General features: G+C 55.1%; 4 protein-coding genes and 1 pseudogene across 12 annotated transcripts; 4 read left to right on the plus strand and 1 right to left on the minus strand.

The window, feature by feature from the left end:
- The first annotated feature begins 9,537 nt into the window (after positions 1-9,537).
- HDAC7 (histone deacetylase 7) lies at positions 9,538-45,362 on the plus strand. 5 transcript variants are annotated; one of them, XM_081247820.1, is made up of 26 exons: positions 9,582-9,826; positions 25,686-25,736; positions 28,935-29,122; positions 29,258-29,348; positions 29,643-29,754; positions 30,334-30,449; positions 30,688-30,813; positions 31,195-31,286; positions 31,470-31,565; positions 31,702-31,882; positions 32,079-32,275; positions 32,440-32,613; positions 33,779-33,998; positions 35,268-35,401; positions 35,567-35,687; positions 35,942-35,991; positions 37,192-37,299; positions 38,225-38,280; positions 38,459-38,546; positions 39,657-39,776; positions 39,983-40,080; positions 41,287-41,405; positions 42,068-42,201; positions 42,520-42,604; positions 43,816-43,954; positions 44,127-45,362. In XM_081247820.1, the coding sequence occupies exons 1-26, from the start codon at positions 9,808-9,810 to the stop codon at positions 44,170-44,172; spliced, it is 2,961 nt and encodes a 986-aa protein (XP_081103946.1). In that variant the 5' UTR covers positions 9,582-9,807; the 3' UTR covers positions 44,173-45,362. The 5 variants fall into 5 exon arrangements, with proteins under 5 accessions (XP_081103944.1, XP_081103946.1, XP_081103947.1 ...); XM_081247821.1 differs by having other exon boundaries at positions 29,291-29,348; XM_081247818.1 differs by having other exon boundaries at positions 9,538-9,826; positions 28,935-29,348.
- A 914-nt stretch (positions 45,363-46,276) lies between these two features.
- On the minus strand, positions 46,277-54,125 carry SLC48A1 (solute carrier family 48 member 1). The gene is made up of 3 exons (XM_081247824.1): positions 53,861-54,125; positions 48,157-48,324; positions 46,277-47,525 (listed from the first exon to the last, which is right to left on the minus strand). Exons 1-3 carry the CDS (start codon positions 53,994-53,996, stop codon positions 47,389-47,391), a joined length of 441 nt encoding a protein of 146 aa, XP_081103950.1. The 5' UTR covers positions 53,997-54,125; the 3' UTR covers positions 46,277-47,388.
- A 1,381-nt stretch (positions 54,126-55,506) lies between these two features.
- On the plus strand, positions 55,507-55,984 carry LOC308625300 (RNA guanine-N7 methyltransferase-activating subunit-like protein; annotated as a pseudogene). Its single transcript has one exon. The product of its transcript is annotated as an RNA guanine-N7 methyltransferase-activating subunit-like protein (transcript).
- Positions 55,985-67,572: 11,588 nt separating this feature from the next.
- On the plus strand, positions 67,573-89,735 carry RAPGEF3 (Rap guanine nucleotide exchange factor 3). 3 transcript variants are annotated; one of them, XM_081249151.1, is made up of 28 exons: positions 67,573-67,835; positions 68,301-68,513; positions 74,543-74,596; positions 74,684-74,790; positions 75,001-75,122; positions 75,262-75,430; positions 76,036-76,120; positions 76,445-76,505; positions 76,616-76,692; positions 76,889-77,035; positions 77,566-77,678; positions 77,970-78,058; positions 78,363-78,441; positions 78,647-78,797; positions 78,876-78,958; positions 79,767-79,824; positions 82,406-82,487; positions 82,771-82,917; positions 84,864-84,961; positions 85,411-85,536; positions 85,627-85,808; positions 86,073-86,163; positions 86,303-86,353; positions 87,260-87,347; positions 87,712-87,776; positions 88,208-88,262; positions 88,362-88,433; positions 89,314-89,735. In XM_081249151.1, the coding sequence occupies exons 1-28, from the start codon at positions 67,830-67,832 to the stop codon at positions 89,430-89,432; spliced, it is 2,790 nt and encodes a 929-aa protein (XP_081105277.1). In that variant the 5' UTR covers positions 67,573-67,829; the 3' UTR covers positions 89,433-89,735. The 3 variants fall into 3 exon arrangements, with proteins under 3 accessions (XP_081105277.1, XP_081105278.1, XP_081105279.1); XM_081249152.1 differs by having other exon boundaries at positions 79,767-79,806; XM_081249153.1 differs by lacking the exon at positions 67,573-67,835 and adding an exon at positions 68,049-68,088.
- Positions 89,736-90,038: 303 nt separating this feature from the next.
- On the plus strand, positions 90,039-116,005 carry ENDOU (endonuclease, poly(U) specific). Of its 2 annotated transcripts, XM_081249487.1 has the most exons (11): positions 90,039-90,490; positions 91,908-92,017; positions 105,234-105,356; positions 108,114-108,185; positions 108,723-108,848; positions 109,325-109,496; positions 109,880-110,082; positions 112,995-113,108; positions 113,771-113,877; positions 114,613-114,755; positions 115,387-116,005. In XM_081249487.1, exons 3-11 carry the CDS (start codon positions 105,239-105,241, stop codon positions 115,499-115,501), a joined length of 1,170 nt encoding a protein of 389 aa, XP_081105613.1. In that variant the 5' UTR covers positions 90,039-90,490; positions 91,908-92,017; positions 105,234-105,238; the 3' UTR covers positions 115,502-116,005. The 2 variants fall into 2 exon arrangements, with proteins under 2 accessions (XP_081105613.1, XP_081105612.1); XM_081249486.1 differs by lacking the exons at positions 90,039-90,490; positions 91,908-92,017; positions 105,234-105,356 and adding an exon at positions 107,361-107,467.
- Positions 116,006-126,421: the final 10,416 nt, after the last annotated feature.

Consider the following 126,421-nt stretch of genomic DNA (forward strand, 5'->3'; position numbering starts at 1 on the left):
ATACACACTGGATTTCCAAGAGGTAGTATGAAAAAATAATGTAAAATGTCTCATTAACAATTTTTTGTCTCGATTGCAGGCTGGAATGATGTTTTTACATATATTAGGTTAAATAAATATACTATGAAAATGAACTTCACTGATGTATTTTTACTTTTATTTTTTAGGAAAATTTAAAGTTACACACATGGTTCCCATTCTGCTTCTATTGGGCGGTGCATGTCTAGCCCCTCCTAGCAGGAAAAATGCGGGGCTCCAGGGCCTCCCTGGTGGCGCAGTGGTTGGGAGTCCGCCTGCCGATGCAGGGGATACGGGTTCGTGCCCCGGTCTGGGAGGATCCCATATGCCGCGGAGCGGCTGGGCCCGTGAGCCATGGCCGCTGGGCCTGCGCATCCGGAGCCTGTGCTCCGCAACGGGAGAGGCCACAACAGTGAGAGGCCCGCATACCGCAAAAAGAAAAAAAAAAAAAAAAAAAAAAAAAAAAAAAAAAAAAAAATGCGGGGCTCCAGGCTGAGTGGCTCCAGTGAGGGCTCATGACAGATACAGATACAGACCCACTGGAGATGTGGGCCAGCCGAAGGTCGAATCAGATGTAACCAACCAGGCGGTGGCCAGTCTCCTCCAGGCAAGGCAAAGCAAAGCAAAGCACCATTTCCTGGACAACAACTTTCATCCTGGACTTCATGAGGCCCCCTTAGCTGGCTCTCAGCTCTACAGAGCTTGTTCCCGTGGACAAGTTAGTCCAGGAAAAACAGCCCCCCAGAGCTTTGGATCTCCCCACCTCAATAGCTCATGGGGAAGTTCTCCATCATTCCATCTCCATCATTCCCTGGGCCCCTCTCCAGAAGCCTGGAAGCATCCTTCCTTTTGTCTAGAGCCCTCCCTCCCACCCACTCGGGCTTAGGCTCAGCCCCGCTGTGGGCTGGGAGGGGATGAGAGAGGATGGTGGGCCTCTAGATACACCGGCTGGGCCACAGACATATTTTATGCTCCATTTCTAATGTCTGTCCTTCCTGTTGTCCCGCTGATAGAAAAACAGAAAGGGAACAGGAGGTGGCTGGGTTGGCAGGCACAACTCACTGGGCTGCCCTGCTCTGTCCCATCCTCCCTTGCCCGGGCCCCAGCGGAGCCATAGGAGGGCACCAGGGGCTGGGGCCACAGTCTGCGTGGGTCTGCCCCTCCTCTCCCCCAAGCCTAGAAGACTCCACCTCTCCCAGGTCCTGGCTGGGATCCGAAGGCCCCAGGCAAGTGGGGGAAGGGGAGCCACTCCTACTTTCCCAGCAGCTGCTGCTGCCTCTTCCTGTTTTGCTAAAACTTTGGCTCTGGACCCGAGGGGTTGGGGGAAGTCGCCAGCCGCTCCCGCCCCCCAAAGGTCAACCTCATCCCCCTGGTCCTCTTAGCTAGTTATTTATAGCCCCCCAGGCCCTGACTGAGGAGCTAGATCTCTCCTCCGTCAAATGTCAGCAGCTGTGGCCATTGCCCCAGGGATGCAGCCAGATGTGCAGATCACTCCAGATGTGCAGTGCCAGGATTTGGGAGAACAGGCGAGGCCCCTTCGTCAGTTGGCGTGGGCATTCCCTGCAGCCTGGTTCAGGGTCCCCTCCTCAACTCTGAGTCGACAACACCTGAGTATGGGGACAGGGTTGGGGGGGGTTGGTCGGGGAAGGTCCCACATATTTTCTCCACTCCCATAGCCCGGCTCCCAGAGGGGACAGCTAGGGCTATAGACCTGTTTGGATTTCTTTGCGTAAATTAGGTCAGTACTCATTTTGAGACTGAATTTGTAGGGGAAAACTGCAGTTTAGAGGGAGAGAAGGGACAGGACGCTATCTTCTATTACTAACGTCAGCATCGGGCTCCATCCCTGACAGCCCAGTGGACAGCAGGCTCCACACTGAGCACTTCACGTCCTGATCCGTCCTCACAACAAGCCTAATATGGCAGGCACTTCATATCCCAGTTTGCAGATGAGGAAACTGAGAAATTCCAGCCCAAACAGCCTGACTCCAGAGTCTCAATTTTAACCACAGTACAACACAGCCTCCCTCAGCCAGTCCTCTATGGGTTTTAAATGGTTCCTTGAAAGCTCTGTGCAGAGAAGACTAGAGCCCAGCTTCAGGGTCTGCCCAAGGGGAGAGCGGCTGTCTCTCTGCCTCCTGTCCCTTCCTACCTCTGCCGCTCAGGCTAAGCTAGAACGAGGGAGGCGAGGATGGGGCAGAGACTACTACACTCCCTGCCGTTTCAGGCACAGAGGGGGGCAGGTCTGAGCAGGACCACTGCCCTCGCCCACAAGGACCCGATGGCCCGTCAGGTCCCTTCCAATGTGGTGCGTCCATGACTCGGTGAACCCCACAACTCTTGCAGCATCAGTGGTGGAGTCCCTCCTCTGACAGTTTTCTCCATTCCAGGCTCTTTTCTTTGGCTGTATCCTGCTCTCCAGGAGACGATGAATTCCCCAGGGATAGGGACTGCAGTTCCCTTTGCCTCTGTGCCCAAGAACCTGGCTTGAGCGGAGGAGATGCTCAATAAATAAGACATTATACTCAATGAAAATGAATAATGTGGGTGGGTACTTCAAGGTTGCAGCAAGGATGCTCCCACTCATGTCCCTGCATAGCTACCCTCACCCCATTTTACCCTCCCCTCAGCTCATAGCTCCTTTCCTACACACAGGGGCTACTAGTCCAAATCCACCCTAAAAGACACTCCTGGGGAGGAGAGGTGAGTGTTCTTAGGCCAGGACCTCCTCAAGGTCTTTCCTGGAGATTCCAGGGCCAGAGGTAAGTGTCTCCAAAGAGGAACCATTAAGGTTGGTAACAAGGTAAGATCCTACCCTCCAGCCAATACAGCCACAGGACCTACAGAGGGCCCTGCTGGGGGCACGTAGCAAGGCTGAACTCCCGAGCCCACCGGTGGGTGGACTGCTGCATCCCTACCGGGGCCACTGGAGCGAGTAATTGTGAGCTGGCTACAGAAAGGCATTTTGCAACTCAGACGAATTTCTTCTCGTTCACGATTAGGGTATGGCCCAGTGGCTGCCTCCCTGACCATAATCTCTGCTGGCACAGGCATCTCGGGGCTGGGCAGTGCAGGCTGGGGAAGGAGCGCTGACCTAGAAGCTGGGATGCCTGAGTTCTCTGCCTTCTCCCCGCCATGGATTAACCATCACATCTCCGGCAGGGAGACTGGGTCCTTAGTTTCCTCATCTATAAAGGGGTGGTTTGATTAGATCGGAACATCCCAAAGCTAACCACATCTTAGAATTACCTGGGGACCTGCAGATTATTAGGTACCCTCCGCCACCCCGAAGAGTCTGATGCAGACTGTGAGAGAGCCCCAGAATCTGTTTTTCACAGGTTCTTCCACGTGACTTTGATATAATGTCAGGTTTGGGGGATCCTACAGACTAGATAATCTTATAAATCACTTGCAGCTCTTAGAAGCAAAGATTCTAGTAAATGGAATGGCCATAACAAGAGGTTTTGGTGCTGCGGGGTTTTATCAGAGGGCAAGTGATGAGTGGTTTATTTCATCATCACAGTCAATTACTATTTTTTCCAGTTTTATTGAGATATAATTGACATACAGCATTGTATAAGGTGTACACCATGATGATTTGATTCACATACATCATAAAATGATTATCACAAGTTTAGTGAACATGCATCATCTCATAGAGACACAAAATTAAAGACATGGAAAAAAAAGTTTTTTTCCTGTGATGAGAACTCAGGATTTACTCTCTTAATAATTTTCATAGATATAAAGCATATATAAAGCAGTATTAATTATATTTATCATGTTGCACATATTCATTATATCCCTGGTACTTATTTATCTTATTACTGGAAGTTTGTAACTTTCGACTACCTTCCTCCAATTCCCCCTCCCTCCAACCCTCCACCCCTCACACCCACCCCCTGCCTCTGGTGACCACAAATCTGATCTCTTTTTCTAGGAGCTTGTTTGTGTGTTTGTTTTGAAGTATAATTTCCCTACAACACTACGTTAGTTCCTGTTACCCAACGTGGTGTTTCGATATTTTAATTTTCAATATTCCGACTATCATCATCACTATTACTGTTATTATTTTGCTGCTGGCATTATTGCTATGGAGGGACATGGCAGTGCCCCCATCTGCCTGTTTCTGTCACTAACAGGGCTCTGGCTTGGAGGGGCCCTTGCTTACCTCCAGGCTGGAGTGGAGCTGGGAGAGAGGGGAAGGGAGGAATGGGCCGTCCCTGTAGGTGGGGCCTCTTGGCCAGGGGATCTTTCTGTCTCTCTCTCCTGGGTGGAGTTTGGCTGGACGGGCTTTGGCACCCGCCTCTGGAGCTGGGAGAGGATCTTCCCATCCATGTTCCTCCCACACTTTCAGTCTCAGTGGCCTCAGCCCTGGGCACTGCCCCTTTCTCCTCCTCCTGTCCCCATTTCCTCCCCAGGCTCCCTCAGTCCTCACCAACCCCATTCCTAAGCCTCACTAATCTGCTTGCCACCCTCTGCTTCCTTGCCTCGCCCTTGCACATGCCATTCTCTCTACCTGGAATGTCACCCCCTCTCCCCACACCGATTCACATTTCTGGGCTCTTTGAAAACCCAGCCAAAACTCACCAACTTCATTTAGGCTGTGATCTGCTCAGGTCTTTCCTCTTTGTCATGTACTCATTTGCACTTGAAATAACACGATCCGAAAACTGCTTTAGACTCAGAAAAATAAGTAGAGATGATCTAAACCAGTTCTCTCATTTGATAGATGAGAAACCAACCTGAGGCCCAGAGAGGTCTTAACTTGGCCAAGATCACACAGTAGTGAGATTTTTTGAAATAGTTGGCTTCACAGAGGCTTTCAAATATTTTATGTGTTTTATTTCCTCAATACAATGTGATCAATATGAGGGCAGAGTCTGTGTTTTTGTTTTCATTTTTGCTTTTGTTTTTTATCTCCACTATGGTGTGTGTGTGGGGGGGCAACTGTAATAGTTCTAAAACTCAAAGTAGTACAAATTTTTGCATATATTATTCATATGATCTCAGACCAGCCCTGTGAGGTAGGTAACCAAGGCCTTGCTATTTTACAGAGCAGGAAACTGAGACTTAGAAACATTTGACCCAGGAAGTTAATGGCAGAACTCAAGTTCCCTGCCTCCTAGTCCCGGCCCAGGGCCCTGACACCCACGATGCTCTCCTGAGGTTCCTGGCTGGGACCTGGAGTAGCCAAGGGGGTGGCCTCTGCCATCTTCCTCATTCATTGTGCATTCTTCACCTTGGGGTTGAGGAGACCTTGCCTTTGGCTTCCTGCCGCTCCCCATCCTGTCCCACTGCTTTCTCCTTGTGTCCCCCCATGGCATGGTTGGCACATAGACACATACACATATATACTCAGAACTGCAGGTGTCTAGGGCAACAGACCACAAGGGAAACCACATCACCTTTGTTGACACTGGAGGGAGGCAGGGGGACAGGGAAGGAACTTGCTTAGCTCTCTCCACCTGCCTCTGTCCCCACAGTCATCTCACCTCCCAGCTCAGGCTATCTGAACTTGTAGCCATGCCCCAGCCTCTTCTTGATTTATCTGTCCAATTCTGGTCCAGGAGGATGTATGGCCTCTTTTGTCAGATCCTAACATCCTGGATGGGATCTGCCTAGCTGCACCCCAAAGCCATACCCCTCAATCCTAGTCAGAATACTTACATAGCTCCTCTGATCCTTCCTGGGCAATGTAGCAGACAAAGGTGGGAACCAGGGATGAGAGGACAAGCCTGGGGTCAGTGAGGAAGGAAACTTGGCATCTAGAATGTCACTCCTAGATGAGCGGGACCTCTAGTAACCAGGCTGCACTGGAGCGGGAGACCTGATTGCAGCTTCTGCACTGTTTTGACCTGCTAGAAGAAACTGCACAGGCTCTGAATCAGGCGCATTTGGGATTAAGTCACTTACTGGTTCTAAGGCCTTGGGCAAATCATTTTGTCTTTCTGAGCTTTAGTTTGCTAACTAAAACAAAGGGGATAATAATGAGATATAAGTGAAAGGGCCTTGAACAGCACATGATACAAAAAAGATGCTCAGTAAATCCTAATTACCCTCCCTTCCTTCCTTCCTTCCACTTGTTTTATCTGACCCCATGAAACCTTTTATGGAGTTGGGGATCTACCGCCCCTATTTATATGGAAGTCCAAATCCTGCGCATTGGCATCTGATTCTAGGTTCAGAAACTGGAATGCAATGCCCAACCCACCCAAGGAAGTGCTGTCCCTCTGAGATCTCACCCAGGCCAGGGATGAACACCTTCTGATTGGCCTTGTGGAGAGTGTGGGGGAAGTGTGGGTTAGGGGAGGGATTGTGGCTTCAGCTACCACATCTAGAAAGCTGGGTCAGGAGTGGTCTCAGAGGCCTGAGGTTTAGACCAGAAGACTTTGGATGGAGCTTTGAACACTGGCACAAGGTGGGCACCCAATAACACTCGTTGAATAAATGAATGGCCTCATTACTTACTAGCTGTGTATCTTTGGTCAGGTTTCTCAACTGTTATGAGCCGTACTTTAATCACAAGCATTACAAGGACAACTGTGAAGAATAAATGATCTAATGTTTGCCAGGGGGATGGCATAGGGCTGCTACATGGAAAATAGTCAGTAAAAAGTAGCTAAGTAAGGGGAGGAGAGAAGAAGGAGAAAGAGAATGTCAAGTAGACCCAGAGCCCTAAAGAAAGCAGAAGGCAGGTGCCCTTAGGCTTTGTACTGGCCAGAGACTCAAGGAAGATGCCAGGGAGCTAAGGCAGGTCCTATGGGACTAATCTCTTCTGCCAGGTGCTTAGTTGAGCAGTCTGTGAGAGGTCTGGACTCAAGAACTTTTAAAAAAAAAAAAAAATCCCCATGGTAACCAGGGTAGAGGAGAGAGAGAGGTAGCCTGTACTTTTCTGCCTCATGTCTCTTTCCTGGAGGCTCTCTAACACATCCCAGAAAGGGACGTGTGATTTAGAAACTGGCTTAAGACTTGTCCTCTGGGTGGGGATGGGGGATGGTAAGTAAAGGGGCAAGAGAAGGAGGGGCACAGTCCAGCTTCCTGGTTGTAGGACTCACCTGCTGTCTTTCTCTCTGCCTAGACTTCGGGGGCAGGGAGTTCTGGTGTGTGTAGAAAGCCATGTGCTGGGTAATGTGGGGACAGGCAGAGGCAGGAGGGGATACCCTTTGTGCTGAAATCTCTTGGAACTCAGTGATTAGGTCAAAAAGAAAAAGAAAACTCACAAACAAATACATGAATGATGCACATGATAGAAATGAGCAAACAAGGGCCTGATTTCAGTCCAGAAATAACTACGGGAGTCCTGCGGTGGGGCGGGGAGGGGGGTGTCAGGAGGGGGCATTGTGAGGCTAAAGGAGAAAAAAAGCAGGGGAGGGGCTGGGAGTCTGAAGCAACCAAGCCATTTTTCTAGAGGCTGTGGGCAAGGAGAGGGATTCAATTAGGAGGTGGGGAGGGGGGGGGCTGGGAAAAACACACCTGAGGTGGAAGAACGTCTGTCTTTCAGAGTCAGTATGGGGAGTCATAGGGAAAAAAGGTACATTGGGGGTGTCTAGCTGGGGGATGGTCCTTGAAGGCCATGAACATCTGTTCCAATTCAACAAATAACTCAGAGGGAGCCTGAATTCTGTGCACGGTACTCAGCAAGACACTGCAAGGAATGCACCCATGACTAAGGCCATAGCTGGGCTCAGGGGATGTCCACTCTTGAACATTCTTGGGAAGGAGGAGAGAGTTGAGACAAGTATACAGTGGGTGACGGTCAAAGTACAGGGAAAGATTGACAAGGTGCTGGAGTGGGGTCCTTCGAGGGAAGGAAAGAATCTCTCTGGCTATGGGAATCAGGGAAAGCCTCCTGGAGAAGGTGATATAGACGTTGAGGACTGGACAGATTTCAACAGGAGGAGGAAGGGGCTGGGAGGGAATGCGCTGAGCCAAAGTAGGGGAATGGGAAAGCATGAGGACACAGTGGACAGCAGCCAGTAGCCCAGTATGGCTGAAATAATAATAGTAATAATAGCAACTAACATCAGTGAGCACCAAGTACCAGGAGGTACTGAGCAGAACAGCAGAAGGGGCGGGAAGAGAGAGAGAGATGCGTGTAGTGTGGTGCCATGTTGTAGGAGACCTTGGATGCCAGGAAAGGGGTCTGTGAGGATAAGTGAACAAGCGCAGAGGGGTTGGATCTCCCTGCTGAGTGAGCGCTGGGACCAGGAAAAGGCCTGAAGTAGGAAGCAGGAGCAACAGGTGGTGAGGCCGGAGCCGGTCTGGCAGGAGCAAGGAGTCTATGGTCATATTGGACCTTGGCACGGCCAAGCCCTCCTAGGCCACTGGGACTCTTGCTTCTAATCTGACATGGCTCCGCCGCTGGCTCAGCCTCAATTTCTTCTTCTTCTTCTGTAGAATCCTGGGACTCTGGCTTCCCAGGACCGAGGGAGGCAGGATGGGGTCTGAGGGAAGCTGCGCTCTGCCTTCTAGCATTGAGGCCCCCAGCGCTGGAGAGCCCAGCGTTTCCGTTGCAGACCTCTCCCCTTCCCGGGAGCCGCTGTGTCTCTGACCCAGCAGATTGCCAAAGGCGACAGGGCTGATAGACCAGGCCGGGAAGCACAATGGCGAGGTCCTCAGCCCCTGACCCCTGACTCTGACCTTCTGGTCCCGCTAAAAGGGAGGGGGGTGCAGGGAGGGCTGCTGCGTAAAGCCAGCCCGGAGCTGAGTTTATTAGCTGAGGGAGGGCTGGAGGCGGCTGCATTCCGACTCACAGACTGGAACATTTCTGTGATCCGCTGTAATGCACTGGGAGACACTGGGCACATTGCTGAAGTTTGACTCATAGGGACCGGGAGGGGGAAAGTAGGGGGGAGGGTGGTGGGGGGAGAGGAATGGGAGGAAGAGAGGAAGAGGAGAGGAGGGAAGGAAATCCCTTGAGAAATTTCTTTAAAAAAAGAAAACTTTCAAAATCCGCACCACCCCCACCCCCTTTTTCTTTTAATAGGAACAGGCTGGACCCTTCGATTCCCCTCAGCTGGCGAGGTCGGGGGGGGGGGAGGTGGCAGAGGGGGAGGGCTGGGCAGTGATTCAAATCAGATCCTGGAACTTTCCTCAGGCAAGTCGTGCTTGGGACGGGGGGCGGGGGTGTCTGTCTGGGACTCGTCGCCTGGACCGGGGGCTCCACGCGTGTCCCGCTGTCCCCCTGTGTAACTGTTGGCTGGTGGGCCGTACGTATGTGTGCTTGTGAGCGCGGGGGTCCTCCCCTGCAGAGTGTCTGTGTGAACGAGTCTGCCCCGGGTAAACATGGATGTGTGCTCGCGTACGTGGTGTCTGCGAGGGTGCGTGCGCTCAGGTATCTGAGTTTCCGGGAATTGTGCGCGGGTCGCTGCGCCGCGCGGCGGCCGGGACTGGGCGGCAGCGCGGCGTCCGCGGGCGGGTCGGGGCCGCGTCCCACGTTCCGGGTTCGGCGCTGCCTCCCCGCGAGCCGGCCGCGCGGGGTGTCCGCCGCCCGCCAGCCCGGGCGCCGCGCCGTGTCTGCGAGGTGGTGTGTCCCCGGGCCGCGAGCGCCGGCCCCCTCCCTCCCCTCCCCCTTGGCCCGCTCTCAGACTCAGATAAAGCATTTCCTTCCATTGTCATCCTACCCGGCCGGCCGGGCTGCCAGGGCCCTCCCCCTCCCGGCCCCCTCCCTTCCTCTCGCCGTCTCACAGTCGCTCCGCAGCCTCCGGCGACCGGGGGGATGTGAGGCCGGCGCCCCAGCCCCCCGCCCCGCCATGAGCCCCCCGCTCTGAGGGCCCCGGCCCCTGGATGCACAGCCCCGGCTCTGGTGAGTACTGGGCTGCCGCCCCCCGCCCGCCCCGCCCTGCGCGCGGCACCCAGCGCCGCCCGCCCGGGCTCGGGCTCCGGCTCGGGCTCCGGCTCGGGCTCCGGGCGGCCCCGCGGGCCCGGCCCGGCGTGCGCCCCCCCCGACCGTGCCCGCCCCGCCCGTCTCCGCGGGGCTCTGGCAGGCTCCCGGCCCGGACTGGTTCCGGGGCCGGAGGGTTCGGGCCTCCAGCGGGGCGCCCACATCCGCCAGCCGCGGGGCAGCGACAGGCCCGAGGGAGGGAGTTGGAGGCCCCGGGCCGCCGGTGCGCGGGCCCGGCGTCCCATCACCCCCGTTTGCAGGGAGGACGGACCGGGGGACCCGGGAGTGAGGGACGGCTGCCGCGGCCCCGGGAGGGGGCGGTGCTCCGGGGCGGAAGGTTGGGAAGCGCAGGGCAAAGGGCAGGACCCATTGAGTTGGGACCGGGCTCTTAGACCCAGACATCAGCGCCCCCATACCGCGAATCCCGGCCGGACCGTACTCCGACCCCTCCGCTGGGAAGAGTGTGATCCCTGGGAGGGAGGGTCTCTGACAGTGAGGTTTCTCTCAGCACCGCCCCCGCCCCCCACCTTTGCTCACCCATCAGGGTGAAAAGACACCTGTGCCCGAGTGAGCTGCGGAGGTGCTGGAGGGGCGCGGGAAGATGGTGACCGCAGGCTGTGTAGTGAGTGGTGGGGGACAGGATGTGTGCCCCCCAAGCCTGCGGTCTGTTGGTCCTGGGGAGTAAGAGCAGGCGGCAAATCTGGCAGCTGGGCTGGGCCCTGACGCCCAGAGTTTCTAGGCCTGTGGGCTGAGAGAGAGAGGGAGAGACCTCTGGGGCTTGCAGGCCGCCCAGCTCCCCCTACCCCCATTTCCTTCCCTCCCTCTGCCCAGGCTACCCATTCGGATCTGACCTTGTCAGCCACTGGTGCTCCTCCCACCAAGTCCAGGCCATTCCCCGTCCCTGCTGGCTGTCCTGCATACGCCAGAGGCCTCCCCCTGCATCTGGACACTGGCTGTCTTGCTGCTGCCCATCCCTTCCCACACCCTCATTCAACATCTGCTTGAGGCCCAGCTCTGCCTACCAGTTTCAGTGGCCCTGCTGGGGACTCAACATCTGGATTCATCAGCCTGTTCCCTGGACTTGCACCTGGATCCATGGGAACCTTCCTAAGACCCCTGCCCAGCCACTGGGCTGAAAGAAAAGAGAATGTGACTCAGTTTCCTACCTCCTAATGGGCCACCTTGGTGGCCCATTTCTCCCCCATAGGACCCCACAGGCCAGGTCCTCCAAGTGGTTTAGGCTGCCACACACTCCTGTCCTCATACCAGCCCTCTTGGAAGCTCCTCCAGCCTCTGCTAGATATCTCTTAGCTCCTTCTTGCTCAGCATCTCAACCTCCCTACTCTGCTCTCTGTTCCCTCTACCCACCTGAATTAATAAGTAAGTTTCCTCCTCTGTGGAGTCACTTCTGGGGAAACTAAGGCACAAAGCAGTCTTGCTGTGTTGTTCCCAGTGAACCTGGACTGGAACCAGGTCCTGGACCTGCTGGGACTCCTCCCCTGCCTTTAGTCCCCTGATGTTTCTCGTCCCTGGCTTGGCCCGGCTCAGAGGCAGGCCCAGAGCTGCTTCTTGGTATAACATCTGGAACGGCCCCGGGAGGTGTTCTCCCGAGGTCTCTGTGTTCCTTAGCTTGAGCCCAGGGGTGCGTGTCTCTCTGGCCACCAAGTCTTAAGCTGTGATCCTGAGGCTGAGAAGGTTGCATTCAGGTCTTGCACTGACTATTCCAAGAATCTAAACTGGTCACTCCGCTTGGACGCTGAAGCTCAGTTTCCCCATCAGTAAAATGACCACAGAGGAGGAGATGGATCGGTGGGGGCTATTATGCCCACAACTTCCTTCAGGAATAATGGACCCCAGCTTTCATCCTGGTCTGGGAATGAGAGTTGGAACTTCGTCCATCCTCTCCTCAATTCGGATATGAAGCCCTTGGAAGTGAGAAACGCATGTGTGATGGGCGTACGAGTGGGGACCCTCCTGTAGCTGCAGGCGTCCTTGCCCAAGGCCAAAGCCTGCGTAACCCCTGCCATCTCTTTGTCTTCCTTCTCCTGACCTTTCATTTTAAGAGCTAGTAATTTTGAAGTTGGCAGGGGTCTGAGAGAAGAAGAGCTAATGCAAGGCCCAGGGTCACGCAGCCAGGGAATGGCAGGCTGAGCAGGGCTGGGACCAGACCTTCTGACTCTGCCTGTGCCCATTCTCCTGGCCTTCTCCTCCCCTGGCCTGGCTCAGGTCCTGCCCACGCCCCCGTCACGCCTCGGCCCTGACCTGTCCTCAGCCGGCGTTGAGACTGGGGCCTGTAGTGGGGTGTGGGGTATTGCTGGAAACAGGGCTGGGGTAAGGCGTGGGAGCTGGCCTCTGTCCTCCCCAAGGCTCCGGGACTGTGCGTTTATGTGTTGGATTTGTTCACTAGATGGGGCACTTCCTCTGGGGCAGGAAGCTTTGATTTCCTGTGGTGGGGATGCTGGTAGGATTAGGAGCGGGGGACTCAGCCCTGGGCCATCCCTGATGTTGTTGTTTGGAACCAAAAGGGACAGAGTTTCTGCATAAGGCGGCTTTCCGTAACCCAGGGGAGGCAGGAAGGAGAGCATTGGTGAGGAGGCCTAGGCTAAGGCCAGAGAAGGAGGCCAAGAAGGCAATGAGATGGGGGGTGGGCAACACAGCAGGAAGCCTGGTCAGCAGGTGACCCTGCCGGGTATTGTGTTTCCCTGTGATATTTCCCCCTGTTTCTGTGGCAACCTTCCCTGGGGGACCCAGGCTTTCGAGCTGCAGGAAAGTGCCCCCAGACAGCCCTTTCCTTAGAGGTCTGAGTATTAGGAGGAGTCCCTCAATCTGGCCACCTCCTTTGCCGTTTTGGCTGCCTAGGCCCAGGGCCTGGGAATCTAGGCAAGTGGGTTGAGTGAGCACTGGGGATCAGGGTGGGGGGCTGGGCTGGGTGGAGGCCCTTTTGCACCTCCCCGGGGTGGGGGACGGGGAAGAGAGGGCCTGCTGGACTTTGGGGGGGGGCTCCGTGCCTCCCCTCATCCCATCTCCCCACTGTCCTCCAGCAGCTCTCCCCCTTCGAGGGGGAGCTGGACAGCATGCTGCCTGGGGTAAGGGGTGGGGGGTGGCAGAGGCGGGAGGGATGTTTTCATCAGCAGAGCATAGCTCCTTTGGTCCTGGACCAGTTCCCAGAGGCAAAATAAATTCAGGATAGTGTCTGTTTAGTGTGGGTCAACATGTGATGGGTGTGTGTGCACACTGGGTATGTGGTGGTGGGCCTGCATGTGTGCCCCTGGGCTGCGTATGTAGAGGTGGTGATCCCGTGGCAATTTGTGATCCATGTGGTGGCTCTCTGTTGGGTGTCTGGGGAACACGCACACGTGTAGTACAGATGTGTGTCGTCTGTAGAGTTGTGCACCTTTGCAATTCATGGCTCTGCGTGGGGTATATGGACACGTCTTGGGGGGACGTATGCCTGTGCAGGAGTGGCTTTTTTTTTTTTTTTTTTTTTTTTTTTTGGCGGTATGTGGGCCTCTTACTGTTGTGGCCTCTCCCGTTGTGGAGCACAGGCTCCGGACGCGCAGGCTCAGCCGCCACGGCTCACGGGCCCAGCCACTCTGCGGCATGTGGGATCTTCCCGGACCGGGGCACGAACCCATGTCCCCTGCATCGGCAGGCGGACTCTCAACCACTGCGCCACGAGGGAAGCCCAGGAGTGGCTTTTTTAATAGAAGTCCAGGTATTTGCTGGAAAGCATTTTCATCCCTCCTCAAATGCCGGTTCCCGGAGCATTTGCTTTAGAGTCACCTGGGAATGTATTAAAAATAAAGATCTTCAGGCCCCATTCCAGATAGACTCAGAGTCTGCAGGGGTTGGGCCTGGGAATCTGGAGTTTGACATGCGCTTCAGTGAGCTGGTGCAAAGCCATGTTTGAGGACCACCAATCTCTTCATATTTTCTTTTGAGGAAACTGAGACCCACAGAAGGTATGTGGTTTGTCCAAGGACACAGGGCTATTAAGAGGAAGAATCAGGACAAAATTCAAGCCTTTCAAGACCAGTCCAGGACCTACCCACGCGTCCTCTGCGTGTGCATTTGTGTACATGTCCATACTCAGCGTGATGCCGTGGACCAGATGGGACTGGTGCGGATGCTTACTGGGCCTTGACCTTTTCCCTGGGGTCCCGGGCTTCCTGACCTTGCTCTTCCTGTTACATCCTGCTTCCTCTTCCCTGGGGAAATCCTGGAACTGTTGCTCGTCAATCCTAAAAGTGAGGTTGGCAACCAGAAGGCCCCCTTTACTGAGCCAGGCATTCAGCTATTTAGTTACTCATTGGATGCTTACTGAGCCTTGCTGTGTGCCAGGTCCCAGGCACAGATACACAGTGAACACAGAGGCAGGGCATCTGACCTCAGGGAACTTCCACTCTAGTGGAGGAGACAGTAAGACAAGTAAGCAAGTAAAGAAATGAGTATATACATCTAGTTACCCCTTGCGATAAACCCTAAGAAGGAAATGAACCAGGTGCAGCAATAGAGAATAACAAGGTGGCACTTCCTTAGATAGGGCGGCCAGGGGAGGCCTGCTTGAGAAGTGACATCGATGCCTGCTCTCACCTCCCCAGACTAGAAGTGAGCCCTCGGAGCTTCTGAGCCATTCTTGGCAACCGCCTGGGTCCAGGCGAGAGACCTGGGCTGAGTGCTGGCAGAGGACTGGAGCCCAATCGCCAGCCTTTTGCCTGGCATGGAACAGCAGGGTCTCGGCTGCTCAGGCAGTCCCCAGAGGCTGGCAGAAGGGGAGAGGAGGAGGGAGAGCTGGACAGGGCTGGACCCAGCCTGCTTCGGCGCTTCGGGGAGCAGCCTCTTTCCCTTCGCGGGGCCGAGTCCAGGGCCCTGTCGACATGTCGGGTGTTGGGAAGCCGGCAGCCTCTCTCAAGTGCCAGCCCATTCCTGACCCTCCTGCCTCACCTTCCTCCCACCTCGTTCCCTTCCTCCCCAACTCCCCACCCTACAACTCCAGTGCCAAGTCCCTCCCCTCTTGGTCTAGCCTGGCTGCCTCTGTGGCCACTGGGATTTATTTACCTGGCTCAGGAATCACTGAGGAGAGGGGTGGGGGGTCAAGGCTTAGAGAGGAGCTGGGCCCTGGAAGAGAGGACACACCAGAAAGAAGGGCTGGGGCAGGGGCCAGTGAGGACAGGGCAAAGGGAGGGCCGAGGCTGGCCGAGCAGGGGGCCGGGGCAGGAGAGAGGGAGCGGAGGAGATCTTTGGCTGGGCGCTCCAGAGCTTCTCCTGGGCCCTTGGAATCTGCTCCTCAAACTGGGTGAGCCTCTGAGCGGGGGGCTTGGGAGGTGTTGGGTGGGGGCAGCAGATGACAGCTAGAAGTCAGTGCCCCCCTGGTCCCCCGGCAGCCCCACCCCTTCACCCCCGTCACATCAGCAAGCAGCCTTCAGACCCTCTCACCTCCAGGTTCTTCTCGTGGTAGCTTTTCCCTGGGGCCCCAGAGCTGCCGGCTGCAGGATGGTAGGGCCCTGTCCTCAGCGAGCTGAGTATCAGAGGAGCCCTCACGTGAGAGAAGAGGCCCCGTCTGGCCTCCCACCCTCCAACCCGCTGCCTGGAGCCTTTCAACCCTGGCCTCCTTTAGGCTGCTGGGTGCAGTCACCCCCTGGACTCCTGTGTTTCCCAGGCCTTCTGCCCAGGATGGGGAGGGGACATCCCATGAGGAGGGCCCTGGGCTAAACTCACCATCCCCACCCCTTCACCAGCCACTTCCTTTTTTCCCCATGTTGCCTGCAGGGATTGGAAACCCCGGTGGGCAGAGACTCTGGGCTTTCAGGGCGAGCCTGGTGCCCTGGAGGCAATGAGGGGGACCCCATCTCTCTTCGGGAGTCCAGCTCAGCTCTCTTGCACCCCGAGGAGGCCAGCTCTGGCTCCTGCAGCTCACCCCCCCACCAGCCCTGGAAGTCCCATTCCTCCCTCCCCCGCTGCCAGGATGACAGGGAGAAGCGGGGCAGGCGGGGAGCCACAGGTTCGGAAAGCGTCGGGGTGGGGGAATTCGGCGACGGGGCGACGGGGCCATAACCGTCTTGTTTTGCTCGCCCCACAAACCTGCACGGGCATCCGCTGCGCCCTCCTGGGCGTTCAGGTTGTGGAACTGCTCTCAGAATGACGGGCTGGTAGCACCCGGTTGGGGCAGGGGGTGGGGGTGGGGTGAAGGGGGGAGCCCCAGGCCAGGGGGAGCTGGAGGGTTAAAAATAGCAGCAGCCGGGTTTCGGTTAGCAAATGTGGAGGCGGGGAGCTGGAGGCGGGGCAGGCGGCAGGCCGTGTTTGCCCGCCGCTCAGCGCTGTGTTTCCCCTGGGTCCCAGCAGTGAGTCACGGTGGAGCCGCTGCTGAGGGCTGTCACACCACCTCACCCCCAGCGGGCGAGGGGCCGGGCGCAGGCGTCATGTCCGGGGTGCTACAGGCTGTGCATCTCCCTTCCAGGCCTTCAGAGCCATCTTGAGAGTCGGGCCAAGGAGATTGTGCGATAGAGGGGAAGAAGGCTTGCCATTCTCATACCAAAGACCTGGGTTTGAATCCCAGCTGAATGGCTATGGGATCTCGTGCAAGGCTGCCAAGGGCTCTGAGACTTGGTTTCCTAGTCTTTCACGTGGGGATTTGCTCATAGGCGCGTGTTAACACTCGGTGGATTCCAATGCACACTACAGATGTGAATGGTCACCCTCGACTCTCCTGTGCCCATTGCAAAGCTTGGCAGAAGGGCCTTCCGAGTGAGGACACAGAGGGAGGATGTGGCAGTGTCCCTGTTTCTCCTGCAAACCACTAAGTGTAACCTTGGGCCCACGGCTCTCTGTGCCTCAGTTTCTCTACCTCAGTAATATGAAAGTAATAATAGTTTCAAGCTCCTGGAGTTCTCAAGATTGAAGTAAGTAAGGTTAGCACCATGTCTGCTATGAAGTCAGTGCACACGGACTATTATCACTATTATGGATGTTATTGTTCATATTTTTGAAGGTCAGGGATAGGGAATGTTAAAGACATGAAGAACAGAAACTGGGCTCAGCCCCAGTTCACAGGAAAAACCAGGCCAAATTCACTGTTCCAGATTCCTCCACCCATAAGGGCCTGGAACAGCAGGAGCCTATAGCCAGAAGTCACAGGGTGGACCCCTTCTCTCTTTCACTCCCCCACCCCTGGCCTCTCCCAGTGAGGCAGGATGCGGGGGAACCTGAGGGCCTCGCTGCCAGCTGGCACTGGGGAGGGTCTGGGATGGGACCGGCCCTGATGCCCCTGCTGTGGAGTAAGTACCTTGCCAGCATCTGTTGGGGTGACCTTAATTTTAGCCCCCTCCCTGGCAGCTTTTAAGAGGAGCATGAGGCAGAGGAGGGATGAGAAGGTCAGTGATGTCAGCAGTCTGTATTCCCAGCACAGTGGCCCTGGAAGCGGCAGCAGGCATTTCTTTCAGGAAATGATCATTATTCAGCCTACAGGCATCCATTAAGTCAGTCCTGACTTTGTGCCCAGGCCTGTGCTAGGTCCTCTGTATGATTCGGGAGAGGCAGAGGATGCTGAGCTGTAGATAACGCAGAACTCCAGAGGCTATGGGGTCCAAGAATATAATACGTGGAGTCAGTGAAAGCCCTATGTCCTAGTTCTCACGGGAACCAGAGGTCGCATCCTGACTTTGCAGCCCATTGGCAGTGCCATCTTGATATTGTGTGGGTGTACCTGTACATGTCAGTTCTGTTTTATCATTACAGAGACAGCTCCTGTGCATCGTAGACAATCAGACAACACAGAGGAGCAAAAATGAAAGAATAAGAAACATCCCAATCCCAGCAGTGGGAGATCACTGCCACAGTACCTCAGTGTACACCTTCCCATCTCCTGACATGCCTTTATATATCGTGCTTCTTACCAAAAACAAGACCATACCACGTATGCCATTTTTTTCAGTCAGTGATCTCCACCTTGCAGTGCAGTAAATTTTCATCCCATCAAATTCGCAGTTGGCTAGAAATTGTCCTTCACAGCTGGTTTGTCCAAATCTGTACCCAGGCCTATGCATCTGGCTTTTGAATTCCCTGAAAGCTGTGTAAGCACCCTGGCTGGATCTGTGGTCTGGAAAAACCCCAGCTGAGCGAGTCCAAGGGCAGCCCTGGCCACAAAAGGGAATCATGTCACCTGGAGAATCTACCCGACAGAGTTCTGCCATCTTCCAAAAATAACAGGCAAAATGAGTGGGATTCTGGGGCATAACTGGGATGGGGATCTGGTATTTACTGTCATGAATATTAATGTGGCATCCCTGTGAGTGCCAGCATTCATAGCTTGTTGCTATTCACCGACTCATATCCGTGATGCCCCAGGCCATGGAGCAGGCCAGGGTCTCTCGGTGGCCTATGTCTCTCCCTGCCCCAGGTCCAAGGGTGCTGATGGCTGTTTGGTTATGTTCCTAGTCCCCAGGAGCCTGCCCTGAAGATGGGTGCTCCCTTTTGCACTTGTGGGTGCCTCCATCCTCGCCCGTGGCCTGCCGGAGTGTGTGAGGCCTGGGCAAGAGAGGGAGAGAGAAAGAGAGAGAGAGAGAGAGCGCGCGTGCCAGCGCACCCATCCCCTCCCTGGGGGATTCAATTCACTCCCAAGTAGCCGCTCTGTGGGGGTCTTGCTCTGGTTATGCAACCTGCATTTTAGACAGGGCTTGACAGTTTCCAGCGTGCTTTCACACAGCATTGATCCTCCACGGCACCTGGGGGTTTGCTTGTTTAGTTATACCCTGCTGGGGGCGGCTTACAGGAAATGATAAAATGGTAATATGTACGTTTAAAAAGCAGGGAAAACGTAAGATTGAAAAAGGAAGTGAGGATGGGGTCGGAGGGTGCCGCCTGGACATGAAAAAGCACGTGAGGGACACGGGCAGAGATGATTCAGTTTTTATTTTTGTTGTTGTTTTCTGGATGGAGTACCGGCACTGTGGGAACATGTGAGTCACGCCCAGGCCTTCAGATGTTGGGACCGCACTATGTCCTGTGTGGCCCCTTGGTGGCCTTACCTCACCTCGGTGGGTGGGACTAGTTGTAAACACCAGTGTAGTGATTATAGCTTAGGTTCTGGAGTCCCAGAAGCCCCACTTACCACCTGTGTGACCTCGGCAAGTTTCTTAACCTCTCTGAGCCTCAGTTTCCTTCCTTTGTAACGTGAGGATGGTAGCAGTATCGACCTCATAGGGTGGTTGTGAGGACCAAAGGAGATAGTACAAGTCAGACACTTAGCACAGTAACCGGCACCCAGTAAGCATTCAGCACGTGGTTGTTGATCATACTAATATTACTAGTTACTGCTAATAATAAAATAATAATGATGGACATTAATATCATAGCTTAAACTGTTCCCTGGCAGTCTCGGGAGTGGGCTGAGTGGCCTCGTGGGTGGCACAGGTGAGAGGAGCCAGGAAGGCACATCTGGGGGAGGCAGAACCGGCGGGAGGCAGAGGTGGGGTGCACAGGGAAGCAGGGTCTCCAGAGGCTGAGGGATCAGTGAGGATGAGGGCATGAACAGGAGACCTCAGAGGGGAGAAAGGAGCGGCTCCGAGACATCCCCGGGGCGGTGACTGTGCTTCCTGTTGGGGCAAGCGCTGGCCCTTGAGAAAGACTGGCTGGGGCTGGCGGGCGGCTAAGAGGGAGCAGCTGGTCTAAGTGGGGCACCAGGGGGGTGGGGGAGGGGGAGAGACAAAGGCAGAAGCTGATAGAAACTCGACTCTTCTCCCCGTGTTACAGATGGGGGCCCCATCTTGACTGCTCGGGCTGTTTTGCTTATGATAGGAAAGGTGGTGGTTAGACATCATGCTGAACTTCCTGTTTCAGGGATTGGTGCTCCTGGAACAGGGGAGTGAGGGTAAGTGGGAACTGGGGTTTTTGAGGCCCTTCGGAACCTGGGAAACCCTAGGGCAGGCTGGACCAGGGGGCTGGGCCTGGGACTGGGGGAACCTGCCTGCTCAGGGATGCTGCACACACACCCTGAGCCCCTGAGCAAGTGGCTCTGCCCTCCCTTTCCCACCTTCGCAGAGGGCAGCCAGGGAAGACTGAGTGGTGGTCTGAGAGGCCCCGGGAGCGGGGGCGGGCCAGGCTTGGAGGGACTTCTGTTTTTCTTTGCCAGAGGGCAGTGAGGCTCTCCAGGGAGCGCCAGTCCCAGGAACTGCCAGCCGCTCACAACTCAGCGCGGCCCAGCTCCCCCTGCCATCTGTGAGGAGAGGCCACAAAATGGAATGGACTTGGGGCAGGGACAAGGAGCCAGGGAGGACGCTTTCCCACCCCCAGGGAGCTCAAGCTGCCGCTGCCATGGTTACGTCTGCTTCCTGTTTGATTCATCTCAAACAGCAGAAAGGGGGGTGCCAGCTCCCAGCTCGGGCCACCGCTGCGTGGGGCTGTTTACAACTGCCCCGTGTGGGATTCCCAGAAAGAGACTCCAAACCGGACATCCTGCGGCTGCAAAATACCCAGGTGTCAAGAGCTAAAAATAGCTGCCCCAGGGCCCCAGGCGCGGGGAAGGGGGCATGCTGGCTGCGGAGGCGGAGGGCCGGCCTTGCGGCCCTCACGTCCAGCCTCCTGCCTGGCGCACAGCTGCTGAGCCTGCAGAGCGGCGGCCCCCTGCCTCGGCCTGACTGGAGGCCTTTGTCTGGGCAGGTCCACATCCCAGGCCGCTCACCTGGGAGCCGAGCCTCTCTGCCCGCCCCGCCGCCCGCCCAGCGGAGCGTGCTTTGGGAAAGCCTCAGAGGGACTTGGGAGCATCTAAAGAAGGGACAGGGCAGGGCACCCGACCACCTGGAAGATGAAGCCAGTGCTCCTCCAAGGTCGCTGGCTCCTGTCCCCACGTGTAGTACGAAATCATTTCTTAGAATCTGCAGAGTCAACCGTTGCTATCTATAAGTGATTTGGGGGATTGTCTTCATGGGGGCCCGAAGGTGGAACGGGCAGCTGCTGCCCTCTAACCTGCAGCAGGGCTGGAGTTGGCCGCTGGTTCGGGTCTCTGGGGGGCTATGGGATTTTTTGATCTTTTCCTGTGCCCTGCCGGCTCCTGCATTTGCTGTCCGCCCGCTGGCCTGTGGCAGTGGAAGAGCTGGGGAGCAGCAGCGGAGAGTATTGCTTGAGAACATGGATTCTGGAGCCCAGTTGCCTGGCTCGAGTCCCAGCTCAGCCACTCCCATGTTATGTGCCTTCAGACAAGTTATTTAATACTGCTGGGCCTCAGTTGACTAATCTATATAATGGGCATAAAAACAGTCACCACCTCATAGGTTTGTCATGAGGGTTAGGCGAATTAGCAAACGTAGGGCACCTAGAACAACGGGCACATAGTAAAGTGTTAGTTTAGAAAAGTTCAGATGGCGGAGAAAGAGAAGAGCCTGTGGTTGGGAGAGTCGGGATAAGAGACGGGACCAGGAATACATCTGGGAGACAGTGGACTGTGGCAGACGAGGGGAGGACACTGGTGGCACCAGACACTGAAATGCTTGTGCCAGAGGGAGGCTGCAGACTAGTTCAGGGGCAAAAGCAGTATGAATCACGACCATTGCGGGAGCACCCGCCGTGTGCTCCCTGCTTCACACACAGCATTGCTCATCTCACACGACCTCTTCCCAGTCCATATTCTTTATCCTCTTATTTCAGAGGCATAACCAAGGCTTGCCCAGGCTGCAGCCTGTCCCTGGCTCTCCTTGCCGGTCACTGAGGGAGTCAGAGTTTGAACCCAAGTCCATCTGACCTCAAAGCCAATGGCCTCTGTGCTGTGGACGCTCGCTTCTGTCACTTCATGGGGCAGGAGTTTCCAGCCAGCGTGCAGCCCACTGGGTTCTGGATAAATCTGAGTAATAAGCAGCTTGGTGCCAAGATAATGAGCAATAGAATTAATAACCAGCAGAGAATTTCTGGAAGGGGAACACAAGAAACTGTTAAAAGGGGTTGAGTCTAGGGAAGTTCTAGGGAGTTGGATGAGTGAGAAACTTCTGGTTTCATACTTTCAGGGGCTCTTTGAATTACTTTAGTGTCTGCCAGTAGTATACTTTCCAATTAAAAAAACAACAACTGTGGTCTGTACCTTAAACTCCTTAAAGTGAGAGTCAGGTTTTATTCACTTTTCCATCCCTTCAAGACCTGGACCACGGCTTCCCTGGTGGCACAGTGGTTGAGAGTCCGCCTGCCGATGCAGGGGACACGGGTTCGTGCCCCGGTCTGGGAAGATCCCACATGCCGCGGAGCGGCTGGGCCCGTGAGCCATGGTCGCGGAGCCTGCGCGTCCGGAGCCTGTGCTCCGCAACGGGAGAGGCCACAACAGTGAGAGGCCCGCGTACCGCAAAAAAAAAAAAAAAAAAAAAAAGACCTGGACCAGTGACCTCACACAGAGGTACTTAGTACCTGCTTTTGGGATCAACTGCTTGGGTTTCCCCCTGCACTGGTCTGGTCTGGCCTGGCTGTACCACTGACCTGCTGGGTGACCATGACATAGCCCCTTGCCCTCTTTCTTTACCTCTCTGGGAAGTGAGAGTGTTGGCCTGCACAATCTCTAAAGCCCCATCAGCTCCTAATGTACACTGCACAGTCCTCACTCTGTGTCAGAGTCAGGCAACCATGATGTTCTCTCTTCTGTTTATTTATTCTTGGACCTTCCTGAAGCCATTTCACCCCCAGCTTTGTCTTCTTGGCCAGCCCCCCGCGAAGTCAGACTTTGTCTGCCCATGTCAGGGGAAGCAGACCCGAGCTGAGGAGGGCGGTGGGGTGGAGGGAGTCCGCCCTGGACCCAGGGCTTGGCCTCTTGCTCCTGCCTGTTTTCCTCTGCCTGCAGGGCCTGGGTCTGCCTGCTTCTCCTTTTTCAGCTCCTCAGGAGACCAGGGAGGGGGACACAGCCTCGACAAAGACATCGGAGGCGTTAGGAGGGGGCTTGTGGGTGGCGTTGCTCCTGGGGAAGCCCTCCCCTGATGCAGGGCTGGCAGCACCGGGAGAGCAGGTGGTCAGGCCAGGCTCGGGTTTCCAGTCGCATCTGCTGGGCAGGTGAGGGCCTGGGGCAACAGGGGAGGAGTGGGAGGCCAGCTTGTGCTTAGGGGACAGAAGAGTGGCGTTTGTGTCTGCCCTGGAGGTTGCTGAGGGCCGGAGTGGACCCATTAGGGTGGGATTTCTGGGTAAGATCAGGTGTCTGGTTGGGGAAGGTGACTTGATAGGAGCCTCAGCACGAGGTAAACTGCCTCTTCAGCCTGACTAGAGTTGCTTCCAAAGAAGGTAGAAATAGGGGGGTGGCCAGGATTCCAGAAATGAGAGCTCTCCACCCAGGTCCGGAGCTGTATGGAGAAGGGTCCAGCCCTATGCAGTGTTTTCTGTCCCTGGGGTCCATTCACTCCTGATCTTATTTCACTCTGACCCCAAATGAGTGGTAACAGCGCTCTGAGAGGGGCTGATGAGAAGAGGGGTCCCCAGATTCATCCCCAAGCCTGGGATGCCGCTTTCTGGTTTCAGTTCTGCCACTGACTGGGTGCCTTTAGATACTTTCCTCTCTCTGGTACACAGGCGAGCTGTCCTCCAGATCTTATCTCTGTTGCTCTGGGCTCTTCTGAATCCGAAGGCTCTCAGTACAAACCTAGGGGGTTGGAGGAGAAGCAGAACTTTTCCGAGGCATTGCTTTTAGAAGCTGCCCCTGTCAGCAACACACACACACACACACACACACACACACACACACACACACACACACACACACACACACACACACACACACACACACACACACACACACACACACACACACACACACACACACACACACACACACACACACACACACACACACACACACACACACACACACACACACACACACACACACACACACACACACCCTTTTCTGAACAGAGTTTATATCATCATAGATCATCATCACAGAACATCCCTTTTGGGCCCTGTAACAAACACTACAGAGTTCAGGACCATTAGCTTTTGTCCTATCCAGAGGGTGCATGGTGTCCAGAATCCATGGTTACCAGGGGAGCTGGGCACAGAGAAGCTGGCTGTGCTCCCACGCGTGAGTGCTGCTGGCCAGCCCTCAGGCAGGGACCAAGGGCGCTAGGGGAGAATTCCCAGGAGGTAGGGACTGGAGGCCAAGGACTCCAGGCCAGACATGGTCTCCGGGACTGCACCCGGGAGTCCAGTTCAGAAACCTCTCTTGGAGGACCAGGTCCCACAGAAGAAAGGGGAGGTCCTAAGAGAGTCCAGGGTAGGGGGCTACCACATCCCGGGGAGGGGAGGCTGCCTCCCATACTCCTGTTCCTTGAGGCTCACAAACCCTGAGAAATACGCATGCCATGTGCTAGGCAGGGGGCCAGGGGAGCGTCATTGTGTTCAAGTCACCAGTTCCTAACAGAGCATGCCAGGTGCCCAGCAAGGTGTTAGGGGCAGATGGGCATGGCTTAGTTGTGACACCGCAGAGACTCTGATTAATGGAGTGTCGAGGTGGTGGGCACAGAGTGGGTGCTGTGGGCGGTAAGGGGGGGTGGTCAGGGTGAGCTTCATGAGGAGGTGGCCTTGTGTTGGACTTCAAAGAACGGGCAGCATTTGAACAGGCGGAGCGGCATTTCCCTACCAAATGTCATCGTCCGAAGCGCAGGCCACTAGTGTCTGAGGGCAGTTGGTGGGAGTCTCTCTGTGCCCAGAGTTGCCGCCTCCCCCAGAGGCTCCTGCCTGCAGGGACTTCTCCTTTTGCAGCTTCTGGAAGAGGCCTGGGGCTGCCCCTTAGGCAGTGGTGCAGCGCCTGCCCGTTGTCCTTCAGAAGATACCCTTCTGCCTGAGGAGGGCTTCTACCACATCCCCCTCCAGGAGGCCTCCTGGCTCCAGGCTCCATCCCCTTGGCCCTGAGCTGGGACAGCAGGAGGGAAAGGTGGCCTCAGGACTCAGCTCTGTCTTTCCCCGCCCCAGCCAGCCCCTGGGATCCCCGGGCCTCTTGGCTGCCTACAGCACCGGCCCTACCATGGGGTTCCATGGGTTCTGAACGGGATGGGGGGGCCCTGGGCTGAGCCTAGGAGCCTGGGAGAGGTGACCATTTCCAGAAGGAAAGACTTCTTTTTCAGGTTATCCACGAAAAAGGCTGAGTGGTTCTCTTCTCGGGGGGCACAGAGGCTGCAGGACCCAGGATGGGGCAGGAGGAGGAAAGGGGCTCCTACCGTGGGGCCCTCGAGCTATGCATTCCAGACCCGCCACTTCTCAGCTCCCACCAGATCTGACTTGACCTCCAGGCCACGACCCAGTCCCTCCCGCACTGTGGAAGCCTCAGAGGGGGCCCCAGCTCCCCTTGCAGGCCTGCTCTCCCTTTCTCCCCATCTCCCTCCCGGAATCCTTAGTGCAGTCTTAGCAGCCGTGCTCTCCCACCTCACCTCCCAGCCCTCTTCTCCCGCTTCGGGCTAGGGGAGCCTGGTTTGGCTGCCCAAGGAAGATTGTATCTGAGCACATCAGGGAGGGCTGAGGGCACCGTTGCGTAAACCAGGGCCTCCTGAGTTTCTTGCTGTGGACTGAGCTCCAGCGGAGCAAGATACCTGAGCCGCTTGAAAGATCAGATGAGGAAGATGGAGCTGGGGATCGCTCTCAGGCGGCACAGGAGTCCGAGGAAAGGAATGGGGTGGGGTCTTGTCTTTTCCCTTAGCTTCTGGTGGAGGTGCCCTCGGGCTGGAGTGGGGCCTCCTGGACCAGCAGGCGGCCTGCCTGGCTCGGCCCTCTCTCCTCCTCCTCCCCTGCCCCTCCCGGCAGCCGCTTCACTCCATCTCTCTTCTCTCTGCAGATGGGACCCAGGTGAGCCCGGGTGCCCACTGCCCCAGTCCCCCCGGCACAGGTAAGAGTGGGCCTGAGGGAGAGTGTGGTGGGGAGTGGAAGATGCGCTGGAAAGGATAGAAGCGGGGCGAGGAGCTCAGGGGTGGTTCAGAATGGTGGCTGATTGGCCAGAGAGTTGGGAGGTTGGGGTTCTGGGGGAGGGGGCGAAGTTGGGGTTTGGTGGGGAAGGGGTAAGTGGGGGGGGTGATAAGAGAGGCAACTCTGGATCCAGGCTGGCCCCAGAGCTGGGAAGCACAACAGGAAAAGGAAAGGCAGGATGCTCTTCTTGTCCATGCTGGTGCAGTGAAACAGGAAGGCAAGTAGGAAGCTAATATTTATGCTCAGACCCCTGCCTCGGGGGGGCCCTGGGCAAGGCGGCGCGTTCTCACTTATAGGCTCTGCAGTCCTCACACCAGCCCTGCGGGGTGGGAAGGTGCCTCATGCTGCTCAGGTGGGAGGGAGAGGACCCCTCTCCGTGGGTCTCTCACCATTCCTTGACCCCGCTGCTGTTAGGCCGTGATGGACGAGGAGAGTTTAGGACGTGCCCATGGGGCGGGGGAAGGGGCTGGACCGGACGAGGGCCTGTTGGGTGCAAGGTGCACACCTGACACCCAAACTATGGCAGGGAGAAAGGAAGGCCGCTGTCCTCTTTGATTCAGTCCTAGCCATCAAAAGCTTACAGGCAGGTGGGGAGACAAGATATACAAGTAAAAAGAGAAATAATAGTCGCATGCTATATGTGACCAGCTCCAAAGGAGGGGGCAGCTGATTAAGGAGTTTGTCCATAAGTTCACCACCTACTGTTAGTTAGTTCTCCTAGTTGTGTAATTTTCTAAAAATTTAAAGACAGAAATTGGAAAAAGAAAAAGAAACGTCAATGAACCCCACCTCCGTTCCAGGGCACCGAGGATATAGAGATTTATTCATCGAATCACACAGTATTTAGTGGGTGCCTATCGCTTGCTAGGTACTGTTCTAGGTGATGGGATGGTGAGCAATAGGCAAAACCAAGTCCCTGCCCTTGGAGCTTAATTCAGATTTGGTACCTGCCCGGGCGGTGCTTTCAGGGCACAGAACAGCCAGCGTGATGGAAATCCAGAAGAGGGCTTGACCCAGCAGGGCACTGGGCTGGGTCTAGGAAAGAGGGAAGACTCCAGCTGGGCTTGGAAGTCAGGGTAGGATCTGGAAAAGTAGAATCGAGGGAGGAGGATGGCACCAGCAGGGGGACGTTTTGAGCTAAAGCTCAGAGGACAGAAGGTACATGGGCTGTGACGGGACGGGAGCTGATGGCTGAGGCGGAGGGTCCGTGTTCAGATGTGGGAGGCAAAGCTGACAGAAGCCAGCTTAGCATCAGACTGTGGAGACCCCCAAATGCTGAGTCACCCTGAAGGGCGTTGCCAGGGTTGCAGGCAGAGCCCCTCCCATGTTCCCAGCAGCCTTCTGCTCTGGAGGCCGAGGCAGTGCTGGGAGAGAGGGAGGGGGCCGCTCCCAGTCTGTATGGCTGAAGTCTGGGTGGCCTGCCCTGGGTGCCCTGAGGGCCCTCTTGCATCACCAGGGGAGTCACCCCAGAAAGCCAGGACACCTGACGTGGGAAGACTGAGACCTTTCCTGGGGCGGGAGTGCAATGGCATCAGAGGCCCAGACGGAACCAGAACGAGAATTTGGGGTCCCTGGGTGGACACATGAACAAGAAGTGGGAACATCAAAGCAGTGCATTGCCTGCTCTTGGCCATATCGGGTGCCCAGACACCCGCTCCGGTCTCTTGACATCCAGAGAGTCGTGAGGGCATCTCCCTCCTTTGCTTCTCTCTTGTCTCCATCTCACGGTCACAGACTGTGAGAACAGACACCGCTTAGTGACCACCTACTGCAAGCCCCTCTGCCTTTGCCCAGTGAGAGACCCCTCTGGGGGTGGGGCGGGGGAGGTGACTTCCTGGAAGTCAATGGGAAGATGGAGATGGAGCATTGGCCTCAGCAGGATGGAACCCGAGCTCACTGTGCCCCGAGCTGGGTGGTCTTGGCCAGGTCCCTTCACCTGCGCCTCAGTTTCCTCATGTGGGAATAGTAATAACTACCTCCCAGGGCCTACAGGGGTGATGAGGTAAAAGGGTTTGCAGCGAGTGTGCACGTGTGCTATGGATGTTAAGATAATGGTTGAGTTGGGCCCAGATGCCGTGTTTCCTGACTCCCCGGCTGGTCTTTGCCACAGTCCTCCTCAGTCCTTCCAGCCCTTCCAGTCCTCCTCGGCTCAGGCCCAGAGGACAGCCTGTGGCTGCCCCCATCAGGGAGGCCCAGCGTTGGAGGAACTGAAGGAGGCCTCTCCGGAAAGGCTTCCCCGCTTGTGTGCCCTGTCTGAGGGCACCTGCTCCCAAGCCCCACCTGCTTCCCCTTCTCCAGGATAACTGTCCACCTCTGAGCACCTCAGAGTGTCTCTGGCTGCTGAGCCCAGCCTGGCCCAGCAGGCGGTGCTGGCATAGGACCTGGTCTGGCAGCTAGTTATAAATAGCCCCTGCATCCACAGCCTTGGCAGGGTGCTCCTGGCGTGGGTGCAGGGGACACTGGAGAAGAGGCAGCTGAGGCTGCTGAGGCCCAGAGCTGGCGTGAGGGTACCTGGGCACAGGCTCCGCGGGCATGTGGGCTGTGCAGGCCCAGGGTGCAGGCCAGGGCTGGCTGTGGGTTTGAGGCACCTCTCCTTTATCCTATGGCCTGGGATAGAGTAGGGAGGATGGCAACTGAGAGGGCCTGGGACGCCCTTTGGGGTTGGAGGCTGAACAAAGGAGACTGCCTGTCCGATCGCTGTGTCTGAGCGCAGCTCATCAGAGGGCAGCTGGGCCCAATCCTCCTTCCAGGGTGGGAAGAAGGGAAGGAGAGGTCAGGGCCCAGAATGTATCACTACAGGGCCCTCAGCCCATCTCTAAATCCCTACAGCCCTCCTGGCCTGGAGAGGCAACGTATTTCGTGGAAAACTCTATGCTTGGAGTCAGAAAGCTCAATCCAAACAGCACCAGCGATAGACTAACTGTGTAGTTTATATGACCTCCTTTCTCATGGGTGAAACAGGCTTGAAAATAACTACCATGCAGGACTGTGGGGAGGGTGCAGTGAGGAAGAGGTCCCTGGAGGGTGTTTTACCATCGTCAAGTGAATCTGAAGGAGGCTGATTAGGTAACCGTGCACTTGCAGAGCTTTCCGGCCGACCCTGCCCTCTCTGTGTGCTCAGGCTGCCCCAGGCCCTGCGCAGACACGCCAGGCCCTCAGCCCCAGCCCATGGACCTGCGGGTGGGCCAGCGGCCCCCAGTGGAGCCCCCGCCGGAGCCCACGCTGCTGGCCCTGCAGCACCCCCAGCGCCTGCACCACCACCTCTTCCTGGCTGGCCTGCAGACCCAGCGCTCGGCGGAGACCATGAGGGTAAAGATAGAGCTCCCCACGCACGCAGCAGCCTCGAGCTCAGACCCGGCACCCCTCCCTCCCTTGAGCCTCCCCAGACCCTTGCCTCCGTCTCCAACTCCTCGCCCCTCCCTGGGCGGCCGGCCCTCCCCACAGCTCTCAATGGACACGCCGTTGCCCGAGTTGCAGGTGGGGCAGCAGGAGCAAGAGCTGCGGCAGCTTCTCAATAAGGACAAGAGCAAGCGCAGTAAGCATGGAGGCCTCCCCAGCCGGTGTCCACGGCCTCCTTTGTGGGCATGGGAGGGGGCAGTGCCAGCCTGGGTCCCCCTCTGCTTGCTGGGCACTGCCGGTGAATGTAGGTGGGGGTGAAGGGGGACCCGTAGGCTTCACAGAAGAGATGGGGCCTCAGGCTTGGCCCTTGCCTGAGGGGTCCCTTGGATGCCTCGTCCTGGGGGCATGGTCAGGGCAACGGGCTGAGAATGTTCCAGGGAGGCCACCAGTCCACCCACCCCCAACCCACTGATGATTTCTGCCCCTGCAGGTGCCGTAGCCAGCAGTGTGGTCAAGCAGAAGCTGGCAGAGGTGATTCTGAAGAAACAGCAGGCAGCCTTAGAGAGGACGGTCCATCCCAATAGCCCCAGCGTTCCCTACAGGTAACTCCCTCTCCCACCTGCCCCCTCGTGTCCCTGCCGTGCCCCTCCTCCCTGGATGTTAACCTGTGAGCACACATACACTCGCCCCCTCTTCCTCCCAGCTGCCCATCACCTGATCCTCACCCCTCACTTCTAATCATAAGGCCTCCTCCCCCGAACCCCTCTCCCAACTGATACCTGCCCTCTTGTCCTTTAATTATCTCTCCTCCCCCCACCCCCTGTCACACACACTCTCACACACGCACCACGCTAGCTTTCTTTTCTCTTTACATCTTCCTCTAAGCACAAAAACATCCTGATTCCTAGAACAGGATCCTCCCATTGTGTCTGGCCCTTACCCAAGCCCTGGGACCCTGGCTCCTATGCCTAGGTCCGAGGGCGGCATCACCAGTGGGCTGCTGGTAGGATGGGTGGCCCAATGCTGCCACCTGGAGATGGCCGCTATTCCTGCCGGCGAGGCACTTCCTGGCCCTGTGGGCTGCTGCCTTCCTTAGCAGGTCCCAAAGGGTGGAATGAGATGGCTGCCAGGCCTCTGGGCATGCCTGCCCCTCTGAAGCAGCCTTGGCACTCACTCCACAGAACTCTCGAGCCCTTGGAGACGGAAGGAGCTGCCCGTTCCATGCTCAGCAGCTTCCTGCCTCCTGTTCCCAGCCTGCCCAGCGACCCCCCAGAACACTTCCCTCTGCGTAAGACAGGTGCGTGGGACAGGCCAGCAGGGACCCTCCAGGGGAAAGGGGGAAGGACCTTGGATGAGGGTCAGGGAGGGGGGCCTGGCTGGGCGGGGGACAGCCTGCACCCGGTGGCTTTCTCTCTGGCACTGCCTTCTCTGGCCTCTCTCAGAGAGGACAGGGAGGGAGGGCGTAGGCCAGAGACCGGGGGTGGGGGCTGGGGGGGGTGGGGGGGGTGGGCCTAGTAACGCCGGTGTTCCCACAGTCTCTGAGCCCAACCTGAAGCTGCGCTACAAGCCCAAAAAGTCCCTGGAGCGGAGGAAGAACCCGCTGCTTCGGAAGGAGAGCGCCCCGCCCAGCCTCCGGCGGCGGCCGGCAGAGACCCTCGGCGGTGAGGCCCGGCGCGGCGGCCGGGTGGCAGGCCGGGTCCCTTTGGGTCAGACCCCACCCAGACAAGGGATGCCCGCCTCAGGGCTGCCATGGGTATCTGTCGGGGGGTGTCCTACACACTCGCCAGGGGGCGAGTTGAGGCTGAACCCCTCGCCCCCTTGCTCTGTTGGCTAAGCTGCCGCCTGACCAGAAGAAGGGGCACGCTAAACAAATAAGTGTCCAAAGGCACTGGAGACTGGTGGTGGCCTCCCCTCTGCCCGCCCTGCTGGGAAGAAAGCAGGAAGCAGAGCCCGCCCACTGGGGAAGGGATTTGTCCCTGGCCCCGCCTCCTGGCCCCGCCTCCTGGCCCCTGACTGCTCGTCCCCCTCTCCCCAACCCTCAGACTCCTCCCCCAGTAGTAGCAGCACGCCGGCGTCAGGGTGCAGCTCCCCCAATGACAGCGAGCACGGCCCCAACCCGGTCCTGGGCTCCGAGGTAAGGCCTTGCCAGGCTGGGCTCTCGGGGGGCAGTTCTGAGGCTCCTCTCAGCAGGCGGCCCGACCAGGCTGGGGCCGCAGGGTCTGGGCAGCCCCCACCGGAGCCTCCTGGGGGTTCTGGGGAAGGCGTGCTCAGGGGTGGAGGTCTGGGACCGGTGACCCCTGCCCTGCTCCCATGGCAGGCGCTCTTGGGCCAGCGGCTGCGGCTGCAGGAGACCTCTCTGGCCCCGTTCGCCTTGCTGCCCACAATCACGCTGGGGCTGCCCGCCCCTGCCAGGGTGAGTGGCTGAGGCGCCCTCCCCCACCCCAAGCGCCCGAGATCTCTCTCTCCCTTCTCCTACACCCCACCTGATGGCCTTCACCGTCTCCCTGCTGGGATCTTCTCCCCTGTGATGCTCCCCACCTCTCCTCCAGGCTGATGGTGACCGCAGGACCCATGCGACTCTGGGCCCTCGGGGACCAGTCCTGGCGAGTCCCCATGCTCCCCTCTTCCTGCCCCATGGCCTGGAGCCCGAGGCTGGAGGCCCCCTGCCCTCTCGCCTGCAGCCCATTCTCCTCCTGGATCCTTCGGTCTCTCACGCCCCCCTGCTGACTGGTGAGTCCCCGCTTCTACAGGAGAGGGGCTGGATCCCTGCACCCTGCTGAGGGCCAAGCGTGGGCAGGGTCCCGTCCTCCTGTGCGTCTCCCTGCTGAGTCTCTGGCTCGCCCCCTCCCCCCTCCCCGCCCGCCCTTGCTTCCTTCTGCTCTTCCCTGTGGTTCCCTCCTTATGCCCCCCACCCCGTTCTTTCTAGTGCCTGGGCTTGGGCCCCTGCCCTTCCACTTTGCCCAGTCCTTACTGACCACCGAGCGGCCCTCCGGGTCAGGCCTCCACCGGCCGCTGAGCCGGACCCGCTCAGAGCCCCTGCCCCCAAGCGCCACTGCCCCCCCACTGCTGGGCCCCGTGCAGCCCCGCCTGGAGCGGCTCAAACCTCATGTCCAGCTGATCAAGGTGAGTGGAATTGGGTAGGGGAGGTGGTGAGGGGTTGCTAAACTCGGACCCTGGGGGCTGAAAGAAGGGAGACTTAGGGGGGGCAGAGATCTGGAGGGTCAGAGGGAGGACGTGTGGCTCCTGGGGGCCCAGCATGTCTCTCAGCTAGCATCTCCCTTCCCCAGAGGCCAGCCAAGCCGAGTGAGAAGCCCCGACTGCAGCAGATACCCTCGGCTGAGGACCTCGAGACAGACGGCGGGGGAGTGGGGCCGCTGGGGGATGACGGCCTGGAACACAGGGAGTCCAGCCATGGGCAGCATGAGGCCCGAGGCCCTATTCCTCTCCAGCAGCACCAGCAGGTATGGTAGTGCCCAGGTGCGCCTCCGCCTCCGAAGGCATAGTCAGGAGACTCTGGGGCCTGGTTAAGATGGAAGGGAGGGAGGTGGGATATCAGCGCAGGGAACAGCTCTGGGACCCACAGTTGCTCTGCCAAATCCACAGCAGGTTACAGATAGACAGACAGACACATGCACACATACACGTGCTGCACCCTCCAGCAGCCTTCCCATCTCAGGGTGAAGCCGTGTCCCTCGTCCAGCAGCAAGACTGGCCTTTCACAGAACCCCACACATTCCTGCCCTAGGACTTCTCCCCTGTGACCCCTTGTACTGTTTCCAGGAAGGCGCTAGGGCAGGAGGTGGGGCAGAGATGGGCTCAGCCCTTCAACTGTGCAAGTCAAGCCATGGGGTATTGGTTTGCTGGAGCTGTTGTAACAAGTGCTGCAAACTGGGTGGCTTAAACAACAGAGCTTATTTTCCCACAGTTCTGGAGGCTAGAGGTCTGAAATCAGGTGGTGGCAGGGTTGTTCCCTCTCAGGACTGTGAGGGAAGGAGCCGTCCCAGGCCTCTCTCCTTGGCTTGTAGACGGCCACCTTCTCCCTGGGTCTGCACATCGTCTTTCTTCTTGTCCACGTCTGTGTCCCAATTTCCCCTTTTCATAAGGACCAGAGTCATGTGGAGCTGACCCTAATGATCTCATTTTTAACTTGAGTACCTCTGTAAAGACCCTATCTCCAAATCAGGTCACATTTTGAGGGACTGGGGGTTAGGATTTCCATCATAAATATGAGGTGGGAGGGGACACAACTCAGCCCGTAACACATGGTAGCAGGCCACACGTGTGCAGACTCACGCAGGTCCCTGTGTCCTTGGGTGGTTGGCAGTCCTTGGAGACAAGGAGATCCTGGTCAGAGCCAGCCTGAGGCCTCTCACCCAGGTTCTCGCCTTGGAGTCTCGAGGGCCCAGGGAGCTCTGGTGGAATAGGGTGGTCAGTCTGGGGTGCAGACCTTTCGGGGGGTTGGTGGGGGCAGGGAGCTCAGCGACTCAAAGGCCAGAGCCCAGCTGGGAGGCAGGGCCAGAGGCTTCTGCAGAAAAGGGGCCTGCCTGGAGGTTTCCAAGGCCATGGGCAGAGGCGGATGGAGCAGGGTCCTGAGAACCTGGAGACTGAGACCCCTGTGTCCCTCAGGTGTACCTCTGGGAGCAGCAGCGACTGGCTGGGCGGCTCCCCCGGGGAGCCACTGGGGACTCCGTGCTGCCTCCCCTGGCCCAGGGCGGTCACCGGCCTCTGTCCAGGGCTCAGTCGTCCCCAGCCGCGCCTGCCTCACTGCCAACCCCAGAGTCCACCAGCCAGGCCCGTGTCCTGCCCAGCTCAGAGACCCCTGCCCGGACCCTGCCCTTCACCACAGGTACGGCCTGGATTGGAGGGCAGGAGGAAGTGGCTGGGGGCACACGGGGGCTCGGGGCAGAGGACCATGTCTGTGTCATGGTTCACTCAGGACATTTTTCGAGGCCACAGAGCACTTTCTTAGTCTTATGAGATCCCCACAGTGTCCCGTGGAACAACTGGTGGTTCTCATTTTACAGTTGAGGAGACCCAGGCTCCGGAAATCGAAGGGGACAGTCAGCTGGCAGTCAGGCCAAGCTAACAATTCAGGTGTCCTGACAACTAGTCTGGGCCTTCAAAAATGATATTTATTACCGTTGCTCTGCTTGTGAAAATAACTCAAGAGCATTTTAGAAATTTTGAAAAATACAGAAAAGCCTAAGAATGGAACAAAAATCACCAGCCAGTATCCCGCCACCCAGAGGCAACCCCTTGTAAATGCTGCCATATTTCAAGCCAGTCTTTGTTTTAGCCACATCTATAAATCCCACATACAGTACATTTTGTGGCTACATTTTGTACCCTGCTTTATTCAGTTTGCACATTATGAACACCTTGTGATATAATTAAACTTTAAAAATGTGATCTTGTGGTATGTCATCACAGTATTTTTGTTTAAAGATTTCCTATTGGTTGAGCAGTTAGATGGTTACTCATTTTTTCTCATTTGACTTTCCTTGTAAATTTCTATAAGTCTCTCCTTATCCCTGGGATTGTTTCCCGAGGGTCACTTTCAAGGAGCGGCATCCCCGGGTCAAATGCTGTGAGCATTCTGAAGATCCTAATGTCCTGAGATGTTCTGAAAGTGACCCTCCCACTGGCAGTGTGCAGGGCCTTCCTCTGGGCGTCCTGCTGGTCAGGCTGAAACAGTCACTTCCCCAAAACTGCATCTGTCCTGTCACATGGCCCACTGTGGACTTCCCAGCTCCCAGTTTGGGGGCGCCTATTTGGGTCATGACATCCAGTGCGAGCCCCTGACATCAGGCCTCCCTTTGTTAGGCTCTGAGCTCTTGAGGTCATGGTCATTGTCCCTGGGCCACATGAGGGGGGTCATTGAGTCGGGAAGGCAGCGGCTGGGTGGCAGTTGTGCTGGCTGGGGCTGCCTGCTGTGTGGATGAGGTGCCCAAGGCTGCCTGGGTAAGCAGCTGGGGGTGTGCATACGGGCTCCGAGGGGCAGGATGGGGCATGTGGGGCTGTGCGGGGGTGTGGAGGGCATGCCCGGCCTGGCTCCATGGTGGGGCTGGGGGTGGGGACTCCCCGGGGCCCTGGCCCTGACCCCTGCTCCCCGCAGGGCTGGTCTATGACTCAGTAATGCTGAAGCACCAGTGCTCCTGCGGAGACAACAGCAGGCACCCGGAGCACGCAGGCCGCATCCAGAGCATCTGGTCCCGGCTGCTGGAGCGGGGGCTCCGGAGCCAGTGTGAGGTGAGGAGGCAGCGTAGGGGCTGTGGGATCGGAGGAGGTGAGGGTCACGGAAGGGAAGGGGCTGGGAGGCCCTGGAGCCAGAGTGAGTTGAGGGGCGGCGGGATGGTGGGAGTGGCAGGGAAGGGGCCGAGCAGGGGCTCAGGAGCTCTGTGGGTCCTTCCTCAGTCTCTACGGGGCCGGAAGGCCTCCCTGGAGGAGCTGCAGTCAGTGCACTCGGAGCGGCACGTGCTCCTCTATGGCACCAACCCGCTCAGCCGCCTCAAACTGGACAATGGGAAGCTGGCAGGTAGGGGACCGATGGCGCCTGGGGCCCCCAGACCTGCCCTGGCTCACCCAACCTGAGCATCCCCTGTGCTCTAGTCCTGGCTCCGCCCAGCCTGTCCCTCCAGCGTCCGGGACACCCCCATGCCGCCCTTAGTCCCTCTGCTGCCCACCTCCACCCCTCCCTGCCCACCCCGCCTGGCCCTCTTCTCAGAGCTGCTCCGCTCCCGGCCGGAGGCTGAGCAGATTCAGCCCACACGCCTGGGCCTCTCCCCGCAGGGCTCCTGGCACAGCGGATGTTCGTGATGCTGCCCTGCGGTGGCGTTGGGGTAAGTGTGCCGAGGTCTCGAGCGCGCGTGGCCACGGGCTCTCAGACCTCCTCCCTTCCGTTCTCCCAGGCCCATCCCCTGCCTGCTTGTTCTTGTGGTTCTGCCGGGCCCCGTGGGCCAGGGGCTCTCCCGTAGTGCCCCTGTGCCGGCTGAGGGTGGAGTCCCATCCCTCACACTTGCAAGGCATTTGGTGGATGTTGAGGAGGCCCAAAGAGCAGGGCCGAGCCCGGGGCTGGGGCTCATGTCCCATCGTGAGCACGCTGGCCTCCAGACTGCTTTGCGTCCCTAGAGTGGGCTGCCCGGCCTGGGGCTGCGGGGATGCCTCTGGTGTCCTTGGCGACCCAGGCCTGTCCCTCGCATGCCCTAGCTTTCCCTGCGCCCTCTCACCCTGCCTGGGGACTTCTGCCTGCTGGCAGTCCTCTCCTCCCCTCAAAAGGTCCCTGCGCAAACCAAACCGGGCATGTGGAGGCAGGGGACGGAGGCCCGGTCCTGGAGGGAAATGGGAGCTGTCGCTGGGGGGCTGCGTGGGAGCCGGTCAGCGCCCTGTTCACAACTTCCCATTTCTTGCCACTTTCTGATTTTTCCAACTGTTGTTGCTTCTGTTTTCTCCTCCCTCCGCTCCCTCTCTGTCTCTGTCTTTCTCTCTTTCTCCAGCCTCTTGCGACTCTCTCTGCCTTCCTCGCCTCTCTCGGTCCGCCTCGCCCTCCCCATCTCCCCATCACGCCCCCCGGCCCCTCCCTAGCCTTGAGGCCCAGGGACTGGGTTTGGGGGGCCTCCCAGCCTGGGCTAGGGGCCCCGAGTGGAAGACAGTGGTGCAGACGGCCCCTCGAGCTCCGACGGTCCCGAGGGCCTGAGCAGAGTCAGCTGGGGCTTAAAACCCCCTCCAGGCCCAAACCCCAAGTCCCGCCCAGGTAACGCCATGCCCCCTCCTCTGACCGGGGGGGCAGGCGCGATGCTGCCGGCAGAGTGCTGGCCAGTTGCGGGCTGGTGATATGGACTGAAGCTGGGAAGGAGAAGTCGTGCTGGGACTGGGGGACACGGGAGGCCTTGCTTTTCTGGGCGGCGGGGCAGTGGGGTGGCAGCGCCGTCTGCCCAGCTCCCTGCCCCTGGGGTCCTGGCCGTGGGGTGGGCACCGCCCCCCGGGCCCTGGCTGCCGTGGGAGGCCTTGGATGATGCGGGCCCTGACTCTGGCCCCCGCAGGTGGATACCGACACCATCTGGAATGAGCTGCACTCCTCCAATGCGGCCCGCTGGGCTGCCGGCAGCGTCACTGACCTCGCCTTCAAAGTGGCTTCCCGAGAGCTAAAGGTAGGCGGTTCGAGTGGAGGGTGGGCAAGCCACGGAGGAAGGAGGCAGAGGATGGGGTAGCGGGGAAGGCCAGACCCGACACCCAGCATCACATTCCTCTTGGATATCACCACAGGGTTTCAAGAGGGAAATTGAGAGCTCTGGGGACCAAGATGAGATCTGAACCGTAGGCTCCTGTTACCTGGTGGGGAAGCAAGCCACTGTGCCCCTGGCCCTGTGGTCTCTAAGAGAGACAGGGTCATGATCATCCAGGATCAGTTAACACAGACCGGCTGTGTGACCGTGGGCAAGTTGCAGGGCCTCTCGGGAGCCCCGTGCATTGGCAGAGCGCCTGTTTGTGATGCTGAGGTTTTACAGACCGGGTTGGCGCTCATTTTCTCATTTGCTCTGGGCTGGGCACCTTACGGGGGCTTGTGTCGAGCCCCCCCTCCCCGCCCCTGCTGTTTAGGAGCTCATAGTCCAAGTCCTAGCTCCACCATCTGCAACCAGGCAACTTTGCACGTGTTGTTAAACCCGCCTAAGCTCCAGGTTTCTACTGTCTGTAAACCAGATATAATAACAATGTTTATCTTATGAAGATTAGATAATATTTACCTCAGAGAGTTGTGAGGATGAAATCCAGCATTTACCCAGTGCTTAGCACAGTGCCAGGCACATAGATTTTTCTCAACAAATAATAGCTGTTGTGATTCCAAAGTGCTAACAGCCAGGAGCCACTGGGGTGGGAGGTTCTGTGTTCACGGCCTGGGGGTCAGCACAGGGCTCTTGATAGCCAGCCTGGTCATGGTCAGTCACGCTGGCAGCTGTTGCCCTGTGGTCCCTTCTCGGGGGAGGAGCCTGGGGATGGGGTGGGTGGGGGCAAGTTCATGGAGGTGTGGGTCAGAGGTCCGGCTGTTTGGTTGACAAGCATTCTTTCTGTTTCCAGAACGGTTTTGCTGTGGTTCGGCCCCCAGGACACCATGCAGACCATTCCACAGCCATGTAAGGCCTGGGGGAGGCCTGGGTGGGCTGAGGTAGGGGGCAGGCCCTCAAGGCCCTCCTGTTGGGATGTTCCCCCTCCTTCCTTTGAGCCTTCTGGGGCTGGGCCGGGCCAGAGGCAGGTGGAGGGGGTGCGGCACGGGGAGGGAATGGGCTGGCACGACCTCTCTTTTCCTTCCAGGGGCTTCTGCTTCTTCAACTCAGTGGCCATCGCCTGCCGGCAGCTGCAACAACAGGGCAAGGCCAGCAAGATCCTCATCGTGGACTGGGTAGGTCCCGGGTCCTGGCCCCTTCAGGTCCGAGAGCCCTGTGGAAAGAGCCCTGAGCCTGGCGTTAGGAGACATGGCTTCACGTCCTGCCTAGTTCCGCATTAGCCTCCCCGAGCCTCGGTTCCCCCACTGTGTAAAACGGGGAAAATGCGGTGAGGATGATGCCCCCATCACGGGGCTGTTGGGAGGCCCAGCGGAGCTGGCATATGGAAAGGCCTCAGCTCCCACAGGGGAGGAGCCATTTGAATGCTGTCTTTTGGCCTCTGTTGGCTTCTTTCTGCAGATCTGATCATTTCTGCCTTTCTCCTGCAGGTAGTGACAGAACCAGTAATAACACATAACATCAACATACCACTAATCGCATCCAGACACTGATGGTTTCACGCCTCATATATTTAATCCTGACTCTGACCTGGTTTACAGATGAGGAAAGTGAGCATAGCGGGGTTAGGTAACTTGCACACAGCTCTACACCTCGTCAGTCCTGAGACTGTGATTTGAACCGAGGCCTGTTAGCTCTGGAGCATGGCCTCGTGCTCTGCTTTGCATTGACATCTAACTAACTACTTTGCACTGACATCTGCTTATGGGACATTCCTACACAGAATGGAGGAGAGTGGAGGAACTTTCCACACTTGCGCCCACGCGTGGTCCTGTGAGTTACCATGGCTGTCCCTGGAGGGGTGGCGCTGGGCCTCATGGTCCGGCCCCTCTGCAGCGGAGCATGGTCTCCATCACTTGCATCACTCCATGACCTTGGGCAAGACACAATAGCAAGAGTGCCTGACATGTGTGACCCTGGACTCTTCCCTCTCCTGGCACTAATCCTCCCCCGACACGTACTCTTTCCTCCCCTTCAGGGTTTCGTGTTATTGCTACCCCCACCTAGCGTGCTGTGTACACATCTATACATACAAGGGGAGACTGAGGCTCAGAGAGTGCCCATGGGTCACGCAACAGTTTAGCTCTAGGACCCCCCGTGTTCTCACCCCCCGTCTAGGCTCCTGACCCTCAGAATGGTCACCGACCTTGAAACCTTTCCAACCTGCCCCAGTCTCCGTGTCTCTGCTTTCAGACCTGCCCTAATCCACTGCCCATCTCCCTGCACAGGACGTTCACCATGGCAACGGCACACAGCAGACCTTCTACCAGGACCCCAGCGTGCTCTACATCTCCCTCCATCGCCATGACGACGGCAACTTCTTCCCAGGCAGTGGGGCTGTGGATGAGGTAACCGCACCTTCCAGCCCCACTGACCCTCCCTTGTGGCCCCACAACTAGCTGTGTGATCTGGGCAGACTGTTTAGCCGCTCTGAGCCTCAGTTTCTCCATCTGGAAGGGGAGGCTGGATGAGCTGGTCTTGCAGCACTGACATCCTGGGATCCCTCTCTTGGGACTCTGCCCTCCTCACGTCTCTCTTGCCTCCTGTTTTCCAGGTGGGAGCTGGCAGCGGTGAGGGCTTCAATGTCAATGTGGCCTGGGCTGGAGGTCTGGACCCCCCAGTGGGGGATCCTGAGTACCTGGCCGCCTTCAGGTAAGTGCTCTGGGGACCCAGAGGAGGCCTGGCCCAGCAAGGCCACCCTCTCCTCCCCTTTTCCAACAGCACCAGGTTGGAGGTGATCAGGTGGCTGGTCAGCCTGTCCTCATCCAATTACTAGACATTATAAGCCAGCCCCGGAGTGGGCCTATGGACTGAGACAAACAAAAGGGAAAGGCACTGTTACACTGGCCTCTAGGGGCCTCCAGTCCCTGTGGGAAGACAGGAAACGCAGAATGAAAGGTCAGAGGGTGCTTTATATTATAAAGTTTATAATGTCACACGTTACCAAGAGCCAGTGTTGACCTGAGTGCGGGGAGATGGGCAGGGTGCAGTGAGCAGCTCTTTACAGGAACTGAGAAACTTAGATTGTGGAGAAAGAGGGAGAGCAAGCAGGTGATGTCCGTATTGGGGGAGTTGCTTAAGAAGGGCCATTCTAGAAGAGGGACTTTGCTCAGGATCCCTTGTATCTTTCACTCTGAGAGTTCCTATACTCCATTTGGATAAAGAGAACCCTGGAAGTAGGTCTCCATATACTTTTCTAGAGTGTTCTCGATGAGAGCTAATTCTGTAGGAGCCCTGGGCTGGGGTTCCTGGCATCTGTGTGCCCAGAGCCCGGGGCCTTGAAGGACACCAAAATAGACCCCAGAGTTGGGTGAGGGATGGAGGGAGGCAGCTGTGAGGGGCCAGCAGAGGCAGAGGATGAGAATGGATCTGGTGGCCCAGGACCTCAGAGGGAGTCTGTCGCCCTGGTCAGCTCTCAGGTGGCGAGTGGTGAGGTGTGGCCAACTCAGCCCTAAGTGGGTGGCAGCTAAGTGCTGAGTGTTTCCAGTGTTTCCCTGAGGCTTAGTGACCTGCCCCTTCCTGAGGCCCTGCCCACCGCACCCCCCCAAACACGCACAAAGACACGCACACACCCACTCCTCTTTCATTCCCTCAGGTGCCCCATCCTTGGCTCCTTCCTGCCTCTCGCCAGTTAAGCGCCCTGGGTGGCTGAGTCCTTAGGCTGTACCAGGGACATGGGTGGCCAGCCAAGGTCAAGGAAGTCAGAGGCATCTGCTCATCCTGCTGGGAGAGTGGGTGTCTAGGAGTCCTAAGAGCAGGGTGCCCCCAGTAAAGTTGGTGGGAGAGGGCTGGCGGGGCCCTTGGCCTCTGCCCCTGGCAGCCCTGCACAGCGTGGTGAGCCCCCTTCTGCTCACACAGGATAGTCGTGATGCCCATCGCCCGGGAGTTCTCTCCGGACCTGGTCCTGGTGTCAGCTGGGTTTGATGCTGCCGAGGGTCACCCACCCCCGCTGGGTGGCTACCATGTTTCCGCCAAATGTAAGGAGGGCCCAACCCAGGGGGCAGGTATAGGGAGTGAAGGCTAGGCCAGGAGGGGCGGCACTGCCCAAGGCTAGGGGGCGGGTGGCAGCAGCTGGCCCAGGGCCGTGCGCGGGATGAGTGGGGTTTGCAGCACAGCCCAGGGCCGCAGCACAGCCCAGGGCGCCAGCACAGCCCAGGTCAGTTCGCTGTGGGAGGCCTAAGTCACACCCAGGGGGCTTAAGTCCCATAGGCTGGAAGCTCAGTCACAGGACTCCTCCCACCCCAACTGTGTCCTTCCCAGGCTGGGCTGGCAGCTTCTCCTGGGGGGTGGAGCGGGAAGGAGCAGTGTTCTCAGAACACAGGGAGCCCACTCAGCCCACTGGGCCATGGGGCCTGGAGGACAGAGAAGAATATGGTGTGTCTTAGTGAAAAAGACATGGGCTGGAGTCCAGGCCCTGGGTTCCGGTCCTAGCCCTGCCCTTCACCTCTCTGAGCCTTCAGTGAGGCACACTAATAGGATTTACAGGGGATTCCATGTGAAAGCACTTGGGAAAGTAGAGATCTATGCATCTGAGTCACTCTTTCTAAGGGAGGAATCAAGCAGGGAAATACCAGAGGTAGAGAGGGCCCACCTCTCCTCCACCGCTGCCCCTCCTAACCCTCCTCACGCAACCATCTAGGTTTTGGGTACATGACGCAGCAGTTGATGAGCTTGGCGGGAGGTGCAGTGGTGCTGGCCTTGGAGGGTGGCCATGATCTCACAGCCATCTGTGACGCCTCTGAGGCCTGTGTGGCTGCTCTTCTAGGCAACAAGGTGAGGTGCCTGCCCCTGATCCGTGCATCGGTGGGGCAGGTCGTCCAGCTCTCCCAGGAGTGCCCCAGGGAGCAGGTAGACAGGGCGCCTCCCTGAGGGCATGCAGATGGGCGGGGTGGGGGTGGCCCGGCCTGGAATGAGGGGAGCGGCGTGGATGCCTCTTCCCCAGGTCAGGCATAGGGCCAGCGTCCCCTGCCCTAGGTAGAGCTGGGAGCACATGCCTATTTGCGCTTGGAAAGCGGGGGCCCAGGGGTGGGAGAGAGCTGGGCCTGGGGGTCCCTGAGAGATGGGTGACTGATGTACTCTTTTCTTCTGTAGGTGGATCCCCTCTCAGAAGAAGGCTGGAAACAGAAACCCAACCTCAATGCCATCCGCTCTCTGGAAGCTGTGATCCGGGTGCATAGTGAGTGTGGAGAGAGGACACCACTGACCCCAGACTTTGGAGAAACTTGGGGCTCTGCTGTCCCCAGTGACCAGGGCCCCAGGTCTTCCAACACCAGCCAGGCCAGGGGTGCTGCTGCTCTGGAGTAGGCTTCCTATAAAGTACCCCACGATAATGGGAGGCAGCCCCCCCCCCACCATGAGTGGATACCCTCGGAGCCCTCCAGATGGACCCAGGGGGGACCAGCAGACAGTGGGGACCAGGCAGGACTGGCCTCCCATCCCCAGCTGCTGCCCTAGGCCAGGGCCCTGCCCACAGCAACACTCAGGCCTTGTTTGTGGAAGTGCTGGTTCCCACCCTGACCCTCAAACCTGGCCACAGGGTCTTAGGAGCTCTGCCTGCTTTGGGGGCTGAGTCTTAGATTAACTCCACATTTGGAAAGCACTTCAAATTTTCAGCTTCAGCTCAGCATCTGTGGAGCTCTTTATGTAAAGACCCATGATCTATGCCAGGGATACAAAAATGAACAAAATAGATTTCCCACATCCGGGCTCAGTAGGAGTGTTGTACATGACAGTGAAGCTGCTGCTGGTACTCGGTATGGAGCCCTCCTACTGGGCCGGGCTCTGGGCCGGGCGTGTTCCGTGGACATTATTTCTTGCCACAGCAGGCAGGACAGTCATGTCCATGGTCTAGATGGGGCGGTGGGAGCCCAGGGCAGTAAGTGGCTTGCCAACAGCCAGACAGAGTGGCCGCGGTGTTGGTCACCTCTCCCGGCACTGTGTCCTTCTGGCCTCCCATGCCTGTGCTGGGCTGAGTGTGAGGGGGACCAGCAGGCCGGGGCTCAGGGCTCCGTGAAGTCACCATGACACAGACCCCATCTAGGGGAAGGGAGGCCCTAATGGGGCACTTAGGAACCCCACACCCACGGGAATGGGTTAGCGGTGGCCTTTCAGCCAAAGGGGTGTGGGACTGGCTTGGACCTCTGCGAGGGCCCCTCACTGCCACGCTGAATCCGCACTGCTCACCCTGTCAGGGCTTTGGGGGCCGAGTCAGGGAGGGTGTTGCACTGAGGGTGGAGGCAGGTGAGAGCTGACCCTACACCGAGGACGTGTCCGCTACTCCTGGGCCCTGGGCCTGAGACATGCAGCTTCAGGATCAGTCTAGGATGCGTGGTGGGCAGGTGGAAGGCCTTGTGCCCCCAGCCCTTTCTGACTCGGCTTCTTACCCAGGTGAATACTGGGGCTGCATGCAGCGCCTGGCCTCCTGTCCAGACTCCTGGGTGCCCAGGGTGCCAGGGGCCGATGCAGAAGAAGTGGAGGCAGTAACTGCACTGGCATCCCTCTCCGTGGGCATCCTTACTGAAGAGCGGTAATGCCAGACCCCTGGCTCACAGCCCCTCCACCCCCTCGGACCCTCCCAACCTGCGGAGCCCAGGCCCCAGCCCAGCCACCGCGGCCTTCTTGGGCTTCCTGGGAAGCTGGGCTCGGGCCTTTCCTGCAGCCCCTGGCTCTTCAGCAGCACCCCCCTTTCCCTCCCCCAGGACCTCAGAGCAGCTGGTGGAGGAGGAAGAACCCATGAATCTTTAGGCTACAGGACGGATCTGCCCCCCCCACGCCGCGCCCCACCCCGCCCTGCCCTTCGGACCTGGTTCTCTTCCAACCTCTGGCAACAGTACCCGTTCCCGGGGTCTTCAGAGATCCTTCGGGCAGGTAGTCGGGGCCAGAGAACAGCCTCTTGACAGTCACCCCAAGGAGCCTGGGAAGGCCCCTGGGTCTAGCATAGGGACCAAAGAAGACCCTGACAGGAGGCCGGCTGCGTAGCCAGCTGGGCCCCAGCAGGGCTCTCCCCGAAGCACAGTCTACCCCTCTGGGGTCTGGGCCCCTAGCTGGGCCCCCGATCCTCAGGCCTGCACAGAGGAGGACTGGCACAGCCGGGCCCGCTCACAACCACTATTCCCGGTTCTGTAGACCCCCGTCTTTGCACACAGCCCCAGGCTCCACACAGAAATGTGAACTTGGCCTCCGCCAGGGTGGCCCTTCCTAGGCTCTGGGTGGGGGAGGGTGGGTAGCAGGAGCAAAGGGGTCCCATGTCCCTGCGTGCAGGGGGAGTCCCTCCTCTCCTGCTTCCTCAGATGACTCTGGAAGCTTCCTCCCCACCACTGGGCAGTGAGACACAGCTCCCTCTGAGAGCAGTCATCGGCAGGCCTCCCATCTGGTCCCCGCCCCTGCCAGAGGCCACCTGCGTCAACCATCTCAGGGCTCTGGTGGGGCAGACAGGTGCTCCTGGAGTTCTTTGCTTCCTGATCCAATGGTGCCAAGCCCTTCATCTCCCCTCGGAAGCACAGCATGACCCCCAGGGACCCCTCAGTGGTCACCACCCCCCTCCGTGAGCCTTCTCTTTCTGGGGTCTCCCCCACCCCAGCTGACTCCTGCCCTACATAGGACTAGCTTGGCTGAGGGGAAAGGGGGTGGGAGAGTGAATGGAAGACATGGGGGAGGGGAGGCTGCCCTGGCAAAGACTTCGAGGCTTCTGGGGTCCAGGCCTGGGGCCAAGAAGGAAAGTATTTGTGTGTGTGTGTGTGTGTGTGTGTGTGTGTGTGTGTGTGTGTGAGAGAGAGCGAGACAGAGACAGTAAGAGGAGGGTTTGTATGTGTGTGCACATGAGTGTGTCTTCCTGAGTACCACCATACCCTGTGTATGTATGCATGTTTTTGTAAAAAAGAAAAAAAAATGGAAAAAAATCTGAACAATAAATGTTTTATTTGCTTTAAATAAAAGGGCCTCTGGGGTTTGAGGGGTGGGCAGCGGGCCTACAGCTACACAGCACAGCCTGTGCCTGATTCATTGTGGAAGAGAAGGGACAGGTTGGGCCGTGGGGCAGCCGCCCTCCAGCTCCTTGGCCTTCTGTGGCCGCTGCCTTGCAGGAAGAATCCATTCTGAACACACCCTGGCTGCCCCCGCCTGCCCCACCTCTGGGTAGTGAAGAGGCGGCAGCTCTGGGCTGAGTCCATAGACAGAGGGCCCGTTAGGGCGTGGGGGACATGGATGCCTGCAGACCCGGCTCGCTAAGGCTCCCCTAAAGAGTCCTGAATCAGACCTACCTGGGTTCAAGTCCCAGCTGGGAGCTCAGGTAAGTCCCGTCACCTCCTGGGGCCTCTGTTTATCAGTTAAAGGCTCCCGAAATAGACACTGTTTGGTTCCTTCCTGCTCTAATGTACCATGACTTCTTAAGCATCTACTGAGCCTAGAAGAGAGACCGGGTGAGACGACAGGCCTGGGCGAGCTCATCCAGTGGCGCCTGTCTTTATGGTTCCGAGGCAGCCAGGCTTCTTCAGCCAGCAGAAGGAGCGGCCTCATCACCTCCGACCTGGCCCCAAGCCCTCACAGCCTGGAGAATGCCAAGGGAAGCACGTCCATCCCCTTCCCATCTGTCCTGGCCTCTTGGGGCGATAGACCCTCAATCCCACAGATGTTGCTGAGACTGTGCCCGGGGGCATCCTCGCCCTGGCTGGGGTGTTTGCTGAGGGGGCTGGAGAAAGAGAGCTGAACTGTGGGTTCCCCCATGCCAAGTGGGACCAGAGGGAGAGGGTCCCCTCTGAGCTAAGGAAGTGGCTTAATGAGATGACTGGAGACCCCCATTCCCACCCACCGCTCCCATAGTCCACCCCATAAGAAAGCACCAGAGGCTAGCTGATACAAATGGCTGCTGTATTTCTGCTAAAGTGACAGTGACACAGATAAGGCAAAGAGCTGAGGGGCAGGACACATCAGGTGGGAAAGGGGTAGACCGTGCAAAATGACAACCTAAGAGAAAAAGATGGATGGAGCCCCTTCCCTTCCGAGTTGGGTGAGCCCTTGGGCCAGTGTATAGGCAGTAAAGCAGACTTTGTCCTTGAGAAGGGAGATTTTAAAAGAGAAAAGCTCTGGGTGAAGGGCAGGGGCAGGAGCGGGGGAGGCATCTCGGGGCCAGGGGCAGTCTGGGTGCCATGAGGGGCGGGCATGAGACGGCCGAGTGGAAATGTTGGGCTGGAGGTGCCTGGCACAGGTTTGAGGGTTCCTTCTAGCCCACCCCGTGCTGCCCCCTTCCCCAAAGCCCTTCGGCGGGCAGGAGCACCTTCGCCAAGACCCTTAGTCCGGCCTTACTTGGGGCGTCCTGCTCTGGGGTGTGTGGTGAGGGGGAGGATGGCTCCAGCATACTCATGGGAGCCACCTCTCCGGGGAACAGGGTGGGTGGGAAGAGGGACACTGAACTCCCCTCAGGTCCCCAGGCCTTGGGAAAAGAGAAGCAAATGTCACCATCCCTGGGACCAATGAGTTCAGCTACCTGACTCTTGGGGGACAACAAGATGGGGGTGCCGGGGTAAGGGGTTGAGAAGTCTCTACTAGAGATCCCTCACCTGACCTGACCTTCCCAGGGTCTCACCCTGCCTGAGGGAGCGTGTCTAGGGCTGCGGGACCCCTGCCCCCAGGCGCAGGTCAAGGCCCCACTGCCCTACCCCTTGCCTGTTGCCCTGGCCCTACTTAGAAAGATTGCCCACTGAGTGCTACGAAAACAGATCCACTTGAAAAGGTCTAAAGCTGCCCCCCAGTCAGGCTGATGAGCAAGATGGCAGGACCGCTTTCCACGGCACCCAGGGTTCCCCCAAAGGGGACAGGACAGCTCCGGGGAGACCACCGTCCTCCTGCTGTATATTTTCTGCCTCGGTTCTGGGGTTCCCAGGGGGTGTACAGGCCCGCCCGATGTCTCAGAGGCTGAGTCCAGGTCCTGAGGACCACCAGGGTGCGGAGACCTCATCGCTCAGCTCAGAAATCGCTGAGGATGCTGATGTCGGCAAAGTCAGCCCGGTAGCGGTGGGCATAGAGGCTGAGCAGGAAGGCCCACTTGAAGGAAATGAAGCTCCACACACAGGAGAGGTAGTAGCTGTTGGGGTCTGTGAGGCCTGCAGGGAAGAGGAACCCAACCGTGACTTGAGAAGACCTTGCCCTTGACCCTAGCCACCATGCCACAAGGCCCGGGCCATCCTTCCCCACAACCTCCAACAGAGGCTGAACTGAGCCAATGGAGAGATCAGGTGTGATAGAGGTTTTAGAGCATTCAGAGTTTGCAGGCAGGAAGCAGTGGGGATGAGAGAAGGTCAGGGTTGGCTAATCACAGGGCTGTATCATCCGCTCTGCTGCTGTGACACTGACCCTAGGCCACTGCCTTCCAATGTGCTTCAGCATCAGAGGGGGCAGGAAGAGCCTTTGGCTTCTTGCAGACTGCAGCCACCAGGCGGCGCTCCCATCCCAGAGCTCCGCTGGAGGCTAAAAAGGGCGGCTAACCACACACTCCTGGGTGCTGAATGCAGCACACACTTCCCACGCGTTTCATTGATCCCTTCCAACCCAGGGGCGGGGGTGGGGGCCGTCCATTCTCCCCACTTTTACAACGAGGAAACTCGCGCACAGGGAGGTTAAGTGGTCTGTGCAGTCCCTTGGACGTAAGTGTTGAACCCAGGACAGGAATCCCGGGCCTCCTGAGTGCTCCACCCACCCGGCCCTCCCACGCCCTCCCTTTGCGGATGCCCTTACTCTGGTGTCCAGTGACGGCCAGCACAAGGAAGGTGCAGAAAGTGGCGACGGAGACGGCCGAGAAGAGGACGCCCACGAAGAAGAAGCCGCGCAGCCCCTTGAGCCACGTCCTCCAGTAATCCTGCATGTACATCACGTGCGTCACCAGGACCCACAGCGCTAGCACACCTGCCGGGAGAGACGGCTCAGGCAGCGCCCCTCTCCTCACCTGCCGACCCCCCAGAGCCCTGCAGGTCCCCCAGGCCAGGCTCTTCGCATAATAACAGTACTGTTGGCCTTTTCACTCTCCCAGTGAAGTGGAGTTTGCTGGAGGCCACCCGGCCTGTGATATGAAGAGGACATGAATGCAAAAGCAGCTAGGAGAATCTGGCTGCCTTTTACTAAGCCACACATTAAAGAGATCTGCAAAAAATATAAAACTATGTCATTCTTCTCCCTAATTTTTTTGTTTTGGAAAACCCGAATATTTCTTACAAAAAAATGTTACTTATGTTAACACAATATTATTTTTAATATTACTTTAAAATGCTTAGAACTGTTCTCAGTTTTAATTTCTAATACAGTACACATCGATAGATATAACCCACATAATCAAAATTTCCTTGGGGGTCTCACCACTTTTTAAAGAGTGTAAAGGGGTCCTAAGGTCCGAAAGTTTGAGGACTGCTGCAGCCCAGCCTGCTTTCCGGGGACTCCCCACTACCCACCCTGCGGGCCACAGATGTGGGAAGCATTCCTCCCACCCTGATACTCTTGCTCCCCCAGTCTTCAGAGGCCACCACCGTAACGCTGCAAGGCCTGTGGCTGAGCTCTTGGCAGTGGGGCTCTTCCCAAATTCCATGTATTGGTTTTATGGGATGGGGAGGCCCAGTGGTTAAAACTCCCAGGGCCACCCAGTGCCCAAGTGGCCTTCTTCTTGCTCTTGGCCAGACTCCATTTTATTAATTTCCTTTTTAGGCCGCACCGCGTGGCATGTGGAGTCTAAGTTCCCTGACCAGGGATCAACCCGTGCTCCCTGAAGTGGAAGCACAGAGTCTTAACCACTGGACCGCCAGGGAAGTCCCCTGCCAGACTCCAATTTTACTAACTCATTTGCTGAAAGGGCAGGCCAGATGCCCCCAGCCGGTCCTGGGCCTGCCCTCTGGGCCTGGCCGGGCAGTTCCCCTACGATGCCAGCTGCCGCTCAGCCAATACAATGAATGCCCTCTGTGCCGGGCCGTGCCTGCCGCCGCAGCCCAGAGAGTGGAGCAAATATCAGTTCCATTGGCAAGGGTCCAGGGCAGGGCCGCAGGGTCCCGACAAGGGAGGAATAAGGGACGAGGTAGAGCCAGCTGCAAGCTGTCCACCTGTGTGTAGACTGCTGGATCCTAGGAGTCGGGAGGCCCTTCAAAAAGTGAGCCGCACACGCTGCACGCAGAGGAGCACGGGAAGGCTGGGGAGAGTGGTCAGCTCTGGCAAGGGGGAGAAGGAAGAGAAGGTGACAGGGAGATCGGGGTGGGAGAGTGCTCTGACTGAATCTGTGATATTTTATTTTTTAGGCTGAATGGTAAGAATGAGGGAGTTCACTAAGTTGCCTATCCTCTTTTACTTGCCTGCAATATTTCATAATGTTTTTTTAAGTTGAGGGAAAATAAAAAGGCAGGGGGGAATGTCATCACAGATCTCTGCTCTGAATACCAGCTCAGAAGCTGTCACAATTCAGGCAGCCTGGCAAGGGCCAGAAAACCACGAGACTGCCAGCCAGGAAACCTGGGCCTGGCACTGCTGTGGGGCTCGTGACTCTCAGAGCCTCGGTGCTTCCACATCTGAAAGTGGGGGAGCCCAAAGGTCCCGCCAGCCTGGAAACGGTGACCCAGGGTTCCCTGCTAGTGAGGACTCAGCTCTGCCAACACCTGCCGCTTCCCTTCCCACGCTGTTTGACCCACAGTCTCCCAGCTCTGCCCTATGCCCACCCTCAGCCTTCCTCAGGGGTTGGGGGCCTGGAACATGGGTCCCTCCAGCCCTGGGGTCAGGGTGAGGCAAGACAAGCTTGTCTCCATCCCTGCCTAGGCAGGAAGCGGGAGCAGGCCAGAGGTGGACAGAATCACAACCCCCCGGCTTCAGCTTAACGTCTTCCGTGATCTGGATGGATGGTATGCTAGCCACCTTTTCCAGAAGTCTTTCCCAATCCTCTCACGCGGGTCCTAAGTGTTCACTGGGGGAGCTGTTTGGTTTCTTAAAGGGCCCGTGGAAGGAAGTGTATTGTCACTGAGCACATCCAAGGAGCCGTCAGAGGGGTACCTTTGCGACCGCTCCACTTGCCCTCTATCTGCTCACTATGCCACGGAGGGGCTGAGGTAGATGGCTCTCAGATGCTTTACCACTCAAAGATTCTAGAAGCCAGCTTAAGGGAAAAATAAGGTCAGAGCAATTCCCCCGTGACTCAGCAATTTCTGGGTTAGGAAATGTTGAAATAGGGGCCTGTGTGATACCCTCTCTTAGTCCACTGGCCACGCTCCAGTGGTGCCCCCAGAACACCCCCCCACACACATACATCCACGTACCAAAAAGGGCTGAGCAGGAGGAAGAGGAAGATGACCATTTTGGGTGTGCCGGGCCCCAGCTCTCTGTTAATAAGCAGACGCATCCTGCCCCACCTCTCACTTGCCCTGCACACAGGCCTGGCCTCCAGATAAACACAAGCCACATCTGGAAGCAGGCCCGTCCCCACCGGCCCTGGCTCCGGCCTCTGTCCTTAGAAGAGGGATCTCCCCCAACTCCATCCAGGGTGTCAGTGAAGGAGCACAAGCCCCCCACCCCCCACCCCGGTCCCTCCCACACCTCAGCCCTGCTCACTTCCCTGGGACACTCTGGACTCCAGGAAGCCTGGTCTGCATAACTCAGGGAAGAATGGACAGTTTCCCAGGTCCACCTGGATGCATGTCCACACCAGACCTCACCCCTCGCTCCACCCCACCTGCTTCAAGGAGCAGGGCTCTGCTCGGTGGCTCGGGGCTCAGAGCTGACAGGCCCAGGACAAGGAAGGTACATAGATGGTCAGTGAAAGTACCCCCAGCAGCTGGGTTGGAGGTGAGGGGCCAGGAGCCCAGGGGAGCTCATAGGGAAACACAGACAAGTGAGCCACTGGACCCGGGCCCTACTCTCTTCCTACACCCCTGCCCTCCACCCCTGCTCCTGTCTCGCTCACAGCTCATGGGGAAGAACACAGAGCTGGTTAGACTCCTCGGCAACTTTTCTATTCTTATTCTTTCCTCGGTCTACTAGACCTAGAGCAAGTCTTTTTCCCAAGCGTTCCCATAGCAAAACTATTTCTTCCGCCTCTCCTCCAAGCCAGTTCTTCCCAGACGCACACCAGGATGGGAGAGACTGGGTCTCTACCCATGAACATTTTTCCCAGGGCTCCAGGAAATCAACAGCCCCCAGCAGCCCTGCCTGGCACACAGGGGAAGGAGCATGCTGGGGCTGCCCTCTGGTGACTCAGCAGTTTCTGGAAAATGCCAAGTCAGAAGCGAGGTACTCACAAATCTGCTGATGCTTCATCCCCAAAAGAGGAAGAGGCTGACTGGCTGCAGACCCTCTGAGCACCCATGCAGGGCGGAGAGGGTGTGTGGCCCTGGCAACCCTCCCCCACCTGCCACACTGCCACCACCACCGTCACCAGGCAGCTTTGGTTCTGCGATGGCTGTCAGGGAGGTGCCAGGGCCCTGCTGTAGCTGGTCGCTGCCCTATAGCACCTCTTGCTGTGGGAAGCTCCACAGCTGGCCTGCCTCAGAGGCCAAGGGAGATCTGCAGGGAGGGAGAGAGGGCAGGGCTCAGGTCAGAGGGAAACCCTGGGACTCCCTGGAGCTGCCCCACCCCGCGACAGGCAGCTGAAAGATGGATGATTCGGGGAGAGGACATACAGCTGTAGCATTCCAGACCTGAACGGGGTCTCACACAACACCCCTGTCAGCGGAATCTCCTTCCATTCCTTACAGATGAGGAAACTGAGGCCCAGGAGGCATCGATGTGCCCACGGTCACACAGCTCGGTGGGGCTCACTCCACCAGGCCAGACTCCAACACACCCAGCTCTGATCCCAGGGGCAGCCCTCCCTCCTCACCCCCAACCAGCCCCCTCATCTCAAGTCTCATCAGGGCAACCCCTGGGCCTCGCCTGAAGAGGCACACCGCCTTCCTGAGGGGAAAGCAGCAGGCCGACAGGAAATAGGAAAACGCTGCAAGAACAAGAGACCCATGAGGAACATGGAGGGCGGTGGGGTGCAGCGGGGAAAGGAGCCAGGCGTCTGCAGATAACTGAGCAGAGGTGGGCAGGCTGGCCCGCCGGGTGGAACCACAGGTGGGGCATCTAGGCAGGCATGAGAGCAGCCCAGCCGGGCAACCACGTGCCTTTCCTCGGAGAACCAAAGTGCTCCGCTTGGCATTGCTTAGGCTGTGGTTACCCACACCCCTCTTATAGGGCAGAAGCCCCACCTCCCATCCCTTCTTGACCCAGGTGTGGCACTCAGTGAGCTTTGGGGCAATGAGCAAATCTAGTTATTTTTAGCTGGTCCATTTAGGGCTCTTTTGGCAGAGGAGTTTAATTATGGAGTAAGATCATCCTGTGCAAAACTATGAACCTTACATGTATTTTTTTCCCAAAGTGCTTTCCCCACACATATAATTTCATGTAGCTGTGTAACCCTAGGTAAGCTATTTATTTACACGAAGCCTCAGTTTAAGCCTGACCTGTAAAATGGACCCAATAATAATGCCTACTTCCTAGGACTAATGTAAGGATTAAATGAGATGATGGAAACAGTTTGCTTAACACAGTGCCTGACACATAGAAAGCATTAAAAAAAAAAGTTAGCAAGTAGAAATAATATGCTTCGTCTTCACATCAATTCTACAACACAGAGAGGTTAACAACATGCCCAAAGGTGCACAGCGAGCACAGAGCACTGGTAAGCACCGGACCTCCACCAGCGCACTGACGTTCTCAACTCCGGTACAAGCCTCCTCTGGCCTCCTTGAGGCACAGAAAGGGCGATCGGCGGGGCTTAGCCGACCTTGGCCCAGGAGCCACAGCAGAAGAGTGGCAAAGAGACACCAACGTCGTGGGAAAAAAAGTCCAGTTTCCATCAGATCCCTAGCGCGGTCCTCCGGGGCTCCGCTGAGGACTCCACTGGCGACTCCGTTGGCGGTGGACTCCACCCTGTTAGGAGGCACATGGGCTTCCCCGGGAACCCCCAGCCCTCCTTTCCACTTACTTCTTCTCTGCCCTCACCCAGTCCCCAGGGAAGGGGCGCGGATCCCCCAGCACAAGTGTGTGTGTGTGAAGACCGCCGGGTCTTCACACCTGGCCCGCGAAGGAGGTGGCGAGAGCAGCGGGCGTGCAGGGAGGACGCTGTTACTGGGCCCAGGGTGGAGGGCGGACGGGCTAATCCGGGGGCGGCGGGGCTGGTGCAAATGGCACATGTGGGACGTCGGCGCCTCGGGCGAGCATTGAGTCCCCGAGGCCCCCTGAGGATGCCCAGGAGCCCGGGCCCGCGCGGGGCCTGCTCTGCCCACGGCCAGTTTTGGGTAAACACCCCACCCGCTCCCCCGGGAAGCGCCGCCCGCGAGGAGCCTGCGGAGCAGCCGCCAGCTCCTCCACGCAGCCGCGCGCCCGCGTCCGCGCGGCCGGAGCCGGGACCCAGCGACCCCCGCGCGCCCCGGGGTACCTGCGAGCCCCCCCATGGCCGCGGTCCCTGGTTGTCTGTAGACCACCGTCCAGACGAGGAAGATGGAGAAGCCGGCCACGGAGCTGAGGCCGGAATAGGCGGCGCGGAGGCCGAGCTGCAGGCGGGACGGGGCCATGGGGCTGCGGGCGCCGGGCGCGGAAGGCGAGCGTGGCCGACGGTCACAGGTGCAGGGCCCGGAACAGGAGCCGGGAGCCGGGAGCCGGGAGCCGGGGGCCGAGCCGTAGCCGCCGGCCGCCCGCGCTCCGCCCCCGGCCCGCCCCCTGCGCAGCCGGCACAGCGCCCTCCCCGGCCGGAGGCCGCCCGCGCCCGGAACCACAGTGGAGGGCGCGTCCTGGGCTTGGCCTTGAGTCCTCGGGCCCCTGATCATTTGGGGATGCCGCCTAAAAAGGCAGGTTCCGGGGTTCGTCCTCTGAACTACAGGATATTTGGTCCCTAGCGGGGCCCGGAAATGTACGGGTGTACAAGCCAGCTGCCGTGATTACTTTTAAAATTTATCACGTTCTCCTTTAAAATTTAAGATGTAAATTTCTCGTTAAAAATCAAGATATAAAAATTAAGATATATGAAAGTACACAGTGAGTATGATTCCTTCCGCCCCTATCTATCCATCAGGTTCCCTCCTCAGGGATTAAGCGATTCTCAGAAGATTCTTCTCACGGAACCTCCGCCCCATCATCTTCTAACGTCAAACACCTCACCCTCAAGGACAGTTCCCTTCTCCTTTAATCTCCGCAAGCCTCATCCTCCCACCCCAAATCTACCAAACATCACTCCCATCAGAATCAGACAATTCTAGGGTAGAGACTGGAATCTATAGCAGGTGTACACTGAGCTCCCCCTGTGGGCCCAGTGCCACGCTGGGAGCCGGCAGGGAAAATCAAAAACACAACACACGGAGCCTTCAAACACTTATAATCTAGTTGGGGAGGCCCCTCACATACTGGCACAAAATAAGTAGCCAATATACCTTGTATTTATTTCTTTTCACTGCTGTAACAAAGTACCACAGATCTAGTGGCTTCAAACAACACGCATTTATTATCCTACAGTTCTGTAGGTAGGTGTCCAGAAAAGGAACTCAGAGGGCTGAAATCTAGGGGATGGCAGGGCTGCCTTCCTTTTGGAGGCTCGAGGGGAAAATCTGTTTGCTTGCCTTTTCCAGCTTGTAGAGCTGCCCGCATCCCCTGACTCCTGAAGGTCTTCCTTCATCTTCAAAGCAAACGATCACACCCCTGGGACCTCTGCTTCTGTCATTACATCATCTCCTTTTCTCTTGCTAATTCTGCTGCCTCCTTCTTTTCCCTTATAAGGACCCTTATGATTAAGAACCTGGATAATCCAAAATAAGTCCCCATCTCAAGATGCTTAACTTAATCACATCAGCAAAACCCTTTTTGCCACGTAAAGTGACGTATTCACAAATTCTGGGGATCAGGACATGGACATCTTGGGGGGCCGTTATTCTGCTATTACATCTCTCTGGAATGTAACCTCCATGAATAGCGACGGTGCCTCTTTCCTTCACACCAACACGTAGAACAGTTCACAGCACATAGTAGCCCTTTAGTAAACGTTTGTCGAATAGATGAATGTGAGTGAATGAAGGTAAGAATTAAATAACAGTCTTCTGGGTCGGAGATCTAAACAATCTAAACATTCAACGGTACAGCTGCCCCAAATCCCTGGGAATTTCAGAATGACTGACACTTCTGAAGCTGTTCCAAATTTTGAAGAGATGTTTGCCAGTAGATTCACAGAAGATGACAAATAGCACCAGGAATACCTGAAACGCCCTCCTGAGTCCCCTCCAATTGTTGAGGAATGGAATAGCAGAGCTGGTGGGAACCAAAGAAATAGAGGCAATCGGTCGCAAGATAACAGACAGTTTAGAAGTAGGGATAGCAGACGGGGGTGGCCAAGTGACAATCGATCCAATCAGTGGCATGGGCGATCCTGGGGTAACAATTACCCGCAGCACAGACAAGAACCTTACTACCCCCATCAATATGGACACTATGGTTACAACCAACGGCCTCCCTATGGCTACTACTGATAGAAATGTCAGCAGCTTTTAATAAAACCATTTACTCTGTTAACATGAAAAAAAAAGAATTAAATAACAGTAAAGGGGATCATACACAAGAAATCTAGGCAGGACATGATTAATTGCCAAGCGAGCAATGTAAACCACATTTGCCTCACTTCAGAATAGTCTGGGGGTCTTCTTTTTTTAAAAAAAAAAAGACCCCCAGACTCCATCTCTGACTTATTAAATTTGAATCTTGGGAGTACATATATTTTTTTAATGAGAAGTGATTTTAATGAGGTGAGCTCGGCATCCAGCCCTCCTTTGGGAGCCACTGATGGAGAGACTTAGTGCTGGCTGTTCAGAGGAGGGGGTGAGCCCTGTGGTCCAGAGTGCACCGCCACGGATGGTTCCAGAGCTGGCTGGCAGGGATAACAGTCCTCCACGCAGTGGGAGCAGCCTGTGTGACAGCCCAGAAGAAAGAAATAACATGGCAGGTTCGGGAAACTGTAAGTAGTTTGTGGTCTGTGGGTGGAGTGATGGATTTTGAGGTTGGAAATGTTCTGAACATAAAGGGCCTTGCTTGCTCTGCTGAGAAGGCTTTCCCCTGTCTCTGTGCAGCCAGGGGAGGGAAGTAACAGTTTGGTGTTTTACAAATGTGGCCAGGGTAATAGTGTGAGGGTGAACTTCCTTGGAAAGGACTAGAAAGCAGAGAGGTCATTCGGACAAATTCTTCACCTCCCTGTGCTTTGGGTACTCCGTCTGTAAAATGGGGACAGGGGACAGCTGTGATGTCTACTTCAACGTGTTAGGATGAAGAGGCAGTGCTTAGAAGAGTGGCAAGGATGTAGCAGGTGCTTAATAAATGTCGGCAAGTATGGTTAGTAGCAGCAGAAAGGTTGCCACATGAGGAGAGCCTGAAAGGTGGTTCAGGCTGAGGCAGTGAGCATGGGGAAGAGGGGACTGATTCAAGAAATATTTAAGCTATTTGAACCTTAAGGTCACGTAGCAATTAACTAGCTGGGCAGACAGAAAGGAGGAGAGCAAAAATATTTATTATGAGTGCACATGTCGGGAGTATTGGAGAGGAGTTAACAAACTCGTTACACTGGAGAGTGAGGCTGTGCAAGAAAATAACGAGAGAGAATTATGTAACAGTAGCTTGGGCCCAGGATGTAGGTTAAGAGCAGGCTGACACTTTTTCTTAAATGTGGAAGCAGTATGGAGCTGTTGAAGGATTTCATTTCATCTCAGATGGGATCACCACTTACTGTGCGACCTGGGCAGGTTTCCCCAAACTCAGGAGAGCTTTCTGCCAAGAAGAAAATATTCTATATCTGCCCTCTCCAGAATGGCAGCTACTAGTCCCATGTGGCTGTTGAGTATTTGATATGTGCCTAGTATGACTGAAGAACTGAATTTTTAATTGATTTTAATTTAAATAGCCACACGTGGCTAGTGGCTACCATATTTGACAGCACAGGAACTTCTCGGAACCCCTGTCACTCCATCTGTGTAGTGGGAATGATGATACATCATTGGCTTGTTAGAGCAATCGAGAGATGTTGAGATACTGCAGTTAAAGCACTCAACACGGTAATTTGACAAATTATTATCACTGTTGTTGAAATTGTTGTTATTATTGAACAGGGCTAGCCTGACATAAGCCATGCCTTAAGAAAATTATTTGGTATCCAAGTTGGATTTGATGGGAAAAGAAAATTGTAGAAGAGGAAGCGTTCACAAGGCTATTTCTGTGGTGAGATGTGGGATAATTAAGATCTTATCTGGAGAAAGGCCATGAGAAGGGAAAGCATGGGAGGGTTATGAAGCTGCAAAGCACACTGGTGTGCACCACGCATGCTCTTCTCCCCACAGCAGCTTCCTTTCCAAGGTGCTTTCAAAGAGTGCACTCCCATCCCAACCCAAGACAGACACCACTGCCCAGCCCCCCCATCCCCAAGAGAGATAGCCATTCTCCCTGACTGTGACAGAGACCACCAGTGTTCACCATTAGCATCCTTCTTCTGGCACATGACCTACTAAATAGGAACTTTGAACACTTCCCAGCTTCCTTGCAGTTAAACTGATGCCATGAGAGCGAGTTCTGAGCAATGGAATCAAAGCAGAAACAATGTGTGCCATTTCCAGGCTGGACCCATACAATCTCCCATGCAGCCCTCATTCCTTCTTCCCATTCTGTGATGATTTTAGAGGCCACATGTTGAAGACAGTTGCGCCACATAATGGAAAGAGCCTGGGACCCTTGAATGAATGAATGAACAGAACTACCCACTCCATTCCCCAAACCTGCATCGGACTGTAATATGAATGAAAAATACACCCTTTTCTTCGTGCTAAGCCACTGAGATTTCGGGGTCATTACAGCTAACCTCATTACCCTAATACACCATCCCTCATTCCATTTCAGGTCATGTAAACGTCTCTTATATAGATAACCTGTCTGAACTACCAATCCCTCCGAAGTCACTTTTAAATTGGGCCCCACCAGTATTAAGACAGACTCCTAACTCCCACCCACACACATCTTGTCTCCTAAGACATTTCTTTCTCATTCCCCCAAAGCAGGCACATTCCAGACATAGATCTCCTCCCACAATACTACATCAAGGATACCCCTACGGAGCTATATGGCAGTTCATTGAGTTTCTTGCATGTGTGAGGGCTTCCTCCTCTCTGCTTCTTAATCCCCACACAGAGGGACCTCTGATGTCCTTTGGGGTATATCCTTGTTTACTGTAGCTCCAGCCCCAAACCTAGGCACCACTTGGTCCTCTCCTTCTTTTACCCCCATGTGCAATTCATTAGCAGGTACGGTTGGGTCTGCCCTGTCCTTTCTCCCCAAGACACTGCTTAGTCCAGGCACCATCATCACCACCTCCCCACTTGCAGCAGCTCCCTACGTGGTCATCCTCTGCTCGTTCTTTCCCCTCCAACCCACTCTCCAGCCAGCAGCTGGAATAGTCTTTTAAAAGTAACAACCAGGGCTCCCCTGGTGGCACAGTGGTTGAGAGTCCGCCTGCCGATGCAGGGGACACAGGTTCGTGCCCCGGTCCGGGAAGATCCCACATGCCGCGGAGCGGCTGGGCCCGTGAGCCATGGCCGCTGAGCCTGCGCGTCCGGAGCCTGTGCTCCGCAGCGGAAGAGGCCACAACAGTGAGAGGCCTGCCTACCGCAAAAACAAAAACAAAAACAAAAAACCAACCAGAACATGGCACTCCCCTGCTTAAATCCCTCTAATAGCTTCCATAGCAATTGGGGTAAATAAATCAGTTGCCAACTCCAACTAGTCTCACCTCTGCCCATTTCACTTCAGGCACACTGGCTTTCTTTCTGTTTCTTGAATGTGCCAAGCTTGTTCCTGCCACGGGGTCTTGGTAACTTTGTGCCTGGAAAGTTCTCCTCTGAGTGCTCATAAGATTCATAAGGCTTGCTCATCATTCAAGCCTCAGGTCACATGTTACTTCCTCAGAAAGGCAATCCTGTCCTTCCACTCTAAAGTACAGTCCCCTACTCTGTCTTACATCTTGTGATAAGTGATATCACTATGTGAAATTGTCTTGTGTATTTGTTTATCCTTTCCAGCTCCACCCTTGCCATCCCATTGGAATATAACCTCCATGAGGGCAGGGGGGCTTTACCTGTTAGGGACCAACTCCTCTCAGTTTGCCTAGGACTGTCCTGGTTTTACCAACACACGTCCAACATTCCAGGAAACCCCTGAGTCTAGGGAAAACTCTGATGGTTAGTCACCCTATTGCCTGCCTTGATCACTTCTGTATCCCCAGTACCTAGTCTAATGCCAGGGGCTTAGGTAGGAACTCAATAAATATCTGTGCAATAAATAAAGGCAAGAATGGCTGGCTGTCCATAAAGAATTCTTTGATCCTGGCTCTAGGGGGCAGCCTTCTCCAACCTTGTGTCTTGAGACCGAGCTCTGCAAGGTTGGGCTAAAAATCTTATTGGCAAGATTTTCCCCAGAACTTACGTGGTCCCTTTGCTCACCTCCAGCCCATGGGGAGTTCAAGGCTAAGGACCCTGGTTAAGGCAGCCCCAGGCCGTGCCTGACACGGAGGTGGATCCCCTGGGCCCAGCCCGCCTCAGCTGGTCCTCCTGCAGCTTCGTCTTCCTCTTGAGGTCAGGCTTATAGACCACAGAGACGAAAGGACCATTCTAGAGAGGAAGAGCAGGTGACTCATTGCAGGGAACAGCTGGCCCCATCATGAGCACCCCAGCTGCCCAGGCTGCAGGAAGCAATCCCGAGTTGAGGACTCAGATCCAGGGGGTCACCTTGGCCATCCCTCCCCCAGCGCTGCTCCCTAGGGCCGTGGCTGCCTTCTGCCCCTAGAAGGGGACATCTTCACCTTTTATGGCTGGAGTGAAACCATTCACCGTCTGGCTTCTCACGGAGACCCCACTTCCTCTGCCTGCCCACTGACAACCTGGAGGTCCACGCAGAGGACAGGATGCTGAGTGAGAAGATGCTGAGCGGAAGCAACAGGTCTTTGAGCTCCAGAACCAGATGAGCATCAGAGACAGCCAAGTGTGGAGAGGGAGGGTGTGTGTGCGTGTACGCGTGTTAGCAATCACAGCCGCCGCAGCATTCGGAAGGGCAGCAAGGAGGGGCCCGGGGCCCAGGCCTGCTCACCTCTCCTTGTCCCCTGGTGACTTCCATCTGCTGACCTGAACCCCCAATCACAGGTGCGTCCTCCAATGCGCTCGCTCTTTTCCTTTCCCTTTCGCTGTGGGGTTGTCGTTGGGTGAGGGGAGAGAGAGGGAGAGAGAGAGAAAGAGACAGAGAGAGATAAAGCCAGGAGTTAACCTCTGCATGGACCGGAGCCTGGGGCTGTGGGGAGTGAGCTAATACAAAGGCTGAGGGCAGGAGAGGAGGGCATCAACTCTCCCTAAAGGACAAAGCCCGGCACAGGGATTAGTACATATTTGTCCTTCAGATTTGAGTTTAGGGACTGGATTGATTGAATGAGAAAGTCACCATGGAGGCTTGATCAGTACACACAGATCCCCCATCTAGTCCAGCTGTAAAGGCACCAGGTAAAGTTAAGGGACTGGAAAAGAGATTGACACCTGTGCTTAGTCCAGCGCTTGGGACCCATGAATAGCACCCTAGGGAGGTTTGAGGTGTGAATCTGAGGGCACTTCCTGGAGGAGGGAGAGGATGGGTTAGAGACAGACTGAGGCAGTGCAAGGAACAGAGCTGGGCCAAGAACCGGGTGGAAAGGTAACAGAAGGAAAGGCAGACCTGGGGGAGCCATGAGGAAGGCAGAAGGACCCATGGCAGGAGCGGGGGGGAGATGAGTTTACCTATTCCACTCAAGAAGCCTATCCTGGGTCTTCCCTGGTGGCGCAGTGGTTAAGAATTCTCCTGCCAATGCAGGGGACACGGGTTCAAGCCCTGGTCCGGGATGATCCCACATGCCATGAAGCAACTAAGCCCGTGTGCCACAACTACTGAGCCTGTGCTCTAGAGCCGCGAGCTACAACTACTGAGCCTGCATGTTGCAGCTACTGAAGCCCGTGTGCCTAGGGCCTGTGCTCCACAACAAGAGAAGCCACCACAATGAGAAGCCCACGCACCAACAAGGAAGAGTAGCTCCCGCTCGCCGCAACTAGAGAAAAGCCTGTGCTCAGCAACAAAGACCCAATGCAGCCAAAAATGAAATAAATAAAAGAAAAAAGAAGAAGCATCTCCTGAGGGTCTCTGTACCCACAGCCCTGGCTGTGCTAAGCATGCAGCCTGGATTTCTAATTGCAGTTGTGGTGAGTGCCGGGCGTGTGGTAGAGAAATGGGGCCCTGCAGGAGGAATTGACACAAGCCGGGCTCTGTGAGAGGAGAAGAAGCCGGCAGGGGCACAGCAGTGGCTGCTTTGCCTGGCACCCAGGACCCCAGCCGGCACCGTCAGCTGAGGCCTGGGGGAGACTGGAGATTAAATCAGGATCCAGTCCTCCGTGGAATGAGAGAGGGAATGCTGAGGTGGGCTCCATGCCCGCCCTGCAGCAGGTTTAAGGGGAGTCTGCTGCCCCTCCATTTCTCTGGAGGTAAAGCTCCTAGTTGAGGGGGCTCTGAGGCAGGAGCAGGAAGGACTTCCTGAGGCCTGGGTGGGAAGTCTGAGCCACCGGTGGCTGCCTCTCCATCCTGGAGCCGAGGACTCATCCCAGGAGGGGAAGGAGTGGCCTGCGGCCTTCTCTCTCAGTCAGACCTGCAGACATCACCTCCCTTTTCTGTTTCCCTCTACAGAGCTCATCTTTGCAGCCTCCCCGGCCTTTCGCTGTGTCCTCTCTGGAGGGAGGAAACGGGCAGTGGGTCTGGTGCTGAGTCTTTGGAGTGTTCAGCTTCCTCTGGCCCCAGCACTTCCTTAGTGGGATTTGGGGGCAGGATTGGCGTCTGCTCTGATGCTAGGAAGGGCCTTCTTTGCATGGCCTGCTTGCCTGGTTACTCAGAGCCTTGCCCTCTCCTCGGCCAGGGCTCTGGATCCACATGGAACCCTCCCTCGGGCTCCTGCAGCTGCCCCTGCCTAAGTCTCTAAAACGTGAGGGCAAAGTGGGTGCAGAGTTCGAGTCCTGAGCAAGGGCTCAGGGAAGATGGGAGCCCCTGAGATGAGGGTCTGGGGAAGGCTGGGGATGTTGGGAGGAGGTAGTGTGGGTAGTGAGCCCCAGGGAGAGGCGGGGGAGTGGTGTGGGTTGACAAGTGCAGACTGGAAGCTCCAACAGGGGCGCAGGTGAGGGAGCCAAGGAGAGGGCTCTGGGCCTGAGGGAAAGTGGTCACGACTGGGCTGGAGCCACCGTTTCAGAGCACTGATTACTCAAGGGCAGATGCAGTGTCTCCTGGGTATGTGGAATACACACACACACACACACACACACACACACACACACACACACTCGAGAAGCAGAAGCTGGAGGGAGAAAGCACCTCCTGCATATTCAAATACCACCAAACTTGCCTGCTAGGCAGGCCTGTTCCCCTCCCTTTAGCACAGCTCCAGACCTGCCCCTGCCTTCTATCCTGCTCTCCCAGCCTCTCCTCACCCTCTGGCTACCGCCATCAGCAACACAGGCCTGTTTGGTGACCGTTTCCTTGTTCGTGTCATGCACGGGTAGCTTGACCACCAGCCAGAAGAATGTGCCTCCAGGAAAGTGTGGGGACCCTGTTCTCGCCTCAGTCAGCTCCCCACTGCTCCCCAGCCCCGTCCCGCCCTCACAGACCTCCCTCCAGCTTGCCCCCCACTTCCCGGAGAAGTAGGAGCCCATCTCTCCTCTGCGTCCCTGCTCTACCACTGTCATAGTGGCTCAAGAGTGACTGGCTGTGACCTGCTGGTCCCAGGAAGGTTTGGCTTGGTGCCCATCAGTGTTCCAGCTCCCTGCCTCAGCCCCCCAGGAATGGGCAGGGGAGGAGATGGGGGAACTGGACTGGAACCATCCTTGGGGCCAGAAGCCTGGACAAGTGCCAGACGACCTTCAACCTTCCAGAGCCGGGAGGTGGAGCCCAGGTGAGGGTACCTGGGCTCTCTTCTCAGTCCCTCTCCATTCGTTGATAAGCCATGGCCAGGGGATCACATCAGGGAAGCTGCAGCAGGCCAAGGTACCCAGGCACAGCCCTTATATCCTCTGGCCTCCAAGCTGGCCCTTTTTCGCAGTCCCGCTGGCAGCCTAAGACGTCCTCCAACCTCCCACCCTCCAACCCACCAGCAACCTCAAAGGACAGAGCTGAGGCTCGTAAGCAAGGTTTGCAGCACAGAAGGAGAAAAGATAGGAGACAAGGAAGCAGCCAGGAGGAAGGTGAAACAAACTGTCCGAAAAATGAACTGGGAAAGCAGCCCCTCTCCCTTCTGCCCTGCCCTTGGTACAGGCCCACAGCAGGCCCCAGCTGTCTGTCCCACCGACTTCAGCTCATTTCCACCCGGAATCATTAAGCACCTGCTTTATGCCAGACACTGTGCTGGGTATGGAGGCCTGACCAGATTAGTGTGTTAGTGAGCTACCAGAAAATTCCACTAGGCATCGTGGCCCTGGAGCCCAGTATCTGCCCAGTTTTAGATCTCCAGTTTACAGCAGAGTTGCTGGCACTTACACAGTAAATGCCGTTGAAGGAATGAAAGATTCTTGTGGCACTGCCCAGGAAGGACTGAGGAAGGCAAGGTTGAGGGTAGTGATCACCAAGGAGTGATTAAGAGGGTAGGCTCTGCCCTGCCGTCAGACTGAGTCTGGCATTGCTACTTACTAGCTGTGTGACCTTGGCCAAGTTACTTCACCTCTCTGTTCTTCAGTTCTGTTCCTCACTTGTAGATAGTGATTGTTCTGAGGATTAAAAGATGATGTCTATAAAGTAGTAAACAGAGTACGCTGCACACAGTAAGTGATGGAAGAGACCATCGTTCTGCTAGAGCAGTTTTAGTGGGGATGGGGCATGATGGGTGGATGCAAGAGGTTATCCATTGGTTGAATCAACCAGAATTGGAGGCTGATGGGATGTGGGAGAGGGAGGGAGCGAGGTATCAGGTGCCTTGCTTAGGCAGTGGTGGGGGTCCTGGAGCAGGGAGCTGAGAGAGGCCAGGCGGGAGGAGAGGCAGCTGGGGTGGGAAGGGAGTATTAGACTCGTGTAGTGTGAAGATTCAGGAAGCTGTGGGCTCCACAAATGTAGAGTTCAGCAAAGAGGCTTCAGTGGGAGGAATACAGCCCAGAGTCACAGCCGGCCAAGAAGCCCTCCTTTCCCATTAACCCTCCTGGACTATTCCCTGGGAGCCTCTGTCGTCCCCTGCCGCCTGCCTGAGGGAGTGAGGCAGGGTTCCATAAGGCTCACGCCCTGGCAGAGAGCTCGTCATGTGGGTGGACGGTGTGAAGAGGCCCTGCTAGTCAGCCTCCATCAGCTGTCTGTCCCTCCCCCTATGTCTGGAGCCTGTGCACCCAAGTGTGAGGGAAATGACTCTGGATGTGGGCTTCTCTCCCTTTGTAGGAGCTGTCAGTATATTTGAGAGGCAGGATTACAGAGTGGTAAAGCACACAGACTCTTAAGTGCTTGGGGAGAATCACTCACTGCTCCACATCTTAGTTGTGGAACCTTGGGTGTGTCAGTTAACCTTTCCATGTCTCCACTTCCTCGTCTGCAAAATTGGGATAACAATAATACCTATCTCATAGGATTGTTGTGATGAATAAATTAGTGAGTGTATCAAGAACATTAACAAGTGTAACAAGTTCCAAGAACAGGGCCTGGTGCATGTTAACTATTGTTATCATTTATCTGTCCTAACACAACTTTCAGGCATCTAAAGATAGTCAGAGGAGGGTGGAGGCTGCACCAGGGTATGGCACGATTGTCCCTGTGATGACTCACCATCTGGCTTAAAGTGTCTTCCTCAGACACACTCCCCTAGTCCCCTGCCCCCTCCAGGCCTTAGGCTCCATCAAATGCCCACCGAGCATTCATTTCACAGGCCAGTCCCAACCAGGGATCCTGAGAAGGAAACACCTGCTCCATCATCTGCCTTGGCGGGAGGTGGGGGGCTTTGCCCTCCAGTGACAAGAACGAGACACGTGGAAGGTCCAATTTGAAGGACTTTCTTTGGATCCTTGTACCCTTGACCTTGGCAAGCTCCTTGATACCTCTGAGCCTCAGCTTCACCATCTGAAGTGGGAATGACTGTAGTACTACTTCACAGGGTGGTGGCAGAGAGGGAATACCTGTGAGGCACTCGGAACAGTGCCAGGCGCTTACAGGCTACTGTGGCCTGCTGAGAGGGACGCAGATGTCCTGCCTTACCCACTGGCTCCATTTCCACTTGCCCAAAGTAGGGGCAGGATGAATAGGAAAGGAGGGACCCCTTTCTGACCCGACTGCCAGTCTCTGGAAACTCCCCTGCAAGGACTTCTAGACCAGGCCACTGGCACCAGAGACCTGAAATTTCAACTCACTCCCCCAGCCCCACTCCCTCTCTACTCTCTTCCCCATGGACACCTGTGACCCCAGCCTGTTATCCCTTCAAGCTCTTCCTCCTTCTTCCAAATTCCCCGAACCTGAGTGGATGGGTTTGGTCTGGGGGCCAGATTCATTTTCGGGCTCCCCTCCTTCCCCGAGGGGGTCATTTAAAACCCCACTATCATTTCTCAAAGTGGGAAGCCAGCAGATTGGGGTATTTGTTCAAAGTATAGATTTTCCATTTCATGCCAATAGGACTGAATCTGAATTTGAGGGGATGGAACTTACAACCTGATAAGCTCCTGGAAGGAGTTTCAAAGACACATTAAAATTGATTTTAGGGCTTCCCTGGTGGCGCAGTGGTTCAGAGTCCGCCTGCCGATGCAGGGGACACAGGTTCGTGCCCTGGTCCGGGAAGATCCCACATGTCGCAGAGCGGCTGGGCCCGTGAGCCATGGCTGCTGAGCCTGTGCGTCCAGAGCCTGTGCTCCGCAACGGGAGAGGCCGCAACAGTGAGAGGCCCGCGTACTGCAAAAAAAAAAAAAAAAAAAAAAATTGATTTTAATCACAGTTACCCCCCCCCAAAGAAAATAATCATCGGTGGAAGAGCAGGGGGCATGGATTGTTAGAGATATGTCTTCCTCTGTCCAGGCAGGCTCAGCAGCAAAGGGAAAGGGACACAGGTGGGGCAAAAAGGGGGTGAGTCCTAGAAAGCCGGGGGCGAGGCGTGCGACTCCTTTCCAAAACCCTCGGTGACGCCCTGAGCAGTTACGGCGCCGGCGCCGGGGGAGCTGCTGTCCCGGAGCCACTGTCTCTCCGCGGACTCAGAAGCAGGAGTGGGGCGAAGAGGGGGCGCTGGGCCAGCAGCGCGGCGGTGGGAACTGAGGCCCAGGGAGGCGATGGCTCTCCACACAGAGCCCGCCTAGGACTCTGGAATCCCGAGCTCGGCCTTCACACGCCGGGGGCGTGGCCTTCTAGCCCCGCTTCTCTGGGATCTCAGCCCCACCTCCAGCGCCCACAGTCCCCGAGCGCCGTCCTTCCTCTCCAGCCTCAGTGTCCCCACCCGCGATGGGTGTCTGTGTGTGTAGGGCGGGGAGAAGGGGGCGGACGGGGTGTGTGCATAGAAGCGCGGCGGTGGGAGGCTCGGCAGCGGGATTCCCTGCGGGAAAACGGCCCCATCCCTCCCCCGGCCTGTTCGAGACCCTGAACCGAAACAGGAGGCAGGAGGCCCCCGGCCGGCCGGGAAGCGGCCCCAGCCCGGATTTCCCTCCCGGGTGGGGCCGCAATGACTCACCCCCTTCCCCCTTCCCCCTTCCCCCGGTTTCCTTGTTTGCATTTCTCCTCCCGGCCACGTGGCGGCCGGTGTAGCGGCCCGCAGCCCCTAGCCCGACACCCCCGCCGCCGCGGCCCCGGCTCGCAACCCAAGGCCGCTCCCGCCCGCCGGGGTTTCTAGAAGCCCGGACTCCCGCCGGCTCGGCTCACCCTGGGCTCGGGACTCCGCCCTCCGCCCGTGCCCGCCCGCCCCCGCCCCCGCCCCCGCCCCCTTCCCTACTGTAAGGCCTGGCGCGTCCTCCCCGCCCTCCCGGTCCTTCCCGGGAAGGGAAGAGGGCGGGCCGCGCAGGGGGTGTGACAGCTCCCTCCCGGACCAGTGCCAGCTGCAGCCTCGCTTCAGCGCCCGGTGCCAGCTGGCTCTTTCGTCTGGGACGGAGGAGAGGCTCGGGGCTCCTTGTCGCTGGGGGTGGGGGAACACCCCCCCTCAAGTCCCCAGCTTTCCCCCCACCCAAGAGGAGCCTCTCAACCCAGCCTGGCTCGGGCTGCCCTGGCAGCGGGTCCGGCCAGGAATTGGCCTGCTCACTTCGCCTGGGACTTACAGCAGGGGCTCGCTGTTGGCGGGGGGGGCGGGGGGGCTCCCGTCAGCCCCCGCCTTTTGCTAGAGGCTGCACGGCTGTGCGAGCTTGAGGAGGAATATGAAGGTGGGTAAGGTGGGGTTAGGGGGAGGAGGAGCCGGAGAGGAAGCTGACACGGTCGGGGAGTTGGGGTGGGAGAGAGAGGCTTGGTCAGGGGTGAGGGAGGTGGAGAAACGAATGGTTTGAGCTGAAGCTGCATTTCTGGGGGATCCAGAGTCCACAGTCTCATACCGGGAGTTGGTGGAGATCCCTGCAGGACCATGGGCGGTGGAGTGGGACAGAATTCCCCAGAAGACCGGGAAGAAGGACCTGACCTCTGGTGCGCCAGCTGGAGACCCCTAAGTGCGCCAGACCGGCAGGCCCCAGTGAAGGTCTTCCTGTCCCTCCCCCGGCTACTGGCAGGGCTGCAGCACCTCCGCCTGACCAGTCCAGAGGACTCTAAGGAAGTGGTTCTGCCTGGGGCGGTTGTGCCTTGGTCCAGCTGCCCCAGGCCCGGCCTCATGGCTGTCTGCCTTCCTCTTCCCGTCACAGGTGGGCTGGCCAGGTGAAAGCCGCTGGCAGGTGGGCCTGGCTGTGGAGGACAGCTCAGTTCTGGGAGCACCGCCGGTGGGAGGGCTCCCGGACGTGGTGCCGGAGGGGACGCTGCTCAACATGGTGCTGAGGAGGATGCATCGGTCCCGAAGCTGCTCCTACCAGCTGCTGCTTGAGCACCAGCGCCCCAGCTGCATCCAGGGGCTTCGCTGGGTGAGTGCCCATCCCCTGCCCGGCCGGGCACCAGGGCTGGAGGGGGCCCTGACTGAAAGAATGGGCATGCTGCTGGTGGCCCAGCTTGCTCTGGGGGCATGAGGGGGACAGCTGGGGTGGACAGTGGGTCAGGCAGCTTGGCTGCAGTGTGTGTGTGGCTCACACAGCTGCACTGCGTGTGCATGTGGCGCCCAAGTCCCCCCATTCAGGCATGAGGGGAGGGGTAAAGGGATTTGTCATTTAGTTGTCACCTCTGTGTGCCTTGAGTTAGGTGCTTGCGTGCTCTCCAGGTGGTGGTGGGAGGCATGTATGAAATGCTGGAGGCCAGGTCAAGTGGGGGGGGTGAGGTAAGCTTGGTTACTGTTTTTTAAACATCACCGTGACAACATTCTCCTTTAGTGAGAGCTGAACTGCATCGAGTCTGCTTTTGGATCTTGGGGTGAGGTGGTCATGTGAACATTGCTTGGCATCTGGCTTTGAGGGGCTCAGGGGAGAATTCTGAGAAGTTTGGAGGTGAGATGAGCGGAGCTCCCTTTGCTGGTGAAGAATCTCTCTGGAGCTGCAAGAATGAAGGAGAGAGAAAGGGTGTGGGGGAAGGATGTGGGGGGGGCTGGGGGGGCAGGATAGAGGTTGCAGGATCCAAATCAGCAGAGAAGCTCTCCCCAGCCACCCAGACTTAATAGGTTCTTCACCTGAGATTCGGTGTGTCTATTACTTGTGCCCAGCCCGGGTGGAGGTGAGTGCGGGGAGAGTGCTTGGGCAAAGGGGCCGAGAGAAAGCAGGACTTGGGAGAGCTCCTCTCTTATCAGCAAATCCCTTTGAGTAGAAAGACCACCACTTTCTGCCTCCTTCCTCCTACCTCACCCAACCACCATTTATATTTACCAAAATATGAAGCTGGGTTGAGAAAACTGAAGCCCACCAAGGTGATGGTGTCCTCCTTGCAATGGGAATCGGGAGGAGAATCTAGGTGTCAGTCCCCAGCTCTCCCCCAACCCCTCCCTCCCTGGGTCTTCCTGACAAGGGGCCTCATGGGCCTGGGTCCTGTTCCAGATGACGCTCTGGAGGGGGCAGGGGAGCTGGGTTCCCTCTGGGCTTCGCTGTCTGCCACCCTCACCCCCCAGGTCACTGGCAGTAGCTACTGCTTGGGGCCAGTGGGCTGGAACCCTCCCTCCCTCCTTCCCTCTCCGGCTATAATTACTTGTGCATTTCCTGTCCCCTTCCCAGCTAGTAGAGGCAAGGTGGGGAGTGGGGGGAAGGTCAGGTGCCAGGACAATGAGGTCACTGGAGGATCCCCCTGGGACCCAAAGTCTGGGAGGGGTTGGAGGAGGCCGCCAGGCTGTCTCCTGGCTCCCCCAGTCCCCAGAAGTGAAGGGCTGGTATGCATGGGGAGGCCGGAAGAGTGAGGGTGAGGGTTAGTGGAGTAAAAAATGGGGTCAGAGGCACAGAAACAAAGCCCCTCCCCTGCCAGGTATGTGTGGGTGTTGGTGGTTAGAGGGAACTTAGATTTTCAGGGCTAGAGGCAGGGCACATCCTCTCCTGAGGACCATCTCTGGGGAGTGGAGAGGTGGAGAGGTGGTTTCAGCCCGTTGCATCTGTGTTTTTCTTGTGTGTTTTTTTTTTTAACATCTTTATTGGAGTATCATTGCTTTACAATGGCGTGTTAGATTCTGCTTTATAACAAAGTGAATCAGTTATACATATACATCTGTTCCCATATCTCTTCCCTCTTGCATCTCCCTCCCTCCCACCCTCCCTATCCCACCCCTCTAGGTGGTCACAAAGCACGGAACTGATCTCCCTGTGCTATGCGGCTGCTTCCCACTAGCTATCTATTTTACGTTTGGTAGTGTATATATGTCCATGCCACTCTCTCACTTCGTCCCAGCTTACCCTTCCCCCTCCCCATATCCTCAAGTCCATGCTCTAGTAGGTCTGTGTCTTTATTCCCATCTTACCCCTAGGTTCTTCATGACCTTTTCTTTTTTTTTTTTCTTAGATTCCATATATATGTGTTAGCATACGGCGTCTGTGTTTAAGAGACTCTGGGTACCTGTGAGCTATACCTCTCTTCTCTGGATGATGCCTTTGGCTGAGGAGGGGCTCACTTGAGGGAACAAGTACCCGGCAGGGAGCATGCACACACAGGGTGAAGGGTGGATGTTGAAAGGAGGTAGGGTCCAGAGTCCCAGGAGGGCAGTGCTGGGAGTTATTCAGGCCATACCCCCCTCTTAGAAAATCAAGGGGGAAACCCATCAACCTCCTGAGGTCTGAAGAGAGCACTTTCTGTTCCTACTAGACCAGGACAAGAGAAAATGAAAGCAGGTTACAGCAGGAGGGCCTGAGGTTAGATACAGAAAGGACTTGCCAACCACGGCAAAGCTGATGCTGGAATAGGATGGAAGAACATCTCCTTTGGAAAGCATGACGGGGAGATGAGATCTTGGCTGATGTCCGGGAGCCTACAGAGGGACCAATCTGTCTAGAGGCAGGGGCAAGATCAGGATGACCTCTGGTGGGTCCTGCCAGCTCAGAGAAGCCTGGGATGCTTCTCTTTGAGTGACTTATTTGGGGGACATGGCTCTATTCTCTAACTCAGAAAACATGCTTTCATCCAACCTGTCCAAATCATGGTAGTAGCTAATCCTTGTGTAGTATTTATATCCCAGGCGCTATTATGAGCTTTACTTTGTCATATCAGATAATCTCACAACAGCCCTGTGAGATAGCTACTAATGCCATCTCATTTTATAGATGCGAAAGCAGGAGCACAGAGAGGCTAGGTGACAGGTCTAGGGTTACACAGCTGCTAAGGGACAAAGCTGGGTTTTGGCCATAGGCGATCTGGCTGCAGAGTTCAAGCTCGTAGTGTACTTTCTATTGCTGCAGATGGTAACACTGACACCCCAAAACATCACCCCCACTCATGCATCCTTTCCCAGTCCCATCATACACAGCCCTGGCCTGAGACCCTAGCTGTGGCCTAAGGGAACTGGTCTGACGGGTCCCAACACGGCTGTCTGGCTCTGTGCCTGCCCCTCCAGTGTGACTCTGACCCTCAGTGACGGGGGTGGGGCAGGCCATGGTGCTGGTGCCAGGGAAGCTAGCTGGGACCTCCTCTTCCACCCTGAGTCCTTCCTGTCCAGACATGAGAGGAGGCGGTGGGTGAGGGCCTTCACCCCTGCCATACCAGCCACTGCTTCCCAGCTGAGAACCCTCTAAGCTGACACTCAGGGTTATCAGATCAGGGACAGGGTCAGCGGAAGTACAACATTTCTTGCACTGTGTCCAGATGACAGGTGCCCAGCATGAAATAATAATGTTACATCAAGTTGCTTAACACTGACTAAGTAGTTACTACAGAGCAGGCACGGCTTTGAATGCTTCATGTTATTAACTCGTCTGATCCTCAGAATTACCCTGTGGGATAGGTACTATTATCGTCAACCCCATGTTACAGATGAGGAAGCTGAAGCACAGAGAGGTTTATAAGCAGCCCAAGGTCACACAGCCAGCTGGTAATGGGGAACCAAGATTTGAACCCAGGTGCCTGGCTCCGGAGCCCACACACCTGCCTGCTGCTCCGGAATGGCACCCGCCCCCGCCCCGATCCTAGGAGGTCCTGGTGCCTGGGAACATGGCAGGGGTCCAGAGGGACTGTGATGACAAACCTATGGAACTTTGTCTAACCCAGTATTTTCCAAACTTCCTTGCCCATGGAACATTCCTGAGGGCAGCATTCACCTCTTTCATCTCTGCTTTCATGGCACACGGTGGGGGAAGCACAGGGCCGCGGAGGCGCCATGGGATATGGTAGGGCTTGGTGGCTGAGAGCATGGGCTTTGGAATCAGAGAGGCACAGTGTGAATCCTGGTACTCCTGTTTACCAGCTCACAGGGCAGGTTATGTAACCTCTGAGCCTCCTTTTCTTTAGCTGTGAGATAGGAGACAAACACCTACTTCAGGGTCAGCGTTGGTAGAGTTATTCAGTACGATCTTAAATTTCTAAGCAGTTGTGTGACTCTGGGCAAGTTGCTTCCTCTCTCTGGGCTCCTGCTTTCCTCCGAAAATAAGAAGGATGCCTTCAGGTCCCTTCCTCAGCTCTGATGGGCCGGAGCCCCCAGCTTCGGAGCCTCGTGCACATACCCTGGGGCAGGACAGGAAGTGCTTTAAGCAAGGCCTGAGGATCTGAGATCTGAGTCTTGACCAGCCTGGCCACATGACCAGGCACCTCCCCTCCTGATGTGCCCTCCGGGGTCACAATAATACCAGGAAGGGAGTGTGTGCGGGAGCCTGGGTCGTGGGCACCGAAGGGACTTGGGGCAGGGACTGGGGCCACCTGGGCACTCTGACAGTCACAACAACAAGTCATTAGCACTCGGTACTGTTTGTTCCAACTCAGGGGGCTGGCTGGGTAGAACTCCTGCCCTTCCTCCTCCTCATTTCCTGTCACTAAGTCTCCAGGGCTACGTCTGGCACCAGGATGGGCCCCATGACCGGGTCAGGGATACCTATGGGACACCTAGCGACTTCCGCCCGGCATTGGGCCAGGCACCTACACGCTCCAGACCTCAGGCCTCTGCCTGGCACACAGTGGGAGGACGCTGGGACCAGGGGAGGGGACTGTGGCCCCAGGCCTGGTCGTACCCTAGCTCCCCAGCCAGGTCCTCTTCAGGCCCTGTTTGCGGATGGGAAAGCAGCAGAGAGAAGTGGGACGGGAGAGGAAACAGGCAGGTGTGGTGAGTGGAGTGGGACCAAGAATGTGAGCACTTCTGGTAGGAACTTGAGTTTGTCCGTGGCTGTATGGCTGTGTGTCTGAGTTACAAGGGCACTTCACCTCTAGACTTTTGTTTCTTCCTAAGTCAGGGAGGACAGACAATACCTGCTCTGCCTACTTCCCATCTGATCCTATTCTCTATGAGATCAGATGAAATCACGGAGGTAGACATACTTTGTAAACTTCAAGTGCCTGCCTTTGGGACGGCTCATAGAGGGTAGGGCATCCTGTCCAGAGATGTCCACAAATTCCAGTTCTCGGGTGGCAGGAAAAGAGGGGCATGAGAGGCTTTCATGGCTGACATCCCAGGGCACACAGGCCCAGGAGTCCTGGATGCCCAGTTGATGCCAAGGGCAGGGAAACCTCGTTCACCAGTGATTTGTACGTAAACCCCGTCTTCCAGAGCTGTCCTGTGTGCTACCAAGACTGACTCACTCTTACAGGGTTATTTATGGACTAGCATGACAACATCTTGGAGGGGAAAGGGGCTTCCCAGCAGGCAGCCCGCCCTCTGCTTCACAGATCAGTAATAATAACTAACATGTATATACAACTACATGTATATGCCAGGCAGCGCTTTAAACATGTGATCTCTATTAACTCACATAATCCTTCCTAAAGCCTGAATTGTTGTTATGAATGTTTTATAGATTTATAGGCAGGGAGAGGTTAAATCATGTATTCAGGGTCACACTGCTAGTAAACAGAGGAGCAGGGATTTGAGTACAGGAGTCGGTTCCAGGGTCTGTATTTTTAACTACCAGTCTGCACCGAGGCCCACAGAGGGCAGGAGTTTCGCCCACGGCCCCGTGACTGGGGACTGACCCTGGCTTGGGAGCCGGCCCTGGGACTCCAGGCCTCCCGAGCTGCTCACTTCCTGGCCTCTCCCTGGCCTTCTTATCTCATGTCCTCATGCTCCTCCCAGCTCCACTGTGCCCCGTCCCTACACGGTGCAGTTTACCTGGGAGCCGGGGCACACCTGGGCCCTGAGTAAGCAGAACTGGAATCTCATCTATGGGGATGCACGGCTGGAGTCAGGAAGCAAGACAAGGGTCTGGTGATAGAACAGCAGGGCGGGCACGAGGCGGACGCCTGGCATATGGGGGGTGCTCAGTGAGTGTTTGTTGAAAGAGTAGCTAAGTGGACGCCTGGAGTCGGGGACTGGGCAGGGGCTGGGAGTGACGGGGGTGGGCATCTGAGAGCTGGGTTTAAAGGCCCGGCACTAACACTCCAACCCTTCCACTGCCCTCAGACACCACTCGCCAACAGCGAGGAGTCCCTGGATTTCAGCGTGAGCCTCGAGCAGGTACAAGCCACGAGGGCTGGAGCTGGGAGGCGGCGGCACAGCCAGGGCTCCAGGGCCTGAGCCAGCTGTGCCTCTCCCCGCCCCTAGGCCTCCACGGAGCGGGTGCTGAGGGCTGGGAGGCAGCTGCATCGGCATCTCCTGGCCACCTGCCCCAACCTCATCCGAGACCGAAAGTACCACCTCCGACTCCACCGGTGAATAGTGGCCTTGACTACCTCCTCGCCCACCCCCTCCAAACCCTCCCCACCCTCTGTTTTCTTTCCCTTTCACTCTGTCCAGGCACCTGGGCCCAGCCCTGCTTCTGGACTAGGAAGGTGCCTTTCAGACGGAGTGTTCCTCCCTCTCGCCTCTCCCGTCCTGCCATTTGAGTCTCCTTCCTCTTCCCTGGCCCCTTCACCTCCCAGGCAATGCTGCTCTGGCCGGGAACTGGTGGATGGGATCTTGGCCCTGGGGCTGGGGGTCCATTCCCGGAGCCAAGTCGTGGGAATCTGCCAGGTGCTGCTGGATGAAGGTGCCCTCTGTCATGGTAAGCCCTAGCCCTGGGTGGGTGCCCGGGGCTGGGAAGTCCTGGGGAGCAGGTGCCCGGTGGGCCTTGCAGCAGGGGCCTCATACCCACGTGGCCTCAATTTCCTCTCCTCCCCCACGCCTGGGCCTCTGCCCCCCAGTGAAACACGACTGGGCCTTCCAGGATCGAGATACCCAGTTCTACCGTTTCCCCGGGCCGGAGCCAGAGCCTCCAGGCATCCACGAGCTGGAGGAGGAGTTCGTTGAGGCTCTGGCCCTGCTCTCCCAGCGGGGACCTGACGCCCTGCTCACGGTGGCACTTCGAAAGCCGTAAGTCGGGCGCCTTGCATCTCGCGGCCCTGCTCTCGGACTCAGTAGTTTCTATTTCCCCTCTGAGGGGGTGGTCCCTTACTTTTTGCGGAGGGAAGGGACCCTGGCTGGACCAGAGGCCTGAGCTCTGGTCTGCATTCTGCCATGGACTTGCTGTGTGATCTCGAGCCCTCCTTCCCCCTTTGAACATGGTCCTTCCTCTGTAACTGAGGCTGTGGGACACGTGGCCTCCGAAGACCCTGCCCACTCTGCGATGCAGAGGGACGGAGGGCTTTGGACTCCGCCGGCAGGTCTGCGTTCAAATTCCAGTTCCACTGGCTACTAGCTCGGTGACCTTGGGCCCCTCCATGCCGGCTTCCTCTTCTGTCAAAGGATAACAACACCCACGTCATGGGGTTGTCGTGAAGGTGGAATGGAGTAATGCGTGTAAAGCGCGTGGCCCAGTGTCCGGCACACAGTGTGCTCCTGGTAAAGGCTGGCCCATTATTGATAAACTGCTGGGGCACCGGCTGGCCCAGGCCCAAGCTTGGTGGACGTGGTGGCTTCCTGCTCTTGGCCTTGGGCCCACAGCTCATCACTTCTTCCCCACCTTCCTGTGCCTGCAGCCCCAGTCAGCGCACAGACGAGGAGCTGGACCTCATCTTCGAGGAGCTGCTGCACGTCAAGGCCGTGGCCCACCTCTCCAACTCAGTCAGTCCCCCGACCCAGGCCTGCCCTCCCCACCCCCAAACCTCCCTTCCCTGTGACCGCTGCTGGGCCAGAAGACATTCCCCTCCCCTCTGCCTGTGGCTGGGAAACTTCCGTCTAATTGCTTGCCCCCGGCATCCTTACCTGAAAGTCCTTCTGCCTCTCTTTGCCCATTTCTTCCCCTTGCTTTGTCTCCTGCTGAATCCCAGGTCACCCGACCTAACTACATCTCTGTCCCCTGAGCACTTGTGGCTTTGGACCTAACCTCCTCACATGGTCCCTCTTCCCCTGAACTCACCTCATTGACCCTCCTCTCCCCGCCCACAGGTGAAGCGGGAATTAGCGGCAGTTCTGCTCTTTGAACCACACAGCAAGGCAGGGACCGTGTGTAAGTCAGATGGGATGGGAAGCTGGGCACCAGGGACCTGGACATGGGTGGAGGCCACAGGGGAGAAGTGGAGGGTCCCTGGGGGCATGTCTGATCTGTGCTTCTCTCAGTGTTCAGCCAGGGGGACAAGGGCACCTCATGGTACATCATCTGGAAGGGATCTGTCAATGTGGTGACCCACGGCAAGGTGAGTCTTCCCTCCCTGCCCAGCCCCCTGGGGTGTAACTGCTCTCTGGTCCTTGACCTCATGGGCAGTGCCTTTAATAGACCCAAGGCTGCCGACCTCCCAGGTCTCCTCTTGCTTTGGTGGCTCTGTCCGCCATGGGTCTGTCCCGGCGAGGGCTGGGTGGCTGGGCTGGGCTGTGACTCGGGCCTGACTGCAGGGCCTGGTGACCACACTGCATGAGGGAGACGACTTTGGACAGCTGGCTCTGGTGAACGATGCACCCCGGGCAGCCACCATCATCCTGCGAGAAGACAACTGTCATTTTCTTCGCGTGGACAAGCAGGATTTCAACCATATCATCAAGGTGCCATTGCTGGGGGTGGGGAGGGCAGGGGACGTGGCAGGGACACGTCTCTGGAGAAGTGGTGTGGGGCAAAGGGTAAGGACCAAGGAGAGGTCGAGGGTGGAGAAGCTCGGGGCGATGGCTGCAGGTGGCAGCCCAGCCCTGCGTGTGTGAGGAGGTGCAGAGCATGCTGAGGAGGGTCAGCAAGCCCTGGGGACCCTGGCTCGGGTGGGAGACCAGGGGGGTTGGGTTACAGAGGAGTGGGGGTCTAGGGTGCAAGGGGATGCAGCATAATGGAGCGTGGGATCTATGGAGGGAGCCCTGGGAGGGATGGGGTGGAGGAGGGGCTCAGGGTGGGTGATGGGCAGGGGTGGGAGTGGGGGTAAAAACCAAGGTCATGGGCACTGAATGGAGTGGGAGAAGGGCTGAGGGTCCCTGTGGGAGCCTTGTGGGGTTCAGCGTTTGGAATGGGGGAGGGAGAGCGAGAAGCTCTAGGGTGGGGAAAGGAGTCATTGTGTATGTTGAGCACTGGGTGTTGGCTTGTTCTCCAGGATGTGGAAGCAAAGACCATGAGGCTGGAAGAACATGGCAAAGTGGTGTTGGTGCTGGAGAGAACCTCTCAGGGCACTGGCCCTTCTCGACCCCCAACCCCAGGCAGGAACCGGTAACATACCCACCATGCTCCCTTTCCATACCATCTCTCTTGCCCACCTTCTCTCCTTCCATTTCCCAGGCTTTACTCCCTTCCCTGCGTCATACCCCTGCCCTCTGGCCACCTGGGGGTGGAGAGGCTTCCAGGGACTAAGAGGCATCCCCTGAGTTGGTCCCCCCTCCACCCCAAGGTGAGAGAGGGCTGGCAAATAGGGAGGAGTGATATGATTGATTATTGATGTCTGCCCTGGCTGTGGGAAGGGGAGTCGTGGCTTAAGTGCTATGGACTGGCTGCTTCTGCTAGGTATATAGTGATGTCTGGCACCCCGGAGAAGATCCTAGAACTTCTGTTGGAGGCCATGCGGCCTGATTCCAGTGCTCATGACCCAACAGGTAGGGGCAGGAGACACCCTGACTGCTCTCTGACTCATTGGGTGGTCAGCACAGCATGGGAGAGGGCCAGGCACCCTGCCGTCTGACCTCATTGGGTGCTAGTTTGGTCCATTTGGTCAGTTGACGGGAAGTTTGCATTCCTGTGTTCTTGGTTTGGGTGGGAAGTGCAGTGACAGGGATTGGGCATCGCTGGTCCCTTGCCTGTGGTGGGATTGGGGAAAGGGATGCTCCAGCTGTGCATATACTTGTGCTCAGTAGACTTGACCACTGAAGCCCCCACCTGTCCCCTGTCCCTGCCCTACAGAGACATTCCTCAGCGACTTCCTCCTGACCCACAGTGTCTTCATGCCCACTGCCCAGCTTTGCGCTGCCCTCCTGCACCAATATCCTTCCAGCCCCAGGGGATTAGGATGGTGTGTGGAGTGGGGAGAAGGAACCCCTCGTATCGTGGCTGTGCCGAGCCCTCCAAAGTGCCAGCATCATGCCAGGCCCAGCTTGTGCGTGGGCTCTGGGCATCCTGCCCCTCCCTTGCCCAAGGTGTGGTGGGTGGTCTGGTTGGATGTTGTGGTTCCCTTGACTGGTGCCCACTTTCCACGCGGAGCCCGCGGGAGGCAGCGAGCAGGAGTGCAGCACCTACATCTGCAACAAGAGACAACAGATCCTGAGGCTGGTCAGCCAGTGGGTGGCCCTGTACAGCCCCATGCTCCACACCGACCCCGTGGCCACCAGCTTCATCCAGGTACCTGGGAGTGAGGCAGGGCTGGACTGGGCTGCCCGGGGTGGACATGGAGTCTCAGTGAACCTTGGCTCCTCCCAGAAACTGTCAGACCTGGTGAGCAGGGATGCCCGGCTTAGCAACCTGCTGCGGGAACAGTGGCCAGAGAGGCGGCGACACCACAGGTGATGCTTTGGCTCAAGTTAACTCGTCACCTGCGGGACGGGCGGCGCAGCGGGGATGGAGAGCACCGCCTCTGGGGTCAAACACGTGGCTTAAAGCCAGGCTGCACCACTGTAGCTATGCCGCCCTGAGCCCATTACCCTCACCGCCCCCCCTCCTAGGGCTTCAGCTCTTGTCTGTAAAACTGGGAGAATACCTTCCCCCCATTGCACCTGAAGAGTGCAGCGCAGGGCGTGCTGTGCTCACTTGTCTAGTCTTGCTCATTTCAATTAGTGCTCTTACCGGTCCCCTTGCTGCTCACCCTCCCATCACGTGCTCCTCCATGCTCACGCAGCCACAGTCATTCGCGTGCCATCCTTCTAGCCCCAGCACACCTGCTGTGCTCACTGCCTCCTAATTATTGCCAAGCACCCTTGGTGCCAGCTCCTGCCAGCCGGCCCGGTCAACTTCCTAGCGTTTACCTCGCCCTCCGAGACCTTCCCGCCCTCCCAGGCATCCTGTGGGGGCAGCTGAGGTCCAGGGAGAGCTCCTGTGCAGGCTGCCTGCCCTGACACCACGTCCCTTTCTCCCTTGAGCTCTCTTTCCCTCCCTTGCTGGCCTGGGAAAATCACAGGATCCAGGGGCTGGATTTCAAGTCTTGCCTGTCTCACCAAATCTTTGATCCTCACCAAATCTGCAAACCTCTGAGCCTCTGGTGAGGGCGGGTAGAATCCAGAGCCCGTGTCATCCTCTCTGCTCTTGACCCCATGTCATCCCACCTGCAGTGGGCCCTGCCCGCCAGTCTGACCTCCCTTCTCTCTTGCTCCACAGGTTGGAAAATGGCTGTGGGAACGCATCTCCGCAGATGAAGGTGTCTGCCCCGAATGAGGTCCTCTCGCTTCTGCGGGGCCCCAGCTGTCCCCACTCCTCCAGGGACCACCGGGCCCCTCCTTCGGCCCCTACCCAAGGGGCTCTGCGTGGGCAGCCCCCCGTCCCCTGTCAGCCCCAGGCACATCCTTGGGTCTGGGATAGGTGTTCATGGAGCTCGGGCTGCATGTGGCGCTGGGGCCAGGCCCTGCAGGGAGACACAGAGGTCTAAGGTCACTGCTCCCCCCGCCCCCCCAAGCCAGGGGGCTTTTATTCCATCTGGGAGGTGATTCATGCTCACAGTTAGAGCCAATTAGCAGTTCCCACCTGGGAGGTGAGGGGTGGTGCCTGGGGGTAGCCTCGGAAGCCCAGGGGTTCCTGGGGGCCAGTGCAGGGAGCCCAGAGGAAGGCAGGCCGAGATCCCAGTGCCATTCCCAGCAGTGGGCGGGGGCGGGGAAGCAGGAGGAAGAGCTGTGACGGGCGCGAGATTTGAGGGGTGGGCGGAAGGGGCTGGGCAGGTAAGTTGGGGCTGGCTGGGGGCTCATGCATTGGGAATAACACCCAGATGCTTCACCTGGGCCTGCAGCGCCCAGCTGCTTCTCCCACCTCATCCTGCTCCCCCCTCCTCCTCGCAGGCTCCTTTTCGGCTAAAGGTGAAGCTCAGCCCCTCCTCAGTCTCCTGCCCTTACCTGCTGGCCCCTCTCCCACCGGCTCCCCTCCAAGGTGTCCTCTATGGTTTTCCTCAAAGCATTATCCCAGTGGAATTGTTTTCTTTGTTTGTCTACTTGCTTATTGTCTGTTGGTGTCTGTCATGTCCCACTAGAATGCCCGCGTGAAGGGCCTTGACCTCTGTCTCCCAGCCTGTGGTTGCCACTCGGAACGGCCGGCGGGCACTGCGTTAGGTGCCGAGGATGCCGTGGGGGGCTGGGGGAGCCACCCTGGCCTCAAGGGGCTTGCAGTGAAGGGAGGGACGGGGCTGCAGGGCAATCTCATGCTGTATAAGGGCAAAGACAGGGGTCTCTGGAGACAGGAAGGGGAGGGCTGTCTCCGGGTCAGGGTCAGGGAGAAGCAACCGCTGGGGCTGAGAGCAGCAGGGAGTGAGGGTGGAGGGAGAAGAGGCTGCAGGTGGGTGTGAGGGGGAAGGGAGCCCACCTCCTAATGGAGCCTGGAGGAGAGGGGGGAGGTGGGCAGGGGCCAGAGCAGGTGGGGCCCCCCCCCAGCCCCGTGGGCCATGGTAAGGGGCCTGGCCTTTGTCCCCAGAGCAGTGTGAGCCATTGAAGGTGTCTGAGCCAAGGATTGACAAGATCAGATTTGTGTGTTGAATAGGTCAGCTGAGGAGCCTGTGCTTTATCCAGTAGACAGTGATGGCTTGGAAGCCGTGATAGGAAGCTTGATCTGGCTCTGGTCAGGCAGATGGGAGTGGGAGAGAGGGAGGCACCCGAGAGGTGAGGCTGGCAGAGAATAGTTGGGCCGTTTTAGTAGATAAAGAGTGAGGCAACACGCGGGCTGGTGGACCCTGGGGTTGGCCTGGGCTGGGGAGGGGGGCACATGGAGACCCCAGGACTAGATGACATGCCGTGGGGAAGTGGGGGCTGGGCAGCAGGAGCCGTGAGCCCAGAGGAATGGCCGAAGAGTAGCCTGGCAGGTGGGATGAGGGATCCGAGGGGTGTGTTGAGTTTGGGGTGATGGAGCACAGATACGAGAGGATCCAGGAGGCATTTGAGACCAGGGCTTGGAAGAAAAGTCAGTGGTATGGTTTTAAGAGTCTTCCATCTGCGGGGGTGGGGTGGGGTGGGGTGGGAGGGTGCGTGAGGCTGGGAGGAGCTCGGAGGGGAGCGCAGAGATCTGGAAATCCAGGGAAGAGCCATGAACCAAGGTCCGAACCTGATCTGCCACCTTCAGAGCAGGTAGAGAGTCAGTACAAGAGTTGGAAAGAGTGGTAGGTGTGCAGAGGAGCTGTGTGAGGGAGGCCTCTGGCCCGCGGGGGCTCCCCAGCAGCCCACTGTGGCGGGGCCATGGAGGAGGGGTTGTGGGGTGACAGGGCAGTTGACACAGTTGAGTGCTGGTGGACAAGAGCGGGGTGTGTGTGGGGGGGGCGCAGGCGACAGGTTAGGATTCCAGCTGGGCCACTTAGCAGCTGTGTTGCTTTGGGTATGTTACTTAACCTCTCTGAGCCTCACTGATCTCATCCATAACATGGGGATAATAATATTTTGTCAAAGGGCTTTTGTGACTATTTAGATACTTAAAATATGCCTGTACTTAGCCTGGCATGTAGCTAATAGCAAATGGTAGCTGAAGGAGGAAAAAACCGAGATCAGCAGCTGAGGTGTGTTCGTATTAGAGCAATTCTAGACCCATCTGGTAGAGGGGGTAACACACACGTAGAGGGGGTAACACACACGTAGAGGGGCACAGACTTCGCTCTGTCTCCTCCAGGAGCCTCAGTCCCCAGCGCCTTACCTGGCCCAGATTCATGGGCCAAGCAGAGCCCGAGGGTGGTGTGCGTGCCCCGTGGGTGCCGTGCTCCTGGTGACAGAGGCCCCTCCCCGTCCCTGCATGCTCTCCTGTGTCCTCCCAGCCTTACTTTCTCTCCCTCTCAGGCCTGGAACATGCCTGTTTGGCTCCCCAGCCAGGATGAACCTCTCCCCAGCAGCAACTGTGCCATCCGAGTCGGGGACAAAGGTTGGTGGTCTGTCCGAACCAGCCAGTGCATAGCTCGAACCCTACTGTCTTCACCCTTGACCTTGGGGCGCCTGGCCGAGGATGGCATTTCGTGCTCCTTGGGGTCTCTCTTCCAGGCTCCCCCCTCTCCTTGGCTCAGGGCCTCCCACCCAGCCAGGCTGCTCCGTAGCGCCCTTGCCCTCCTCCTCGGGACCCTCCCTCCACTGCAGTCGCTGCCCTCTCCCTCCTGGGGTGGGGAGACCAAGCAGCCCCCCGCCACAGCTCAGCCAGCCTTCCTCTCCAGTTCCCTATGACATCTGCCGGCCGGACCACTCAGTGCTGACCCTGCAGCTGCCTGTGACGGCCTCAGTGAGAGAGGTGATGGCGGCGTTGGCCCAGGAGGACGGCTGGACTAAGGGGCAGGTGCTGGTGAAGGTGAACTCTGCGGGCGGTGAGTTGTGTCTCTGGGTAGGGTGGCCCCAAGGGAGGGGACCCCCTCAGAGCCGTGCCCATCCCCCGAATTAAGATTATCATCATCTTTTTTATCTTTATCATGTCAATGATGGTTAGCATTTATTGGGAGGTTTAGTACGTCTCTTCAAAGTGCTTTGCATGTGGTGCTGAAGAGCATGAACTCTGGAGCCTGCTGCCTGCGTTTGACTTCTGCCCTTTGGCTCCTTTCTCTCTGTCCCTGGGCAGGATGCTTAATCTCTCTGTGCTCTGTTTCATCATCTGTAAAATGGGGATTAAAAGAGTGCCTGCTTCATAGAGGAATTGTGAGGATAAATGAGATAATCTATCAAAGTGTTTAGAATGCTGTCTGACCCATAGTCAGCACTACATTATTATCTGTTATTACATAGCTACTGCTACATCATTATCATGCTTACATATTTATTTAACTCTAATAGCAATCTTATGAGATAGGTATTTTGATCCTATTTTCAGACAAGGAAACTTAAGCTCAAAGGGGTTTAGTGATTTTCCCAGGTTCACACAGTGAGAGCGTCGACAGCCTTTGAATTCGGGTAGTTGCCCATTCAGTCTGTAGTCATCTTTGAGGGTCAGCTGTGGGCCAGCAGTGTGTTAGGAGGTAGAGGTACCATGGCAGGTAAGGTAGAGCAGCTTGATGGTTAAGAGCCTAGACTGTGGACTCCCAGATCTGAGCTGGAATCCCAGACCCCCTGCTTACTTGCTGTGTGATCCTGGGCAAGTCATTTAACCTCTGTGAACTTCGGTTTCCTCATCTGTCGAATGAGCACTGTAACTGTACCTATCACATAGGACTGCTGTGGCTGTTAAATAAGATACTGTGTTTAAAGCTGTTATCATGGGACCCAGCATAAAGTTGGTGCTCGGAATACGGCAACATTAGGATTATTAAGACCTGCCTTTGGAGAACTTGGGACATTAGAAACCACTGTTGTCCATGAAGGACACAGCCCAGGTCTGACAGCTGGAGCGCAGGGTAGGCAGCTGGGTATCCAGAGAATAATGATGGCAGGGAGACTGGCAAAGCATCTTTCCTTCAGAAAGTAGGGAGAGAGGATGAGGTCACCTGTGCCTATGTGCAGCTCTAGGAAGCACTGCCCTCTGGTGGCTACCTGGCAAGTTGCAGTTGTCCTAAGCCAGTGTTTATTGAGACCCTATGTGCCTGTGCTCTGTTCAGAGCACTGATCCTTTTGATTGACACCCATGTCAGTAATCAATATTTTATTACAAACTCCATAATATGTGTATATTTCCTTGTAAGTCACATACATATATTCCTACCCTAATGTTGCATGATCATAACACAACACACAAAATAGAAGTGCAAAACTGGTGAGAAAAATCAATAAAGTGAAAGAGCTAATGTTTTTTCCTGGACACGCGGATGGTCTTGTGTACCTTACTTTGGAGGCTGATGGTCTAGGGACTGGGGACTCAAACATGACTAAAAACACAGTCTCAGTCCACAAGAGCTGATGAAAATCCGCACAAAGATTTCTGCAGGGCCTTTCCCAATTTTCAAAGGGCCTATGTATGTATCATATATTTATAACCACTATTTATATTTATATCAGTGATTTCATTTGACTTGTGAGTAGTCAGGGCAAATCTTAGTGTCTCCATTTGACAAAGGAGGAAGCTGAGGCTCCTTGAGACTCCAGCGTTGCCCAGTGTCAGCCTGTCTCACTAAGACTCCCCTTTCATCGTCCTTGGGCCGTGCTGCCCTGTGTGTGCGGATGCGTGGGCATGCGCACCTGTGTATTTAGAACAACTGCCCAGGACTCCAACCTTGCTACTGGGAGGAGAGACCTTCCAGCCTCCTAAATGGGGCCTCCACCCTGCCTCCGGTTGCTCGCTGGCCTCCCTCTCTGTCCTCACCCAGCACAGCCTCTGCTCTCTTTGCAGACACTGTTGGCCTGCAGCCAGATGCCCGAGGTGTGGCCACATCCCTGGGGCTCAACGAGCGGCTCTTTGTTGTCAACCCTCTGGAAGTGCACAAGCTGGTAGGGACAGGCAGGGCGCCAGGGCCTGGGGAGGAGCTGAGTTTTGGGGGTGGTAGGAGTGGGTGCTAGGAGAGGGTCACACGGAGAAGACGGGGAGGGCTGGCTCTGGCTGCTGCTGGGCCTTAAGGAGGAAGAGGAAGGAGTTGGCCTCAGCCAATGGGGAAAGTCCCCAGGTTGGGGGAGGGGAGAACTGGTTGGGAGCTCTCAAGGGGGAAGAGGGAGACCTGCTTCATCAGGGGTTCCCCAGAGAACAGGCACCCTACAAGGAGGGGTCCCAGCACTGGGGAGCTGTCTGGGACATACCTCCTTGGGAAGCCCCTCCATCAGATGCCCCTCCAGCCCCTGCTCTCCCCGACATTCCTCCCACCCTGGGCACAGAGGCTCCTCCCACCCTGCACCTTTCCCCCAGATTCCCCAGGCAGCCCCCCTGAGCACTCTCCCACCTGCAGACCCCACACCCCGAGCAGCTGGGGCCCACCGTGGGCTCTGCAGAGGGGCTGGACCTGGTGAGCGCCAAGGACCTGGCAGGCCAGCTGACGGACCACGACTGGAGCCTCTTCAACAACATCCACCAGGTGCAGCGGCAGCGCGGAGGGGAGGGGGCCGGCCGGCGATGTGGGCTCCCCACCTGCCATGCACTGACCTCTCCTGCTGTCCCCGCCCAGGTGGAGCTGATCCACTACGTGCTGGGCCCCCAGCCCCTGCGGGACGTCACCACCGCCAACCTGGAGCGCTTCATGCGCCGCTTCAATGAGCTGCAGTACTGGGTGGCCACAGAGCTGTGTCTCTGCCCTGTGCCCAGCCTGCGGGCCCAGCTGCTCAGGAAGTTCATCAAGCTGGCTGCCCAGTGAGCGCCTGTGGGCTGGGTGGGCTGGGTGGCGGAGTCCTGAGGCTGCCTTTACTTAAATGCCCGATCCATGGTCAGGGTGTTGCCAAATCTGCCAGCCCCGTGCTTCCCTGGGTCCCCTGGAGCCTCTGCCTCCCCACCCTGTCCGGCCCCAGTGCCCGCAGGGGTGACGCTGGCCTGGCCCGGCACTGGACCCCAGGCCGGCTGTTGTATGGGTGCGGGGCTTTGCACGTGGCTGAGGGTCTCTGGGTCTTCTGTTCACAGCCTCAAGGAGCAAAAGAATCTCAATTCCTTCTTTGCCATCATGTTTGGCCTCAGCAATTCGGCCATCAGCCGCCTGGCCCAGACCTGGGAGGTGAGTGCCATCTGCTGGGGCAGGCCAGGGCCTTCCCACCCCGGTCCTGAGTCAGGCCCCTGCCCGTTCTGGGGGTCCTTTTTGGGGATGGTGCTCCCACCCCAGAGCAGTGACAGCCCCACCTGTCTCTCCTTCACAGAGGCTGCCCCACAAAGTCCGGAAGCTCTACTCGGCCCTGGAGAGGCTGCTGGTGAGTGCTGGGCCCCGCTCCCTTGCAGCCTCTCTGCCTGTCCTTGTCTACTTCTCTGGTTTCCAACCCTGGGTCAGGGCCTGGTTCCCTTTGGCCTGTGAGTTTGGGGTGCTGGCTGAGGAACAGGTGTTTAGCATGACTGGGGGCTCTGCAGAGTGTGCTGTATCCCTCAGTATGTGTGGTGGGGGAATGGCATTTGCTATGGCTATTAGGTCCTGCATGAAGGCAGCGTCTGGCCCTGGGGTCTGAGGTGCCAGGGGACCGCTGGGGGATGCCGGTTTCCAGCTGACCTGCCTCAGGACTCAGGAAGCAGGTCCTGACTGCAGCTCCCACGGTGTTCTGGGGCCTGTCAGTGGGCCCTCAGGAGACTCAAGGAGCCCATGTGCCAGCCCAGGCCAAAAGATGAGGAAAGAATTCAGGAGCTGAGCCCTCCACTGCCAGGAGCTGTTAGGGGGGCCGGTTTGAAAGGTTTGACAGTATTCAGGGGAGAGCTAGTGCAGGGTGCTTTCATCAGCAAGGCTCTAAGACGCTTGAGGAAAAACTTCTGGGGCTCAAGAGGTTCAAAGGAATTTACGCACTAGAGAGAGAGAGGGAGAAACAGGGACAGAAAAGAGAGAGTTTTCCATGAAACCTCAGGGCCCCTGTGATAATGGCCATGACGTGTCCTTGGGGTTTAATCAGAGACCAGGAAGCCACATCATGCAGACTGGCAGGCACAGCTCCAGGCCCCCTCCCACCTCCGTAGAGCCTGCCTTGGTGAGATCTGGGGCCGAGAGGAAGCTGAGCTCCAAGGGGATGGGTGCACAGCCTCTCCCTGGGACGCTGGGCATTTGGTTGCGCTGTGGCACGTGGTGGGTTATGGTGTATGGGACCTTCCCTCTCTCACTGTGGCTTCTTCCCTCTCAGGACCCCTCATGGAACCACCGTGTGTACCGTCTGGCCCTCACCAAGCTCTCCCCTCCCCTCATCCCCTTCATGCCCCTTCTTCTCAAAGGTAAGAGGACCAGTGTCCACCTTCCTGTCTCCATCCCATCCATTCCTGCCCCTGTGTCCATCAGAGGGTCGGTGTCCATCGGACCCTCTGAGTGATTCCAGTGCGCTGATGCCCTGGGGGACCCAAAGATGAACTAGGAGTTCACAGGGTAGAAGCAGAGTTAAGACACGCAGACATTAGATGGCCTACGATACAAGGCCTAAGAGATACAAGGAAATCGCTCCAGGAGGTTAGTTGGGGAGGAAGAGGGCCATGTGCAGGACCGATAGGCCCGAGCCTCCCTGTTATTGACCCCTCACCTTTCCTTGGCTGCTGGAAGGGGAAGGAGTTTGGGGGCCTATGAACAAAACCCATCTCTTTGCAGACATGACCTTCATCCACGAGGGAAATCACACGCTGGTAGAGAACCTCATCAACTTTGAGAAGATGGTGAGTCCGAGGAGAGTGGGTGCCTGACACTGGAATGGGTTGCCGGCTATGACGATGGCCTTGCAAGCGGTCGGGGATGGGGTGGGAGATGGTCTAAAGTTGCTCTCAACAATATAAATATGAATTCTTCCTTTAAAATAGCCATTACTCCATTGCATGCCCTCATGAGGGTCTGGTCTCCACTGGGGAGTGCTGGGGTGACAGCCTTAACTATCTTGCTCTTCAACCAGAGCCCCCTCCCGTCTAAGCCCTCCCTGACCTCTGTTCTTCCCAACGCCTGGTCCCCGCTGGGTCTCTGGGTGAGCTGGGGCACAGCAGACAGGACCCCGTCTCCTACAGCCCCTAGTTCCTACGAGCACTTCAGCTGACCCCCAGGCCACACCAGGGTCCCGTTCCTCACACCGGGTCTCATGTCCTTGCTTGGCCCACAGAGAATGATGGCCAGAGCTGCGAGGATGCTGCACCACTGCAGAAGCCACAGCAACGGTGAGAGGGCGGGTTCCCCGGGTAGGTGCCCCTGACCGATGTCCCCTTCAAGGCACTGGCTTGGTCCTGTCTCGCTGACTCCCCCCTCTCACCCGCCAGTGCCTCTGTCACCACTTAGAAGCCGAGTCTCCCACCTGCACGAGGACAGCCAGGGGGCCAGGATTTCCACATGTAAGTGCGGGCAGGGGTGGGTGTTGACAAGTTGACCATGGCTGGCATTTACAGGCATTTACAGTGCATACATGATGCTGATAATGCTTCACAACACCTCTGTGAGGTAGGTAGAATGTTATCCTAACTTGAAGATGTGCGAACAGGCTGGAGCCTTGAAGAAACCTGTGGAAGCCACTGAGTTAGATAGAGCTGGGACCCAGGTACTCTTACTCCAGATCTGCGTTCTTTTAATTGGCCTTCAGTTGCATGAAATGGGATTAATTGTAATCCACAGTACATACCACACTGTCCTCATTATTTTAATTTATGTATGTATATTCTGATAATACGATGGGCACCTCTGGACCCAAGCCAAATACGAGCGCGTTGACAATAACTTCCATCTCTCTAGTGGTGTCCCTCTCTCCTGTCCTCCTGCCCCTCCTGCCCAGGGAAGCCACTCTCCTGAATTTTGAGTTACTCATTTTCTTGTTTTTTAAAATAGGTTTATTATATATATGTATGATAAAATATATATACACACGCACATACATATGCATCTTTCAAATACCTCATATATATATGACAACAAAATATTCTTTAGTTTTAGTTGTCTTTTTTTTTTTTTTTTAAGTTTTAGTTGTTTTTGAGCTCAGTAAAAGGGGTATTAAACTGTATGCAATTTGGGGGGCCTGTTTTCTCCAGTCTGTGCTCTTGACCACCATGCTATTCTGCCCCAGCAACGGGGCGGGGTGTCTTCTAGATTGGCCGTGGGAAGTGGCAGGCTCGGTGGTGGAGGGCAGGGAGGCTGATTTGCTCCTTGGAGGAGGAGGGGTGGGCTCTACAAAGTGCGCGGTTCCCCCCCTCCGACCACCCCTCCCCACCTCCCCCCACTTAGGCTCGGAGCAGTCCCTGAGCACCCGGAGTCCAGCCAGCACCTGGGCTTACGTCCAGCAGCTGAAGGTCATCGACAATCAGCGGGAACTGTCCCGCCTCTCCCGGGAGCTGGAGCCGTGAGGAGGGGCTGGGCTGGAGCAGGCACTGGCCGCCAGGAGAGCCAGGGCGAGCCGGGCCAGGAGGCCCACGGGCTGGCCGCGCCAGGCAGGGGCTCTCCGCGGACTGAACTTGAGGCCCTGGAGTGGGCGGCATGGAGGCAGCCGTCCCCTTGATGACTGGTGGCCAAGGAGGACCTCGGAATGGAATGAGCCGGGGCCCAAGGCCAAGGAATGGGGGACAGAGAAGCCCTGGAGTGGGTGGGAGAGCAGAACGCTCCCTCTGTGTGTTCAATAGAGAGCGCTCCACACCAGGTCTTTTCCAGATTCCATGCCTCTCGACTTTGTTGTCCGGCCATCGCCAGGCCCCTGGGGTGTGTTTCCGCAGTGGACCGAGCGTCTGCATGTGTGTGGCATGTGGGTGGCAGGGGCAGGCCCGCTGCCCAGGGAGGTGGGGAGGCAGGGAAGGGTGGGGGCCGTGCTGCTTTTCTTTCCATGGCCTGTGCGATAAACAGCTGGGTGTGGTTGGGGCTGTTTGTCAGGGAGTGGTGGTCCCTGAGGAGCCTTATTGTTACCCTAAGCGGACAGAGAGGCTGTGTTCTCTGGCCAGCCCCGCGGGGGTGTGGCAGGGAAGGCTGAGCCCTGTCCCCTGCCCGGGATGGTCTCTGGGACCCTGCAGGGCTCCAAGGCTGACTGCGGCCGGACCTCAGCCCCTTGGTCACTGGAGCGGCAGGAGCCTGGAGCCCTGCACGGGGCTGGCCCGAGTAGCCCTCAGCTGTCCACGGTGGTCTGAGAGGTCACTCCTCCCTCCCGTCCCCTCCCCTCCCCACTCCACTTCCTGCCCCTCTGCCTGCAGCCCGCTGGGCGGTGCTCGGAGAGGCTGAGGCTGAGGCTTCTGAGGGGAGCCCATCCCTTGCTGAGGCCTAAGGGCATCCAGGAGTCAGATTTCCTGCCAGCGAGGAGAGTGGTCGCAGCAAGCCCTGTCAGCTTGGAGTCCCGTCTCCCCTGCCTCTGCGGCACGGCCCCTGGGGACCAGCTTCCGTGAGGACCCTCCTGCCCCGACAACTCACGAGGAAGCCCCAGGTGGGGCTGCCCTCCTCTCTGCTCCCTGTGGCTCTGAGCCTGGCCAGGGGAGGTGCGCTGTCTGACCCTGAGAGGGGCCTCTAGGCCTTGGGGATGACCCGGAGTACGTTCTGAGCAGCAGGATCCTGGGGCATGTGGAGGGAGTGGGCCCATACCTGGGAGGAGGAGGCAGCTGGCACAGCCGCCGGGGCTCAGGCTGGACACACCCTCACCTACCCTCGCTCCTGCACTGCCAAACCTCTCATCCCTGTGGTCATGGACACACACTGCTTCCAGAAAGGGCCAGAGCCCTTGGCAGGAGGCAACCCAACTGGGATTATGCCTCGGGTTTCTAAGTGCGTCTGAGCAAGTCAATGAACAGTTCTCCGCCTCCATTTCTCCATCTGTAAGATGGGTGTGATACGATGATCTCAGCTCTTAGTGGCAAACAAGTAAACTGCAGCTGTGCCTCTGCAGCTGAGGTGACAGCTGACGGCTGTCCTGTGTCCTCTGCCTGCTGGGGCAACATCGCCTCAGAGGAAGTGGGGAGCCCACTCCCTCAGGAACAGCCTGGGGTGGAGCAGGCGGCAAGGTAACCAAGCCAGGGCCCTTGCCCATGGGTAGAGATGGAGGACCCTGAGGCACGGAAGCTTCCAGAGCTGAGCAGACATGACATGAAGTGCAGGCCCGGTGAGTCAGGACTCCCAGGGCCTTTCTTCTCTCGTAAACCCCATTGTCTGTCAACGTTTCAGCAAAGGCCAGACCAGCCAGCCAGGCGCCCTTCTCCATCCTTTCAGACCCAGGGTGAGACCAGCCCTGTGATGAAGAGTGGGACCCAAGCGTGGTGGGGCTAGTGTCCTCCATCAGCATTTCTCTTTTTCTTCCCTGTGGTCACACCCGTGTCCCCAAGGAGCTTTGGCAGTGCAGGAATCTCCCTTCCACCTTGACCGCCTGGCCACCTCTAGCTGCCTTAGTCTCTGGGGCTGGACACCTTTTGAGCCTGTAGGGAGAGGCCTTGCCAGGAAAACAGTGCCCAGAGCAGGCAGGGGACATAGACCGGGAGCCGAAGGCCCCAGCGATGGGCTGGACCACTGCGGAAGGAAAGGCTCCAGGTCACGGTGGCCTCTTGCTCTGAGGGCTGTGTCACCTTCTGTATCCCTGACTGCCCAGGCATGGGGTGGAGGCATCCCTTGTGTGCCCTAGCAGCCCGGGCTGTGTGTAGGGGGCCCCCAGTGTGTGTCCCAGCTTCGGGAGAGCTGCGATGGGAGGAGGAATTCATGGGACTGCTGAAAGAAGGAAGTCTGAGGTCAGACCTTTAAAAAAATCTCTTACCTAAAAGGGGGTAAAGCACAGAGGGAGTGTGTGTGTGTGTGTCCTATGGGGAGAAAGAACAGAGGTGGTAATTCCTAACATCCCTCTTTTACCCTCTTATCCTTAGTTTCCCTGCAGAGCCCTGGGGGAGCCTGGGGACCAGGCCAGGACTGTAACTGTGGGGTGCACACCAGGGAGGGTTCCCCTCCAGCAGGCTGAGCAGGACATGGTGAAAAGGTAGGGCAGCCTGGGGAGCCCCGACCCTCTGGCTGCTCCCGCTTCTCTCCTGGGAGCCAGCCATCCCCTTTCTCCCCAAGCCCCCTCCAAGCAGGACAGACCTGGAGCTGGTGATCTAGCAGCCTTCCCCTACCAAGGCATCCAGCAGAGTTAGAGCTCACGGTTGGGGGCGGGGGCAGGGGGCAGACCTGCTTTCACATTCCCCAGGGCTTCTGTGTTCCCGGCAGCCCCGGGCCTCTGCCTGCTCTGCCTTCCAAGCAGCAAAGATTAATCTTCTTAATGTTGCTATTATTCACAGTATTTATCACGCTAATAGATTTAGATTTGAATAGTGTTTTCGTCTTTTCCGGCACACTTTCACATCTATTATCTTAATTTTTACCCTGATGACAGGGTACGTATTTTTACCCCTGTTTTGTCGTCAAACTGGAGCACATAAAGATTTGCCTAAGGTCACATAACTGGTTAATAACAGGGTGGGCTGGCGAAGGAACTGGTTGTGTATCAGCCATGCCCATGCAATGGGCCTCCCCATCCATGCCCTTCCTCGTGCCCCTGGCACTCCAGATGCACCCTTCCTGAACCCCAACATTTTCTTCTTTCCTAGGGATAGACACAGCTTATAAATGTCTCCCTCCCTCCCTTCATTTTGGAATACTTACCATGGGCTTTGTAGGGAAGTCCTACCTACAAGACGGGCAGTCCTGGCCGTCCGGGAGCAGACCACGCAGCTAGGCAGATGGGCACGGTACAAGGCCATCAGAGGGGACGAGATGCCACAGAGGGCAAGGCCACAGAGAGGTGCGTGCCTAGGGCCACGGGGCCTCACTGCTCACCCCTAAGCCTTCAGGCCCACAGCTGCTCCGTTGGGCTGCAGGCTCATGGTCCCAGCCATCCGGCCCCCAGAACCCTGCATGCCTGCCTCACAGCTCTGCCCTCCAGAGTTGGGGTGCTCTCAGCTCACCACTGGTACAAACCACCTGAGATTCAGTATGGTGGCTGGTGGCTGGGAAGCTCTCTGACCTGGCCCTTGTTCTTGATCCCTCCTCCCTTCCATGGAGGCCAGAGCATAAATGCATTTCCAGAATGTGTACTCAGACCCTGCCCCGTGCACAAAGTTCTGGGCTTCTCACGTGTGCCAAGGCCATGGGCTGGAAGTACATAAGTGTCCTCTCGGGCCTGTCCAGCTGCCCTAGCCAATCTGGGTGACCCTCTCTGAGACTCTGGGCTCTTCAAGACCGGAGCCTAGCCCAGCCTGACAGGGCCCTGGAAGGGGCTTGTGGTACAAGTGATGGGTGGCTACCATCCCGCCCAGCGATAATGAAACTGATCTCTCTGAGAAGCCAAGTCTGACTCCCCTGTGTTTTGAGATCTCTTCTCTCCCATGCCTGGGGCCTTCGTGCGTGGGCCAGGTGGTCTTGATGGGGCCAGAGGGGCTGCTTCTGCAGGAGTATGGGCCTAGGGACCCCCAGAAGAAGGAGGAAGGCTGGGCTCAGAGCCCAGACCCACTTTGTGTGCGAAAGTGTGAGGCTCTGGCTGCTTGTGTGTGTTACGGACCCCGAGCCAGGGAGCCAGACGTTCACGCTGCCTGCCATCCTGTTGGCCCTTGAGGAGGGCTCGGGGCCTCAGTTTTCTCGCTGGAGCGTGAGTTGTGGGCAGCCAGAGCTGCTTCCCGGTTGCTGAGTGGAGGAGAGCTCAGGCTTTCCTGGCACTCAGGGGGCTCTAGCCAGCAGAGGGGCGGAGAGAGGGTGCCTTTGCGCTGCAGCCAGGGCAGCAGGACGTCTTCAACTTGCTCTGCCTCCCAGAAAAGTGCTCTGGGAGAGCTTGAGGCAGCGCGGGCCAGTGTCAGGGCCGTCCTCCCGCAGATGGGCCGTGCGTGCGGGAGCCTCGGCCTCAGCGGCACCTGGCCTTGAACAAGTCCCTTCCTCCCCCTGGACCTCAGTTTCCTGATTTATAAACAGGGATTTGGACCCGAAGGGTTTGGGATGTCTTCCTGCAAGTAGTGTCTTTGACTTAGACAGCTCAAGGCGTCACACGGGGTGAGACGGTGCAGACCCCTCTTGGTCACGAGGTTGTGGGGCCTCCCCACCTTCCTGAGCACCTTCCCAGTGGTGGCCCCCAGCCATACTGCCCGCAGGAGGGAGAGTCAGCTGGGAGCACAATTGTGTCAGAAGCGTTCTCAGAGAGTTCCCTGCCCCCACATATCTCCTACTGCAGCCTACCCGAATTCCAGTTGTCTGTAGGAGGCCCCTCTTATGTAGGTACGTAACTTGGGAGGATTCTAATGGTCACTTTAAGGGGGAGAACGGGAAAGGAAGGGCCCCCGGGCAGTGGCATAAGGGGCATTTTCATGACATCAAGTGAGGGGCAAGGTCCAGAGTATGACTTAGGGAACGCGGCAGAGCCTTCCAGGGTGAGAGTTGGAGGGAGAAGTGGATGGCCAGCTCCACTGGGGCAGGGCCCTGCGGGGCAGCCTGGGTGCTGGAGGGGGAGCCCGCAGACCCAGGCTGCACTCTGGTGGCCCACGGAGGAGGCCAGCCTTCTCTGTCCCTCCTCTCGTTTCTTGTCTTCTGGGCCGTGCAACTGTTGGCAATCTCATCAAACAGAGCCAAGGCCTAGGAGGCCAGAGCTGTGAGTTGTTCCCCCTGAAGCTCTTGGCCTCCCTCAGAGCAAAGCTCAGCTCCCCAGGCTACAGCTGCAACCCCAGAAAATAGGTGTTACCTTCAGCAACCGAACCAGGTCAGCTGGATGATGTGTGACTCGTTAAAGAATCATCCCCAAGACTTGAAAGTACTCAAAGTGTACATTTTGAAATGTAAATTTATTTTTGGAATTATTTTTTTTTAAAAATCACCTTATGGGGAATTCCCTGGCGGTCCAGTGGTTAGGACTCTGCGCTTCCAATGCAGGGAGCACAGGTTCGATCCCTAGTCATGGAACTAAGATCCCACAAGCATTGCAGCGTGGCGAAAAAGAAAAGAAAGAAAAAGAAAGATTGCCACTTTCTCACGTCTCTGTTTTTTTTTTTTTTTTTTTTTGTGGTATGCGGGCCTCTCACTGCTGTGGCCTCTCCCGTTGCGGAGCACAGGCTCCGGATGCGCAGGCCCAGCGGCCATGGCTCACGGGCCCAGCCGCTCCGCGGCATATGGGATCCTCCCAGACCGGGGCACGAACCCGTATCCCCTGCATCGGCAGGCGGACTCTCAACCACTGCGCCACCAGGGAGGCCCTCACGTCTCTGTTTTAAAGGTCATTTTTTCAGGGAGGCCTTCCCTAACCATCCCATGTAAATTAGATCTTATGTGGCCTTTTTTTTTTTTTTTTTAACACACACTTATCCGGTCTTGTTACGTGCCCGATACTGTTTTAAGGCTTTGCAAGTCTTGACTCATTCAAGTCACCACAACTGCCCTGTAAGGTGTTCTTATTCGCTCTATAGTTACAGGGGACACCAAGGCACAGAGAGGTCAGGGAACTTGCCTAGGGTTGAACAGCAGGTGAGCGGCAGAGCTGGGATTCAATCCCAGGCAGTCTGGCTTAGAACCAGTGGTCTCAGCATGGTGTTCTGCTGGCCCCAATCCGAGCTTTCGGTGCACTCCGTTCCGTCGTCCCGTAAGACGCTGAGCAACTCACCCTTGCATCCACTTCGCTTTGCATAACAGAGCGCATGCTCAGATGCATGAGGAAGGGGGAAGTTGTCCATCATCCAACTACCTCAACACAGTAATTATGGTAACTTTGACAGATTGTAGATCTCCAGACCGTGGGTCGGGAACTGCCCCTGCCAGTCCTGTCCTGGCCTTTGTGAGGACAGAGCAGCCAGCTGTGCCCAAACACCTGGGGTGAGAGGTGTGCGAGGTGCCTCACGCCTGCCTCGTTCCTGATCGGCCTCCACCCGGCGCCCTTCCCTGATCTGGCCCTTGCTCACTCCCCCGCCGTCTCTCCGAGCCTCCTTATCACTGTCTGCCTGTCTCGGCCACCTCTCTTTTTCCCATCTGTGCCTCCAGACCCTCTCCAAAGCCACTGGGGTTTGAGGACATGAAACAGAAGTTTTATTTTACAATCACTAGCAGGCGGTATAAAACAAACATTAACACAGCTGGCAAAAAGTGCAGGCAGCTGGTTATCTGGGATCCTAAAAAGCAGGGTAAAGTTGAGTGATCTTTACATTGTGGATTCAGAAGCTGCTGGAATTCTGAGTTCTAGCCGATCCCTGCACTGGCTGCCCCTTGGCGGTGGTGTTGCCAACAGGTGGTTTGGGGCTTTGGGTCCCCCCTGCCAAGTTTCCATTACTCCTGAATGAAAATAGTGTTTGCTATGAAAATATAACTACAAAATGAATCCCTGCACCCACTTCCAGCCACTGCCCATAAGCCCTCTCCCCCCGCCCCACCCCCACCCCCACCCCCAGTACCAACCCTGGAGCCTCCAGAGCTCCTGGAGGGAGCCATCTGTTCTCTCTGTTTTGCTAGTCATCTTCCCTTGGGCCTTTATCACAGGTGAGGCTCAAAGGCTCAGTTTGCTCATTCAGTCACTCACTCATTCACTGATTCATTGCTGGTCCCAGGCACAAGTTGACAGTTATCTAACACACATCACATGGGCAATACAAAGCAGTAGAGGGGACCCAGGAGGCAGGGTTCCTATCTCAAGGAATTTCAGAGGCCAGCTGAAGAAACAACCTGTATGGATGAAAAGTTAACTGGCGGTGCAGGGGTTAACCGACACTTCGTTGGCATCACTGTCTATCAGAGGCGGCTATGATGTGTTTCAAAGGACACATGACAAAATATTGAGTCCATAGGCAGGAGTGGAGGAGGAAGTCAGGCTTTGTGGAAGGGTGGATTTGCTCTGGGCCTGGAGGATGAGTAAGAGATGGACAGCTGATGAGTACGGGGAGGGCATTTCAGGCAGGGGACCAGCATGGGGCATGGCCGGCACAACCAGAAGTACCACCTGGGTACATCATAGCACACTGTGATGAACGGGGCAGGCGGCATGTCTGACTAACATGCCTAGGGTTGGCGGTGAGTGTGATGCTGAATGTCAAGGATGCCCACAAACTTAAAAAAAAAAAAAAAAGCTTGGGAACCAAATCGTGGTACACAGCACACAAACCAGCGTGGGAGAAAACCACACATGGAGCCATTCTAAGACACACTCAGTAAGAGGAGACTACAGACTGATGTGGCTCACAAGTGATCAGATGTGAGCTGCCAACCTGGGGCACTCCCAGGTCATGGTGGGATGGAGGCTAGAGATCCAGCATCTCCAGGTGCCAGGGTCCCCTTGGTAAGTGACTCCAGGCCTCACCTGTGCTGGACCAGCTGCAGGGCCCTTCCAGTCTCTGGTCGTGTGCAGAAGTGACTTGGCCTTGGTTTCAGAGAGGACAAGGGTGGTGGTCTAGGCTGGTCTGGGCATACGTCTCCTTTAGTAGTCCCCTGGGTCAGTCTCTCCCATAGCCTGTTGGTCCTCACAGACCCCTGACCCCCTTGGAAGCCCAGAGATGAGTGTGATCTACTTCAAACAGTGGCCTAATGCTGGGGCTTCTCTGTCCTCTAGCCCACCAGAAGCCAGTGGGTTCCAAGAACAGTTTTCTAGCCCAGCTTGAACCCTGCCAGTCCAGTATCAGCATAGCACCAGCCATAAAGTGAGCACCAGTAAATATTTGCTGCTGGAATCCCCACTCCTCGCACCGACAGCTGACAGCCTCCTGGATTCTTGCCCAGGCAGCTGCACCCTCTTCTCCACCCTCCAAACCTTGGCAGAGGCCATAGCTGCAGCCTCTCCTCGCTTCCTCACGTGGAGCAGCCACCTCCGTTGGTGTTCTCATTGTGGGTATACTATCCATAAGCACCTGTTGCCAATTTCTCCCCACCCGGGTCTCAGGGACCCAGCCTCCTGGGATTCCCACCTTGCTGGCTGGCCCCCACGGTGGCTCCTTGGGAAGAAGAGCTTCCCATCAAGGGTGGAAAGCTGACAGGGGGACCTAACTGGGGGAGAACCTGGAAAAAGGAGCAACAGCATTGTCTGTCCAGGAAAAGAAAGCTGTCTGAAATGCAATTCAATGTGTCTGTCTCTGTATACATACGTATGTGCATCAAAGTTTATGAGGCATCTTTGCGTGACTGTGTGGATGTGTGCTCCTATATTGGCCAAATGGATTTTTCCTACTGTCCTGTCGACTTTTTTCCATGTCAGCATGTCTTGGGGTTTGGGGTTTGGGAATCTGATCTGGGAAGGGGGGATGAGCAGCCCCATGATCCCTCAACACCAGAGGCCCTCCCGTGGAGGCAGAGTGACAATGTAGTGTTGTTTAAGGCATTGTAACATCATATGAGAAGTGGAACCAGGTGACCACGGAGGTCCCTTTAATTCCGATGCATCTGATTCCAGACCACTTTGCATAGCAACCCAGACATAATTAAGTGGTTGTTGATGTGTTTTGAAGGTTGTTGTTTGAGGCACGTTTCCCAACCTTTCTGTGTCTCAGTTTCCTCACCTGTAAAATGAGGGTAACGATAGTACCTATAAAGGGTTGCAGTGGGCGTGGACGGGATAGCACATAGGAAGCTCTTCGTGGGTGACACGTGGTATGTGTTCAGTCAGTGCTGGCGGTCGTGGTGAAGGTCAACCTTCTGGTTCTTGTTGGAGGACCCCATCCAGGACACTTCAGTCCTCAGATGGCCCATCTGGCTCTGTGGGGTCAGTTTCAACTGTCTCCCCAGCTCCCAGTCTTGCTCCTGACCTAAAACTCCCCTGATGGAGGGAAGCGCTCCCACCCTTGAAACTCCATCCCACAGTCGGTTCAGCTGGACATCAGGGCAACCCTGGCCAGACCCCACTCCCACCCTGATAGGTCTGGCCTCACCCAGGGTCCTACCCTGGAAGGGACAGACCTTCCAATCCCAAACTCTGAGGCAACGTTGCTTTCTGCCCGGCCAGGGACACTCTCCTTTATTCCCTAAACTACCTGGGGTCCAGGATATGTCCCCATGCTCCCAGTCCAGGGAGGGTGAGGATTCTGGCTGGCAGTGGCTCAGCCTCTGCTTTCCGGTTGTGCAAATGACATCTATGCAAACAAAGTGCTCCTACTCCTTTTAAGCGGGCTTCCTTCCTGGAGAAAATGGCGAGGCTTACCCCCCCCCCCCCCCCGCGCATTGTGCTGGCGGTGTGAGTCCCTTGCAAGGTGGGGATTGCCCCACCTTGCAGCTGCGCACCCTGGGGGGCCTGAAAATTAAAATCTGAGAACTTGGAAGGGATCATTAGCTCCAACCCCATCGTTTCAAAGATGGGAAAACTGAAGACGGGAGAGAGGAAGAAAGTTCCACTGTTAAAAAGGATGGAGGATGTGCTCACCCCGACTCCACCCCAGGAAATATTACTGCAGCGCGGGCTCAATTGTTCATCAGTTTTGCCTTTTTCTATGAGACTTCCTTTTTGAGAGGCCTGAGAATCTCCAGGCAGTGCTCTTTCTGGAAAGGGCATTTTACTTAGAAGATTTTACCTTTATTAGGAGGGAAAACTTGGCAGCCCTACGTGGCTGCATCTCTGCTCCCAGACCTGGGAAGATGGGAGCCCTGAGAGCCTTGTCTCTCTCTGGGGAGGGGTCCCTGGGGGAGAGAAGTGTAAGAGGGATGAAGGGAGAGAGAAATGATGGTCCTTTGGCTGCCTTTAAGAGGCCTCATACACCTGGAGCCTGGGAGAACCTGAAAGAGGTAAAACCTGAGATGCTGACTCAGTAAGAGTTAAAGGCCCATTTGCGTGACATTTCAAGGGTGATGTGGCTATGTGTGGCTTGATGTAGTAAGAACAGCACTTGTTTCTGACCTATGCCTCCTAGATCCCTCCTTCTGGTACCCCAAGGCTTGCTTAAGCACTTCCTGTTTGTCTAACACATAATGACCATCTTACTATGTTCCTCACGCTGAGCACCTGGAGTTCAAATATGGAGCCAGTTGAGGCCCTTGGAAGGTCAAGACCCTGGCTTGTGGGTAGGTGGATGTTTCAAAGGCCTCACCCAGAGATGAGCTCATGAGTGCTCCCCACCTGGACAGAGAACCCCCCCACACTAGACCCAAGTTGCTGTGCCTGCTTGCATGACCTATTTTCTAGCTACAAACAGCTAGTATTCCTTGTTCTAAACATCTGGCATTACCTGCCTGCTTAGTTCCCTTGCCTCTGGCTTCAAACAGCTGTTGGGCTTACCCGCTCTCCACCTCCTTCCACCTGGAAGGATCTGGAGGCATCAGATCCACAAGTTCTGATGTCTTTAAAAGGATCAGCCTGGGCAACAAGGCTGATTTGGGAGCTGTGATATTCACGTTGACTCTAGTGAAAGTCCAACAGCCAATCCCCTCTTGGCCTCCAACTGGACACCATGAAGGCCTGTGTTCCCCTGATAGTGGCCGTGCTCTGCGGCCTGGCCTGGGCTGGTAAGTCACTACTGGTGGGGATGACAGGAGTCCTGCCGAGAGTTGGGGGACGTGGGAGAGTGTGAGGGTAGTGAGAAGAGAGAGAGCCAGCTGTGTCCTAAAGCCATGGACACCTTAGACCAGGCCTGGTCTGAGGCAGGAGTTGCCTCTGGAGTGGATTGGGCTGTGTGAAGGGAGCTGCAGAGCTGATGGACCCATGTCATGGAAGCCCCTTCTTGATGACTTGGAAGATGAGCCCCAAGCATCCCTTAGTCCAACCTGACTTTTGATCTCACCAAGGTTTTGTTTTCTGGGGCCACTGTAGAACGTAAAGCTGGGCTGTGGCTGACTGGCTTTGAGTGGCCTGGTCGCCCTTGGTCACTTCCTCTGCTACCTGGGGGTAGGTGAGTTGTCTGGGTGGGACCTTTCCCTGGATATAGGCTTAGGAGGAGGGCAGGCTCCGGGGAAACTGGAAGAGCCCCTGACCAGGAGGCAGGTCATGTGGTCAGAGGAATCAGTCTTGTCCCGTGTTAGAGGACCTAAAGCAGAGAAGGGTCCTGGCCCCCAGGTACTAGCGATGCAGGGACAGGACCTGTGGCTAAGGATGGGAACATTTTCCTGTTCAGCAGCTGGCAGGTGCGGATGCTGATGTGTTAATTAGTGGTTACTGGGTGAGTAGGGAAAGTGTCAAGGGAGGGGGTTGGGCTGAGGGATGTGGGGGGAATCCTCTGCCCAAGGAGAAAGAATCCCACTCAGGTTTTTCCTACATAGGACTGTCGTAAGGGTGAAATAAGATAATGTACAAGAAGCACCCTACACGGAGTGAGATCTCAATAAATTGGGTCTTTGATTATGCTTATAAAGATAAATACATATAAAATAATTTATAATATTTATAAGTATATTTAGACCATATTAATTCTATTAATATAACAAGTATTTATTTATATAAAATAATTTATATAAACATAAAATTTACTCTTGGAATCATCTCCAGTCAGGTTGTGGATAAGGAGACCCCTAACAGGATTCCTAAATGGAAAATGTTGGGAGGGGAAAGCCATTCCCAGGCCTCGCACGCTGGGTGGGATCGTGTACCCCCTCTCCAGCACACATGGCAGAGAGCTGGGCCCCGGGGCGGTGCAGAGCTCTGGGTAGGGAGTGAGGGAGGGTGTGAGAGCCTCTAGCTTACTGTGAAGGAGTGGTGTGGGGTTGAGGCGTTCCAGTCTCAGGAGAGGAGAGCAACTGGAGACATTTGATCCTTGGGGGACATCCCTGAGGGCAGAGGCCAAGGTGGCTTCAGAAGGGCAGATGGAGCCCTTGCCCCTGGGGCTGATGGTCTGATCCTGCTGTGGGATTGATGGGGAAGAGAGGGTCCAGGGGGTAATGCCTCCTTCTTTCCTAAAGTGGGAGGAAGAGGCTCGGTTCTTGTCTGTCCTATCCCAACATCTCAGAACTTAGATGCAGGAGTATGAATAGCATGGGAGCCAGTCTTGGGTCCCTGGTTGTTTCAAGTGAATTGAAGCAGGAATCTGGTCCCGGAAGTGGATCTTCTTGGTTGGCCAGGTGTCCATGGAAACAGCATCTGAGGCCCCCAGAGAAGCACAGATGTAGGAGTCCCCAACCATCAGAGGGGCTGAGGGCTGGCATATAGGGACACCCAGGTTTGGGACCAAGTTTCTTGGTGGGCAGTGTGGTTAGGGACTGGGTGTTGAGTCATACTGAAGTGTTGGAGTGTACGGAGAAAGTTACCCTTTCGTGTAGGGATGGGGGCTGGTGATAAGCTCTTCCCGGGGAATGGAGAGGGTACCTCTGTCCAGGAGAAGAAAGGCCAAAATGGAGTAAGGCAGAAAGAGAGAGTCAGAGAGATGCGGCAGAGGATTGATGGAGCAGTGATTCAGGCGCCTGGCTAGTGAGCGAGGCGCACACAGAGTGTGTGTGTGAACGGGAGGTACCGGGTGGGCTCGCTGGAGTGAGTAGTCAGGGTGACACTCTGACACTCACCTGAGTGTCCCCAGAACAGCACGGGGAGGTACCTACGAGGAGAAGTCCCTCCCACTCCTCCCCTCCCCCCTCAAATCCCAAGGTCCTCTTGAAGCACATGGTGAGGTGTACAGGGAAGTGTGAAGGATCCCTGGCCTGGGGTTCCTGCTGGGGACAAAGTTCTTGAACAGAGATGAAAAAGTCCACTCAGCCAGGGCCAGTGGGGCGGTGTCCTCTTGAGCTCTACAGAGCTGACTATTCACTTGCAGCCCTTCTCGACTGGTGCCAGCTGCTGGAATGGGGTGAATTCCTTCCTTGGACTCTGCTGATCTGGCCCATTAAGAACGTTGCCCTGATTTGTCTGAATTCTCTCCCTTTGGATTCTGGGTGTACTGCCAGGCTGACTGAGCAGGCAGCTGACACAGCCTTCCTCCTGGGCTGAGAACTTCTCCTTAAGGTCTTTGCATTTGGGTTCCAAGGGAGCATCATTTAAGATTCAAGGGGAGTTCCCCTAGGCTTGGAGGGACAAGTGGCCTTGGGCCTGTTCTCTTTTAGGGACAATCCACTGGATCGGCCTTTCTGGCCACATTGGAAGCCTTTACACAGTGTGAAGTTGCCTCAGGACCTGGGTTAATCTTGACGCCTCTTTGATGTAAAGAACACAGACTCATAGCGAAGATGTCAGCTAGAAACCGTCAGCAACATACACGCGCTGTCACCCCAGCCCAAGCGATGGCCCAGCTGAAACCCAGGGAGGGAGTCAGCTAGATTGAGTATGTAGACAGGGAAGACTGCTCCAGCCAGTCTGGACACCTGCCACTTTGAAGATGGGCATGAAATACTGTTTATTTATCTAACATCTAAGTGGTGCTACTATGTGTCATGCAGTGTCCTAAGTGCTTTACAAAAATGAACTCATTTAATTCTTAAGAATAGACTATGAGATGGGCTCCATTATTATCACACTTTTACAGAGAAGGAAACTGAGGCAAAGAAGGTCAAATAACTTGCCCAAGATCACGTAGCTAGAAAGCAGAAGAACCAGAATTCTGGCCTCGAGCAGTTTGGTGCCAGAGTTCGGGTTCTTGGTCTCTCTGCTGTGCCACCCTCATTAGCACAGTGTAAACCTTAATCCCAGAATCCAAACCAGTGACTAAACCTACATCTCTCTTCTCCACCTCCACTCCAATCCAGGCTAAGTTTCGATGCTATACCTGTGTGGAATCACAACCAGGACCAAACCCCAAATCTAAGCTAAGGCAAAATTGGGATTATTTCTCCTCTCCTAGTCTTGACACATTCCTCAACCATGCAGTTTTAAACCTATTCCCATTCCTTACCCAAACAGCAACACAAAATTGTTATTTTACCAATAATTAACTCAAGCCCAAATCCTAACTTTAGCTCTTAATCTAAACCTTAACCCATCCCAACCCGGGCCCCAGTTAGGTTTCAGTTTCTTCATTCATACAAATTCCAGTGTTAACTGTGACTCTGACTCTGATCTTGACATTCTCCATAACCCACAGCCTGACCCTAAACCCAGTACCCACTAAATCCAAACCTCAGGAACCTCAAATGGAAACAAAGGCTCTGTTATCACCCTTAAAGCCCAGAGTGAAAGGGAAGAGCGCCCAGCCAGCTACCCCCTCCACTGTCTTTGCTGTGGCGGGCTTGTTTTTTTAGGAGTGCTGGTGGGTTTGTACCATTTCTTTCAAAATTTCTTGTCTTATGCCCCTTGTGACCAAAAGCTGGCTTCTGCAAGCCATTTGGCTGGAGTAAGGGATGTGGTCTGTGGTTACATAACAGATCTTATTCCAAAGTCCAATTCTCACCCACACCCACCTCATTCCCCACCCTGAGCTAAACTAATCCAAACTAGAAGAGGCAGAAAGATGTGACACGGGGGTCGGGGGCAAGAGGGTGCAGAGGAGACCAAACGAAGGGGAGGGAAGAACAAAGAAGCAGGAGACATAAAAGGGACAGGATGAGAGGCAGAAGTCAGAGGGGAGAAGGCAGGTGGGATCACTGGCGCGAAGGTGACTCACCATCCTCTATGTGACAGGTGAATGGTGGCCTCTGGGCTATGCCCAGCCCACAGACCTCTTTCTTCGGTCTGTCCGAATTTTTTTTTTTTTTTTTTTTTTTTTTTCTTTTGCGGTACGCGGGCCTCTCACTGTTGTGACCTCTCCCGTTGCGGAGCACAGGCTCCGGACGCGCAGGCTCAGCGGCCGTGGCTCACGGGCCTAGCCGCTCCGCAGCATGTGGGATCTTCCCGGACTGGGGCATGAACCCGTGTCCCCTGCATCGGCAGGCGGACTCTCAACCACTGCGCCACCAGGGAAGCCCCCGAATTTTTTAAAATTGGAAATTTTCACATAAAAATGAAGGCTTCTTTTGAAAAACTGGAGGCTCTGGCAACACTGAGCCTGCATCTCAACCTGGCAACAATTGGCTGGAGCTGCTAGTGGCTGCCAGTTTCAGGCAGGGCATCGTTCCCAAGTTTGTCACCGTCCCCACCTCCTTCTACTGCCTTCCTGCTCTTGACTCATTTGTGTTACAGATCTAGCCCCGATTGGCACCTGACTTTGTGATCCTGGTCTATATTATTAGTCAGTGGGTGGCAGGTGGTGGGTGGTGGGGACGAGGCTTATGTTGTGTATGGGAGGCTGTGCACGTACCTCTCCCTGGCAGCTAGCAATGACCTTCCCTGCCAGGTGGGGCTCCTGCCCCTGTCTGTGAACCCTCCTGCAGAGGGTGCCTTGGTGAGGAGAGTAGGATTCCCATAGAGCTCCGTTTGTGACCTTTACTGCTCATAGGCCAAATGGAGTCGTGTGCATCTCGCTGTAATGAGAAATCTGACCAGGATGCTGCTTGCCAGTGTGACCGCCGGTGTCCCCGGCACGGGGACTGCTGTGAAGACTATGAGCGCCTGTGTACAGGTGAGGTTCCTTGTGGGATGAAGGGTCTAGGAGGCACGGCAGGCCAGGCCATGACCATATCTAACCTGCCTGAAGGGCTGCTAGCCAGGGCATCCAGCAGTCCAGAGCAGGGTTCCAGACTGATGACTGGGCTCAAAGGGCCCAAACCAGGACCCTGACGAGCAGAGCAGGGGCCAGGGCTTTGGCCACCACTTGTCCTGGGTATTCTAGGATGTCTCCGACATAAGACCCCAACTTAAAATAAAGTAGATGTCATTTACCTGGAATATCTGTCTGAACTACCAGGATTAATAATATCTGGAAAATTTAAGTAATTCCAAAAAAAAAGCAAAAGGATGAAAATATCATTTTAGCATGTATTACACGACCAATTATCATTTGCAAAAGTAAAAAAGTGATAGTGAACTTTCCCAACTTGCATGCCACCAGGAAGACCGCATGGCATCAGTAACTGACAATTCATACCACTCTTCCTATTGCGAGTGGACTGAGTGGTTGCACATCTCTGACCTGTCATTCCCAGGCCAGAGGTTAAATGGGACATGCATCACCCTCAAAAGCCAGTTGTTCTTCTGCTACTCCAACTACGCAGTTCAAAATTTGAAAAACTCACTTTGAATAATTCCCTTGTTTGGATGCTTCCAATATTTTAGACTCCCAGATAAATGGTCTTCTGCTTTGTGACATGAAGCCTTGCTAAGTTCACTGTCAAACCATGTGCCCCATGGTAGGTAATGGCCAGCAAGACCACTGCATATGGCTGTGCAGGTTGTGCACTGCACAAGGGCCCCTGGTTGAGAAGGTGAGTTGGACCAAAGTTGAATTTGTATCCTTCTCGCTAAGCCATGTGTCTTGGTGAAGAGCTGTGTCTGCTGAGAAAGGAGTACCTTTTCCTAATTTGCCCAAGAGTGGTTTCCGCTGGCCCAGCAATGTGCCCTCAGAGCTGCTTCCACCCAAAAGAATGCTGATTCAGTTACACAAAAAACACCACACATACTAGCAGTTCTGCTCATCAGACCCAGGCAGGGAAACCCAGGCCCAGAGCTCAGTGCCAGAATCAGAACCAACCCCCTTCTTTTTTTTTAAATTAATTTCTATTGGAGTATAGTTGATTTACAATGTTGTGTTAGTTTCTGCTGTACAGTAAAGTGAATCAGTTATACATATACATACATCCACTCTTTTTTAGATCCTGTTCCCCTACAGGTCATTACAGAGTATTGAGTAGAGTTCCCTGTGCTATACAGGAGGTTCTCATTATTGATAGTTATCTATTTTATATATAGTAGTTGTATATGTCAACCCCAATCTCCCAATTTATCCCTTCTCCCCTTCCCCCTTGGTAACCATAAGTTTGTTTTCTACGAGCCGACCCCTCTTCTGCTGCCCTGTGCCCCACGTAGCAGACACAGGGAGGCCTGTGCACCTTGGACAATCAGGCTGGCATTTCAAGATAGAGACGATTATCAGCCTAGCAGCCATTTCATCACTGTCTCTGATGTGCAACTCAGAATCCTTTTCCCACAGAAAAAATATTATAAATGATGGTTGAGACTCTAGATCAGCTCACAAAGGTCTATTTAGCATAAACGGTGGCTGAGTTTAGAACCCTGTGGATTGTCAGCACTTAAAACACAGCCTGGCAGAAAGCAAGTGATCAGGAGATATTTGTTGACTGAATGAATAACCTGCCCCACGGTTCTGATGGTAAGAACAAGATACTATCTGGTGACCGCGCTGACAGATTCTGAAGCACTTTGTAATAAATAGTGTTGGGTTTTGGGGGGTGGTGTAGGGGTAGAATTTATTCTCCTCTGTGATGAGAGAGGAGCTCAGAGTCCCCAGCAACATTCATTCTCTCCTCTTCCTCCCCAGCCCCGCTCCACCTGTCTCTGCCCAGAGCCAAGGTTGCAGTCACTCAGCTTGCAGGCAAGGGAATGGGCCAGCAATAGGAATGTGCTTTTCTGAATGTGCCTAATTCCCAAATGCAGCCTTTGTGGCCATTGCCAAGTGTAATTGTGAAGAAAGAAGGGAATCTGGTACCTCAGGAAACAGTTCTTATTCCATGAGGCCTGGGAGGAGTTCACCCTTGACTCTGGGAGTTATTACAGGTAAGGGATGTTCCTAAGTGAGGGTCTTGTCATTTGGAGAGTTCAAGCCTATTCATCTATCAATTTACGTTAAATAAAAGTCATCCCGGGCTTCCCTGGTGGTGCAGTGGTTGAGAGCCCGCCTGCCGATGCAGGGGACACGGGTTTGTGCCCCGGTCCGGGAGGATCCCACATGCTGCAGAGCGGCTGGGCCCGTGAGCCTTGGCCGCTGAGCCTGCGCGTCCGGAGCCTGTGCTCCGCAAGGGGAGAGGCCACAACAGTGAGAGGCCCGTGTACCGCAAAAAAAAAAAAAAAAAAGGAAAGAAAAGTCATCCCAACCTCAGAGTTTTCAGCCCAGAAGACACCACCTCCTGCCCACCACCTCGCCTTTCTACAGATGAGCACACTGGGTACCAGAAGGGTAAATGGTGAGGAGGGATGTCACCTGGGGATGTTCTTTCGCTTCTGTGAACAGTTTTCAATCCCCCTGTCTTACATTTTCAGATTTTCTCCTCCTTCACCTGGTACTTGTTCAATGTACCCTTGCCCGTTTTGTATTTTCTTCCACTGCACACGCTTGTCCCCGAAGCTGGGAGGACTGAGAATCAGTGATAAAGAGGAGGGGCCCCTCGGGGATGTTTGGTGACTTTACTTCTCTGACCTACAGCTGACGAGGACCCCAAAGAGTCAGAGCCATTCCTGGAGCTGGAAGAAGAGATGGAGGGGGCCCCGGCTAGTGGTGAGTCTGCCTCCCCAGAGGGGGGCCTTCGGAATAAAGATGAGGGACGTGAGAGGAGGACGAGGAGGGGGCAGCCATGTGAGCGGCCACAGGCCCAGGCCGAAGCCAGATGGGACCCCAAATCCAGCACCTGGAGGTGGTGAGAGCAGCTCGCTGGACTCTTGGGGTCTGGGAGGGAGGAAGCCCTAGGGCCTCAGTGACCTGGGGGGAAGGCAGGAAAGAGTCCGAGGCCTGCTGAGAGGGAGAGGGAAGGGGAAGAGATTTTATTTTTAGAGAGGGAAGATTATAAAAACAACAGGCCAGAAAGTAGAGTTCAGCACCAGAAAGGACTTCCTGGCTGTGAAGGGTGTGCACCAATTAGGCTTGTTTGTTTTCCTTCCCTGGAGTTCTTCAATAGGAAGCATCAGGAAAGCAAGGCTGGGGCGGGGGGTGGGTGGGGTGGGGGCCGGGGGGTTCATGGAGTGGGCACGGCCTGGCCGCTGCGAAGAGCGACCCCTAGAGGTCAGACCAGGACACACCTCCCCTCTGTCCTCTCAGACTTGTACTCGGCACCCAACTCCTGCCAGGGCCGCTGCCTAGAGAGGCACCACCTATGCCACTGCAACGCCCGCTGCCCAGAGTTTGGAAACTGCTGCGAGGATTTCGAGAGCCTGTGTGGCCATGGTCAGTCTCCTGCTCCCTTTAGCATAGCCCGAGGCAGAGGAACTCTCTAGAGCAATAGCTCTCCCAGTGTGGTCCCTGGACCAGCACCACGAGCATCATCTGGGAATTTATTAGAAATGGAAACTCTAGGGCTCACCCCGGACCCATTGAATCAGAAACTCTGGGGGTGGGGCCCACCAATCTGTTCTCACAAGCCCCCCAGACAATTCTGATGCGTGCCAAAGTGTGAGAAATTTCCTAGGGGCAGGGGGCAGCGTGGATATTTCATGGACGTTCTGTGGGCAAGGCCATGTGCTGAACTTAAGGATCCTTTAGGCCCCTAGGCCCCTGCCCTACAATCACTAGGGCGCCTGATTGCAGCCCCTCTCCCCCGCTGCTGGCTTCTGGAAGGTGCCCAGGAGGGGATGCACACAGACAGCAGCTTGCCCCCTGGCCTCCCTCGGGCTCTGAAATACCCCTCCCCCAATTCCTCCCAGAGGGCTTCTCCCACATCAGCGATGCCATAACCAAGGAGGAACCGCAGAGCATCTCTGAGAAGATCTATAGGGCAGACACCAACAAAGCCCAGAAGGAAGATATTGTTCTCAATAGCCAAAACTGCATCTCGCCCTCGGAGACCAGAGACCAAGTCGACCGCTGCCCAGAGCCGTGAGTTCCCTTCAAGACTCTTCCTGCAGTCTGTCCCCCAGCTTTGCTCGCTTTGGTGCCTCAGCTCTTTTCTCCTCAAGGCAGGCAGGACCAAAGGGAGAGGGAAAAACTAGGTCTCCAGAGACAGATAAAGCCATCTTGAGGACCTGTGGGGATCCATTTGGGAGGGTTTCTGGGATTGGCTGGGCTGAGAATAGAACTGACCTTCCAAGAGATGAAGTGGAAGAAAAGAGGGACCTCATGCGTTGTCCCCAAGAGTATGTGAAGTCCCCACTCTGCCTCTGAACCCAACCCTCTCATGCCTGCCCCTGCATCTGGAAGTTCTGGAGGGGTTTCTGCTCCACGTGCAGGCCTCTCACTGGGCCTCCCTCTACCTGCCCCAGTCTCTTTACGTATGTCAATGAGAAGCTCTTCTCCAAGCCGACCTACGCCGCCTTCATCAACCTCCTCGACAACTACCAGCGGGCCACGGGCCACGGGGAGCAGCACTTCACAGCCCAGCAGCTGGCTGAGCAGGACGTCTTCCTCAGAGAGGTTATGAAGACAGCCGTCATGAAGGAACTCTATGGCTTCCTCCACCAGCAGAGTGAGTGAGGCCCTGAGGCCTCCCCCAGGCCCCGAGAGAGAGGGAGGCCCTGCTGAGGATGCGTTGTGCCCGCAGCAGGCCAGGCACCCCTGGGGGCTCCACGGTGGGCAGGTTAAGAGAGCAGGTGGGGACTAGGTGGAGGCCAGTGTACCTCTGGGAGGGGACAGAGAGGGGCCTAGAAGAGACCACAGACCCAAGCAGGAGCTGAAAAATCCTCTGTCCGGCTTCGGAGTCAACCCATCTTTTGACCTAATCTTAGCCACCTGGTTTACCTCCCCACTTGCTGCTTCAGTCTCAGGGTTCTCTGCAGGCCGTGAGTCATCCCGCTCCCCCTCACCCCCCGGGCACTCCTCTGCCACCTGAGTTGATCCCGGACTCAGCACCACTTTGCCGGCACGTAGGGGCACGTAGGGTCCCTGCCCCTGCTCCCTCATCGGGCACTAAGTCCAGGAAGGAGGCCGGCCCATTCCACATTTTTGCTGGGGAAACAGCAACAGAAAATCAACAAAGGTTCAGAGGGGGACGTTATACTGGGAAGGGTTCTGGTTGGAGAGACTCCAGATACAGATACATGTGAATCAGACCAAAAAAGGTTTGGGCCGCAGGACTTCTTGGCATGCGGTGTGTTTGTTAGTGTCCTCCAGATTCCTTTCCTGAACTCCGGGCAGCTGGGCCTTGCCTGGGGGTGGCTCCATCCTGGTCATCCCTTGCTGGCCGTGGGATCGCCTCTGCTCGGAGCCGTTGCATTCCATCCTCCAGTGGCCCCGTTAAGAGTTGGTAACACTGTTTTTAGGTAAAGCCGGTGACACACAAGCAAGCCCTGTGAAGAGGGCGCGATCCTGCACCGCCCCCTGGTGTTCTCTTTGTGGTAAACACAGGAGAGGATCTTGGAGGTCGACACTGAGCCCTAGTCCAGGCTGTTCCACTACCCACCCTGTCTTCACCTCTCTCCCTGTCCAAATCCCACTTATCCTTAAAGTTCTAGCTCACATTCCACCTCATTTATGAAGCTGCACTTGCTGCAGCTCACAGCTGGCTTTCAGAGTCTCTTCAGAGGTCAAGGGTTTGGAGTGTGTCCTAAAATAGCCTTGGGCCAGAGACTTGGTTTCACTTGCTAATGACGCATGTGATCCTGGGCCGTTTGACCCTCAGACCCCAACTGAGCCTTGTCTGTGCAATGGGGTCTTGGGGGATTCATGCATATAAAGCACTCAGTGGAAAGCCTGGCACTCGGTAAGCTGTAGCCGTTCAGATTGTGAAGGTGTTCTCTGTTATATTGTGTGTTCTTAGTCTTGTTTTCCAACTGTGTGGTTTTAAAAAAATGTTTATTGGGCTTCCCTGGTGGCGCAATGGTTGGGAGTCCGCCTGCTGATGTAGGGGACACGGGATCGTGCCCCGGTCCGGGAGGATCCCACGTGCTGTGGAGCGGCTGGGCCTGTGGGCCGTGGCTGCTGGGCCTGCGTGTCCGGAACCTGCGCGTCCAGAGCCTGTGCTCCACAACGGGAGAGGCCACAACAGTGAGAGGCCCGCGTACCGCAAAAAAAAAAAAAAAAAAAAAAAGTTTATTTATTGTATTTTATTTTTAGTTTTGGCTGCGTGGGGTCTTAGTTGTGGCACGCGGGCTCTTCGTTGAGGTGCGTGAGCTTCTCTCTAGTTGTGGCGTGTGGGCTCAGTAGTTGCGGTGTGTGGGCTCTCTAGTTGTGGCACGCAGGCTCAGTAGTTGCCCCTCGGCATGTAGGATCTTAGTTCCCTGACGGGGGATTGAACCCTCATCCCCTGCATTGGAAGGCGGATTCTTAACCACTGGACCACCAGGGAAATCCCCCAACTGTGTTTTAAGTCCTTGAAAAGAGGGAATATGCCTGGTATCTCTTTAGTGTCCTCTACACACAATTCTGGGCAGTGAACTGTTGATAGTTGATAGCACCCTAATTCAGATCCCCAGCCCTGACATTTCCCTGCCTGCCTAACTGGCATCTACTCAGAACTTAGTGTAAAGAGAACTCACAGTTCCCGCCTCTTCCTCCAGACTTGCTCCTTCCTCATCTTCCCCATCTCATAAATGACCCCATAATTCATCCAGTTGCTCAGGCCCAAAGCCCAGGGGTTATATTTGATTCTTCTTTTTACCTCACCACTCCCCACCTCCATCTCCTCCACCAGGAGTGCCTGGTAACAACCTGACGTGAAGAATCGTGAGGATTGAAAGCACTCAAACAGTGCCAGGCACACAGAACCTACTCAGTAAATCTAAACTATTTTTCTTATTATTAAAGTTTGACTGAGCTCCAACGTTCTTTGCGTGGGCTGGCAGCTGCCTGCCTCTCAGACCTCCTCTCCTACCACTCTCCCCTCCTGCTGGCTGTGCTCCAGCTACATGGGCCCTCAGCTCTTTAAACACCAAGCTCAAGGTGTCCTGGAGCCTTTGCACTTGCTGTTCCTTCTGCGTGGAAGGCTCTTTCCCCCAGGTCTTTGCATGACTGACTCCTTACCCTTCAGGTCTCTGATCAGTGCTACCTTCTCAGAGAGGCCTTTCTAGAAAAGCTCCCACCCGAGCCCCACCTCCAGGCATCATGGGATAATCTGCTTCATTTTCTTCATAGCACTTATCTGCAATCATACTGTTTATTGTTTATTTGTTTATTATCTGTCTCCTCCACTGGAATATAAACTATAAAGACAGGAATCTTGTCCTTGTGATTCCCTGATGAATCCTCAGCCTTTAGATCTGGGCCTGGCACAAAACAGGGGCCCCATAGAATCTATGGCATAGATAATTGCTGAGCGAACAACTAACTATGTTGGCTGAACCAACCTGTCTCTTGTCACTCTGGAGCAGGTGGCCCTTCCTTGCTTTCCAGGATCTGGCCCTGCCTTCCCCTCTCCTCAGTCCTCTGTGTTCCTCTGCCCAGACCGCTACAGCACAGAACAGGAGTTCGTCAGTGACTTGAAAAACATGTGGTTTGGGCTGTATTCAAGAGGCAAAGAAGAGGGGCACTCAGGTGGCTTTGAACATGTCTTCTCAGGTGGGATTGCTCTGCTTGGGAAGAAAGAGTTGGAGGGATGAAGAGAGATGCTTCCCTCAGGCGCAGGGCAGCATCAGCACCGATGAATCAGCAGTCAAGCCAGCTCGCAGGGCAGGGCACGTCTACTCCCTGGCCAAGAGGGAGGGGACTGAGGGCCCATTTTTGAGGACCAGTTTCTTCTGGAGTATCGAAGGGAGAAAGAAGCCCAGATACCGGGGCTCCCAAGGTGCACACGTAAGAAGAGAGATGTGTTTGAGGCACTGGCTGTCTACCTCTCAATGGTCCTCTGCTTCCAGGGCTTGGTCAGCTGCTTCCTAAGGAGGCCATGATCTTTTCCTGCATTGCCCCACCCCGTAAAGCTCCCACCAAGTCTGGCTTGCTCCTAGGGAAATGGCTAGAGGAGTATCTCAGATTGGCCCAGGGTTAGTGGGGAGAAGGAACTCTCCTAAGGGCTTCAGCTGAAATGGGAGTTGTGTGTGTGGGGGGGTGGGGGGTGGGGGGGAGCTTTCTGAGGTGAGAGTTAGGGACGTGAGGGACTCCGGGAAGTTGGGGTGGACATTCTAGGAATAAGAGACTGGAGAAGGGGTACAGCCTTGGCACGGGAGTGGGGAAAGAGGTCGGAGGGGAGGCCCAGATCATCCACCTTGATCTGTTTATTACAGGGAAAGTCAAAAAAGGCAAGGTCACTGGCTTCCATAACTGGATTCACTTCTACATGCAGGAGAAGGAGGGCCTGGTGGACTATTACAGTCACATCTGTGACTGGCCTGTGAGTACTGAGTGCTGACCCCGTGGGCTGGAAAAGCCTCGTCAGTACCCAGATGTCCTGTCCTCATTCTGAATTCCAAACAGGCAGACTTGTCTCCCACCCTGACCCTCTTGGCAGCCTAACGGGGATCGTGAATAGGACTTCCCTATTTGCTGGAAAGAGGGTTTAGCCAGCCAGGATATGCTTCCAAACAGTGAAGGCTCCTGAGCTGCAGGGGGCAGGGGGCAGAGGGCATCCTCTCTGGATGGGAGAGTGTGGGCAGGGGAGAATCCTTAGAGGGGAAAACCAAAGACCTGAATTTCCTTAGAATGTGGCGTCAGCTGAAGTTTCAGTCTGGCTAGTCTGAGTTAAACTTCTTATATTTTTATAAAAAAAAAAAAAGAAACTTTTGCTGCCCTGAGCCTGGAAACAATTTGGGGGCAATAAGGTGTCCTTCTCTTCCGCATGTGAGGGCCACAGGGAACAGTTATGTCCCTGCTCCCCTGGCACCGGGCACATGGATGCTGACTGTGGCCTTCCTGGGAGATGCAAGCTGGCGGCTCCAGAGAGAGGGTGTGAGCAGGACTCGGACACCCTAGCAGGGCAGACTGCATCCTCTGTCGATTTAAAGAATCCAGTCTCCCCAGAAAGCTCACACAGACCCCCACGGGCCCTCGACAAATCCTAGCCAACCCTCTGTGCGACTCTGCACTGTGGCACTCACCAGACCCCCTTTACTGCCCCTTCTCTCCGCAGGGGGATTCTTACCCCGATGTGTTGGCCTTGCAGTTCACCTGGAACGGCTACTACAAGGAAATGAGTTCAACTTTCATCGGCAGCAGCCCCGAGTTTGAGTTTGCACTTTACTCCCTGTGCTTCATCGCCAGGCCAGGCAAAGTGTAAGTCCTGGTGGCTCAGGAGGGCTTGGACACATCACTGTTCTGGGCCTTGGTTTTCTGTCTTGGGACGTGAAGCTGTTGATTAGATCAGTCGTGTGGCTGCCAACCTTCATCCCGGCAGCAGGACCACATCCCCTCCATCCTCCAAGTGCAATCGTACGCAGGAGCTTAATATACAAAACAGTTAGAAATGGAGTTGCCCTGGGGCTGCAAGCCTCTCTATTTGGCCCCTGAGGCTGTCTGGGGGAACCCTGGAGCCCCAGAGAGTATAGTCAGAAATCACTGGCCCTCATCTTCTCTAACATTTGAGGACTCTGGGCCCAACCACTTCTGAAACCCTAAGCAGACATCTCGTTTCTGGGGGTTTCAGCTCTAGAGTTGGATTTGAGAATATTCCTGTAGGACAGATGAGGAGCAGTACTCTCTAAGAAGATAGAAAATGAGACAGATTTTGAAAGGGCCCTCTGCACGTGGGGAGCCAGAGGCAGAGGCTGAAGCAAGCTGTGGCAGCTCCCTTAGAAGGCTAAGACAGGGTGGAGCCCTTCTGCGTGGGCTGAATTTGATCCTTCCAGCTTTGGGGACGGAGGTGGAGTGAAGCAGGTCCCTGTGATTTGCTGATCTTTCCCCACAGGTGCCAGTTAAGCCTGGGTGGACATCCCTTGGCCATCCAGACCTATACCTGGGACAAGTCAACCTACGGAAAGAAGTACATCAACACAGCCTGCGTGGTGTCTTCTACCCAATAGAGCTTCGAGCTAGAAAGGGGCGTGAGGGCAGTGAGAGCTCTTGTCGGACTGAGATGCTATTTGCTCTGTGCTGGAGGGGGAGGGAATGGAGGAGACCGGGAGGCACTCCCCAATCCAGAAATGCCCACATGAGAAAGAGAGAAAAGATACAAATTAGAGAAACAGTCAAATCTTTGTCCTCCAGCATTTTGGAAACAGAAGGTGGGGACCCTCAATAGCTCTTTGCCCTGCTGGGAGGTGGAACCGTGTATAAGTCCTTGAGGTCTCCAGGCCTCATGTTTCCTTTTAATGCAAAGGGAACGGGTTTGCCCCATTTCCTCTTTTGGGGGTTGGTGAGAAGGCAAACCTGATGACATTCTTACTGTGAAGATGTTTTCAATTGTTCTTAGGAAGAATGGCTGATAGAAATTCAAGGTTACCCTAATGGCTGTTATTGTACACAGCTCTGCAAACTGTAATCACCCCCATACTGGGGCCTCAAATAAATCAGGCTATGGAGATCAAGGGTGGGTATTTGGTCTTTTCTAGGGTTAGATCCTCTCAGAACAGGGTCTTCGAGAGGGTAACGGCGCATGCAGTGAGTAGGCTGGAGCAGCAGTGGACTCCTCCAGGCCTGATTTTTTTGTAGTCAGCTAGGTAACTGCAACAAGAAGCTTCCTAACTGTGGATATTTAGTGCAGTTACAGAGCTGTATTTTGATTCCAAATAGTTTGTAAAAGAGTTCCCCTCATAGGCGGAAGATTTTGCATCAGAAGAAGAAAGGAACCTATAGCTTGGTGTCACTAACATAATTATTTTCAGTCTAATTCAGCAGCCATAATTTGCATAAGCTCTTAGAATGGAAGACAGGGAGACTGGGGCTCCCTGTTTCACTCAGTTATGCATTTCTCCCCTAATCACACTGGGAACCAGATGCTGTCCCACAGGGCAAGGCTTGAACTATGCTTTAGAGTCTTGAGTCTCAAGTCATTTAAGAAAACTTGAAATGTGTCTCTTCTTTGCATATGGCTCCCCCATCAATTGTCTGTCTCCCAGCCTTTTCTGTGGAGCAGGGATGGGAGTGATGCTTCTGGCTTTAGTGGCTCTTTGGGATGACCTGGAGGATGTGGTATCTTGGTAAAGTTCCTGACTCACCTAAGCCCCTCTAGCTAAGATGGGTGGAGAATTCCCCTGGTGGACTTGTAATGTGAAGGGTGGAAGGAGAGCCCTTCCCGCTTCTGGTTCCACATATAAGGAGCCCGGAAGTCACCATTCCATCCTAACAACAAGTAAAAACTGAACAGAGTGAAAAACCAACAATTCTTCTTGGATCTGTAAGACAGGGGAGAACACAGGCAAACTGCTGCCCTCAAGACTGGAAAGACAGGTGAATGTAGGAAGACACAGGAACCAGTGCTGTGGTACAAAAACCTGAACTGTAATTGATAATTGCTGGAGGTTCAGTGCAGTTGGCTCTGAGAGTTAAAAACTCCAGGGGACCCAGTCATAGGGCACCTGCACAATGCTGTGAAATTTACCTCCAGGAGCTCCTGTAATAAATGTGTGAGAAAAATCCCCTCCGCCTTCCCGCACAGGTGTGAGAAAAGAAACCATTTTGAAATACTCCAGAGCATTCTATCCTTCTTAACAAAGTCTGCCCTGAGGGGAAGCTAGTTAGCCAGAGCCTAAGCTGCTGGGGTATTGTCAGAGCCTAACTGACAGGAAGGGAGAGACCCAACTCTAGCCTTCCAAGTGGGAGAAGAGAATTACCCAACTCCAGCCCCCTCTAGCCATCCTCTCCACACAAGCGGGGAGAAACACTTGTGAAATTCACAGTACAGAGGCATAGGCTGACTGAAGGACAGACCTACAGAGGACTACAGGATGCTTTCCCTCCCCTCACACCTCACCACCACATTACTAAAGGCCTATTTACAGCACTTTCTTTTACTGGTACATTGTGTCTGGCTATCGAGAAAAAACTGCTACCCAAAAACGGGGTTCCCCTTTCGGTGGGTGTGGAGCCAAAAGACAACCAAGCCAAAGATCGGGAAGAAGAAGGATTTATCACTTGCAGCCAGTAAGGAGAACGCTGGGGATCTTTCCCAAAGCAGTGTCACCCCAAACAGCAAAACTGGGGGAAGTGTTAAGCTAAGGGTCCACGCATATTCATGGAGGGGCTTGGGCTGTCTGACCGAGTCCAAGCTTTAGTTGACTGAAGTCACCAGGGTCAGAAAAGGTCAACAACATCATCCCTCCGTTTCCAGCTGATGTGGTGGTTGAGCTCTTCAGGCTAATCTTTACCACTGAAACAGAACGGGGAGTTTTTATCACTGATCTTTGCTATCTTTTTTTTTTTTTTCTGATCTTTGTTATTGTTACTTCTCTTGCCTGATACAGTCCTTTGTTTCTGCATTCGTCTGTTCCCTTATGGTCATTAAATACTCAGACCTGTTCAAGGGCAAGCACTGTGGCCAGGTTTAGATTACAGAATGGCTTGGGCCCCAAATGGCTTCTCTTCTGTGAAGAAAGCCATGCCTGGTTCTCTTTCTCTGGGGACTCCCTACCCTATCTGCTTGCATAACGAAAGGCAAAAACCACAATTTGAAGAGACAGAGCAAATAATCAGAACCAGACATGGCAGGAATGTTGTAATGATCATACTAGGGATTTAAAACAACTCTGATTCATATGCTAAGGGCTTTAAGGGATAAAGTAGAGAGCATGCAAGAACAGATGGGCAATGTGAGCAAAGAGGTGGATGTTCTAAGAAACAGTTACTGGGCTGCACCCCGCAGGCCTGCAAGCCCTGTACTTGCCCAGCCTGAAGGCTGAGGAAGAGCCCAGAATCAAGGACAGAGACATCAATGGCTTAGTGGATAGGGGGATCTTACACGTCTGAAGCAAGGTCCTGGAGCAACACCCCGCTCTGTGCAGCAGGTGGCAGGCAGCAGTACTCACTACCATGGGGGTGGGTGGGTAGAGGAGAGGGAGGTTACCGGTGACAGAGGGAATTGACCTCAGCACGCCCCTCACCGCCCCGCTATGGTGGCAACACTAGTATGATGGTGAAACTATCATAGTGGAGACATTGTGATCTAAAGGTTAGAACAATCACTTGCTGGAACCTGGGGCAAGTAGCAGACATTTACTGATTAGGCTATATGATTAAGAGGGAAGGTCAGTCATGTGAGTAGGGTGTAGGTAAGGCAGGGACTGGTTGAACAGGGATGTACAGAGAGCAAGAGAACAGCCATCTTGGGTGGCCTGATCATACAACAATCAAAAAAGAAATGCTAGAGATAAAAAACACTGTAATAGAAATGAAGAATACCTTTGATGGGCTTATTAGTAGACTGGACTGCTGAGGAAAGAATCTCTGTACCTGAGGGATAGTTCGATAGAATCCTGAAAAACCAAAAGGCAAAGAGAACAAAGACTAAGAAAAACAGAACATTCCAAGTACTGTGGGACAACAACAAAAGGTGTAACATATACATAATGGGAATACCAGGAGAAGAAGGAGCAAAAGGAACAGAAGAGGTATATTTAAAAAAAATTTTTTTATTTTAGAAGGACATTTATTTACTTATTTATTTATGGCTGCATTGGGTCTTCGTTGCTGCGCGCAGGCTTTCTCTAGTTGCGTTGAGCGGGGGCTACTCTTTGTCACGGTGCGCGGGCTTCTTGCTGCGGCGGCCTCTCGTGTTGCGGAGCACGGGCTCTAGGCACGTGGGCTTCAGTAGTTGTGGCCCACCGGCTTAGTTGCTCCGTGGCATATGGGATCTTCCCAGACCAAGGCTTGAACCCGTGTCCCCTACATTGGCAGGTGGATTCTTCTTTTAATTAATTAATTAATTAATTAATTTTGGCTGCGTTGGGTTTTCATTGCTGGGCGCGGGCTTTCTCTAGTTGTGGCCAGCGGGGGCCACTCTTCCTTGCGGCGTGCAGGCTTCTCATTGCGGTTGCTTCTCTTGTTGCGGAGCACAGGCTCTAGGTGTGCGGGCTTCAGTAGTTGTGGCACATGGGTTCAGTAGTTGTGGCACGCGGGCCCTAGAGTGCAGGCCCAGTAGTTGTGATGCACTGGCTTAGTTGCTCCGTGGCATGTGGGATCTTCCTGGACCGGGGCTCGAACCCGTGTCCCTACATTGGCAGTCGGATTCTTAACCACTGTGCCACCAGGGAAGTCCCTGGCAGGCAGATTCTTAACCACTGCACCACCAGGGAAGTCCCCAGAGGAGATATTTGAAGCAATAATGACTGAGAATTTCCCCAGATTAATGTCAGATGTCAAACCACATATCCAGGAAGCTCAGAGAACACCAAGCAGAATAAATCCAACCAAAAAACTATACGTTGGCTTATCACTTTCACATCACAGATTATCAAAGATGAAAATGCTGAAAGAAGTCAGAGGAAAAAAACACTGTTATCTATACAGCAACAAAGATAAGAATTACATCTGACTTCTCAGAAGCCATGCAAGCAAGAAGAGAGTGCTATGAAACATTTAATGTGTTGAGAGAAAAATGCCACCAGCCTAGAATTCTGTACCCTGCAAAATATTCTTCAAAAGAAGTGAAGGAGAAATAAAGACTTTCTCAAATAAATAAAAACTGAGGTAATTTTGTTGTCAGTATACTTGCCTTGCAAGAAATGTTAATAGAAGTTCTTTACAGAGAAGGAAAATAATATAGGTCAGAAACTCGGATCTACGTAAAGAAAGAGAGTGTCAAAGAAGGAATAAGTGAAGATAAAATAAAACTTTTATTTTTCTGATTCTAAATCTAACTGATAACAGTTTGTTCAAGATAATAATAGTAACAGTGTATTTGATTAGATATACTTATGTGTGTGTGTGTGTGTGTGTGTATATATACACACAGACACAGACACACAAACATATATATATATATGAAATGAATGACAGGTACAGGGGAAAAGAGGAAGGAATTAGGACTCTTTTGTTACTGTAAAGTACTCACACTATCCATGAAGTGGCACAGTGTTATCTGAAAGTGGACATGGATTAGTTGCAAATGTATATTGCAAACTCCATGGTAACCACTTAAAAAAAAAGTTAAAAAGATGTATAACTGATTGGGCTTCCCTGGTGGCGCAGCGGTTAAGAATCTGCCTGCCAATGCAAGGGACATGTGTTTGAGCCCTGGCCTGGGAAGATCCCACATGCTGCAGAGCAACTAAGCCTGTGCGCCACAACTACTGAGCCTGTGCTCTAGAGCCCACAAGCCACAACTACTGAGCCCACGTGCCACAACTACTGAAGCCTGCGCACCTAGAGCCCGTGCTCTGCAACAAGAGAAGCCACCGCGATGAGAAGCCTGCGCACCACAACAAAGAGTAGCCCCCGCTCACCACAACTAGAGAAAGCCTGCGCACAGCAACAGACTCAACACAGCCAAAAATAAACAAACAAACAAACAAATAAATAAAATTATTAACAAAACAAACAAAAAAGATATATAACTGATATGCTAAGAAAGGAGAGAAATGAAATCATATAAAATACTCAGTTAAAAGCACAAAAGGCAGAAAAAGAGTAGAAGACAAAATAAGGAAGAAAGAAGGACAAGGGCAACAAATAGAAAACAGTAACGAATATGGTAGATGTTAACCCAACTGTATCAGTAATCCCTTTGAATGCCAGTGTTCTACATGTACTAACTAATTAAAAGACAGAGGGACTTCCCTGGTGGCGCAGTGGTTAAGAATCTGCCTGCCAATGCAGGAGACATTGGTTCGAGCCTTGGTCTGGGAAGATCCCACATGCTGCAGAGCAACAAGGCCTGTGCGCCACAACTACTGAGCCTGTGCTCTAGAGCCCGCAAGCCACAACTACTGAGCCCACGTGCCTAGAGCCTGTGCTCTGCAACAGGAGAAGGCACCGCAATGAGAAGCCCACGCACGGCAACAAAGAGTAGGCCCTGTTCACTGCAACTAGAGAAAGCCCATGTGCAGCAACGAAGACCCAATGCAGCCAAAAAAAAAAAAAAAGACAGAGATTGTCAGGGTGAATCAAAAAACAAGACCCAACTATACATTGTCTACAAGGAACCCACTTTAAATATGAAGACATGTACAGATTAAAAGGAAATGGATAGAGAAAAATATACCATGCTAATACTAATCAAAAGAAAGCAGGAGTAGCTATGTGAATTTCTGACACAGCCGACTTCAGAGCAAGCAAAGTTACCACAGATAAAGAAGGGCATTGCATAACGATAAAGGAGTCAATTCTCCAAGAAGACATAACAATTCTAAACTGTATACACCTAACAACAGAGCATCAACTACATGAGGCAAAAACTGATAGAAGTGAAAGGAGAAATAGATGAATCTATTATCATAGTTAGATATTTCAATATCCTTCTCTCAAAAATGGACAGATCTGGCAGTAAAAAATCAGTAAGGACATAGTTGAACTCGACAACACCACTGATCAACTGAATATAATTGACATCTATAGATTACTTCATCCAGCAACACAGCATACACATTTTTCTCAGGTTCACATAGATCATCCACCAACATAGACCACATTCTGGGCCATAAAACACACCTTAACAACTTTAAAAAAATAGAAACCATACAATGTCTGCTTTCAAACCACAATTAGCAAACTGAATCTAAAACAATATAAAAAGAATTATACACCACCGACCACGTGGGACTGATTCCAGGTCTGCAAGGCTGGTTAAACATTCAAAAATCAATTAATGTAATCCAGTACATCAACAGTCTAAAAAAGAAAAATCACATGATCACATCAGCAGATGTAGAAAAAGCCTATGACAAAATTCAACACCCATTCATGATAAAAACTCTCAGTAAATTAGGAATAGATGGGAAATTTCTCAACTTGATAAAGACTATCTACAAAATAACCTAGAGCTAACATCACACTTAATAGTGAGAAACTCAAAGGTTCCTGCTAAGATCAGGTACAACGCAAAGATGATCCCTTTCACAATTCTTTTTCAACATTGTACCCCAAGTCCTTGCTAATACCGTAACGCAAGAAAAGGAAATAAAAGATATACAGATTGGGAAGGAAGACATAAAACTGTCTTTATTCACAAATAACATGATTATCTATGTAGAAAATCTGAAAGAATCAATGAAAAAACTCTTGGAACTAACAAGCAATTATAGTAAGGTTGCAAGGTACAAGGTTAATATACTGAAGTCAATTGCTTTTCTATATACCACAATGAACAAGTGGAATTTGACATTAAAAACATAATACCATTTACATTAGCCCCTCAAAAATGAAATACTTATGTATAAATCTAAAAAAATATACATAAGACCTATATGAGGAAAATTACAAAACCCTGATGAACAAAGTCTAAGAATAATGAAATAAATAGAAAGATATTTCATGTTCATGGATTGGAAGACTCAGTACTGAAGGTGTCAGTTCTTCCCAACTTGATCTGCATATTCAGGAAATCCCAATCAAAATTCCAGCAAGTTATTTTGTGGATATCAACACGTTAATTCTAAAGTGTATACAGCATGGCAAAAGACCTAGAAGAGCCAATAAAATATTGAAGAAGAATAAAGGAGGACTATATTACCCAACTTTAAGACTTACTATAAAGCTATGTAATCAAGACAGTGTGGTGTTGGTGAAAGAACAGACAAGTAGATCAATGGAATAGAATAGAGAGCCCAGAAATAGACACCCCTAAATATAGTCAACAATCTTTGACAAAGGAGCCAAGGCAGTACAACGGAGTTAAGGTAATCTTTTCAATTTTTCAATCTTTTCAACCTGTCAATGATGTTAGACCAACTGGACATTCACATGCAAAAAAATCTAAACACAGACCTTATATCCTTCACTAAAGTTAACTTAAAATGGATCATAGACCTAAATGGAAAACACAAAACTATAAAAATCCTAGAAGATAACATAAGAAAAAAACCTACATGACTTGGGGTCTGGTAATGCCTTTTTATATATTTTTTATTTATTTTATTTTATTTTATTTATTTATTTTTTTGTGTGGCACGCGGGCCTCTCACTGTTGTGGCCTCTCCCGTTGCGGAGCACAGGCTCCGGACGCGCAGGCTCAGCGGCCATGGCTCACAGGCCCAGTCGCTCCATGGCATGTGGGATCTTCCTGGACCGGGGCACGAACCCGTGTCCCCTGCATCGGCAGGCGGACTCTCAACCACTGCGTCACCAGGGAAGGCCTATTTTTTATTTTTAAAAATATTTATTTATTTTTTGGCTGCGTTGGGTTTTCATTGCTGCGCGTGGGCTTTTTCTAGCTGCGGCGAGCGGGGGCTACTCTTCGTTGTGGTGCACGGGCTTCTCACTGTGGTGGCTTCTCTTAGCATGGGCTTTAGGCACGCGGGCTTCAGCACTTGCAGCACACGGGCTCAGTAGTTGCGGCATGTGGGCCCTAGAGCACAGGGGCTTCTGCAGTTGTGGTGCATGGGCTCAGTAGTTGTGGCTCACAGGCTCTAGAGTGCAGGCTCAGCAGTTGTGGCACACAGGCTTAGTTGCTCCGCGACCTGTGGGATCTTCCCAGACCAGGGATCAAACCTGTGTCCCCTGCATTGGCAGGTGGATTCTTAACCACTGTGCCACCAGGGAAGTCCCTGGTAATGCTTTTTTAGGTACAACATCAAAGGCAAAATCCGTGAAAGAAAAAATTGATAACCTATACTTCATTAACACTAAAAACTTCTGCTAGAATAAAAACCATATGATCATCTCAGTAGATGCAGAGAAAGCTTTTGATAAAATTCAATATCCATTTATGATCAAAACTCTCCAGAAAGTGGGCATAGAGGGAACGTATCTCAACATAATAAAGGCCATCTATGACAAACCCACAGCTAACATCATATACAGTGGTGAAAAACTAAAAGCATTCCCTCTAAGATCAGGAACAAGTCAAGGATGCCCACTCTTGCCACTTTTACTTAACATAGTTTTGGAAGTCCTAGCCACAGCAATTAGAGAAGAAAAAGAAATAAAAGGAATCCAAATTGGAAAGGAAGAAGTAAAACTGTCACTGTTTGCAGATGACATGATACTATATTTAGAAAATCCTAAAGATGTCACCAGAAAACTACTAGAGCTCATCAATGAATTCAGTAAAGTTGCAGGTTATAAAATTATAACACAGAAATCTCTTGCATTTCTATACACTAACACAACTATCAGAAAGAGAAATTAAGGAAACAATCCCATTTACAATCACATCCAAAAGAAGAAAATACCTAGGAATAAACCAACCTAAGGAGGCAAAAGACCTGTACGCTGAAAACTATAGGACGCTGATGAAAGAAACTGAAGATGACACAAACAGATGGAAAGATATGCCATGTTCTTGGATTGGAAAAATTACTACTGTTAAAATGGCCAGACTACCCAAGGCAATCTACAGATACAATGAAATCCCTATCAAATTACCAATGGCAACTTTCACAGAACTGGAACAAAAAATTTTTAAATTTGTATGGAAACACAGAAGATCCCAAATGGCCAAAACAATCTGGAGGAAGAAGAATTGAGCTAGAGGAAACATGCTTCCTGACTTCATACTATACTACAAGGTACAGTAATCAAAACAGTATGGTACTCAGGACTTCCCTGGCAGTTCAGAGGTTAAGACTCCATGCTTCCATTGCAGGGGGCATGGGTTTGATCCCTGGTCAGGAAACTAAGATCCTGCATGCTGTGTGGTGCAGCCAAAAAAAAAAAAAAAAAAAAAAAACACACACACACACACAAAATAACCCAGTATGGTACTGGTACAAAAACAGACACATAGGTCAATGGCAAAGGATAGAAAGCCCAGAAATAAACGCATGCACTTATGGTCAATTAATCTATGACAAAGGAGGCAAGAATATACAATGGAGAAAGGACAGTCTCTTCAATAAGTGGTGCTGGGAAAACTGGACAGCTACATGTAAAAGAATGAAATTAGAACACTCCCTAATACCACACACAAAAATAAACTCAAAATGGATTAGAGACCTAAATGTAAGACCAGATACTACAAAACCCCTAGAGGGGGCTTCCCTGGTGGCGCAGTGGTTGGGAGTCTGCCTGCCAATGCAGGGGACACGGGTTCGTGCCCTGGTCTGGGAGGATCCCACATGCCGCGGAGCGGCTGGGCCCGTGAGCCATGGCCGCTGAGCCTGCGCGTCCGGAGCCTGTGCTCCGCAACGGGAGAGGCCACAGCAGTGAGAGGCCCGCATACCGCAAAAAAAAAAACAAAAACAAAAAACAAAAAACTCCTAGAGGAAAACATAGGCAGAACACTCTTTGACATAAACTGCAGGAATAGTTTTTTGAATCCATCTCCTAGAGTAATGGAAACAAAAGCAAAAATAAACAAATGGGACCTAACTAAACTTAAAAGCTTTTGCACAGCAAAGGAAACCATAAACAAAACAAAAAGGCAACACACAGAATGGGAGAAAATATTTGCAAATGATGCAACCAACGAGGATTAATTTCCAAAATATACAAACAGCTTATACAGCTCAATATAAAACAAACAAACAAACAACAGAATCAGAAAATGTGTAGAAGACCTAAACAGATGGTAGGGAACCCTCCTACACTGTTGTTGGGAATGCAAATTGGTGTAGCCACTATGGAAAACAGTACAGAGGTTCCTTAAATAACTAAAAACAGAGTTACCGTAAGATCCAGCAATCCTACTCCTGGGCATATATCCGGAAAAGACAAAAACTCTAATTTGAAAAGATGCACCCCAATGTTCACAGCAGCACTATTTACAATAGCCAAGCCATGGAAGCAACCTAAATGTCCATCAACAGATGAATGGGTAAAGAAGATGTGATACACACACACACACACACACACACACACAATGGAATATCACTTAGCCATAAAAAGGAACGAAATAATGTCATTTGCAACAT

The sequence above is a fragment of the Mesoplodon bidens genome, assembly GCF_964165515.1.
Source record: "Mesoplodon bidens genome assembly, chromosome: 11".
Lineage (NCBI taxonomy): Eukaryota > Metazoa > Chordata > Mammalia > Artiodactyla > Ziphiidae > Mesoplodon > Mesoplodon bidens.

What these genes read in the sequence shown, in the direction of transcription:
- ENDOU (XM_081249487.1), top strand. Translation starts at nt 105,239, where the DNA reads ATGGAGTCGTGTGCATCTCGCTGTAATGAGAAATCTGACCAGGATGCT. An exon ending in CGAGAGCCTGTGTGGCCATG is followed by an intron (nt 108,849 to 109,324) that starts GTCAGTCTCCTG and finishes AATTCCTCCCAG; the next exon opens with AGGGCTTCTCCCACATCAGC. An exon ending in ATCGCCAGGCCAGGCAAAGT is followed by an intron (nt 114,756 to 115,386) that starts GTAAGTCCTGGT and finishes CTTTCCCCACAG; the next exon opens with GTGCCAGTTAAGCCTGGGTG.
- HDAC7 (XM_081247818.1), top strand. An exon ending in GGACAATGGGAAGCTGGCAG is followed by an intron (nt 35,688 to 35,941) that starts GTAGGGGACCGA and finishes CTCTCCCCGCAG; the next exon opens with GGCTCCTGGCACAGCGGATG. An exon ending in TGCCCTGCGGTGGCGTTGGG is followed by an intron (nt 35,992 to 37,191) that starts GTAAGTGTGCCG and finishes TGGCCCCCGCAG; the next exon opens with GTGGATACCGACACCATCTG.
- SLC48A1 (XM_081247824.1), bottom strand. Translation starts at nt 53,996, where the DNA reads ATGGCCCCGTCCCGCCTGCAGCTCGGCCTCCGCGCCGCCTATTCCGGC. An exon ending in GGCCATGGGGGGGCTCGCAG is followed by an intron (nt 48,325 to 53,860) that starts GTACCCCGGGGC and finishes CTCTCCCGGCAG; the next exon opens with GTGTGCTAGCGCTGTGGGTC. An exon ending in GGCCGTCACTGGACACCAGA is followed by an intron (nt 47,526 to 48,156) that starts GTAAGGGCATCC and finishes TCTTCCCTGCAG; the next exon opens with GCCTCACAGACCCCAACAGC.
- RAPGEF3 (XM_081249151.1), top strand. An exon ending in TGAAGGTGCCCTCTGTCATG is followed by an intron (nt 75,123 to 75,261) that starts GTAAGCCCTAGC and finishes TCTGCCCCCCAG; the next exon opens with TGAAACACGACTGGGCCTTC. An exon ending in GAAGGTGAACTCTGCGGGCG is followed by an intron (nt 82,918 to 84,863) that starts GTGAGTTGTGTC and finishes CTCTCTTTGCAG; the next exon opens with ACACTGTTGGCCTGCAGCCA.